We start from the raw sequence: 144,179 nt of genomic DNA on the forward strand, positions 1-144,179 counted from the left end.
GTGACCTTCACGGGACTTGGGGAGTGCCTAACCTCTTCTCCCCGAGTCAAATGAACCCCCTTACCCAAATCTCTGGTGTAGACTTAGTTTTAGAGTCTGAAGCGTTTTAAAAGGAAAAATCATTTAAAAAAAATGGTGACCTGGCACACCGAAACCAACGTCAGGTGGCGACTCTTAGTTAATCCTTTTGAACACTATCTTTTGTCACTTTCAAAATTGAAAAACCCATTCGAGCTTTGAGAAATCTTTTTATTAATTTAAGAGGGTTAGTGAGGTTTGTAAAAAATGGGTGTGACATCTCTGGCGACTCTGCTGGCGAGTTGCAGGTTCGAGCTGATACTTGATCTTGTTGGTTTTTAGGATATTCAGTTGAGGTGTTTGTTTTCTTTATTTGCTTTGTTTATTTAGTTTTGTCTTATTTCATATTTTGTTGGTTATTTTTTTATCGTTTTTCCTTATGTGTTTACTGCTTTAAAACTGTCATCATTTGCATAAGCATGGGTCTTCTTTCTGCAACAAGTCTCGGAGTACGCATTGCATGCACGAACTCTTTGTTGAGTCACCCTTATTTTATGAGGGGAGGGCCGGCGGATGTATGGAGTAGGTGGAAAGCTTGAGCAACCACCATCGACCATACGCTCCCCTGATTTGCCTTATTAGTGAACCCTAAACTTAGGTCAACCTTTAGGTCATTTTTATTTGCATCATGTCATTTAGACCTAGCAGGGCTCGGTCTTAGGTACCATGTCCCTTTGTAGGAGGCCTATCCAAATTTTGTCAAAATGGGCTTGTGGCCCAAAAAGACATTAAATTATCCCTATATGATACATGTTGCATCTTTGCTGGTAGAAAGGTCATTTGGCGGATTGATGTTTGGGAAAGAAGGTGAAGTATAAAAATGAAGCAAGTAGGGCCCAGTTACGATTTTCTTTCACAACTTTTTCAAGAACAAAGACAAAAAAATGAAAATTAAAAATTCAAAAAGATTTTGCACTTTTCCATTATTTTCCAAAAAATATCAAAACAAAAAAAAAGAAAAAAAATCCAAAAAGATTTTACATTTTCCACCATTTTTCAAAAAGACAAAAAATATAGTTTTTCCAAATTAGTTGCATTTTTTAAAAAAATTTCTCCCATGTCCAATTTTCCCGAACTACGCATATATGATTCTCGTCTTTTGGGGGGGGGGGAGGATACGTAGGCATCCCACATAGGGTCCGGTCTTCCTAGTGAGTCTTAAGTTCTTAGCTTTGCGGGGTCTTAGCCAAATCTTGCGTGTATAGCCACGTTCGGCCATATCGGCCATTTTTGCAAAATGGGATCATTTTCGCAGAAGTGGTTCAATTACCCATGCCTTAGGTCCTAAGTCTACAACAAGGTGTCCTATTTGTTTAAGGTCCATTCCTGTTGAATTTGCATGCTTAGCCATTTTCGGCCACATAGGCCATTTCTGCAAATTTTCGGCCACATAGGCCATTTCGTATTCTGTATTTCATATTTCATATCTCTTATATATTGTTGTTATTTTTATTATGCATTTTTATGGTACTAATATATCATCTCCTATTGCTTTTTGAGCTGAGGGTCTCCTAGAAACAGCCTCTCTACCCTTCGGGGTAGGGGTAAGGTCTGCGTACATATTACCCTCCCCAGACCCCACTTGTGGGATTATACTGGGTCGTTGTTGTTGTTGTTGTAGGCCATTTATGCAAAATAAGGTTATTTTTGCAAAGTAACTTCAGAGGTTATGATGCCTTGATGTTTAAGGCCATATAGGCCTTTATGAGGTGTTTCCTTCTTGAGTTTTGCATTTTCAGTCACTTTTGGCTACATAAGCCTTTTTGCAAAAATAGCCTTAATCATGCTTATCATGCCTTGCATGTGTCCAATAGAACGTGTCGTGGCCTTACATAGTGTCTTCAGTCATTTAATCTGTTTGGTCTTATTTTTCTCATTCAAGTATAGATTCATTTACCAGAGCTCGAGCATGACAAATACCCAGGACCACTGCATTCAGGAGCTACTTAAAGATACTTTTATGTTTTGAGTCTGTCATTCATGTTATCCTTTACTTTCTAATCTTGTACAGTAATATCGAGTCTTTTGTTATATTACTTCCCATTTTGTATTTGAAAAACCAAAAAATTTAAATGAAAAATTCAAAATGATTTTTGTTTTTTAGTTTATTTTGTCCATTACTTTTCCAGAACTACGCTTGATCTGATTCATGAGGGACATGATACGTAGGCAACCTACATAGGCTTTGATCGAATCTCATTAAAAACAAAAACAAAACAAAAAAAAAGAAAAAAAAAGAAAATAAAAAAGAAAGAATGAAGTTGTGGGACGCGAGAAATGAAAGGGAAGAAAAGAGCGATAATCAGAAAGAAAAGAGGGGGAAAGAAATGAAAAACCAAGCGGTGTTGGAAAGGAAGATGAAGAAGAAAATGGGGCAAGATGAGTGAAATTGGGATGATGTCATATGACCTTCGTACCCTCGAAGTCATTCTAGAACCGTTAATTATTGCTAGAAGCATTGCACGCAATGTGATATTTCTATATGATAAATGCGCTAACATTGACATATTGGCTTTGTTTTGCTCCTCTTTGTTACTTTCATTGTTATCATAACAGAGGGTGGTTAGTTTGTGGCACTTTGGCGATTCTTCCATACAACACAGGGTCAAAGAGCAAGTAGCCATGGCTAGCAAAGAAACAGACACTGGGGTTGTAGACCCACCAAGGGAGTTTGTGGAGTCGGAGTCTGAATTGAAAGAGGAGGTCCAAAGGTTGAAACAATAGATGGTAAAAATGTATCAGTCTTGGATCAGGGGGCATCCTCCATCTTCATTGCCCACTAAATACCCTGAAAACCCTGCAACTATCCCACTACTATCACAAGCTCAGGTTCCCACTACTGCTGATATATCCCCACAACCTTTTCACACTCCACCCCTCAAAAGCACATCATATCCCGCTCCATTGACCACTCGTGTTTTTGTAGATCATCCACAAGCTACTCTTCCTCGATCCTCCAGTGAGACTGTGTTCCAAGCTCCAAATGTCCAACATTATGCTCCGGAACCAATTTTCAAGGTCTTGGGTCCATACTTTTACGCTCTTCATTTTGAGCCTCCCCATGAAACTACAAAGCCTACTAATACAGTGGAGCAGGATGAGATATCCAAAAAGCTAAAAGGGTCTAAAATGCCAAAGCATAATTTATATGATGGGCGTGGAGATCCAGTAGCCCATATGAGGGGTTATTGCAGTGAAATGATAAGTGTTTGCGGGAAAGATGAAGTATTAATGGCGTATTTCAGTCTGAGTGGGCCAGCTCTGGAGTGGTACACCCTCCAAGACGCTAGTAAGTGGCATGCATGGGTGACTTGGCTCAAGATTTTGTTCGGCACTATCAGTACAATGTAGACATTATCCCAGACCGCTCTTCCCTATCTCAGATGGAAAAGAAACCCAAGGAAGGCTTTATGGAGTTTTGCTTCAGATGGAACGAACAAGTTGTTGGGATCAGTCCTCCGATTGATAGAAAAGATGTTGTCGAGCCCAACCAACGACAAGATCCAGTGGGCATTCCTGCTAAACGCTTTCAGCCTCAATACCGACCATCCTCGTACTTTAAATAATCCTCCCCAATGCTACTTTCCTCCACAAAATCCCTAAAGTCATACCTTACCTCCCCAACACTCTATCCACAATGCACCGCCATATGCTCCACACCCACAAAACCCGCAAACGGCTTGCACCGCCTCAACAAATGTCTTAACCACCTCTACAAGCATATAAAACCCCTACCTGAAAGAGGTTCCAACCAAGGACGGAGTACAAAATGAGAAGGAAACAACAAAGAGAAAAGTCTTTCACTCCTATTGGAGAATTATATGCCAGTTTCTTCCAAAGGCTGAGGCAATTGGACATGTTGAAGCCGATTCAGATAAAAATGTTGAAACTCCTTCCAAAGAATTTTGATTTTTCTCAAAGGTGCTCATATTGCTCTAATGCCCCGGGGCACAACATAGAAAAGTATTGGCATCTGAAAAGAGCAGTCCAGAAGCTTATTGATGCATGTGACATTACCGTGCAAAATCCAATTGCAACAGATACTAGCCAAAGTCCATTGCTTGTTCATAATGAGACGTATGTGGTGGGCATGATTTGTGTGGAAAAGGAATATAAGAACACTTTTGAATCCCTTGGAGAGCCACTTACCGCAATGTTTTCAGCACTATCAGTCTTGGTTCCAGAGGTTGATCTTAAGGACGAGTTGACAAAAGGGACCCAAAAGCTATTTGCTAAGGTCAACGTGATGGAAATTAGTGAAGGTCCTAGTAATTTTGATGTGCAACCCAGTGGCTAAGATGTCGAGCCTGGTAATTGGAAAGACACTCCTTTCTTGGATAGGCGAGGAGGAGTTTTGGTGGTTTATTTTGTTGTCATTTCTGTTGTCTGGGTTATTTTAGGGTTGTAATCTGGATATTGTCTTGTGGCTCAAACCCTTCTTCTTCTAATTTTGCCTATTCCATTTAGTTGTAGTAACTCGTCTAGTGTTATTTAGGATTGTTCCAAGGTTGTAACCCATGTCTATTTTGCTTGTTTTGTTCAAACCCTTTTCACCATTTGTCTAATGCAATCTCCTGTTTTCTGTTAAGTTTTTGTTTAGGTCACTTTTCCTTTTATAGTTGTTTTCATCCTGACTCTAGTAACATGACATGCACGCATAATTCTTGGCCAGGTCATGAAAGTTAGTCTAAGCAATGATACAGTTTTAAATATGATAAAAGGATGCATTTGAGGAAACAAGTAAAGATTCACGCCTTCTAAGATAACCTGAAGCTTGAATTGAGTGAAACTGAGGTAGTTAGTCTGGAAAATCACGAGATTGATGAGAGAATACAACAAGGGAATATCTCTCAAGCAATTTGAGGTAGATCAGTCAGCGCTGAAATGCATTCTTCCACATCAAGATAAGTTTGGATCAAGTCTGCTTCGAACTGGCAAGGATCATTCATGGGGACAAAGGTATTGCCCGTCGGGACTTTTTGTTTGTATTGATGCCATCGATAGATATTGTGTATGATTTCTTTGCTTACCTTCAATTGCATATTTGTACTTGGCATTTTGAAAGTTTGGTATGACGAAGGTATTTTGTTCTGCTACCCAAACACTTTTATCTTTCGCTACCCCTTTTGAGCCCTAATTTATTTTATTTTATATCCCTCTTTTGGAATCAGATATAGAGTTAGAAACTAGAAAAGAAAAGGAGAAAAAGAAGAAAGAAAAAAAAGGGAAAGAGAAAAAGAAAAAAAAGAAAAAAATATAGAAAAAGGAGGGGAAAAAACAAAACAAACCAACTTTGTGTTTGAACTACCTTCGACCTGATTCTTGTCACCTCAAGATACGTAGGCAGCCTTACGGTTCGGTCACACCAAATAAAATATTTCATAATCCCTAAAGTCAAGAGTGGGGAAGTTTTTCTTAGAAATCCCATCAAAGCGAAAATCCAAACAAAAAGCAAAAATCAAAAAACAATTCCCTAAACTCCAAGAAACTGGGGCAGAAGTTTTAATTTTAGCCAAAAGATCTGATTCCAAAAGTTGTAATTTTGAACCCTTTCATCTTAAATTATTTTGAGCCTTCATGCCACCATTTCTTTCCAACCCTGTCCAAACGCCTACATTACGGTTCAAAGAAAGACCTTCCGACCAATCTTTGAGGATGCCAAATCAAATATATGGTGAAAGTATGATCTTCATGCATCATGGGTAATACCTTTGTTTTCAGCACAAAGAGAGAAAATGATAAAATGAGAGAGTCTTATCGGTTAAAACCCTCATGGGCATCGTAAGACGACGATGAGTTGAGAAAAAGAGCAAAATGAGATAGGTTTGATGGTGAAAACCCTTCAGGGCATTACAAGTCGACTGAGGATTGTGGATCAAATAGGACAATTGGAGCGCTAAAGCCCAGTTTCACAGCTTAGAGGCATAACAAGAGTTAAAGATTAGACTCGCTTGACAGATCATGCCGCTTAATCCAAAATGCATGTCATGGTCAGTGGAGATGGCCTTCTAATCAGATTAGTTTCTACTTTGTTCTTTTTCCTGGGTAAAAATATTTTCTTGTTAGATACTATCTCTTCTCATTTTTTTCTTATTTTGTTCCTCTTGTTTTGATTGAGTCCCATTTGAGTCTGTTTTTGTTGAAACAAGTGAGAAATGACTTCAAAATGTGCTACCAGCTTTTTAATCACACAAAGCCGAGTCTCGAAAGCACATCAAAATGGCATAAAACATAGGAGAATAGTGTGTGCAATGAGTTGGTGATAATAGATGTTCTTTGGGATTAATGTAAAATGCAAAGATTTGATGAATGTTAGAACACAAGTACAATGTATCAGGCATAAGATATTGTACTTGAACAAATCAGGAATATTTCTTGTGATAAGGGTTGTCCGGAAAAGCAGTCGGCCGATAATAAGCATTGTCTTCCAAGTTGATCGTGACAAGTGCAAGAGAAATCGCCCTCGTAATCAAGGCCACAAACTAACCACCATGTTTTAAAATCACAAGTTTTCTTTGTCTGAAATAGGGATGAAGGCTATGTTCATATCAAATCTTGAATTTTTCAAGTGTAATGCCCCACTTCTACTGAGAAGATCACACATCACCCTAGGAGACACACTTCCTAGTCCGGGTCTTTTAGGTCATATATTTTGTTTTAGGAGACACACTTGCTAAATTGAGATTTTACCCCTAGGAGACATACTTCCTAGTTTTTCATTTAAGTTCATTCCTAGGAGACGCACTTCCTAGTTTGAGTCATTGAAGTTTCACCCCTAGGAGATGCACTTCCTAGTCTGGGTTTTTCAGGTTATATTTTTGTTTTAGGAGACGCACTTCCTAAATTGAGATTTTACCCCTAGGAGATGCACTTCCTAGTTTTTGGTCATTTAAGTTCATTCCTAGGAGATGCACTTCCTAGTTCGAGTCATTGAAGTTTTACCCCTAGGAGACGCACTTCCTAGTCTGGGTCTTTCAAGTTATATTTTTGTTTTAGGAGACGCACTTCCTAAATTTAGATTTTACCCCTAGGAGACGCACTTCCTAATTTTGGGTCATTTAAGTTCATTCTTAGGATATGCACTTCCTAGTCCGGGTCTTTCATGTCATATATTTTGTTTTAGGAGACGCACTTCCTAAATTAAGATTTTACCCCTAGGAGACGCACTTTCTAGTCTGCGTCTTTTAGGTTATATTTTATTTTAGGAGACGCTGTCATGACCCTAACCTGGATCCGGTCGTGATGGCGCCTCTCGTGATGACAAGGCTAGCGACACTTCCCATTTTCCAATTATTAACAGTTAAGCATTTAAGAAATGGTCTAAACATGATAAAACAATCCGAAATAACAATGATAACATAAATACGCGGAAGAACACCCATACACAGCCCTAACCAAAGTGTCACTAGTCATGAGAATCTATAAGTAATAATACAAATATGCTAAGTCAATAAACTAGTACAACTATCTGAAAAGAGATAAAAGTGATAAAGGAGTATAGACACGGGGCTGCGGACGCCAACAGCTACCTCATGAACTCCGAATGTCCGCCTGAAGCTGGAGGGATCAGCACTCGGGAGCGGAACCAGCTATGCCTGAATCTGCACACAGGGTGTAGGGAGTAAAGTGAGTACTCCAACTTAGTGAGTAACAAATGTAAATAAAGACTGAAATCAAGAAAACACATAAGACACAAGGCATTTTATAACGAAGCAGTAAAACCATTTAAAAATAGTGAACCAGTTAAAAGATAAGTAAAATCCTTTTTCAACAAGTAAGCATATAATTGACAGGCAATTAAGGAAAAATAAACACGTAAAGGTTCGCCCCTTGGGCATTGTATCAATCAAAACCGCCCCTTGGGCAACATCTCAGAACAATACCAGCCCCTTGGGCTCAATCTCACATCACAATGGGTACTCGCGCTCACTGGGGGTGTACAGACTCCTAGAGGGGCCCCTTACGACCCAAGTGCAATATCAAGCCACCTCGTGGCATAATCACTAGGCCCTCGGCCTCATATCAATCAAGCCACCTCATGGCGTACATATTTCTGGCCCTCGACCACATAATCAGTATCAAATATTTCCTCACAACATAGGCCCTCGGCCTTACTCAGTCAAAATCCTCACAAGCCACTCGGAAAATAGTAAAACAGTGTTTCTCAGCCCAAAACATCATTTAAAAATATCATTTAAGTATTAAAACTGAGTAAACATGGCTGAGTACAAAAACAGTGGAAAATAAAGTGACTGAGTTCAAGTATATAGTCAAAACAGTGAGGAAATATCAATAAAAATCCCCAAAAGGTTCAAATAGTTGGCACGAAGCCCAAATATGGCATTCAGCCCAAATCATGGTGATAATAAATAGATTTCAGTCAAATACGCGGTAAAATAGTCATTCGGGACTGACTAAGTCGTAATCCCCAACAGTGCACGACCCCACGCTCGTCATCCATCGTGTGCCTCACCTCAATATAGCACTACGGTGTGCAATCCGGGGTTTCAAACCCTCAGAACATCATTTACAATCATTACTCACCTCGAATCGGTTGAATCTCCAGCTCGTGATGCCTTTGCCCCTCGAATCAGCCTCCACTCACGTCGAATCTATCCAAAAATCAAAACGAAGACGTCAAAATAGGCTAAGGGAACGAAGCCCAAGCGAAAATAATCAAAATACTATACAAATCCCAAATTACCAAAACCCGACCCCCGGGCCCACGTCTTGGAATTCGATAATTTTTTACATCAATAGATTCCTTATTTCACCACGAGTTCATACATATCAAAGGTTTAGAAATCCGACCCCAAATGGTCCTTCAAATCCACAATTAAAGGCCTAAGTTTTCAAGCCCTAGTGTCCCCAATTTTTACCTTTAATTTCCATAATTTCTAGCTCTAATCTATGAAGTAATAGCATAGGAACGAGTTTTAGGTCCAAATCCCTTACCTCAATGAAGTTCCCTTGAAATCACTCTTCCAAATCGTCCAAAAAGCTCCCAAGCTGAGATAAAAATGGTGAAATTAGCTAAAATTGGTGAAGGCCATAATTTATACTTTCTGCCCAGACATTTTCGCATCTGCAGCACAATTCCCGCTTCTGCGGTACCATATATGTGGCCAAATTACCTCTTCTGCGTCTCTTCACTTAAAAGGACCAATCCACATCTGCGGTCAACTCTCCGCACCTGCGCCTTCGCAAGTGCGATCATACTACCGCATCTGCGGTTCCTGAGGATTCCTCCATAATCCTCTTCTGCGGCTCCTCTTCCGCATGTGCGGTCCCCAATTCGCAGGTGCGGAAATACCAGAAGCAGTTGAGATTCTACAACTTCACAAGTCTCAAACCTTTCCGTCAACCATCCGAAATCATCCCAGGCCCTCGGGACCTCAACCAAAAGCACAAACATGTCCTAATGCCTTGTTCAAACTTGTTCCAATCATCAAAATACCTCAAACAATATCAAATCACCCAAAACGCATCGGATTCAAGTCAAACTTTCTAAAATCTTCCAAATTTCGCTTTTGATCAAAAACCCAACCAAACCACGTCCGAATGACCTGAAATTTTGCACACACATCCCAAATGACCCAAAGGAACTACTACAACTCTCGGAATTCCATTTCGACCCCTATATCAAAATCTCGCCTACCAACCGGAAATCGCCAAAATACCAACTTCGCCAATTCAAGCCTAAATCTACTTCGAACCTCCAAAACTCATTACGATCATGTTCCTAAGTCCTAAATTACCTTTCGAAGCTAACTGAACCACCAGGACTCACATCCGAGCCCTCTAACATATAAGTCAACATCCTGTTAACTTTTTCAAATTAACTTCCTTAAAAGAGATTAAGTGTCTCAAACCTTACCAAAATCATTCCAGATTCGATCCGACCAACCCGATACTAGATAAAATGGATAAACAAAGCATAAAGAAGTATAAATGGGGGAAAACAGAGTGGTAACTCATGAGACGACTGGCCAGGTCGTCACAAACACACTTCCTAAATTGAGATTTTACCCCTAGAAGACGCACTTCCTATTTTTTGGTTCATTCAAGTTTTAACCCTAGGAGACGCACTTCCTAGTTTGAGTCACTCAAGTTTTATCCTAGGAGACACACTTCCTAGTTTGAGTCATTTGAGCTCATACCTAGGATACACACATCCTAGTCGAGTATTTAGTTTTACTCTCATCATTGCACCAATAACATAAGTAATTTTGCTAACAACTCACAAATCTTTCTAGTGCAAACTGGGACAGAAAATTTTGTTTGTTTTGTTGTTTTGATTGCAAGAACCCATCTGGAGAATGAGAAAATTCTTTTCAGAGTTACTTCAAATTTCAAGTCAGTAGCAGGCGCCCACCTGAATAACGAGGGAAGTCATTTTAGAATTCAATTCAAGTTAGAAGTAGCAGAAGCTCACCTCATAAATGCGAGTCGACAGTCCAAGATGGCCAACAGAAGTAGTCTCAATACAGAATAAAAGAAAAAAAAGTATCTGAAATACAGAAGCAGAGATAAGCTATGTACTGTCGTGATCCAAAAAGCTGAAGAAGAATGAACTAGCACCTGCAACTAGCAAGCGTCAATGTTCAAATCTAAAGTTTGCATGAAGAACCATTCAAAACTCAAGATCAACCTTCAAAAGACTTATAGATAGGAATCTTGTAGCTGACAGACTTAGTTAGTCTTTTTCATTTTCTTTAACAAGACCGCAGACCAGAACCTCGACGACACCTCAATCGGCTCTCCACCTCGGTAAACTCCGTCGCTCTTCCTACTTCTGAACTACACGTGGCTTGATTCCTTTATAGCCAAGGATATGTAGGCATCTCAGATACCAGGGCTCGGTCACATTCTCCATTATTTTAATTTTTGGTCTCTCTAAATAAAGGTCGGGTCAAAAAACCTGTCTCGTCATTCTTTGTTTGAAAACTCTTAGTGTTTCCAGTCAAAGAGGGGCAGCTGTAGACATGTAATTTTTTACCCTCCCTAAAAGTTTACACCATTTAGTGCTTATATATTGGTTTTAGGTATAACAGTGCTATTTTAACTATTTAAACCTTTTTTTTACTTCATTTTCTCTTAGAAATAAAAATTACGAAGAATATTTTTCTTATTTTGAGTAGTTGCCATTCTGTCTAGCTATTTGGGTTTGTCCTACTTTTAAAAAATAATTGAAAACTACAAAAGAGTTTAGTACAAGTTTTGTACTTGTTGGCCAAGAAAATTATTACAAAATATGCCTTCTTTTTAATTTTAGATTGTTCTTTTAAAGAGTATTTAATAAAAAATTAAAGTGAGTAGCAATTTCAAGTTTTTAGGTTTCAGTATTTATGTTGCTATTTTGGTTGTTAGTTTATAAGAAAGAGAAAAATGATTTAAAAAAGAAGGAAATGAATGTAAATAAGAAAATCAAATTTTGTCCAATTTTTAAGTCTCATTCACGTGCCTCTAATTTCTCCTTTGTTCTCAAGTGGGGCCCACGCCCTTGAATTGTTTTGACATGCCAGAGATGCTTTTTCTAGACTCTTGTTCTTTGCATTGTGGAAAATGAGCATAATGACATTTTGATCACTTGGTTAATTTCACTCAACTACACACAAGTAGGGACCACACGATTTTGCTCTAACACATTTTCTTCCTCTATAAGAATTATCGACTCACTAACAGAATAGGAGGAGGAACCCTAGAGAACACCCCTGAACCCTGATATTCGCCGCTGTCCACTCCTCCCAACCGTTACCCTTCTTCTCCAAGCTAGACCCTAAGCTTTAGCCACATACCTAGACCAAGAGAACGAACACCCCTAAGCTAGCGGCAGACCCCTTCTCCTAAAAAGAACGGCCATCACCTCCAAACTATAGCCATCTCCCCTGCCATCTCCGCCTCGCCGAAGTTGATCGCCGACGACTAGTTGGATATCCACAGGAAACCCAACACCACTGCTTCCCGCTCCTTTCCTCCTCTCTTTGATTGCTGATACTCGTTTGGATCCCCCTGGAATTTTCAGATTTAGCCGGAGATGTGATTGTAGTCATCCAGAATCTTTTGTATTTGCTTTAGCACTCTTTTTCGGCAACCTTAGTATGGTTTTTAATTTTCCGGTGACTGTCGTCTTACATCGCCGTTGCCGGAATGTCTTAGGGTCTTAACTTCTCGTGGAGTTGAAGTTACCGGAGAGTAATTCCCTACACTATGTTCGAATCTCTTTGGTACTGTCCGTCGAGTCCGTGATTCCGGTTTGAGTCTTTGATTGAAATTTGTGTTTCTGGTCGTGTTCGAGCTTTAGTTTTTCGGTGCCGCTCAAATTTTGTTACTAGTTCGCGGTCCCTGCACGATTTTGTTGCTGCTGCTTTTCATCTTCCTTTAGTCGGAATTCTTGTAATCGTTGGAGATTCAAATATATTTGAAATCAATTCAGGTCCATCTTTTCTCCTCTTCTCTGTTATTTGCAATGTTACTTTCGTAGTTGTGATTGAAATATGTTGCTGTCCATTCTCTTAATTGTTTGTTGATTTTATATGTGTTCGTCAAGTTAATTATACGACTCAGTTCTGGTTTTTGGATTTAGTTCATAAATTAAAAATTTTGGGTTTGAACTTTATTCATGAGCATTGGTTCTTTAGTTTCCTTCTGTAAGATGATTTTACTATATATTTGAACTTACTTTATTTTTACTTCTAAAGAGAAAACGTATTCTGATCTCCAATTCTATACAACTATTGTGTTGTATTTGTGCTAATCATTAAAAGTTAATTTACTAAGAAAAATGATGGCACATTAATCTAATTCACGTGATGCTTCTGCTGGGCTAATACACATATTCTTTTCTCATAGAAAGTTGTCTTGAATTTGTCCTTTGCTAAAGATTTCAAGAGTAATGTTCTCATTTTGCGGAAGTCAGTTCTGAGTCTAAAGCTATTATGACCAGTGCCATATTTTAAGTCACCTTTTTAATTCTGTTTTTGTTGTTCCCATTTCTTATGCTTGGATGTCTGTATGTTTAGGTGTTCCGTTTGTCATTTTGGAATATATTTGTTTGGAATGAAACTAGACTGTATGAAAAAGGGAAAAGGCCATGCCCATTAGTAATTAAGTTGTTTACATGTCTTAGGAATTGAGCTTGGCCAAATACATAAAACAAAAAGTCAAGGAACTTGAGCATGATTTAGAATTTTTCCTTTTATTTAGTTTCCTTTTATTTATTTAACGCTTACCGCTAGTAGCATGCTTAGGCCGACCATATTTGGGTAGGCAAACCTTTAGGATGTTCGTGTTTTAGCTTCTTCTTGAGGCGAGAGGTCCCCCTTAGTTAAATTTATCCAGGGAATGCCCCGAAGTATTTGTATATATTTTATTCGGGGGTATGCCCCGAAATATTTGTATTTGGAGGCCGATAGTAGAACTTGTAGTATTTTTATTTTTTTATTTTTATTTTTCTTTTATTAGTTGGGGACAACCTCGAGCCACTTGTGTGTTTATTTTATTTTTGTGTGTTTTACCTCAATTTGAATGTTTAAAAGCCAACTAGATCGAGTACGCAACCGTGACCTTCACGGAACTAGGGGAGTGCCTAACACCTTCTCCCCGAGTCAAATGAACTCCCTTACCCAAATCTCTGTTGCAGACTTAGTTTTAGAGTCTGAAGTGTTTTAAAAGGAAAAACTATTTTCTTTTAAAAACGGTGACCTGGCACACCGAAACCAACGTCAGATGGCGACTCTTAGTTAATCCTTTTGAACACTATCTCTTTCAAAATTGAAAAACCCTTTCGACCTTTGCGAAATCTCTTTATTAATTTAAGAGGGTTAGTGAGGTTTGTAAAAAAGGGGTGTAACATTTTCAACGTCTTTGCCTTATGTTTTGATGATCTAACAAACTCACTATCAAGAACTAGATAGGGAACCTGACACACTTGGTACATATTGCAAATGAACGAATTCCAGCCTGAACTCCAGCTATAGTTACTGCTGCAAGTATAGAGAATAGAGGAACAAGACACGGACCTGATCCCTTGGTGATTTTCTAACAGAAGTACAAATCAGCTATACAGCTGGAAAGCAACTGCAGAAAGTGACTGCCTGCAACTATACACGCGACAATGCAACAGTCACTTCCCATTGGGAAGAGGCGTGTACCAACCAAGAATTGAAATCATCCTTGGGATGTCTTTGGGGTAGTATAACAATATGGTGCAAGACACAAGATATTCACTTGAGCATTTAGTAATATTCTCTCAAGCATTAAAGATCCCATCCAACATTGAAGTCACTAGTGTGTCAAGAACAAGAAGACAACTCCACTAAGGATTAGTTCCACAATGAGTCTATGTGTGTCTGTAGTTGAGTTGTAATCTTGTTGTTTGTTCTTCATTGTATTCCATATCTTGCTTTCTTAGAAGCTTTGTTTTAGGAAACTCAAAATCATAAACTTTCTGAGCTTGTGTTGTGACTAGAGTTAGTCATAAGTTAAAGTCTTTGTAACTAGTGAGTGAAAAAGTGGCTTGTGATAAGTGTATCACGAGTTAGTTGAGTTGAAGTCTTTGTAATAGAGTCATTACAAAGTGGCTTGTAATAGTGTGTTTACAAGTTAGTGAAGTTGAAAGCCTACAAGTGTAGGTCGTGGTTTTTGTCCCCTTGAGTTGCGATTTTTCCACGTAAAAAATCCGTGTCTCATTTTACTTACTGTTTTAATTAGTACTCTTAGTGGAAACTCATAGAGGATCAGGTACTCTATAATTTGGTGGATTCATATAAACTAAGAGGACAGTAACACTTTACCGTACCAGCCATTTGATATGCTATAGGGTTTACAAATAAAAGGGTCTTTGCTTAGTTGCATTAGCAAAATAATTATATTCCAGTATAAATTTTACATGAAATAATAGAATACCGTATAAAAGATAATCTACGTATAATTAATGCAATACAATTGGTGATAAAATAGCTGCCTGACTTTTATTCCTATCATTACTAGTGAAATGTTGGATAATTTGTAAACAAATATGCCACGCGAATGGACTCATGATACAAACAATGTGGAAAACAATATAAACGATCTTTGCAGCATTCAGACGTTGGCCAAGGAAATGATGACCCAATTTGTTTCTTGTAAGACACAAATGTTTTCTAGATATATCCATGTTCACCTAGCTATTTGGGTTATTAAAATTAGCTGAGCTTTCTTATTGTCCAGTTGTATGCAAAGTTGCTACATAAAACAAATATTCCCACTTACTGCCCCTCACACGGCTCCATCGGTGAACTATTAAACTTTTCTTTTATACATTCCCTTTTGTTGCAAGATTTATGTCTTGAAAGTTAGGACAAAAACTGATTTCTTTTTTCCAGACACAATAATTGAACATGATCAGGCGTGTTGGTAGAAACAAGTGAATGGGTGATAAGCAAAAAATTTCGATGAAATTGTTGTACAAGGGCTTGTCTATTTATGCTTTGAAAAGTTACGCATGCTTTTATTACAATTTTTTTTTAAAGTGCTTGCATGAAAGTTTAATGACTCCTATGATTTACCATTTAGCTTATAGTACATGGAAGAAGATTGTGAGAATATTCGGCATGTCTACATATGCATCCCAGACATTTTTTTAACCTATACTTTTTTTTTTAAAAAAGTTTTAACTTGTACCTACTTTTTAAACAACTTCAACCCCCTTTCTCTTCCTTTGTTTTCTTCTTCTTCTTCTTTCTTTTGCTGTAGTTGGTGTTGCTATGAATATATAGTAATACATATATATGTTGAATCCTGGTGACTCGTATATCAAGTTCATGAGGGTTTTATGAAGCTTCTCACTCTCTCTTTCTTCTTCTTTTTGCTTTCTGTATTGTATATTTCCCTTTCTCAGTTGCTCATCCTTTATTTGTTTTTACAATATAGCTTCTGCACCAGCAGGGTACAGACACCATAATAATCCCGTGTAAAGAAAGTTGAACCATGAGTTACTAGTGTTTCAATTTGGCTAGTATGTTAGAAAGTTTTTTCAAAAAATTCAGCTTATATAGTGCTGAAGTTTTTACAAATGAACTAAATAACGTCAGCATCTCTGCTGACGTTTTTGAAAAAGCTTGTCCAGGACAAAAAAAACTTCAGCTTATTTAGTGCTGAAGTTTTTATAAATGAACCAAATAATTTCAGCATCTTCTGCTGAAGTTTTTGAAAAAGCTTAATGACAAAACTAATGAATCCAGGACAAAAGGCTTCAGCTTATTTAGTGCAATTACAAACAACAACTTCAGCAAATAGACAAAACTTCAGCTACTATGCTTAAGTTCAGCAATTACAAACAAAAACTTCAGCACACTTGTTACTTCAGGCCCGTCTACTAGAATGCTGAAGTTTTGCGTGATTGTCTTTGCTACTTCAGCCCCGTATGCTGAAGTTACGCGAAAAAGCGGGTACGCTTGCAATTTTTTTCCCCAAAGCGGGCACAAGTTAAAACGTGACCCAGAAAGCGGGTATAGATGCAAATTCACCCAACTAGTTGACCATTGATCAGGGGCAATTAAAATCAACCAACCATTATTTTCATTAAAGAAATTAAGAGAATGTTTGGATTGGCTTTTAAGCTGGTCAAATTAGTTTTTAAGCTCTTTTTTGATTTTTTTAGTGTTTGACACAGTTAAAAAGTGTTTAAAATTGCTTAAAACAAGCCAAACCTAATAAGATAGAAATGAATGAAATGCTAGTGCTGAAAATAAGGAGGAGTTACTGGTTTTTCTTTTCAGTTATTTATCTTTTTTAATGATTTGCTAATGTCACAAATTGAGCAATTTGAGATAATACAAGAATAAATTTGGACCTTTTCATAATTAAGTTGCGATGAGATATATTAGATTTGCTTTATAAACTTTTTTTTTTTTTATCAAGATATGAAAGATTAATTATTTACAATAAAATAATAAGCTATTACTTTTTTCATTTTAATTTATGTTGTAGGTGGTTTTAAACATATTATTATGAGATTTATGTGACACTAAAATCATTCAGTTAGAAGTAAATGAACAATTTAATTTTTTTTTTGATTAAAAATGTAGAAGTATCATTTGTAAAAATAAAAGACGAAGTATTCTTTATGCAAAGGATTAATAGTGGCAAGGTAAAATGAAATGGAGAAAATATGTAGTTTTTTTTTCTTCTGGAGAAAATATTAGTTTGAGCAAGAGTGGTATGGAATGAGATGCTGTTTGGTCATATGATAAATTCTCGAAACCGGCTATTCTACAGCGGTTCACGCAAAATGTGGCGCGCATCTCCGCTTTCTTTCTTTCTTCTCAATATTCCAATTTTTTCTTTTTCATTGCCTACTAGGACTCTTGTATTTGCCCTTTAATGGCTTTTATCACTGACCAAAAGGCATCGCACTGAAAAATTTCAACACAAATCAAAATCAAATCATGGCTCGAATATCCTTCCCAATCCTAAAAAAACTGATCCAACAATCCACGGATCGCTGTTTCACCACTAACGCCTCGCCACGAGCCGTCACGCTGATCCCAGGCGACGGCGTTGGTCCACTGGTAACCGATTCAGTGGAACAAGTGATGCAGGCAATGAAGGCACCCGTTTACTTCGAGCGATACGATGTACGCGGTGATATGAGGTGTATGCCGGAGGAAGTAATTGATTCGATTAAGAAGAATAAGGTTTGTCTAAAAGGAGGGCTAAAGACACCGGTCGGCGGAGGTGTTAGTTCGTTGAATGTGCAAATGAGGAAAGAGCTTGATCTGTACGCTTCTATTGTGCATTGTTTCACTTTCCCAGGGTTGCCTACGCGGCATGAGGATGTGGATATTGTTGTGATTAGGGAAAATACTGAGGGAGAGTACGCTGGCCTTGAGCATGAGGTTGTTCCTGGTGTCGTTGAGAGCCTTAAGGTACTGCAATTTTTCATTTTGAGAATATTTCATATTAGTTAGTAATGCGAGTCTGTTAGATTCATAATCTTTGCTTGCCTTTGCCTATGTGAGAAGATGTAAAAAAAATGACGAGGTGCGAATGATATTGAGGATTCATATAGCCAACCCCAAATAGTTTGGATTGAGGCATAGTTCTTGTTGTTGTATCCAATATTACTGTATCTAAAAAAGGGATCATGCACTACTTTAAGTAGAATTGCACGTGTGGGTGGCTCTTATGTGCACTTGGGTACTCTGAGCTCTCAAATTGCTAAAAGGATGCTGCTATGCCTCGTTTTGAATGTGCACTTATCCTTGAGATTTAGATCATAATCATGTTCTGGCTCATTAGTCTGGTTATATGCATAAGGCTCCATGTAGGAGTAGGACTGCGGGGTGCACACTAATGCACCGGGTTCCTTAGTAGGTTAGTATGGTAGGCCCCATTTTGGGCAACACGGGGCACATTTTTTGGGAAATACTTAGTGCTCCATCCTTGTGCTGGAGAGTGCATATTTCCTGAAGCTTTGCTGCTTCTTCATTTTATATATCATTGACATTATTATCATATAAATATCCTTGATAGATGAGGTAATCTTGAGTGAAGTGTATTCACTGTCAGCTGCAGCTGATCTGTTTGATTGTGGTCTGTGCATGAGGAAGAATTACACTGTTAGAGCTTACCTTTACCTGGTCACTTTAAAAGGCTAGAGAAATGGCTTAGTTTAGCAAGATGCGCGTGATTATTTCGTTAGATGAATTCTCATTTTGTAACTTTACCAATTTCTGCATATATGGTTTAAATGTTACTCTTTGCTTGTTGATCCTTCTAAAAAATGTAGTTGTTCTTTTTCTCTTTATCAGTCTTCCTTTGTGGTTCCTCATATTATATCGACTCCTCTGTAAAGTTCTCCTGTTTCACGACTTGCTTTAATCCTATACTTTCACGTTTTCCCTTTTCCAGGTGATAACAAAATATTGTTCAGAGCGTATAGCAAAATTTGCATTCGAGTATGCTGATGTAAACAAAAGAAAGAAGGTTACAGCTGTGCACAAAGCCAACATCATGAAACTTGCAGATGGTCTATTCCTAGAATCATGTAGGGAAGTTGCAACTAAACATCCAGAAATACAGTACGAGGAGATTATTGTGGATAACTGCTGCATGCAACTTGTCTCAAGGCCAGAACAGTTTGATGTCATGGTATGGGGATATGCTTCCATGGCTTTTCTCTTTACTACCGTCCTTAAATTCTAGCTTCTTTTACATCTGATATCTAACAGTGTCATTCAAATTTTCAAAAAGAAATCTAGTGGTAAATGTCATCCATTAGTTTAGTCCTTGAGGAGAGGATGGGTTTGCTGAGAGCTTGTCCTATCTGCTGTTTGTGTGCAATTGGATAATTTGCTTGATTTTTGAAGTTTGAAACTCGCTTAAAGGTGCTATGAGACTAGTTCATATGGTATTTGTGTATGGATTAATAATAAGCAAATAATATTGGAAGTTAGGAATGGTCACTAGGTTGCTTAAATAGTCAAAGGGCATCTCGGCACTCTGTTTCTAGCATCTATTTTGACTTCTTAATTTTGTGTTCTTACTGGTAACTGCGAAGACCAATGATGTGATGAAATAACAGAGTCCAAATGACAAGGTCTGCAAAAATATTGAAGTCTTTTCCTTTCTCCTTCATTTACAACCGAGGTACTTGGATAATCTTGCACCTGGGGTTTCCCTTGACTGGCCTCTTTGATTTTCTTGTAAAATAATAGGATATCAGTAAGCTTGGTTGGTGAGAAGAAATGCGTGCCTCACTCGGTGCAACTTACGGAGAAGGGGATGCAAATCATTTATTTTTGCATTGTAGAATCACTGGTCAGCTGTGGGACATGTTTCTCACTCTTCTGTCCTCAATTGTGCTATGCCTGGAACTGTTTTGGTATTTCTGCAGTCAAGGCACTGAGAGGTACTCACACTAGATTATGGAATGCTATCTCAGCAGCTATTTGGTGGATTACCTGGAGAGAGAGGAATGCCAGAATATACTTAGTCTTAAGTTTAAATATATACTTTTCCCATCTTTTTGGGATAACATGGCAAATATAAATGTTATTCAGGATGTTGAGATCATGTTTGACTTTTTAAACTCCTTATATACTCTGTTACAACTAACAGAAGCTTGTAACTGGTCCAATGTCCAGGCTTCCAGCATATGCTTGTTGCTGGTTATACATCTATAAAAGCTTACCTTACTTATCAAAATATAGGATATTAGTGAGAAAGCATGTATGGGAAAATTTAAGATTAGCAAAGGTAGGTATCACCCTCCCTGCCTTTCTTACTGTGGTTGCTGTAGATTAAGAGTCATCAGCTTTCCTGCATCAATGCAGAAACAATCTTTTCGTGTGTTATTAGCTGCCCAATTCTAAATTGTCTCCTCATTTTTACATAGCTGGTAAGCTTGTTGCTGAACTTCAACCATTGCAATCATGCAGGTGACACCCAACCTCTACGGGAACCTAATTGCAAATACAGCTGCTGGTTTAGCTGGTGGAACAGGAGTCATGCCAGGAGGTAAATCCTTCAGACATATTTTGAATGATTTACATCTCTCTATTATGCTAAGCTGTTGATTTTCGATGGCATTAGCCGCCTTTTGTTTGTCTATAGATGACAGTTTGATCTTAAGATTTCACTAAGTTAAGACACCCTTAATTTGGTGGCTAATCTGTCACTCACATTTTATCAAATAGAGTTCCGGTGATCTAAACCTGTTAACTTCCCAGCAGCCAAAACAACTAGCTTCTTTGTAGATGGATTGTCTTGGTAACTTAAGTCTAGCTATACTACAGACAATCGATCCAATAAATGTTCTAAATGGATAGAAGACTCATATTTTATTGGCAGACAGAAGTAGTAAATTGCAGTAACAGAAGATCGAGCTGTTTCAAGGTACTGAAAGGAAAAGGAATAAGCAGGATGACTGTTTAAGCGCATCATCCGTTGGACTTGCAGTACAACCAGATTGGCATCAGAAGGTCAGGGAAATCTTTGCACATTGAGATTACAACTATAGCTACGACTTATTCAGTATGTTCTTATTCAAGCTGTGCAAGGCCAAAGGAGGTCGAACATAATCATGCCAGAGATAGCGGGCTCAGGCTCGGAAGACATAACCTAAATGCAAAAGATTCCTCAGAAAAAAAGTAGCAAAAAAACCTTATGCACATTAGGTTAGAAGAGAGGTTGTTGCTCTCAGTAGCTGGCTAGAAATGAGAGCTAAAGTCACATAGGAAATTAGTGGAGGAGGATCATAGAATTCAATAGAAGAAACTTCAGTAGCTAAGGATCAAATCATCTTAATAAATGTTTAATTTGAAATTCGGAGCTTACATACAGAGGTGCCTCATGTTCTGGAGGTGTAGAGATGGGCTTAGAATATGGATCAGCAAGATGAATAGCACATTTTCCCTCTGCCGATTACCTGTGAAGGCTATTACAGAGAGTCAAGGTGGGTGAATGGTATTTCGAAGGTCAGAAGCTCTTCCTTGACTAGTGGTCTCTGATCGCACTGTCATTAGCCTAATCCTAAACCAAGTCACTGGTGGGACTTCCATTGCACTTGTGATGGATATCCTGTCTGAATAGACGGGGGGCGTTTGTGGTGGTTATTTGGAACATAACAAGGTTTTAAGGAACACGAGAAACCTTCAATAGGCTAGAATTTGTGTTAGGGCTCCGGAAAAGAAATTCCGGTGACGCTGACATTTGATGCAAGCAATTGGAGATACATGTGTCAATTTGTCTAAGACGATGAATTGGGTGCAGAAGATGAGGCGTTAGAGAGTTCAGTCAAATGCATTTTCAACAAATAAAGATGGCCTTATGTAAATACTACGAATTTCCCTTAAAACTATAAAGAGCCAAGCAACTTCATCAAAAAACCATAAAGAGCCAAGAAACTTGTGACAAGCGGGGAATTCAAACTGAGATTAACTCAGCCAGATCAGAAGCTTTTGCTCACTGATGGGAAGAGGGGGAACACTAACAACTGAAGTTGTTGTAATTGGGCCGACTCAAACAACAACAACAACCACAACAACCACCCAGTATAATACCACAAGTGGGGTCTGGAGAGATTGTTGTAATTGGGCCGACTCAGCCACAAGAAAAAGAATTCCATTTAAAAGGAAAGCAGCTGGATTGTTCGCTTTTGTATCATCTTGGTACTTTAATAAATAAAATCTTACCTTGTCAAAAAAAAAAAAAAACGAAAGCAGGTAGGTGCACGAAACCAAGGCCAATTTGTAAGGCTCAACCACAGACGAATAAGTCGTTTCAGCCTCTAGCATATAAAAGGAATTAAAATTCTAGGCTCTGATCCATGTGGTGAAGACAAACTTTTTGGCTTTCGTATAGGTGAATCATATGTTGACCCAATGGAGGTGTAGATAGAGGTCTACTTAGAAGCATGATCTTCGTTAGGGATTTTTCTCAGCCATTGAAGATAGTGAAGTTCGGGGATAAAGAATGCAGACCAAAGTCTTAACGATTAGCTTGAGCTGAGGAATAGAGGTGAGTGACAAAAATTAACTGCCTCTGGCTGACAAATCAGGAAAGGAAGTCACACAGTCCACAGCATACTGGAGAGCCAAGGAATAGAGGAGATGGCTACAACAATTGTGCAACTAATTGATGAACCAGGGCCAATGCCGGTGTCAGTACATTTACTCCTCCCTTATTACAGAGATGATAGAAAAGAATAGTGCATGCAGTTGACAAGTGTCGAATAAAAAGAAAGTGGAGTGTATCTGGGTGAAAAAGAATGTGCTCAAGCTGACCAAACGTTAAGGGTGCATTTTGGAAGGTTTGAAGAAGATGCCCTAGCTCAGCTTGAGCACATTCTTTTGTGGAGATTGCAATGTTCTCGAGTTTGCTTAGAAAAGTTGAATGCTTCTTTGCCATCAAAATCTATGATTTTTTTAAAGTTCCATAAGAGATGGACCTGTAGATCCACCATATTTATTTGCTGTAAGGAAGGAGAAAGATCTGCTGCTTTGGGAATGGATATTTCTATTCTCCATGGAATAGTGAATTCTTTAAAAAGATAAAGCAGCATGCTCTACCTAAAGCCTTGTCACATCACAAGCCAATAATGTTGGAATGTGGGGATTGAAACAGCAATGTGTATGTGTGAAATTCAGACTGTTTCCCGTCCATTTTTCCAATGGGTACAGCCACTGATCCAACTCTTGTCTACTGCGCTGTTCATCACCCGGAGTAGGTATATTGGTGAGGGCCAAGCAGGTATCCTCCGTGCTGCCTAACTTCATCCACCCAGGTTGCACTAGCTCCAAGGGAATGATACTGCTGCTCAATTACTTTATTCGTGTTGGTTTTTTCTTTTCCTTTTATTTTTTGGATGTATTACAGATCGTTATGTTCTTTCAAACCTCACTGTAAATAAATGCTCATTTGTACTTGATCTAACTTTTCATTGTTGGAAGAAAGATTAAGTGCCTTGTGCTTGTCTATTCTACAGATCATTTATAGCATCTCTCAGGGAACAATTAGAATATTATCAGTGTTTCTTCCTTGAGCATTAGGTTGCTTATGAGATTTAATGTATGACTGTGATTTTCTCAGGAAGTGTTGGGACTGATCAAGCAGTTTTTGAGCAAGGTGCTTCAGCTGGGAATGTTGGCAATGAAAAGATTTTGAAGCTTAAGAAAGCAAATCCAGTGGCACTTCTTCTGTCGTCAGCAATGATGCTTAGACATCTCGAATTTCCATCATTTGCTGATCGTTTAGAAACAGCTGTAAAACGTGTAATAGCAGAGGGAAAAGTCAGGACAAAGGACCTTGGAGGGGATAGCACTACCCAAGAAGTTGTTGATGCAATTATAGCTGCTCTAGACTAATCAGCAATATACTCAGCAAATCGTTAGAAATTATTGTTCACTGTCCAGAGATCTACTTGGCCTATTTTTTTAGCAGCAGCAATTTTGTTTAAATCTACTTTCTAGCATTTTGCTGCTACAATTTTTATTATCTATCATTGGTTAATAATTCAAAATTGATGCATGATTGCTGTCTATGCCCTGTGCATAAAAACCTGTAAAGGATCACTTCTTGATCTGTCCATATTATTTAAAGGAATTTTGCTTCGTGGTGATATCCATTTTGGTGCATACTTTCTTTGATCTTTCTTATTTTTATTCTTCTTTCTCAGTGGTTAGTGGAACGCATGTCTTCATCTTCTTCTTCATTTACTTATTGTTTTGTTTTTATTTTATTCAGCCATGTGTAGTGGACCTCCTTTCTTTATTTCTTGCTTTCGTTCTTACTTCATAGTATTATATTTGTTTTATTGAAATGATATTCCTTTTCTGGTGAATGTACGTTATCGTTTTTGCAACTGTTTGTGTTTGTTAGCTTCCACTTCAAGCAAAGACAAATCTGAGATCTACCTTTCTAATATAGTAATTTGTTACTCTATTTAAGTGTATTCCAGAATATCGTCATTTTGCTTAAAAAGGAGATGTCCATCCAGATAGAAAAATAGTGATGTAAAGGTTTATTCACTCAAAGGTGTATTCATTTGATTATATGGTAAAACGAAATTATAATATAGATAAACTTAAAGGTTGACTGCTCGCTGGAAATCCCATCATATCCGCTCAGTTCACGTTCGTGCTTTAAATTGCCGGTTTATATTACTTGATATTGGCAACACGATGAAGAAACAAGAAATACTCAATTCAAGTCAATTCTATATGATCTTCAAATTGCCAATATATGTCACTAGTTCTGAAAGGTTCCGCATGCCACTCTTCAATCTTCCCTCTGACTTTTCTTCTCAACCATCACCATCAGCATGAGTCACTCAGGAATATTGGCACGAAATCTTATTTATAGTACCAATTCAGTTCAAATTCAACACACAAATACTCAGAGGCCTCGCCACTTGTGTCAGCTTTCAATGAATCTTCAATCTGAGCCATTGCGATCAATGGATGGTCTGCTTAAATGTTCTGCAAATTATGTTCCATTAACACCCATAAGTTTCTTGGAGAGAGCAGCAAATGTTTTTAGAGGAAGAACTTCTATCATTGATGGACCTTCTGTGAAGTATACTTGGGAAGAGACACATGCACGGTGTATAAAGCTTGCTTCTGCTTTGTCTGAGCTTGGGATTTGTCGTGGTGATGTGGTAAGTTTCTTTCTAACTATTTACGTTACAACATATATAAGATGACTAAAGAGCAACGAAGCAATATTGAAAATACAAGATTAATTGCTTTTGGAGCAGCACATAGCGGTCTCTTAATTACAAAGAAAATTTGAACGAAAATCAAAGTAAACCGACTTCAAAAATTACTAATGTATATTTAGTTTAATTTGATTTGATAATGAATTTTTTATATCCAAACCGACATGCACACATAAATACATTTATATTCATATATTACAATTATTTTCTTAATTAAAAGTGCGTCCAGACGTAATTCTAGAATATTTAATTACTATTATGGAGGATCCTTCGTTGTTTACTTTTAAAATAAATAATTTAATGTATGCGGTTACTTTTTTATCAAGTGTTGTTGAAACGCTTCAACCTTCTTGTTCTTCCATGAAGCAAGACATGTTTTATTAAGTTCTTACGCCTTTCTCTATTTTGATCTAGTTTTATCATTGTTAAGTTGACAAGCATGGTATGCATAAGAAATGTCCAACAAGAGCCATAACGGAAATATCATGTCACGTAGATCGAGATATTCTTTTTACGTCCTTTAAAAAACAATAAATGAAATATATATTTTATAATTTTATCTATAATAATGATAATATTTCTAAAAAATCTTGGGAAATGATTTGGGGAATAAGTAGTTAATGTTAAGAATAAAACAAGAAAAGAAAAAAGATTATTTTTTTCTTGATTTAGCATAGTGGACAAATAAAAGCAAAAATATATTTTTAGCATGGAGAAAATGTAAAAGTGAACGGAGGCAGTATCATTTTTCCTCCAAATTTAGCACTACTCACAGCAGAAACATAAAAATCTAGGCAAAAGAATCACTTTAAAATTGGAAGAAAAATAATAGTAATAAAAATAAACCTTGACAGAGAGGGGGAAAAATGAAATTAGGCCAGAAGAATCCGATCGCGATCCTTATTTAGCTTGGCCACATGGAAAATCTAAGATATTTTCATAAATTTTAAATACGTAATTAGTTTGGGAGATTCATGTGTTGGATGAAAAATGCTCAATTTTGGTAAACTTAACTAGGATAATAAAAGAGATGAAAATAGACTTATCCCCAAACTTAAGGGACCTTTTAGTTAACTCTCTAATTTTACACGTGATGGACAAGAACTTTTAATGGGACATGAGTTGATTATGACTTATCTAATCCCATTTTCTCCAATTCCTTCGTGTATCCTCTGTATACTGACGATTCTTGTTGTCATAAATAGAATGAGTTGGGAATTTTTATGGTTTACTTTTCCATTTTCAATAGATTTAAAATTATTTATGTAGGTTGCAACAGTGGCCCGAAATGTATACGCAATGCAAGAGCTGCATTTTGCAGTACCAATGGCTGGCGCAGTTCTTTGTACATTAAATACACGTCATGATTCAGCTATGATATCAGTACTGCTAAAACATTCAGAAGCAAAAGTCATATTTGTGGATCAGCACTTGCTTCAACTTGCTCAGGGAGCCATAGATATTCTTGCTAATGAAAAAGTAATACCACCACGTGTTGTTGTAATATCTGAATCCAACAATTCTACTCCTACTGGGGCAAACTCTAATACTCATGAATATGAAAGTCTCCTGGAAAGTGGGAATACTGAATTCGCTGTAAGGTGGCCGATAAGTGAATTTGACCCTATTAGCGTTAACTATACTTCTGGAACAACGTCGCGACCAAAGGGAGTTGTTTACAATCACAGAGGTGCATATCTCAATACCATTGCTACATTTATGCTTCATGAGATGAGTTCATGGCCTGTTTACCTTTGGACCGTTCCAACGTTTCACTGCAACGGATGGTGTCTTACTTGGGGTCTAGCTGCACTTGGTGGCACAAGTATTTGCCTTAGACAGGTTTCTCCAAAAGTCATATTTGAAAGTATAGTAGAGCACAATGTCACACATTTGAGTGGTGCACCAACTATTCTAAACATGATTGTGAATTCGCCCGAAAGTGACAGAAAACCACTTCCACACAAGGTTAACATAATGACAGGTGGTTCACCACCACCTCCACAAATCCTATCTCAAATGGAGGAACTGGGGTTTCGAGTACATCACTTATATGGACTAACAGAAACATATGGTCCAGGTACATATTGTTTGTGGAAGCCTGAGTGGGATTCTTTGCCACCAAATGAAAAGTACAAACTAAAAGCAAGACAAGGTGTGCAACATCTTTGTTCAGAGTCAGTGGATATAATGGATCCTACCACAATGAAAAAAGTACCAGAAGATGGTAAGACAATTGGTGAAATTGTGTTTAGAGGTAACACTGTAATGAGTGGATACTTAAAAGATGTGGAAGCAACAGAAGAAGCTTTTAAAGGTGGATGGTTTCATAGTGGTGATTTGGCTGTTAAACATCCTGATGGCTATATTGAAGTTAAGGACAGATTGAAAGATATCGTAATCTCTGGTGGAGAAAACATAAGTACAGTAGAGGTGGAAAGGGTGTTGTATAGTCATCCAGCAGTTCTTGAAACAGCAGTAGTCGCGCGACCAGATAATTACTGGGGACAGACACCTTGTGCATTTGTGAAGTTGAAGGATGGTTTTAATAATATTACTGATCAAGAAATTATCAACTTCTGCAGGGATAACTTGCCTCATTACATGGCGCCTCGAACCGTCATATTTCAAGATCTCCCAAAAACTTCAACAGGGAAGATACAGAAATTTATTCTAAGGGACAAAGCCAAAGCATTGGGCAGTCTTTTCTGAATGTTGATGATAATTCTTTTTAAGTCTGAGTGTCATTCTTCTATGCCATTTAACTCTGTGTATCATTCTTTTGTGCCACTCTGTTCAATATTGGCCAAAGCGGGCAAATTGCTCTGAGTAGTATAATGCAGTTCTTTTGCTTGGTTTTTAGATTGATGTTTCCTCAAAAGTGATTTGCTAATCTCCATATTATAAACTCTTTGATAATGAAGTTTTCTTGTATTTTATTCTTCTTAATCAGTTGTAGTACTAGACTATCAAATTTTATATCAGAATTTTGTGTTCTTAGTGTATATAACTTAAATTCTATGTAAATTTATTTGTAATGGTCGCGGTAAACGTATTAGTAAAGAAGATATCATATGAGCCCTCAAAGTCTTGAAGAGAAAACTAGACAACAAATTATGCAGATGTTGCAAAGTCTAATACTCGGTTCCTCTTTGCTCCATTGGGAATAAATCCCGTAAAAATAATATTCACGGTATTAGTGATAAATGCGGACCACTAAGTTATGGTTAAATCAGCAAGAATAAAAATGGAGCAAAAATGACATCAAGATTTTATGTGGAAACCCTTCTGAATAAGGGAAAAAATCACGGCCAAGAAGAGCAACTAATATCACTATAGCGAGAAATTTTACACTGTGTAGTAACGAGTACAAATACTCCTAAGACCACTACACCCTCAAAAGAAAAAATACTCTTTTGCTTTTTCCACCTTACAACAATATCTCTCACACTCTATTTTTCTTCACAGACTATTTTCTTATAGTCTATGGAATATCTTGCTCTCTATCTTTCACTCAGATGTGTTGTCTGAGATTTTTTTTGGTGTGTAAGAAATGAGAGCCGAAGCTCTCCTTTTATAGGCAGAACCTCACTCCCTCACGCCTACTACATTTTACATTTTTCTCTCATGCAGATTTGATATGCCTACCAATCTTGACATTTTTTCTTCTACAACCTACCATATTTGATAGTGCAAAAGAAAAGATGGTGGCTGCCAATCAAAGGAAGAAAATTATCTTCCTTGATTTGTGGGATGGATCCCATAAATCTCCCCCTCCAGTCTCATTCACCTGAACGAGGTAACACCGGAGATTCTAGTTTGAGCGCATGCCGACAAGTTCTTTGCAAAGCTCGAACTTGTCTCTTGGTATTACCTTGGTCAACATATCTAGAGGATTTTCACTCATGTTAATTTTTTTGACTTGAAGTGATTCGTTCTCGACTTGCTCACGAATCCAATAATATCTTACGTCGATGTGTTTTGTTCTCGCATGGTACATGAAGTTTTTGCTCAGGTCTATTGCACTCTGATTGTCGCAATAGACAACATACTCCATCTGTCGCAATCCAAGTTCTTGAAGAAATCTCTTGAGCCATATCATCTCCTTGCCAGCTTTAGTAGCCGCAATATACTCCCCTTCAGTTGTAGATAGTGTGACACACTTCTGTAACTTCGACTGTCATGATATAGCTCCCCTTGAAAAAGTAAACAAATATCCAGTAGTGGATTTTCTGTTATCAAAGTCACCTGCCATATCAGAATCTATATAGCCCTTCAGAATTAGATTTGATCCTCCAAAACATAATTATTCATGTGAGCTTCCTCTTAGATACCTGAGTATCCACTTTATAGCTTCCCAATGCTCTTTTCCTGGATTTTCGAGAAATCTTCCAACAACATCGACTGCATGAGCAATATCTGATCGAGTACATACCATTGCATACATCAAACTTCCGACAACAGAGGAATAAGGAATCTTGGTCATTCTCTCTTTTCCTCCGTTGTTGTAGGACACATCTTCTTGCTCAACTTCAGATGACCAGGAAGGGGTGTGCGAACCAACTTAGAACTTTTCATATTGAAACGCTCCAGTACACGTTTTATGTACTTCTCATGTGACAAGTAAAGCTTTCTTTTGTTTCTCGAACGAGTAATTCTCATTCCCAAAATCTGCTTGGCATGACCCAAGTCTTTCATTGCAAAAGACTTATTCAACTGTTTTTTCAACTCGTCAATCTTGGAAGCATTCCTACCCACAATTAACATATCATCCATATATAGCAAGAGGATGATAAAGTCATCATCAGAAAATCTTTGTACAAACACACAATGATCTGAAAAAGTCTTCTTGTAGCCTTGCTCCCCCATAACAGACTCAAACTTCTTGTACCACTGTCTGGGAGCTTGCTTCAATCCATATAGACTCTTATTAAGTTTGCATACAAGATTTTCTTTACCTTTTGCCTTGAAGCCCTCAGGTTGTTCTATATAAATCTCTTCTTCTAAGTCACCGTGAAGAAAAGCACATCCATCTGCTCAATCTCCAAATCAAGACTGACAGTCAAACCAAGAACTGTCCGAATGGAGGACATTTTCACGACAGGAGAAAATATTTTGTTAAAGTCAATACCTTTCCTTTGACCAAATCCCTTGACAACCAATCTAGCTTTGTATCTGGGCTTCAAACTATGTTTTTCGGCTTTAACTTTGAACACCCACTTATTCTTCAAAGCTCCCATGCCCTTAGGCAATTTCACCAACTCATAAGTATGGTTCTCATGCAGAGATTGCATTTCATCTTGCATGGCTTCAATCCATTGATCCTTGTGCTCATCTTCTATGGCCTCCGCAAAATATTCAGGTTCTCTCCCATCAGTGAGTAATACATACTCATTTGGAGAATAATGGGAAGAAGGAGTACGAGGTCTAGAGGACCTCCTGAGTGGAATATCTAACTCGTCCACAACTTCGTGAGTATGAGCATTTACCTCATCAGCATTAGCATTGTTATCACCATCACCATCAATATGCTGATCTGGAATATGGTTCTGGGCATCACCATCATCATTGAGCCCACCAACGTCATCCGCATTTGTATGAGGAATTTGATCAAGATTAACTAAACCTTCTGAACTTGGTTTAGCTTCTACGCTTTATTAATATCTTCAATGGTTTGATCCTCCACGAAGATAACATCACAGCTTCTCACGACCTTCTTCTCAATTGGATCATATAGCCTGTAACCAAACTTATCAAGGCCATAACCAATGAAGATGCACTACCTTGTCTTGACAGTTAATTTTGACCTCTCATCTTTAGGTACATGTACAAACGTTTTGCAACCAAACACTTTCAAGTAGTCATAGGAAACATCCTTGCCATTACCAAACTTTGTTTGGAACATCACTTTACAAAGCAACCGCAGGGGATAGATTAATAATATGTGCGGCGGTCAACAAAGCCTCACCCCAAAAGGAATTCGGCAACTTTGCTTTAGAAAACAAATATATGACTCTTTCCATCAAGGTCATGTTCATCCTTTCTGCTAAACCATTAAGCTCAGAAGTCTTAAGAGGAGTCTTCTAGTGTCTGATACCCTATTACTTGCAGTATTCGTCAAACGGTCCACAATATTCACCATCGTTATCAGTGCGAATACACTTCAGCTTCTTTCTAGTTTCTTTTTCAACTGAAGCCTGAAACTACTTAAAGACACCCAACATTTGGTCTTTAGTCTTCAAGATGTAGACCCAAAGTTTCCTTGAGCAATCATTAATAAAGGTAGCAAAATAAAGTGCACCACTCAAAGTCCTTGTCTTCATTGGACCACATAAATCTGAATGCACCAACTCAAGTAACTCTGTCTTTCTTGAAGGAGGATGAGACTGGAACGAAATTCTTTTTTGTTTTTCAGCCAAGCAGTGCTCACATTTTTCTAATTTTGCACTTTCAAAATTTGACAACAATTTCTTCTTAGCCAGAACATTTAGTCCTTTCTCGCTAATGTGGCTAAGCCTCTTATGCCATAACGTTGAAGAGCTATTGCTCTTAATGGCATTCACCATATTAACACAGGTAGAGGCCGTAGTCCAGTATAGACCACGACGTTTGTCCCCACGAGCCACAATCATGGAACCCTTAGTGAGTTTCCACTTTCCAGCACCATTGGTACTAACATATCCCTCATCATCCAAAACACCAACAGAGATCAAGTGCAAACGAACATCAGGTGCAGGTTTTACATTGTTTAAAACTAGTTTAGTTCCAATACTAGTTTCCAAACAAATCGTTCCAACACCACTCACTCTAGATACAGTCTCATTACCCATACTCAAAGTTCCAAAGTCACCCTGAGTATAGGATGAGAAAAATTCCTTCCTTGATGTCACATGAGATGCGGCACCACTGTCCACAATCCAGCTTGACTCATCACAAACAATATTTATCAGATCCGCATCAAGGACAGTACCAAGATCTTCTGTAGTGACGGTGGCCACACAAGTGCCATCTTTTTTCTGTTCTTCTTTGTCTCTATTCTCCTTTTTCAAAATCTGGTAGAACTTCTTTGTGTGCCCTTTCTTCCCGCAATGATAGCACTCAATATCTTTAAGTCTGCTTCTGGATTTGCTTCTATTATGTTCTCTATTTTGAGAACCCCAATTCTTGTTTCTCCCCTTAGAGTCAGTCACCAAGACATCTGATGAGGAGGAACCCTGAGATTTTCTTCTCATCTCTTCATTTAAAAGGCTGTTCTTGGCAAGATCCATAGAGATCACACCATCCAGAGCTGAATTTGATAATGAAGTTCTAAGAACTTCCCAAAAATCTGGTAGGGAACCAAGTAGAAACAAGCCTTGAATTTCTTCATCAAATTTAATGCCCATAGTAGATAATTGGTTCATGATCCCCTGAAAATTATTCAGATGATCTGTCATCGCGGAACCATCATGGTATTTTAAATCCAACATTTGCTTTATTAGAAACATCTTGTTGTTTCCAGTTTTCCGAGCATACAAACTTTCAAGTTTCTCTCATAGGGTCCGAGCATGTGTCTCCCCAGAAATATGGTTCAAAACATTATCGTCAACCCACTGTCTAATAAAGCAGCAAACCTGCTTGTGTAACAAATTTCACTCTTCATCTGATTTATTCTCAGGCTTTATAGTGTCGAAGACATATTGATGAAAATTCTTGACATAGAGCAAATATTCCATTTTGCCCTTTCAAATGGCATAGTTGTGCCATTCAAAGTAACCATTCTACTAGTGTTGGCTTCCATCATTTATCACAAATACAAATACTATTTATTATGAGACCAAAGTAATTCTTTTCTGATGTGGAAGTTCAGACTGTGCTGCAACTACAGAGCATACTCAGACAGAACCTTGGCTCTGATACCACTTGTTGGGAATAAACCCCGTAAAAATAATATTCACGGTATTAGTGATAAATGTGGACCACTAAGTTATGGTTAGATCAGCAAGAATAAAAATGTAGCAAAAATGACACCAAGATTTTACGTGAAAACCCTTCTGAACAAGGGAAAAAACCACGGCCAAGAAGAGCAACTGATTTCACTATAGCGAGAAATTTTACACTGTGTAGTAACGAGTACAAATACTCCTAAGACCACTACACCCTCAAAAGAAAAAAATACTCTTTTGCTTTTTCCACCTCACTACAATATCTCTCATACTCTATTTTTCTTTACATGCTATTTTCTTATAGTCTATGAAATACCTTACTCTCTATCTTTCACTCAGATGTGTTGTCTGAGATTTTTTTTGGTGTGTAAGAAATGAGAGCCGAAGCTCTCCTTTTATAGGTAGAACCTCACTCCCTCACCCCTACTACATTTTACATTTTTCTCTCATGCAGATTTGCTATACCTACCAATCTTGACATTTTTTCTTCTACAGCCTACCATATTTGATAGTGCAAAAGAAAAGATGGTGACTGCCAATCAAAGGAAGAAATTATCTTCCTTGATTTATGGGATGGACTCCACATGCTCAAACTGACTCTGCTTTAACGAAGGACTTGATCTTGATTTTATCATTTTCCTAATTGTCGTTTTTCAATTATCAAAAATAAAAAGGTGCCCGTGATCTATGGCGTTTTTTGTCAAGTAGATAATTTATGGAAATCTATGTTGCTCGGATTCTCCGAAAATGTTGCCGGATCCTCCAAAAATAATGTATTTTTGGAGGATTCGATACGAATGCGGTATCACCTTGGAGAGTCCACGCAACATAGATGGAAATTGATGTAGTCGGTAGACAGATCCAAGAAATGAAAATACCCAAGCATTGGTTGTAAAATGCAAATTTATATCTATGATGTTGGTAATTTCAATTCAAAAATTTGGATATTTTATCATCTTGGATTTTAGCCTCAACGGGAACAATATTAGTCCCTTAAAAAGGTCTGAAATTATTTTTCTTGCGCTGAAGTTAAAACTAAAAAAAGAAGAAAAAGTAAGATACTGCTGAGGATAAACTAAATCTTAACCATATCAATCTAAACTAGTATAATAAACAACTCTTATTCTTTCTTCTTTATTTTATATTTTTAATATATTGAGTCACTATAGTGTATATAACTTAAATTTTTTCCCGATTCTGTATCACTGATACCAAGTGAATTAGGGAGGAGAGGATTAATGACAAGGGAAAAGAAAGAATTTGGTAAGAATAAACCAAACATCTATAGGATGTTAGGCATTAATTAATAGTAGTAATTATCATTTAATTCTCATTTTGCAAGAGAATTACTTCTGCCGGTACCACGTATACGATTAACCTCATTATATGCTTGATTTAGAAAAGAACGGAAGCTGGACAAGAAAGGAAAATAATTGGCACTTATCATTTCTTTTAGGGATACTCTTATTTAAAATGTTCAGTGTTTAAGAAAAAAAAAGGAAAATAATTGCACTACTTTATCTTGCTTTTGGATCCAACAGATAAATCTGATTTTCCTTTCCGTTTTTCTTTTAGCCAAAAAAGAGAGAGAGAGAGAGAGTTTTCAATTTCAACTATTTCTATCTCAAGCATATTCCAGCTTCTTATGTTTAATTGATTTTTAAAAATAAAAATAAAAATAAGCTCTGAATAACGTGCTCTTCGTCGGAAAAGTTTCTTCCACTCACGAAACATCACAAACCTTTAAAATAACTACAACTCGTCAGACACATTTTTTCTGTTCTACAAACTTTTCATCTCAAAATATTTTTTTTCGAGGAATTTTCATGAACACTACAGTTTAAAGCCTAATTAGTTATCATAATAACTACAGTTTGCCTAATTGTCATTTGTATTTGTTTAGGCAAAAACAATCAAGGCGAAGTGCAAAAAAATAAAATATTCTCATTAAGAGTTGAACTCAAGGACTTCACTTACTAAGCAAATGGTCTAATCAACTAAGCTACAAGAGCTTGTTGCTCTCATGTTTCAGTTCAAAACAATTAATTTCTTATTTCAGTACTATATATGTATTTGCTATAAAATTCAAATATAGCTATGAACGTAATTTTCTGAAAACAAACTACGAAAGGTAAATACAACGTATATTTTTGTTTTGTCATGTAATTTTTTCTTTTCTTTGAGGTCCACAAGTTGTCCAAAGAGTTGCATACTTGTATTTCGACATAAACTCCAATCGGAAAAATCAAGTTAAAGATTTGTTAGTAAAAGACCAGTATTTAACATGACTAGTTTTACAGTACGCGCGTTGCGCGTGTAACCTATCTAAATGAGTATAAAACTTTTTAAAATATATATAAATATTATTTTTGAATTAAAATAAATGTGTAAATTTATTTCGGCAAAGAATATTGATTCTATATAGCTAATTCAATAAGGAATATCAATTTATACCTTTCGCTCTCTATGTTTTCTTTTATCTCTTTTAACTACTATCTTAAATTACTTATGAATAAATGTATCTAATTTATTTCCATTAATTTCAATATATAAATTTGTCTTATCTATGTTTGAGTATTGTAATTGGATTTGTAATTTAATATGTGTATAAATTTACAATATGTATTCAACTTATTCGAATAATTAACTTAAAGTACATTATATTATTTATTACTTTAAATTAAAATACTACTATTATTTTCAAAATGTAAGCATATCGCATTAAACTCATTTATATATTTTTTCATACTCGGCCTAGTATGTTGCAAGTTTGGTTTATATATTGTTAGTAATCTTTAACTTTTGAAGAGTTAAATCATATCTAAAATTTTATTAGTAGATTTCTAAAACGTTTATATATATTTTGTCTAATACGCATAAGAAAAAGTCATAATTACTTTACACAATTTATTTAAGGAAAGGATATGTAAGTAAATTTTAATTTGGTTTTAAATTCCTAAAATTTTGGAGTTTCTATATATGTAGTTTGAATAGGGAAAATTTAATGACTAAAATTTAGTTGTTTTAAAGTCCTAAATATTAGTAGAATAATTAAATTACAATTACAACCAATATAAAATCTATTTTTAAAGGGTAAAAAAGGTGAACAACATTTCGCTAAGGGGCTTCATGCTAGGATACGCACGATCCGCGTGTACCTTCTATCAATGCATATAAAATTATAAAAAATATAATCCCTTAAAAATAAGATTTTTAAATATATAAGCTCTTGAATATGACAAATATTGAGCCTACTTAGTCAAAAAAGTTAGTGGATGGCCTATCTAAGCATGACAACCACCAAAATAATCTTGAAAGTTTAGTGTTATTATGTATTTTGTTCTTTTATATTAATTTCGTATCAAAATAGTTGTCTAGGTACCATGTATTCTAAGACAAGTTAACTACAAGAGAAGAAAAATTAGCGATAGATAAATTATATAGTTAAATAATAAAATTCATCGCTAATCCTACTTAGTGACATAATCAGCTATATATTATAAAAAATCTTATTAGCTACAAGTTGAATTTAGTAATTAATTCTTGTTTTGTAAAGTTAAGTTATGTCACAAATTTTCTTAGTAATAATATTAGTTTTTTTTACCAAAAAATAAAAGTCTTTTTCCATCTATTTATTTTAACATATGCATTGGGGTAATTTAGGTATCCTCTAAGTGATTGGCATTTTAAACAGGTTCAAAATTTTAAAAACTACAACACAACAAATTAATAGATGTTGAAATCCAAATAATATGAGGCTACTTGATCATGTGCAATCAGCTGCTATTAGATTTGTAGAAAATGCACATTTGTATTATATAAGTACAAATTATTAACTTATATCTATTAAAAATACAAAACAACTATAAGAATTCTGGTAAAAAAGACTATAAATTTCTTTAAAAGAGTAGATGAAAAATATCAAGCTCAAATGATAAATATATCTGACATAACCAATAAACATATCAAATTGGAAATAGAGAGATTATTGATTTTCCACATCTAGATATGCTTCTAACAACATTAGCCTTTGATTATGTTGGCTATTAGATGAATATAATGAGGGACATGTTAGAATATGTTTTGCAGATTAAGAATGTTACTTCTACTTTATTTTATGCCCGTTATGTGTTTTCTCAAAGAAATAATGTTAGAAAGTCTCAAATGGATTATGCAAATAATAAAGTTGGTCTAACATAGCAAAGCATGTCGACATCTCAAAAAATTACCCTGCATATGCATAAAAAAGATTCCTAATTTTCTAAAAATAAAAGTACCACGGGCAACAACATTTGAACTAAATTACAGACAAAAGAATTTTTACATGAGTTAACTTGAATACACTGATAATTTAAAGAAGGTTTTATACTATTAGGTCATCCAAAAAATATATATATGTAACACTCTATAAAAGTGAGATTTTGTAACCTAATAAAAGTGACCTAATTATATGAAAAAAATTTGAAATTTGATATAATACGCTGTATAAGTTAAAACGTTTTTAACATTTTGTTTAATGATCCTTCAAAAGGTTCGAACTTGTGAGGTTCTTTTTAATCTTGAAAATCTATGTACTTAGATAAATTTTTTGATGTGAGAAGAATTAAGGTTGATTGATCTTCAACTTCGCTTCTTTCCTAATGATTAAACAACCCATGAATGCCACATGCTAAAGTTACTATCGAACTAATATAATAGTACTAATTAAAGCAAGCATAATCGAATTATAATTCTGCATGAAGTGTTATTATAGAGTTGTATGACATACCTGAATAGACGAAGATACATTAATAAAAATTCTCAAGATCTAAGCAGAGCGATGCATTTTACTGCATTAAAGCAATACCAACTAAAGTTTATTCTTAATTAAAAGTACTAAATCATAACAATCCACGAGTAGGAAAAATAATTTTTCTTAACTCAACGTTTAATAATCATAAAATCTAAAATACAATCCCACATAGCTTCTATTTTGCTAAAAAAAATAGAGTTTGTGTGGTGAATACGTGTTCACCTTAAAAAAAATTTCTCTATATTGGCATTCCCAATTTTTTCAAGTTAATATTCCCTAACAATGAAATAGAAAACATAGATAAAGCACCATAAATTATCAGGAATTAGAAACACAACCTATGAATGTTGGCCACCGAAATCAAATATAGAAGGTATAGCCACATATAGCATAGAACTTAGGAAACCACATAAATTGCAGTAAAACCAAAGAATACATAATCAAATCTATAAAGTTACGGTATCTAATATCAAGGCGATAATCAAACCAACTTAAAGTTAGATAAAATAATGCAGTTGATACCTTGATAAGCAATAGAGTTGTGGGCATTGTGGATAAACTCAGTTTTACATTCATCGTTCTTTTATAGATGTGATTTTCTAACCTAAATAGAATTTTATTTAGATCTAATAGTAAAAAGTCAATTTCAAATAAGGAAAAGTATCTTGGAATGTGTTATGGAAGTTGCGTTAATTTCAAATAAGGAAAGGTAACTTGGAATGTATTATGGTAATTTTATAAAGTTTAAGTAAGAAAAGAATCTAGTTAAAAAATATTATTTGATTTGAAAGTTTTTATTATTAGGAAATTATGAAATGACTATTTAATTCAATATAAAATCTATTTTTAAAGGGTAAAAAATGCGAACGGCATTTCGCTATGGGCATTCGTGCTTTTAATATAATATAGATATATACCTTCAGACCAAAAATTCAATATTTCATTTAAAGTTCAAATAATCATGGTCAATCATATTTGAAAATAATGAAATTTAACATTTTGCAAATGCTGAAAGAATTTAGAAAGAATTACAACAGAATACGCTTGGCTTCTCACCATAACAAAAAATGGTCCATATTTTTAAGTTCTATCCGACATAGCCTATATTGTACATATTTTGAAAGCACTTGAAAATTCAAATTCTGTTTTCTTACAACCATTGCTTCTAAATGCTATGGAGTTAAATCTCTGTTCTCACAAACATTGCTTTCACTCCCTTTTCTTCTCACATCTTCTACATATGCTTCAAGGAGGTGTCCGCCATTATTGCTTCTCCCCTGTGTTACCTGGTTGCAATGTAAGAAAATTGAAGATTCAACATTCCACCATTGAAGGTCATTCAAAGCTTGGCTTTCAAAAATAAAAATTTGTGAGTTTGTTAGTTGTTTGGATTGGGTGTTGTTCCAATTGATTGAAAATATCAAAAATAGTTTAAAATTTAAATTTGAAGTGATTTGGAGTAGATTTGAGTTAAATTTCAGAAAAAACGGAATGAAGAAGACGAAGTCAATTTTTTGTATAATTATGTATAATCTTGTATAATAGTGTATATGAGTGTATAAACACATCTTACACACTATTATACACTTTTATACACTTTTATACAACCGTCTGTAGACGAACTTCTTCCACGATTTTCAGTTGCAATTCTTGTTCAAAATCAGTCCAAATCTCCATTAAATGACTTCAAATTTTATATACAACCTCCTTATACTGTTTCTAACAATTCTAGATAATACCCACTCCAAATTTCTCACAAAATCAAATTCGGAATCTAAACCCACATATTTAAGCTTGTTAAAAATCTAATTTTCACCATCCAAATAGATTTGGTTTGTTGAACTAATATTTGAATTACAGTTACTGATTCGAAAATTAACTTAAAAGCTTGAGCGATCGTTTTTAAAAATTAAATAGTAATTTTGAGAACCTATTGGAGTTGGATGTTGAATCTTAGCCTATTATTTTTGAGCTAATTGGTTGTAAATTGAAATATGGACTATAAAATGGAAAAGTAGGGATCTTAGTTGTTCTTATGTGAAATTTTCCTAAGAATTTATTCCCAATCAATAGTTCCCAAAGTTGCATAAATGAACGTCAAGACATACAAACAGTTAAATTAAAAGCTGACAAAATTAAATACTCCCTCCCATTTTAGGTGAACTTATTTCCTTTTTTGTCTGTTCCAAAACAAAATAACCTATTTCTAAATTTGGTAATAATTTAGCCTAAACTTATAATTCTACCCTTAATGATAAGCTTTTATAACCGCACAAATACTCTGAGCCTCTTTTTGACTTGTTTAGGATCACAAATTTCAAAAATCTTTATTTTTTCTTAAACATCGTGTCCAGTCAAACAGGTAACGGAGGGATTAATAATAATAGGACTAATAGGAATACAGTACATGAACAAATCTTACGATCTACAATCGCCATGTTATTAATAACGTAACAAAGCTATTGTGATTTAGTCAGAATTTGCATGCTCTTAAACATCTATATGTGCGCGCCCATTTTGGAGAATATACCCCTGATAATTAAACTCAGCTTGCTTTCTCATTTTCTCTTATCTTAATCATGAATCCTTTCTTCAATATTCCAAAAACAGTGGATGGTTCTATGCTCTAAACAGAGTTCGAGTTCACTCCATTTTGAGTCAGAGGCCTCGTTATCTGAGCCAAATTAGTGAGAATAATCTTGAAACTCACCCATGGCAATCCAAAGAGGGGTCAATGAGATGTTCTGCAAATCATTTTCCTTTGACGCCAATTAGTTTCTTGGACAGAGCAGCTAAGGTTTTTAGAGACAGAATTTCATTAGTGTATGGCTCTTCTGTTAAATACACCTGGGAGCAGACTCATAAAAGGTGTTTAAAGCTGGCTTCTGCTCTCTCCCATCTGGGGATTTCTCGTGGGGATATTGTAAGTAATTTCTTATTTCCAAATGTTTCTGCTCTAGGCTTCTCTTCCTCTTAAATTAGTTCATCGAGCCACTAATATTTCTCTAAACCAACTCATTAGCATGTTTAGCCTAATCTGTCTCCATCTACTATAGGATCACTCTTATTGAGCCCTCTCTTTATCTATTTCAATAAAGGCAAAAAAGAAAAAGTTAAAAAGAGAAATCAAGTGTAAACCCTATAATTGTGTTACACATGGGAAAGGGTGTAGGAAAATATTATACTTGTTTCTAATTTGTTTAATAAATATTGTTTAAAAAATATTTGTTACTACGAGGTACAAAAAGAACGTGTATATATATACACGCACACATCATCAACAACAACAAAAACTCCAGCAAAATCTTACAGGTGAGGTCTAGGGAGGTTGTGTACGCAAACCTTATTCTTACCTTATGATGGTAGATGGACTGTTTGCGAAAGACCCTCGGCTTAAGAATAGTAAAAACGAAGCAATAGAGAAACAATAACAACAACAAGGTAATAAAATAACGAAATAATACAATGAGTAATAACAGAGATGCAGTGATACGAAACTATAAGAATAGAGTTGATCATACTGATAATAATGACTATACCGTATAAAAACAAGGGACTAGGAATAGAAAAATACCCGACTAGCAGTACTGCCACGACCCGAGTTTGCCCTCCGTGAACTGTCGTGACGGCACCTAGTCTCTATGACTAGGTAAGCCTAACAAATTGCGGAAAAAGAAAACAACAGAAATAAACTAGGCAAAACTGTAGAAAAATATCAAAATAAAGCGTTTAAGATGTCGTTCGGCATATACAATACAACTCTCAAGCTGAAACTACATTTTCCAAAACCCAGAATCTCATGAAATCACAAGCTATTGAATATCTACAAGTGTCTAACTCCAGAATGTCTAAACAAAAGTAAATACAAAAGGGCTAATACTATGAGAAAGAATGGAAAGGGACTCCTCGGTCTGCGGACGTGGCAGATATACCTCGAAATCTCTGGAGAATCGCCTCGCCTAAATGGTAGTAGGGTTGAGTCGAAGTATCTGGATCTACACATGAAAAACATGCGCAGAAAGGGCATGAGTACAACACAACGTTACTCAGTAAGTGCCAAGCCTAACCTCGGTCCAGAAGTGACGAGGAATGTCAGGGCCCTATTGAGCTTAAATGATAAATAAGGTATAACAGTATAAAATAAGACATTATAATTAAGTGCAACAGTAAGAAGTAACATAGGATAGAAAGAACAACAACAACAACAACAACAGAGAAAAAATAATCACAGAAAGGAATACAGCTCAACACAGAGATAACAACCGAGGATCTCCCAGGATACCGTCCTGTAGTCCCAAATATAAATATCCAGCGGATCTCCCGGAATACCGATCCGTAGTTCCAAATATAAATACTCAGTACTAGGGAAATCTATCGGGTGCAGTCCCGTAGTTCCAATATAAAAGTACAGGGTGATCTCCCAGAATACCGATCCGTAGTCCCAAAGTAAACACACAACAACAACACGAAAAACACTCAATTCAATTCAATTTCATACCAAGGTAAAACAAGTATTTCTAACCTAACATGATGCACATAATCCAAATATGGCAGTTTGAGCAAGTAAAACAATTAAGTCAATTAGACATGCTTCCCTAAGCTAACAGTAGGCTTAAATTGCAAGTATTATAAATAGGAAAAGAAACACAATTATAGTTAATTAATGAAAATGGGACTTTCAACAATTAGCACAAGTACGTACTCGTCACCTCACGTACAAGGCATTTCAATTATCAACAATACCAAATCCTAAGGGGAGTTCCCCCACACAAAGTTAGACAAGCCACTTACCTCGAACCGGCTCAAAATCAACCCGAAACCACATTCTTGCCACGAGTACTCGACTCCAAATGGCTCAAATCTATTCAGTTCAATTGCATAATGTAAATATAACTTCAAGTAACTGATTCCACAAATAAATTCTAAGCTAATACGTTAGGTAAAATGACCAAAATGTCCCCGGGCCCACATCTCGGAATCGGGTAAAAGTTACGGATTATGAACCTCATTCACTCACAAGTCTAACCATACCAAAATTATCCAAACCCAATGTCAAATTCCCAATCAAAACTCGAAAATTAGGTCTAAGAACTTTTTCCAAATTTTCCCCAATTTCTCACCCCCAAATCCGAATTTAGATGATGAATTCATGTTTAAATTAATGGGTTATAAGCAAAAAGGAGTTAGGAATCATTACCCAATCGAAATCTCGGAAAATCCCTCAAAATCTTGCTCAAATCCGAGCTCCCAAGCTCTAGTTTTGATAAAAATGGCTAAACCCTCGACTTTGAAATTTTATATTCTGCCCAGATAAATCCTTCTTCGTGAACGCTGGAAGGACCCTCGTGTTCGCGAAGCACAACTTCACTTGGTCCAGTTTCCCTTCATCGCGAACGCGATGTCCCTGTCGTGAACACGTTGACCATCTTCCCCCTCCTACGCGAACGCATGACCATCTTCGCGAACGTGTAGGTATAAGACCTCACAGCTTCGCGAACGTGGGACTACCTTCGCGAACGCGAAGCGTTAAACTTCTACCAGTCCCAGCTCCTCTTCGCGAATGCGAGACCCTACTCGCGAACTCAAAGAAGGAAACCAGAACTGACAAATGACCCGTTGAGCATCCGAAACACACTCGAGGCCCTCGTGACCTCAACAGAACATGCCAACCAATCCTAAAACATCATTAAAACTTATTCCAACCTTCGGAATGCTCAAAACAACATCAATTTAACATCGAATTCAAGCCTAAGAACTCCAAAAACTCTCAAATTACGCTTTCGATCAAAAAGTCTATCAAACCTCGTCTGAATGACCTGAAATTTTGCAAGCACATCACATTCAACACTACAGAGCTACTCCAACTTCCGGAATCCCATTCCGACCCCGATATCAAAATCTCACTATCGAACCGGAAACTTCAAAAATTCAACTTTCGGCATTTCAAGCCTAAATAAGCTATGGACCTCCAAAACACAATCCGAACACGCCCCTAAGCCTGAAATCACCCAACGGAGCTAATGAAACTGACAGAATTCCATTTTGAGGTCGTCTTCACACTGCTCTAACTACGGTCCAAATTATAAAGCTTAAGTTCTCTTTTAGGGGCTAAGTGTCCCAAAACACTCCGAAACTCAAAACCAAACATCTCGGTGAATCAAAATAGCAAAAACAAACATGGGGAAAGCAGTTAATATGGGATCGGGGAATTAATTCTTAAAACGATCGGTCGGGTCGTTACATCCTCCTACACTTAACATTGGTTCGTCCTCGAACGAGCATAAAGACATACCTGAAGTAGTGAAAAGATGAGGGTAACGGCTGCTAATATCCTGCTCGATCTTCCAGGTTGCCTCCTCGACCGGCTAACCCCGCCACTAAACCTTCACTGATGCAATGTTCTTTGACCTTAGCTTTCGAACCTGCCTGTCCAATATTGCCACTGGCTCCTCAACATAAGATAGATCCTTGTCCAACTGGACTGAACTGAAATCCAACACGTGCGACGGATCACCGTGATACTTCCGGAGCATCGAAACATGAAATACCGGATGAACTCCTGCCAAGCTGGGAGGTAAGGCAAGCTCATAAGCAACCTCCCCAATACGTCGCAATATCTCAAAAGGACCAATAAACCTCGAACTCAACTTCCATTTCTTCCCAAATCTCATAACGCCCTTCATAGGCGAAACACGAAGTAGAACCCGCTCTCCAACCATATAGGAAACATCACGAACCTTCCGGTCTGCATAATTCTTCTGCCTGTACTGGGCTGTACGAAGTCTATCCTGAATCACCTTAACCTTCTCCAAAGCATCCTAAACCAAGTCTGTTCCCAATAATCTAGCCTCACCCGGATCAAACTAGCCCACCAAAGATCTACACCGCCTACCATATAAAGCCTCGTACGGTGCCATCTGAATGCTGGACTGATAGCTATTGTTGTAGGCAAACTCTGCCAATGGCAAGAACTGATCCCAAGACTCTCCAAACTCAATCACACACGCACGAAGCATATCTTTAAGAATCTAAATAATGCGCTCGGACTGTCCGTCCATCTGAGGGTGAAATGTTGTACTCAACTCCACCCGAGTACCCAACTCATGTTGTACGACCCTCTAGAACCGTAATGTGAAATGAGTACCTCTATCTAAAATGATAGAAACTGGAATACCATGCAGACGAACAATCTCCCAGATATAAATCTCCGCCAACCGCACCGAAGAATATGTAGTACACAGGAATAAAGTGCGCGAACTTGGTCAGCCGATCCACAATCACCCAAATGACATCGAACTTCCACAAAATCCGTGGGAGCCCAACTACAAAGTCCATGGTGATCTGCTCCCACTTCCACTCCGTAATCTCTATCTGCTGAAGCAACACACCCTGTCTCTGGTGCTCATACTTCACCTGCTGACAATTGAGACACCGAGCTACAAACCCAACTATATCTTTCTTCATCTGCCTCCACCAATAGTGTTGCCTCAAATCCTGGTACATCTTCGCGGCACCCGGATGAATGGAATACCGCAAACTATGGGCCTCCTCTAGAATTAACCCCCGAAGCCCATCAACATTGGGTACACAAATCCGACCCTGCATCCTCAATACCCCATCATCACCAATAGTCACATCTCTGGCATCGCCAAGCAGAACCTTGTCCTTGAGGACAAGCAAATGAGGGTCATCAAACTGACGCTCTCTAATACGATCAAATAAGGAAGACCGAGAAATCACGCAAGCTAGAACCCGAGTGGGCTCCGAAAGATCCAATCTCACAAACTGGCTGGCTAAGGCCTGAACATCCATCACCATGGGCCTCTCCGCTGCTGGTAAATAAGCCAAACTCCCCAAACTCTCTGCCCGACGACTCAAAGCATCGACCACTACATTGGCCTTGCCCGGGTGATACAAAATAGTGATATCATAGTCCTTTAGTAGCTCTAACCACTTCCTCTGACGCAAATTAAGATCCTTCTACTTAAAAAGATGCTGCAAACTCCGGTGATCAGTATAAATCTCACAAGGTATATCATACAAATAATGATGCCTAATCTTCAAGGCGTGAACGATAGCAACTAACTCGAGATCATGGACAGGATAATTCTTCTCATGTACCTTCAATTATCTGGACGTGTAGGCAATTACCCTACCGCCCTACATCAATACCGCTCCAAGGGCAATCCTCAAGGCATCACAATAGACAGTATAAGACCCCGAACTTGTAGGCAATATCAAAACTATGGCTGTAGTCAAAGCTGTCTTAAGCTTCTGAAAGATCGCCTCACATTCTTCCATCCACTAGAATAGAGCACCCTTTTGGGCCAGCCTAGTCATAGGGGATGCAATGGATGAAAACCCCTCAACTAATCGACGGTAATAACCTGCCAAGCCAAGAAAATTGCGGATCTCTGTAGCTGAGGATGGTTGGGCCCAACTCTGCACTGCCTCCACTTTCTTCGGATCCACCTGAATACCCTCACTCAATACCACGTGGCCTAAGAATGTCACGGAATCCAACCAAAACTCATATTTCGAGAACTTTGCATATAACTTCTTTTCTCTCAAAGTCTGAAGCACTATCCTTAGGGGCTGCTCATGATCCTCCCGACTCCGGGAATACACTAGAATATCATCAATAAAGACAATGACGAACGAGTCAAGATACGGCCAGAACACACTGTGCATCAAATGCATAAAGGCTATTGGGACATTGTCAGCCCAAATGACATAACAAGAAACTCGTAATGACCATACCGAGTCCTGAAAGCAATCTTCGGGATATATGGCTCCCGAATCTTCAACTGATGGTAACTAAACGCAAGTCAATCTTAGAAAACACTCGTGCACCATGTAACTGGTCAAACAAATCATCAATACGAGGCAAAAGATACCGGTTCTTCACTGTAACTTTGTTCAACGGGCGATAATCAATGCATATACGCATAGAACCATCTTTTTCCTTACAAACAAGACAGGAACACCCCAAGGTGATACACTGGGCCGAATGAAACCCTTACCAAGCAATTCCTGTAACTGATCCTTCAACTCCTTCAACTCAGGAGGGTCCATACGATATGGAGGAATAGAAATGAGCTGAGTGCCCAGCAACAGATCAATGCCAAAATTAATATCTCTATAGGGCGGCATGCCCGGAAGGTCAGTTGGAAACACATCAGAAAAATTCCATACTATTAGGACTGAATCAACTGTAGGGGTATCAATACTGACATCTCTCACATAAGCTAGATACGCGTCACACCCCTTCTCAACCATACGCTGAGCCTTAAGGAATGAAATAACTCTACTGGAAGCATGATCTAAGGTACCCCTCCACTCTACTCGCGGTACACCTAGCATAGCTAGTGTCACAGTTTTGGCGTGACAATCAAGATAGCATAATGGGGCGACAACTAGTCCATGCCAAAAATAACATCAAATTTACCATGCTAAGCAATAATAAATCGACTCTGGTCTCAAAAGTACTAAGAGCAACCATAAACAACCGATAAATGCGGTCCACAACAAGAGAATCTCCTACAGGAGTAGAAACATAAACATGGGGATTCACAGAATCCCGAGATACGCTCAAATGCGGGGCAAAATAAGAAGACACATAAGAATAAGTGGAGCCTGGATTGAATAAAACTGATGCATCTCTATGACAAACCAGGCAATACCTGTGATGACAGAATCAGAGGAGACGACCACGGTACAAGCAGGAAGGGCATAATATCTGGTCTGGCATTCCCCTCTAGGGCGACCTCTACCTCCCCGATTTCCACCTCTAGCTGGCTGAGTAGGTGGGGTAGCAACTGGAGCTGTAACCATAGCCTGAGAACTATGTGGGGCACGTTGTGGCTGAGAAGTCGGTGGAGGTGCACCCCTCATAAGTCTGAGGCAATCCCTCACTATATGGCGTGTATCACCACACTCAAAACAAGCTCTGGAAGGACGTAGCAGTTGTGACTGGCTCAGGCCAGGTCTGCTGGACTGACCACTGAAAGCATCCCGTGTAGGAGGCACAATAGATACTAGAGGTGCATAATAAGGCTCCTGAGGCCAAGGAGGAGCTGGAATAACATTGGCTGCTAGAAGAGCTGAATGAACGGGGCGACTCATATAACCCCTATCATGACGAACTGCAGCTGGAGCACGGGCACTAGAATAATGGCCTGACTCTCGTGACCTCTTGGCCTCCCTCTCCTCTATGTCCCTAGCATGCATACCCCCTATCCTCCTAGCAATGCTCACCACCTGCTGATAAGAAATGTCCATCTCCAACTCACGAGCCATGCTAGAACTGATGCTGGGAATAAGCCCCTCAATAAACCGGTGAACCCTCTCGCGAACAGTAGAAATCAAGGTTGGGGCATGCCTAGCCAAGCTAGTGTAACGGACAACATCCTCCGAGACAGTCATAGCACCCTGGCGCAAATGCTCAAACTCTGCGCGCCATGAGTCCCTGAGGCTCTGAGGAGCATACTCTCTCAGGAACATATCTAAAAACTGAGTCCAAGTCAGGGAAGCTGCCTCATCCGGGCTGTCAAGCTCATAAATACGCCACCACTCATAGGCGGCTCCTCGAAGCTGGAAGGTAGTGAAGGAAATCCCGCTCGATCCTGATATACCCATGGTACGGAGAATACGATGACACTTATCTAGAAATCCAGAGCATCATTTATTGCTACACCACTGAATATATGAGGCTTGTACTTCTTAAAACCTCTCAAGCCTCAGCTGCTCATCTTCGGAAGCCGCTGCTGTCACACCTCCTTTTTCCGTCCCCGCAAGGGGTGAATGAGTTTTTTCCAATTAAAAGACAGTCGAAACAGGATTTGTTTGTTTATTTCAGAGTTGCCACTTGGGAGATTTAGGGTGTCCCAAGTCACCAATTTAATTCTGAATCAAGGAAAAGAATAACTCCATATTACAGTCCGCGAACCAGAAATCCGGATAGGGAATTCTGTTAACCCGGGAGAAGGTGTTAGGAATTCCCGAGTTCCGTGATTCTAGCACGGTCACTCAACTGTCATATTAGGCTTGTTTATCTGATTTTATATAGTTATGAGCTCATGTGCAAATTTTAACTCTTTACCGCTTTTATTATATTTTTAAAGGAATGTGAACATCATTTAAAAAAACATGTCTTTGGATTGCGTCACATGAAATGCACCCGCAATCCGGAACATATTTTATTCAATGTTTTGGGATTTGGATTTGGGTCGCATGAAATGCACACCCGAGTTTAAGAAGGTAAGATTATTAAAATGTGCCTAAAGAGTCTAACACGTTATTATCTTTGGGGAAGGCAGTGAAATTCACTAAACAGTCCATCCCGAATTCTAAATATTCAATTAAACATTTATTGAGGGCCCCGCAATTGGTGCATTTTATTGGACGAGGCTCATCTCATTTATTTTTAAAGGACAATCCTAAAATGCCTACATTTTTCTCTATTAAATTTGTCTCTACAAAATGAAAGAGAAAATGCCTTAATTTATTTACATGCTTGAGTTATTATAGTTGGGTTTCGAATATGATTCATAAAATCTGAAAATGATGCAAACAGGATAGTCCGTTGCCAATGCGGGCCCAGACCCAATGTGTATGGCATAAAACTAGACTTGGGCCATCTTATTCACATATTACTACCTAGTTACATTATACTAGGCATGTTTACAGTTTATCAAATTAAAAAAAAAACTTAGCAATCTAATTTTAATTCTAGACCATTTACATACTGAAATTAACCAATAGTATTTAACTAAACAATATTCCTATAAGTTCAGGAATGATTTATTGAACTAACGTGCTTTTTAAAACATGGTAATCATCCAACAATAACAAATTAACTAGACGAAGTTACTACACCATTTATTTATTTTTTAGTCAATATATAGATAGTTCGTCCGTTAAGCTATCGTCAGATGTTCCACTATATATATTAAACAACTACATGATTCTGATTAGAGTAAGCTAAATAATTCATATTTACAAATAAAATTCAGAATATAATTAAAATAAATTTAGAACTTCAACTCTGCATTTTTGTATTCATGCTTCATGTTTCAGTTTACAGTAACCAGCGTGTCAGTTGTGTACCTGATATTGGAAGCAAAAGAAAAAGGGAGATCAGCAGAAATTCAGTAGCATACAACAACAGCAACACCCAACAACCAGTAACAACCAGCAACGAGAAACCAGTGACGGATTTTAAAATCAAAACAAAAATTCAGCAACATCAACAACAATCAACGGACAGAAGCCAAGGGAATCTTTTCAGATTTGAAAGACTAATTAATGGTCTAACCCTTAATTTCTGAATCCGTATATCAGAATACTTAAATTGTATATCAGGTGTATACTACTCACTCTTTTAATTTCCAGAAGGTTATTATTTGTATTTTTGGAAGTCTTAATATTTTCGGAATTTTTCTCTCTCTTCAATGTTAAGCTCTCTCTTTCTTCTTTCTGTATCTTTTCTATCCTCTTTTTTTCTCTTGTCCTCCTTCTTCTTAAAAATCTGATCAAGTCTCTTATTTATTTCTCATCCCAAACCCTTTAATCAATTAATAAAACAACCATTTTCTCCTACCAAACCCACTACTAGTTAAAAAATATAATTATTATTTATTTAAATAACTTTTCTTGAGCCCCGCAATCCCACTATGTCTTGTTCCCCATGCTTACATTAAACAAATACATTATTCCCCACCATTATATCTCGTCCCCCCATTATTGATTATTTTAATATTATTTTAATCCTAATTGACAGATCACTCAAAATAAATAATTGTTCAGAATTTTAATTCCAAAAATACCCCTCTAACCTTACTGAAATTACCATTTTACCCCTGAGCGTACTGCAAATTACCAAACTACCCCCATCAGCTATAACCAATTCACCTAATTAATTTCAACCAAAATACAGCAAATATGACCAATTTCTAAACAATTTTCAACAACCTCAAACTATATGATGAACAACAAAGAAACAACATGAATTATTTTGACTGAACAATGTTTTTGCACAACAAACCTATTTTCAGATTCACCAACAATATCAAACAAATATATTCAAAGCATGAGCTCAAATTCAAATTAAACTTTAAACAAAATAAATAAACAGATTTAAATCACTAAACTCAAATAATCAATTGATCTTTAAATTAAATCCAACAAAATTATAACAAAGATACATGATTCAAACTAAAAAAATTAAAAACTTAAAACATAAACTCACATTAAATCACTGAATTAACATGAACTTCAAACAAAAAATGAACATGAATTATATCCAAATTAAATAACAAAGAACGGATTCAAGCGATTTAAACTAACACTCTTCTATATTAAAATTAAATCCTTTTAAACAAACTGAAAAATAATTAATTGAATCTTCAACTTAAATCTAACAACATTATAATTAAACTAACAATTTCTATCTAAAAACAAATAAGAAAAAAAAATGAAACAAACTGAAAGATAAAAAAAATGATGAACATGAAATTAATATCAAACATATCTAATTTTAGATCCGAAAATATCAAACAAATTACGGACAAATATGAAACTCGAACCCACTAACCGGATCGAAACGACGAAGAACTTGGATGAAAACAAATCTGTCCGGAAACGATTATCGCACCAAAATAACTCGACGCCGAAGACGACCACGAACGGACCATCGAAGAAGATGGTCGTTTGGTATCCGTCGAAGCTGGACGTGTAAGCACGTAATTTTTGCTTCACAGACAACCACTCCAAAAGAAAACAAAAATAGTGACCAGTGACTTCGCTGTACAAATTTTTTAATTTTTCATGACATGTGCTGTTAGTCATTTGTGTTTCGGCCCAAGTTGCATTTGATCTTATCAATCAAAATACAAAGTGTGTCTGTCATGATAATCAAACCGTAATTCGGTCGTTGAAAGAAAATTCAAAAAATATATATGCATCGTTCGTTCTAGGTTGTGATTTAACTTACTTAAACATTTTAATTTGGTGTGATAATTGTGTTGAAGTGTTACATTGTTGTTTGTTTTAATTTCATTTGTTTTATTATTTATTTTGTTATTTTATTTTTGTTTTAAAATAAGAGAACAAAGAAAAGAGTGATTTGGGCCCAAGAAATGAAACAAAAATAGGCCCAAAACCGGCACAAGGACCCAGTCCAAGTCAGGCCTGCCCAAACACTGATTCAAACGACGTCGTATCGGCGTCCTTATCAGAACCGTTGATCTGACTTAAATAAATGGTCTTGATCAGGTTGATCACTTCATTTCAACGACGTCGTTTCAGGCAGATTAATCTAAGCCGTCCAACCCCTTGATCCAACGGACCCAGGCCATTCCCCCTAAACCCGTCAAACTTTGCCCCGATCCAGCCTTACCCGGTCTCACCCACTATCAAACCCAAAATGACACCGTCTTCCCTAAGTGAATAGATCCTGACCATAGATCTCATTTGATCCAACGGCAAGGATCCAATCCTCTACTCCGTATATAAGCTTTCTATCGTACCCCACGCCCCCTATCCGAACCCCCCCTTCACTCATCGTCTTCACCAAACACTGAAACCCCCAAACCCTAGCAGCCGCCCTAGTTTCCCTTTCACCAGAACCCGGCGGCATGAACGCCGGTGACCACCTCCTGAACACCCTAGGACCACCTCACTATCCTGAACATGGATCTGCTATCCATTTGCCTCGAATCACCTTCCTTCATCTCAAATCTTCATTTGAAGATTCGAGTCGAACTCTGACCTACACCAAACCTCACCATCTTCACCCTAGACAATCCCCGAACCTCCTCGTGACCAAACCAAGCTTGGTTTGGTCCGAATCTGACCACGGAAACACGAATCCCAGATCTGCTGTTTCGAACCCTAGGGTTTTTAGTACCTGTTCCGTGCCTGTTTAAACCAAGGGTTTATGGTCTAATGGACCTTAATCGAAGTGTTTCTCAAAACACTTCGATTAAGGGTTCCTCGTGCCTGTTCTGTGCCTGTTCCGTGCCTGTTTAAACCAAGAGTTTATGGTCTAATGGACCTTAATCGAAGGGTTTATCATTTGAGAAACACTTCGATTAAAGTTCGTTAAACTTTAAGAAGGGTCTGTTCAAACACAAGTTGATTTCTCTGATCTTTCCTTTCAAATATTTTAAGGTAAGTTTGTCTTCTCTTCTTCATTCCAGTTCGTGTGTGTGTTAAAGGTCTATTCGTATGGCCAAAACATCTTGTGCAACTTGTGTTTTGGATTTTACCAACTATTTTCTCACACCTTGCCTGGACCTCTGTTATTTGATCAAATGTTTCCTCATTCACTGATAATGCGTGTGTATGTGAACTGCATAACTTACTGAATTGAAACTGTTTGAGTAATCAATCCCCAAGTTAACCTCTGTATTGACATGTGCAATCTGACCCCTCGCTAATATTGTTTGATTCTAATCCTTGGCTTTGATTGTGTATGTTGTAATTAGTATAGTCGATTCGATACATGTCGTTAAATAGTTTTAGCTGTTTGAATGGTAACAGCTTGATTTGTCTCATTGAACATTGCTTGAATCAAAATTGAAGATCGACTATAGCTATTTACAATTGATGTATTTGAATCAGAAATATAAAGGGATTGATTTTTTTTAGTTGCAGTTAGAATGGGAGGGCATGTGCACTTGTGCACAACATGTGCATAAAGCCCTTTTGGATTAAAATAGTCTGACAACACATGTTGTCAGATTATATTCTTGCTGCCCATGGCCTGTTTTAGTTTAAAAAATATTAAAAGGGGGATGTCAGGGATCTCATGGGATTTTGGTTATTTAAAATAACTGAGTGGAAAAACAACAGGGAGGGGGAATTTTGAGTTGTCACACAGCCTGTAAAGTGCTGAATTCAGGCTATAAAAGAGGCAGACCTTCCATTTAGAAAGGGGGATTCTTTTTGGAGCCTAAAAGAGAAGGTTTTCTTAAAAAGAAACTGAAAGAAAGAAACATAAATTCTGAGAATATTGTAACCAAACGCTGTCTGAAAACTACAGAAGAATTCACATTGGTCAAGTTGTCTTGGCCAAGTTCTGTTGTTTGCCCTGATTGAGTTGCTTGTGATTGTTGAATTGCTGGTGTTGCTGCATTGAATACTCTGTTATTTCTGTTGGTTCATTACTCTGGTTCTGGGATTGTTTGTTTGTTGCTCGACTGCTCATGAGCTTCATCATTGTTGGCTGGTTGTTGTTGCTGTGTATCTGCTGTTGCTGTGTTTGTTGCATACCACTCAACTGATCATTCCTTTCTTCTTTTGCTTTCCTTACCAGGTACACAATTACACTACCAATGTAACTCGAAAGTTTGAGCAATGAGTGTAAAAGAGAAGATCTGCAGATGTTTTTATATACATGGACTGTTGTGTTAAATGTCATGTAGTGTCTAATAGCTCACATTTTTGTTTGGGATACTGAAGGTAGCTTACAAGCCTAGCTGATGTCAATATAGGGGATTGAATGATAGTTGTATATGTATGCTATTAGATAAAGGTATTCCCAATGCAGTAGGTTGTATCTTGGATTTAGTTTAATTGTGTCGTATAATTCTTTAATGTATGCCAAGCATGAAAACTGTACACTACTAGTTAAGTTCTTTCTCTTCCGATAAATTGCCTCATCTAACTGGTAAACTATGCTTTAGAACAAAGAACACAAAGCTTGCAATCTCAACCTCATGAAGGTCGAGCCCAGGTCAAAACAGACCAAGGAGGCCCGCATCGAACAAACAGTGGCCCAGGTCTGGCCCATCCCGCATGAGTTGGATTTGGGCCGTAACGTTCAATCGGCTGTCCGTATGCGTAATCACGTTTATTTATTCTGTAAAGGCATTTTGAATCCTGCTATAAATAAGCCTACAAGCATGTAATCAACTAGGACTATCTTCGTTTTCAATTAGTAGAGACAAACGCGACAAGAAACGTAGTTGCTATAGGAAATCCTTTTAAAATAAGGACGAGATGAGCCTCGACAAATAAAAACGCACAAGCTGCGGGGCCCTCGTCAAATGTATATATTGAAGCATTCAGTCCCCAAGGTGGGTCGTTTAGCAAATCTCACGACCCTCCCGGAATAATAACGCGATAGCCTCTTTAAGCGCGTATTTAGTAATTTTACCTTCTTAAATTCGGGTGCACATTTATGTGACCCAAATCCAAATCTTGACGGATTCGAGATGTGTTTCTAATCACGGGTACATCGATTGTGACGTGGTTCGAGATGCATGTCCATGACGTCGCAAATTCCTTTTTAAAAGTAAGAATGAGACGAGCCTCGACAAACAAAAAATGTACAAAGCTGTGGGGCCCTCTAAATGTATGTATATATTAAAGTGTTTAGAATTCAGGATGTGCCGTTTAACGGATCTTTACGACCTTCCCCAAAATAACAAGACGCTAGTTGCTTTAGGCGCGCCTTTAACAATTTATTTTCCTTAATTTGGGTGCACATTTATGTGACCCAAATCCAAATCTCAACCGAGTCGAGATATATCGATAACTACGGGTGCACTGATGTAACGTGGTTCGAGATATGTTTTCATGACGTTGCAATTCTCGTAAAATAATAATAATGACAAAAGCTGTTAAAAATTAAATTTTGCACATAGGTTCAACATGTATTAAATCAGATAATCAAGCCGAATATAACAGTTGAGCGACCGTGCTAGAACCACGGAACTCGGGAATGCCTAACACCTTCTCCCGGGTTAACAAAATTCCTTATCCGGATTTCTGGTACGCAGACTGTAATATAGAGCCATTCTTTTCCTCGATTCGGGATTAAATTGGTGACTTGGGACACCCTAAATCTCCCAAGTGGCGACTCTGAAATAAATAAACTCATCCCGTTTCGATTGTCCTTTAATTGGAAAAACTCTCTTGCGCCCTCGCGGGTATGAAAAAGGTGGTGTGACAGCTCTAGCGACTCTGCTGGGGATTCCTGCCCAGAACCACTGGTTCAGGGTTAAGAATTTGAGCTTGAAATAATTGTTATTATTTGGATTTATTTATTATCTGATTTTTACGTGTTTGAGCCTAATGTGCTAAATGCTGCTTTTACTGCTTTGATATTATTTGAACTGTACATATAAACTGTGCCGAAACCCCTCTCTTCTCTCTCTTGAGGAGTGCACGCTGGTCGTGGCTTCTTTCTGTTAGTGTCATATACCAAAATAGAACGAGGATTCAGAGGAGTTGCAAAATCGGATGGACTTTTGGTTACCGGTACACAGCTCCCATCCTCGGCTCGAGTTGTCCGCTCGGGTAAGCCAGGTCTAGAACAAACACCTAAGGTTTTACAGCTTAGTATAACATGACTTCATGCCAGATCCCTAGTAGGAACGCTTATTTGCATCATGTGCATTTGACTTAGGCGACTCAACACAGGGGTTGGGTCCGTCTAGGACAAGCAACCTGAGAATAAAGACCATCCTGCTACATCTTGTTTGCTTTATGCATTTACTTGTTTCAAAGCTTGCATGCTGACCGGCTTCTGAATATTGGGAATGTTGTGAAAAAAAAGAATAACGGTTAGGGAGTTAATTATTCATTTTTGAAAAAAACCAATACCCAGAAAACAGTTAAAACTCTGCCAGAATTTTGGAAAGAAAAAAAAAATAGAAAAAGAGAAAATGTGTGTCTTGTTAATCTGTTTTAGAAAGTAAGAGAAAAATAAGAGTCTTTGTTTTATTTTCAAATAGAAGAGGAAAAATAGTGTGTCTCCAAAATTCAGATTATGCCCGAACTACGTCAGTTTGATTCTCGCGGGGTGCGAGATACGTAGGCAACCCCCATCGGGCTCAACTTACTTATCAAAATATAGGTACAACCCAAAGGAACAAAAGTTTTAAATAGTCAAGGTGACATCACGCTTTTCAAAAATAACCAAATTTCATTTTTTTAGGAAGAAGGGTGTGTCAATTTGGTATTTGAGTCCCATGAGTCTGGATCTTTGTTTAATCACCCCAATAAACATGCAGAATGTGCATAAGTCCAAGTTTGCCAGTAACGGTTAGGAGCAAGATCCCTCTGGAGGTGCGATTATGGTGGGAGGATCTGGAAAAGTCAGAGCAAGACAAGATCAAACTGCACCTGGGAGGTCTAGTTAATTTGTTGAATGTCCGGCCCCGATGCGACATCATAAAGGCTTTGGTTACATTTTGGGACCCGACCCACAACGTATTCTGTTTCTCGGATTTTGAACTCACCCCAACCTTAGAAGAAATGGTAGGTTACATGGACATCACTGAAGGTTTAAGACACAAGTACCTGATCGCTCCAAGAGCTGTGAATTCACACAAATTCATGGATCTGTTGAAGATAAGCAAAGGAGTCCCATACGCTGAACTGGATAGATGTTTTTCTACCCTACAATTCATATACCAGAGGTATGGGAACATAGGAGGATTCAATGATCCAGAAAGTGGTGTTTGCAGTAGGGGAAATCTGGTAAAGTGGAATGAGCATAGGCGGTTCGCTTTTATGGTGGCATTTTTGGGCCTTGTGGTGTTTCCCCGAAAAGATAGAAATATCGATCTGAAGGTGGCTGGAATCGTTAAGGTCCTGATTACCAATGATAAAAGCATCCTTGCTCCTATGGTAGTGTCAGAAATATACCGAGCCCTCACGGCTTGTAAGGCGGGGACAGACTTCTTCGAGGGGTGCAACTTGTTATTACAGATGTGGATGATCGAACACCTGTGTCACCATCCTCAGTATATGCGCTACATGTCTACAAATGGGGGCTGCATCGAGGGTTATAACCTGAGGGTCTCAGGTTTCCGATCACCAGGAGGGTTTGAAGAATGGATATCCTATCTCCGGGCCATAACTGCAGATCAAATAAACTGGACTTTAGGTTGGCTTTCTGTGGAAGAAATCGTATACATGCCCGCCACTGGTCCTCACTTCCTCTTGATGGGACTCAGAGGTATTCAACCTTATGCCCCTTACAGGGTGATGAGGCAGTTAGGAAGGTGTCAAGTAGTACACCCGGACGAAGATCTCAGCATTTATGCAGTCGAGATCAGCAGTGATGGCCAATTTCCTGAAAAGACAGTTCGTTGCATATGGGGAGAATGCCAGTACCTGACGGTAAATACTCGGGTAGGTGATGTATCCAGAGGTAAAGTCTCACCAGCTTATCTTGCTTGGCATAAGAAGAAGAACATTGCGGAGCGGCCCACCAAACGGCCTCACCTCCAAGATTTTGTTGAGTCATCACAAGAACAATGGGGCTGGCTCGCAAAAGAGGAAGGTTACCGAGCTGAAATCGGGAAGCTAAAGCGTCAAGTTGAAAGACTTGTATTTGAAAATAATGTGCAAGTCGCCTCAGAACAGGCGGAAACAAACAAACTAGCCCAGGAGAACCAGACCTTGAAGGCCCGCCTTCGCCAAGCCAGTAAGAATAACATTGACCGACAGAGGCGTCGCTCCGACGAAAGATTGTTAGCAAGTTTGAGAAATCAGGTCATCCAGAGCCAAGAAAAATTAGAACAATCGAAAACTTGCATCGCAAGGATGAGGGTCAAATGGGCAGAAGGTACAATAGCCCGAAGGCAGCGTCTGCAACAGGTCATAAGGGATTATGAAATGAGCATCGGGATATTAAGAGAAACGAACTCCACTCTGCATGAACGGATCATCAAACAAGCACGAGATGCCCAGGCCGACAGAAGACAGTGTTACGATGCGATGGCCTGCATGGAAAGACAAATGGAGTTGTTCCAGAATCGACTTGCCGACAATGCTCAGGCACTGGGATTGAAGAACCGACAAATCAGGCAGTTGTTCATTGAAAGGGATAGCATTCGAGCGAGGATTGACGAAATCGGGCATTACATCTACATGAAATGCCTGGCATGTGAACAAACACCTCGGAAGACCCTCCTTGTTTCCATCATGGGCTGCGTCCACCGGATTATGAACGAGTTGAAGAGCTTGCAAAGAGACCTTACACCTAGGGTCGCGAAAGGGCCGAAAGATGCCTCGTGGGCCCCTAAGTTGAAAAATTAGTCTTTGATCGAGTCCGGTTTATTTGGCGTTGTTGCTTCCCATATGTTGTTTTCTTTTCGATTGGTCAAACCAAGTTAAAAATTGTGGAGTCTGTACTGTTGCTATTATTGTTTGAAGTAATGTGTAATAGCAAATTTTGATAATGAAACTAAGTGACTCCAAAAGAATTTCTATGTGTCTTACTTTATGGCAGAACTACGCCTGGTCTGATTCGCGCGGGGACATGATACGTAGGCAATCCCCATAAGATTCGACCGCTTTTAATAAAGAAATAAAATAAAACACAGGGTTTCCCAATGTACTTTAAAAAGGGGAACGAATAAGCAAGCCGGGATGACGCATGTTGTTTGAAGCAAAGCATGTAGAAACGATTAACTGCCTAGGAACATGGCATCCTCTATGTGTTATGATCAAATCTGTTAAGCTCTAACGCTAACAAAGTTTGTTGTTGTCTGAATCAGACAAGTTAGTTGTTAAAGAATTCTGGCAACACACTCCTATCAAACCAGATCCAAAGGACCGATAGCAACAAGCATGACTACTTCAGAGAATAGTAATGAGGAAGAGAGGCCGATGAGCCAGTTGTTAAAAGAAGCGATGGAAAAGATTGAAAGGATGGGACTAGAGATGAATGCAATGCAGCTAGCCATAGCCAAAACACAAAAGAGCCCTGAAACACTGGGACACATGCCAGAATACCCTCACTCCGGCCCTTCCACAAGCCGCCCAAATCCCCTTTATCATCAAGAAAGAAGCCCTCATGATTCCCAAGCTCCACCACCCCATCAACCTCTCCCAACACCCAATATTCCCATTTTTGTGGGACCAACATCAGCCCCTTTGCAAAGAACGACCAGTGAGCCATTGTTTCAGGCTCACGATACACAATACTATCCCCCTGAGCCTACGTTTCATGCCCCCGAATCACAGGCTTACAATCCACACTTGGAAGTGCCGGCAGAGATTGAAAAGCCGGTTAAAGCCCCTGAACAGGATGAGGTATTGAGAAAGTTCAAAAGCCTGGAGCAGTCCTTCAGGAACTTGCACGGACTGGGCAACCAAGTCAGCGTAGCATACAAAGATCTATGCCCTTTCCCAGACGTCCAACTCCCGGCTGGATTCAAGATGCCTAAGTTTGATTTATATGAAGGGCACGGTGATCCCATGGCACATTTGCGGGGATTCTGTAGCAAAATGAGGGGGGCAGGCGGCAAGGATGAGCTGCTGATAGCTTATTTCGGCCAAAGTCTGAGCGGATCTGCACTAGAATGGTATACCAGGCAGGATTCCAGTAGGTGGTATACTTGGGATGATCTGGCGCAGGCTTTTGCAGGTCATTTCTAGTACAATCTCGAGATAGTCCCTGACCGTCTCACATTATTAAGAACTGGGAAGAAACCCAGGGAAAGTTTTCGCGAGTTCGGGTTCCGCTGGAGAGAACAAGCAGCTAGAGTCGATCCTCCCATGAGAGAGGGAGAGATGGTGGACTATTTCTTGCAAACATTGGATCCAACCTACTTTGGTCACTTGGTGACAACAGTTGGAAAATCTTTCAACGAGGTGGTCAAGATAGGGGTCATGATAGAAGAGGGTCTGAGGTCTGACAAAATCTTGAACTATTCGGCACTCAAAGCCACAACCCAGGCTATTCAAAGCGGCACGGGAGGTGCGCTGAGAAGAAAGAAAGAAGAGGTTGCCACGATCGAGGCAGGCAGTTGGTCCAGGGCTGGCAGGCCGCACTACAACCAACCCAGGCCTCACAGGTCAAACTACCCATACAACCCACCACAAAATTTCTATCCACCTCGAGAACCACATTGTTCCGTACACCAAGCCCAGGTATACACTCAGCCTCCGGTTCGCCCACAATGGCGCGCACCGGCTCCCCAGAACATATATGCACCACCACAAAACACCTACCCTCCACCAAGGGCATATAGAAACCCTTCAGGGGCAGGTTTCCGGGGAAATCCAGATGCTAGGAATGACAGGTTGCGGAAGCAAAGAACCTTCACCGAACTGGGAGAAACCTACACCGCTGTGTTCCACAAGCTGCGGCAATTGGGTTTGGTTAGTCCTGTCCATACTCGGGAACCAAATCCCCCGCCTCAGAATTTGGATCGTTCAATCAGTTGTGAATACTGTTCAGGGATGCTCGGGCACGATACCGAGAAGTGTTGGAAGTTAAGGCATGCCATACAGGATCTTATTGACACCAATAAGATCGAGGTCCAGACACCGGAGGCTCCTAACATCAACCAAAACCCACTGCCAGCGCACCACGAAACTCACATGATTGAGTTGGTGTGTGAGGGAGGAGAATTAAGAAAACCCTCACAAACAGTGATGATGATCCAAGCTGCCCCAAAAGAAGTCTTAACCAGTGGAGGAACAAATGTACAGTCGCAGGGAGAAGGCGTCAAGCCGGTAGTAATATGGGGGAAGAGCCCGTCCGTCATAGCAAGCAAACCCGAGCCAAGCAAGTTGGTAATACCAGGGATCCTGCCCACACCGGCAGTCATGTTGAAAGGGGTATGTAGAGAACGGGTGACCATAAAGCCGGTGGTCCAACTGCCGATGATTGACAGCAGGGCTGTGCCCTGGAAATATGAAAAGGCGGTGGTGATGTATAAAGGAAAACAGGTGGAAGAAGTTAGTTGTGAAGCGCAAGGGCTGACTCGATCAGGTCGATGTTTCGCTCCGGTGGAACTAAGGAGAACCAACCCAGCTGCAACCAAGAAACCTGTGTCCGAAGAAGAGGCTGAGGAGTTCCTGAGGAAGATGAAAGTGCAGGACTACTCCGTGGTCGAACAACTGAGAAAAACACCGGCCCAGATCTCACTGCTATCATTGCTAATCCATTCTGAGGAGCATCGGCGGGCCCTGATGAAGATATTGAACGAAGCTCATGTACCCAATGAGATTTCTGTAAACCACCTAGAAACCATTGCCAACAAGATTTTCGAGGTGAACAGGGTGACATTCTCAGATGATGATCTGCCGGTGGAAGGTACGGAGCATAATAAAGCTCTATACCTAGCTGTCAAATGTGAAGACTCGGTGGTAACTCGAGTATTGGTGGATAACGGTTCAAGTGCCAATATTTGCCCATTATCCACTCTGGACCAGTTAAAGATCGACCACGGAAGAATCCACAAGAACAACATCTGTGTCCGAGGGTTCGACGGAAACGGAACAGCCACTGTGGGGGATGTTGTACTTGAACTGACCATCGGTCCAGTCCTGTTTACCATGGAATTCCAGGTGTTAGACGCCACAGTATCTTACAACCTGCTGTTAGGACGACCATGGATTCATGCAGCCAAAGCAGTGCCCTCCACCCTACATCAGATGGTGAAGTTCGAGTGGGAAAGACAAGAGGTCGTGTTACACGGCGAGGACACAACGTGCACCATGGGCGGAGCCATTGTACCTTTCATAGAGACCGCTGATGACAAAGGTCCTTGGGTCTACCAGATTTTCGATACAGGGTCGGCCAACAAAATTTCTGAAGGAGAAATCATCCCGCACCCTAGGGTAGCTGCCGCAACAGTCATGATGGTCTCAGAAATGCTGGGTAATGGATTTGTGCCGGGAAAAGGCCTGGGAGTCGAGCTTCAAGGGATTGTCCAACCTGTCTCCCTTCCTAAAAATCTGGAAACTTTCGGATTGGGGTTCAAACCAACCACATCAGATAGGAAGCAAGCGCGAAAAATGAAGAAGAAGGTTTGGTTTCTGCCTAAACCAGTGCCGCGTCTCTCAAGGTCTTTTGTCAAAGCAAGTGCCAAGGGGTCACCGGTCCCAAAGATTCTAGGACCATTGATCGGTATAAATGAGGACCTGAATCAGAGTTTTGAGAGGCTATTCGCTGATGTCAGTGTGGTAGAAGCTGGAGAAGGTTCCAGCAGAACAGAGATACAGTTTGTAGGGCCTGAGGCCAAGACCAACAATTGGACAGTTACTCCTCTTCCTGTCCGAGGGGAGTATTGGTAGTAGGCTTTGGTTTATGTTTTGTTTGTTTGTTTGTTCGGATTATTCCAGGGTGTAATCCAAATTTTACTTTTGTTTTGTAAAAGTGTGAACCCTTTTATCCCGCAAGTTTAATAAAGTTCTCTTCTTTTGCCCATTTTAATTTTGTTTTGTTCTTTTTTTTCTTTCTGAACAGTTCTCTTTTTACTGGTTCTAATGACATGGCATGCACAGCAGATCTTCGACCTAGTCTAATAAATCAATCTGAATCCGACTCAATGATGCAAGAGGTCGTTTGCGACGATGAATTTGAATATGACGAAGATAAGGCCTTCGAAGAGATAAATCGAGAACTATGCCAATTTGAAGAAAAACCCAAGCCTAACCTAAATGACATTGAGGCTATAAATCTAGGAGACGCTGATAACGTCCAAGAAACCAAAATCAGCATCCACATTGAGCCGAATGTCAGGGAAGAGTTGATCAAAACCCTCATGGAATTCAAAGATGTTTTTGCATGGTCATATGACGATATGCCTGGATTAAGCACCAATTTAGTGGTTCACAAATTGCCCACTGACCCGGCATACCCTCCGGTCAAGCAAAAGCTAAGGAAGTTTAAAACAAAAATGAGTGTAAAGATCAAAGAAGAGGTGATTAAGCAGTTGCAGGCGAAGGTCATTCGGGTCACTCGATATCCCGAGTGGCTGGCCAATGTGGTACCAGTTCCAAAGAAGGATGGGAAAATCAGGGTGTGCGTCGACTACCGTAACCTCAACAAAGCAAGTCCCAAGGACAATTTTCCATTGCCCAACATCCATATCTTGATCAATAATTGTGCTGGGCGCGAGATCGGATCCTTTGTAGATTGCTATGCGGGTTATCATCAGATCCTAATGGACGAGGAGGATGCGGAAAAAATAGCATTTATTACACCATGGGGAACTTACTGCTATCGGGTAATGCCGTTCGGATTGAAGAATGTCGGGGCAACGTACATGCGAGCAATGACCGCTGTGTTTCATGACATGATACACAAAGAAATCGAGGTGTACGTCGATGATGTGATCATAAAGTCTTGGCGTCAGGAGGACCATGTAGCAGACCTAAAGAGATTTTTCCAAAGACTCCGAAGGTATGATATCAAGCTCAACCCGGCCAAATGCGCATTCGGGGTTCCATCAGGAAAGCTGCTAGGATTCATCGTCAGTCGACGGGGGATTGAGTTAGACCCATCCAAAATTGAATCCATCCGAGATTTGCCACCGCCAAGGAACAAAACAGAGGTAATGAGTTTGCTGGGTAGACTCAATTACATCAGCAGGTTCATCGCTCAACTCACAGCAACTTGTGAGCCCATATTTCGGCTGCTGAGAAAGGATGCTGCGGTAGGTTGGACGGCAGAGTGTCAGGAGGCCTTCGACCAAATCAAAGGGTATCTGTCTAATCCACCCGTATTGGTCCCGCCTAAGCCTGGGAAGCCCTTAATTCTTTACCTGACGGTCTTGGAAAATTCATTTGGTTGTGTGCTGGGGCAACATGACGACACAGGAAGGAAGGAGCAGGCCATCTACTATCTTAGCAAGAAATTCACAGTACATGAGGTCAAGTACACTCAACTCGAGAAAACATGTTGCGCCCTAACTTGGGTAGCTCAGAAGTTGAAGCACTACCTGTCTTCGTATACTACTTATCTCATATCCCATTTGGACCCATTGAAGTATATATTTCAAAAACCTATGCCCACGGGAAGGTTGGCAAAATGGCAAATTCTACTCACAGAGTTTGATATCGTCTATGTGACGAGGACAGCCATGAAAGCCCAGGCGCTGGCCGATCACCTGGCAGAGAATCCCGTTGATGAAAAGTATGAGCCCTTAAGAACGTACTTTCCCGACGAAGAGGTAATGCATACAAATGAGATGGAATTAACTGAGGAACCGGGTTGGAAGCTTTTCTTCGATGGAGCTGCAAATGCAAAAGGGGTCGGAATAGGAGCAGTACTCATTTCTGAAACAGGACGCTATTATCCTGTTACGGCTCAACTACGCTTCTATTGCACCAATAATATGGCCGAGTATGAAGCTTGCATTCTGGGTCTGCGCTTAGCTGCAGACATGGATATCCAAGACGTCTTGGTCTTGGGAGACTCGGACCTCTTGGTACATCAGATTCAGGGTGAATGGGAAACGCGAGATCTAAAACTCATACCATATCGGCAATGATTGCATGATCTGAGCAAGCGATTTCGATCGGAGAAGTTCAAACATATCTCGAGAGTTCACAATGAGGTTGCGGACGCCTTGGCCACCTTAGCATCAATGCTGCACCACCCTGACAAAATGTATGTTGATCCTCTGCACATCCAGGTCCGTGATCAGCACGCTTATTGCAACGCCGTAGAAGAGGAAGCAAATGGCGAACCCTGGTTTCATGATATCAAGGAATACCTCAGAATGGGGATATATCCGGAACAGGCCACTGGAGACCAAAAAAGAGCCCTTCGGCGTTTGTCGAATGGTTTCTTCCTCAGCGGAGGAGTTTTGTACAAAAGAACCCCGGATTTGGGATTGTTAAGATGCATAGATGCCGGTCAAGCCACAACGGTTATGGCAGAGGTACATGCCGGAGTTTGTGGGCCACACATGAGCGGATATGTATTGGCAAGGAAGATCCTTCGAACAGGGTGTTATTGGCTCACCATGGAACACGACTGTATCACTTTCGTGAGGAAATGCCATCAGTGCCAGATACATGGAGATCTGATTCATTCTCCGCCAACAGAGTTACATACGATGTCAGCACCCTGGCCGTTTGTGGCATGGGGCATGGATGTCATTGGGCCCATCGAGCCGGCAGCATCCAACGGTCATAGGTTCATTCTAGTGACCATTGATTACTTCACCAAATGGGTTGAGGCTAAAACCTTCAAATCAGTAACCAAGAAGGCAGTGGTGGACTTTGTTCACTCCCATATCATCTGCAGATTTGGAATCCCAAAAGTGATCATCACGGATAACGGTGCGAATCTTAATAGCAGCCTGATGAGAGAGGTATGCCAACAATTCAAGATTACACACCGCAATTCCACCCCATATCGTCCCAAGGCGAATGGAGCGGTCGAAGCAGCCAATAAGAACATCAAGAAGATACTGCGAAAGATGGTGGAAGGGTCCAGACAATGGCACGAGAGATTACCTTTTGCTTTGTTAGGTTACCGCACTACCGTCCGGACTTCCATACGGACAACTCCTTATTTGTTGGTGTACGGAACTGAGGCTGTAATACCAGCAGAGGTCGAAATTCCGTCCCTCCGAATTGTCGCTGAAGCCGGGATTAATGATGATGAATGGGTCAAAGCTCGATTGGAACAGTTGAGCCTGATAGATGAGAAAAGATTGGCAGCAGTGTGCCATGGTCAGCTGTACCAGAAGAGAATGGCAAGAACATATAATAAGAAGGTGCGCCCCAGGAAGTTTGAAGTAGGGCAGCAGGTATTGAAGAAGATCCTCCCACATCAGGTCGAGGCAAAAGGCAAATTCGCCCCAAATTGGCAAGGGCCTTATATCGTGACCAGAGTATTGTCCAACGGTGCTTTGTGTTTGACAGATATCGAGGGGAGATGTGTCGACATGGCTATCAATTCTGATGCAGTCAAGAGATATTATGCGTAATTTCTTTAATTATGGCAATTTTTGGTTTGTTTGTTTGTATCTGGTATTTATTGGATAATGAGATGACGGAGGCAATTCTTTCTTCTATCCAAACACTTTAACCCTTGCTTCCCCCTTTGAGCCTTAAGTTATTCTTTCATACCCCTCTTTTGGAATCACTAATGGAAAAGACATGAAAAAAAAGAAAATAAAAGAAAAAGAAAAAAATGAAAAGAAAGAAAAGAAAAAGAAGATAAAATCATAAGAAATACAAAACCGTGGGAACTACGTTTGACCTGATTCCTCAAAGAGGATACGTAGGCGCCTCACGGCTCGGTCATAGTGTGCGTCATAGTATATATAAGATGCATAATGTACATAGTGTGCATAATAGGCACAATGTGCGTAACACACGTTGCTCAACACAAGTATAAAAAAAAAATTCCCCAAGCAAGAAAACTGGGGCAGAGGTTATGTTTTAAGTTCCAACAAAGGTTTGATTCCAAAAGTTGTAGCAGATCACCCATCAAATTATTTTATTTTGATAACCTTTCTTTAGCTCCACACCAAAACCAACATCGACGTCCAAAAGACCTCCCGATCAATATCCAAGAGATGCCAAGTCAGGCAAATAAGGCCGAGAATAATACACCGATCCCCAGCAAAGAAGAGGATCGTAAGACTGGGAATGAATTGATGGTCAAAGGAATCTCCAGAAGAGAGGGTCGTATCAACAACACCCCGATTCCTCGATGAAGAAATAAAATGAGAGAGTCTTATCGGTGAAAACCTTCACAGGCACCGAAAGGCGACGTAAGATGAGGGATATAAAATGAGAGAGTCTTATTGGTGAAAACCTTCACAGGCACCATAAGGCGCCGGGAGATGAGAGAAAAGAGAGAGTCTCATTAGTGAAAACCCCTCGAAGGGCACTATGAGGCGACAAGACAGATCAACAAAAAGCGACCACATTCGCAACGAAATGGACACTCATTTATCATCCCCAGAAAGTCAGACCGTCGGGCAAATCGATTGATACGAATAGACTGGGTCGAGAATCTATGGTGCACGTCATGATCACGGGGACCAGTCATGTCCTCCAGATAAGTTCTTCTGAATTTCTTCTCCCACCAAATATCGGTTCAGAAAGATTTTCTCCTTTTTCTATCTTTTATTTTTCTTCCTAAAAATTTGTCTTGAAAAGGATTTTTCAAAGCTTACTACCAGAGACCGAAGGGGGATTCATCCAATGCAGGATAACCCCAACAGTCCTAAAGGTTGGCCCCAGGCAATGCAATGTTGTGACCTGCGGTTTTGGAAGAAGTAAAACTCCAAAAGGAAGTGGTCTCGGGAGTAAAAGCAGACTCCCACAGCATGTACTGTAAAGAGAAAGCAGAAAAGGGGATAAATTGAAAACCAATCCCCAGCAGGCCGGAAACCCCCAGCAAGTAATTTTGTCCACTAACCAATTATGGGGACATAGAGCAAGAAAAGGGGAAGAGAGGAAAAATCATCCGCCGGAAAGGCACCTCCTCCCATCACGATTAAAATTAACTAAATCCTTTTGTATGCTGCAGGAAAACAAAGGATTAATGATGGCAGCAAGACGCAACGCCAGGGAAATCACCAAAAACCGGGGCAGAAAATTTTCTGCAGATTGTCAAAAATTTTCTCGGAAGAACAGGGAAACAATTTCAATACTTTTAAGTTCTAGGTCGCCCACCAGTAAAATGCGGGAATACATTTAAGTTCTAGGTCGCCCACCAGTAAAATGCGGGAATACATTTAAGTTCTAGGTCGCCCACCAGTAAAATGCGGGAATACTTTTAAGTTCTAGGTCGCCCACCAGTAAAATGCGGGAATACTTTTAAGTTCTAGGTCGCCCACCAGTAAAATGCGGGAATACATTTAAGTTCTAGGTCGCCCACCAGTAAAATGCGGGAATACATTTAAGTTCTAGGTCGCCCACCAGTAAAATGCGGGAATACATTTAAGTTCTAGGTCGCCCACCAGTAAAATGCGGGAATACTTTTAAGTTCTAGGTCGCCCACCAGTAAAATGCGGGAATACATTTAAGTTCTAGGTCGCCCACCAGTAAAATGCGGGAATACTTTTAAGTTCTAGGTCGCCCACCAGTAAAATGCGGGAATACATTTAAGTTCTAGGTCGCCCACCAGTAAAATGCGGGAATACTTTTAAGTTCTAGGTCGCCCACCAGTAAAATGCGGGAATACATTTAAGTTCTAGGTCGCCCACCAGTAAAATGCGGGAATACTTTTAAGTTCTAGGTCGCCCACCAGTAAAATGCGGGAATACATTTAAGTTCTAGGTCGCCCACCAGTAAAATGCGGGAATACATTTAAGTTCTAGGTCGCCCACCAGTAAAATGCGGGAATACATTTAAGTTCTAGGTCGCCCACCAGTAAAATGCGGGAATACATTTAAGTTCTAGGTTGCCCACCAGTAAAATGCGGGAATACTTTTAAGTTCTAGGTCGCCCACCAGTAAAATGCGGGAATACTTTTAAGTTCTAGGTCGCCCACAAGTAAAATGCGGGAATACTTTTAAGTTCTAGGTCGCCCACCAGTAAAATGCGGGAATACTTTTAAGTTCTAGGTCGCCCACCAGTAAAATGCGGGAATACTTTTAAGTTCTAGGTCGCCCACCAGTAAAATGCGGGAATACTTTTAAGTTCTAGGTCGCCCACCAGTAAAATGCGGGAATACATTTAAGTTCTAGGTCGCCCACCAGTAAAATGCGGGAATACATTTAAGTTCTAGGTCGCCTACCAGTAAAATGCGGGAATACATTTTAAGTTCTAGGTCACCCACCAGTAAAATGCGGGAATACTTTTAAGTTCTAGGTCGCCCACCTGTAAAATGCGGGAATACTTTTAAGTTCTAGGTCGCCCACCAGTAAAATGCGGGAATACTATTTAAGTTCTAGGTCGCCCACCAGTAAAATGTGGGAATACTTTTAAGTTCTAGGTCGCCCACCAGTTAAATGCGGGAATACATTTAAGTTCTAGGTCGCCCACCAGTAAAATGCGGGAATACTTTTCAGCGCTAGATTCTGGAATCAGTAACCCCACCTGAAGGCGGAAGGTTACAACAGAGACCCCCAAGCAGGAAACAATAAAATCCCCAGCACCAAGAAGCAGAAGGCTGCAAAGGCAAACGCGCGATTCAAAAGGAAGAAGGAAAGCGTCTCAAAAGAAGCAGTTTGGGAACGTTATAGCATGCCCAACGTAACAATTTTGATGAAGAAAGTCATACCACTGAAGAAACCATTGAAAGGCTTAAAGAAGAGGGCCATGTTCCCAGCATATCAAGCGAAGTGGTGAAAACTGGCATTCAGAAAAGGCGAAGGACCAGTATCATCCCCCAAGTTCACAAAATAAAGGCATCGGAGGAAAGCGTTAGCCGACAAGAAAGCAAGGCAACAAGAACAAGTTGAAGATAGATGAGACCTCATGATCCATAGTCTAGCTTAGCTTCTTGTTTTTCCTTTCAGAACAATGTAACAAGGAGATCGGCGAGTGGTAGCATCCTGCAGCAGCATGCAACAGCGCACAACAACCGCGAGCACTACAGTCACACGGTAGTCCCAGCTACCAAAATTTCCCGAACTACATTGACTTGATTCCTGTTCAGCCCAGGATATGTAGGAAACCTCTGAAGCAAAGGTTCGGTCAAACCTTTTTCAAAAAATGCTTCACACGGAGTATTCGCACGGGCAAAAATCGCTCGCTTTATCTTTGCGCGAAAATCCTTCGTGTCTTCGTGCAAAGAGGGGAATCTGTAAGCACGTGATTTTTGCTTCACAGACAACCCCTCCAAAAGAAAACAAAAATAGTGACCAGTGACCTCGCTGTACAAATTTTTTAATTTTTCATGACATGTGCTGTTAGTCATTTGTGGTTCGGCCCAAGTTGCATTTGATCTTATCAATCAAAATACAAAGTGTGTCTGTCATGATAATCAAATCGTAATTCGGTCGTTGAAAGAAAATTCAAAAAATATATATGCATCGTTCGTTCTAGGTTGTGATTTAACTTACTTAAACATTTTAATTTGGTGTGATAATTGTGTTGAAGTGTTACATGGTTGTTTATTTTAATTTCATTTTGTTTTATTATTTATTTTATTATTTTATTTTTGTTTTAAAATAAGAGAACAAAGAAAATAGTGATTTGGGCCCAAGAAATAAAAAACAAAAATAGGCCCAAAACCGGCACAAGGACCCAGTCCAAGTCAGGCCTGCCCAAACACTGATTCAAACGACGCCGTATCGGCGTCCTTATCAGTACCGTTGATCTGACTCAAATAAACGGTCCTGATCAGGTTGATCACTTCATTTCAACGACGTCGTTTCAAGCAAATTAATCTAAGCCGTCCAACCCCTTGATCCAACGGACCCAGGCCATTCCCTCTAAACCCGTCAAACTTTGACCCGATCCAGCCTTACCCGGTCTCACCCACTATCAAACCCAAAACGACACCGTCTTCCCTAAGTGAATAGATCCTGGCCATAGATCTCATTTGATCCAACGGCCAGGATCCAATCCTCTACCCCGTATATAAGCTTTCTATCGTACCCCACGCCCCCTATCCGAACCCCCCCTTCACTCATCGTCTTCACCAAACACTGAAACCCCCAAACCCTAGCAGCCACCCTAGTTTCCCTTTTACCAGAACCCGGCGGCATGAACGCCGGTGACCACCTCCTGAACACTCTAGGACCACCTCACTGTCCTGAACATGGATCTGCTATCCATTTGCCTCGAATCACCTTCCTTCGTCTCAAATCTTTATTTGAAGATTCGAGTCGAACTCTGACCTACACCAAACCTCACCATCTTCACCCTAGACAATCCCCGAACCTCCCTCGTGACCAAACCATACTTGGTTTGGTCCGAATCTGACCACGGAAACACGAATCCCAGATCTGCTGTTTCGAACACTAGGGTTTTTAGTGCATGTTCCGTGCCTGTTTAAACCAAGGGTTTATGGTTTAATGGACCTTAATCGAAGTGTTTCTCAAAACACTTCTATTAAGGGTTCCTCGTGCCTGTTCTGTTCCTGTTCCGTGCCTGTTCCGTGCCTGTTCCGTGCCTGTTTAAACCAAGAGTTTATGGTCTAATGGACCTTAATCGAAGGGTTTCTCATTTGAGAAACACTTCGATTAAAGTCCGTTAAACTTTAAGAAGGGTCTGTTCAAACACAAGTTGATTTCTCTGATCTTTTCTTTCAAAGATTTTAAAGTAAGTTTGTCTTCTCTTCTTCATTCCAGTTCGTGTGTGTGTTAAAGGTCTATTCGTATGGCCAAAACATCTTGTTCAACTTGTGTTTTGGATTTTACCAACTGTTTTCTCACACCTTTCCTGGACCTCTGTTATTTGATCAAATGTTTCCTCATTCACTGATAATGCGTGTGTATGTGAACTGCATAACTTACTGAATTGAAACTGTTTGAGTAATCAATCCCCAAGTTAACCTCTGTATTGACATGTGCAATCTGACCCCTTGCTGATACTGTTTGATTCTAATCCTTGGCTTTGATTGTGTATGTTGTAATTAGTATAGTCGATTCGATACATGTCGTTAAATAGTTTTAGCTGTTTGAATGGTAACAGCTTGATTTGTCTCGTTGAACATTGCTTGAATCAAAATTGAAGATCGACTATAGCTATTTACAATTGATGTATTTGAATCAGAAATATAAAGGGATTGATTTTGTTTAGTTGCAGTTAGAATTGGAGGGCATGTGCACTTGTGCACAACATGTGCATAAAGCCCTTTTGGATTAAAATAGTCTGACAGCACATGCTGTCAGATTATATTCTTGCTGCCCATGGCCTGTTTTAGTTTAAAAAATGTTAAAAGGGGGCTTTCAGGGATCTCATGGGATTTTGGTTATTTAAAATAACTGAGTGGAAAAACAACAGGGAGGGGGAATTTTGAGTTGTCACACAGCCTGTAAAGTGTTGAATTCAGGCTATAAAAGAGGCAGACCTTCCATTTAGAAAGGGGGATTCTTTTTGGAGCCTAAAAGAGAAGGTTTTCTTAAAAAGAAACTGAAAGAAAGAAACATAAATTCTGAGAATATTGTAACCAAACGCTGTCTGAAAACTACAGAAGAATTCACATTGGTCAAGTTGTCTTGGCCAAGTTCTGTTGTTTGCCCTGATTGAGTTGCTTGTGATTGTTGAATTGCTGGTGCTGCTGCATTGAACACTCTGTTATTTCTGTTGGTTCATTACTCTGGTTCTGGGATTGTTTGTTTGTTGCTCGACTGCTCGTGAGCTTCATCATTGTTGGCTGGTTGTTGTTGTTGTGTATCTGCTGTTGCTGTGTTTGTTGCATACCACTCAACTGATCATTCCTTTCTTCTTTTGCTTTCCTTACCAGGTACACAATTACACTACCAATGTAACTCGAAAGTTTGAGCAATGAGTGTAAAAGAGAAGATCTGCAGATGTTTTTATATACATGGACTGTTGTGTTAAATGTCATGTAGTGTCTAATAGCTCACATTTTTGTTTGGGATACTGAAGGTAGCTTACAAGCCTAGCTGATGTCAATATAGGGGATTGAATGATAGTTGTATATGTATGCTGTTAGATAAAGGTATTCCCAATGCAGTAGGTTGTATCTTGGATTTAGTTTAATTGTGTAGTATAATTCTTTAATGTATGCCAAGCATGAAAACTGTACACTACTAGTTAAGTTCTTTCTCTTCCGATAAATTGCCTCATCTAACTGGTAAACTATGCTTTAGAACAAAGAACACAAAGCTTGCAATCTTAACCTCATGAAAGTCGAGCCCAGGTTAAAACAGACCAAGCAGGCCCGCGTTGAACAAACAGTGGCCCAGGTCTGGCCCATCCCGCATGAGTTGGATTTGGGCCGTAACGTTCAATCGGCTGTCCGTATGCGTAATCACGTTTATTTATTCCGTAAAGGCATTTTGAATCCTGCTATAAATAAGCCTAAAAGCATGTAATCAACTAGGACTATCTCCGTTTTCAATTAGTAGAGACAAACACGACAAGAAACGTAGTTGCTATAGGAAATCCTTTTAAAATAAGGACGAGATGAGCCTCGACAAATAAAAATGCACAAGCTGCGGGGCCCTCGTCAAATGTATATATTGAAGCATTCAGTCCCCAAGGTGGGTCGTTTAGCAAATCTCACGACCCTCCCGGAATAATAACGCGATAGCCTCTTTAAGCGCGTATTTAGTAATTTTACCTTCTTAAATTCGGGTGCACATTTATGTGACCCAAATCCAAATCTTGACGGATTCGAGATGTGTTTCTAATCACGGGTACATCGATTGTGACGTGGTTCGAGATGCATATCCATGACGTCGGAAATTCCTTTTTACAAGTAAGAATGAGACGAGCCTCGACAAACAAAAAATGTACAAAGTTGCGGGGCCCTCTAAATGTATGTATATATTAAAGTGTTTAGAATTCGGGATGTGCCGTTTAACGGATCTTTACGACCTTCCCCAAAATAACAAGATGCTAGTTGCTTTAGGCGCGCCTTTAACAATTTATTTTCCTTAATTCGGGTGCACATTTATGTGACCCAAATCCAAATCTCAACCGAGTCGAGATATATCGATAACTACGGGTGCACTGATGTAACGTGGTTCGAGATATGTTTTGATGACGTTGCAATTCTCGTAAAATAATAATAATGACAAAAGCTGTTAAAAATTAAATTTTGCACATAGGTTCAACATGTATTAAATCAGATAATCAAGCCGAATATAACAGTTGAGCGACCGTGCTAGAACTACGGAACTAGGGAATGCCTAACACCTTCTCCCGGGTTAACATAATTCCTTATCCGGATTTCTGGTACGCAGACTGTAATATAGAGTCATTCTTTTCCTCGATTCGGGATTAAAATTAGTGACTTGGGACACCCTAAATCTCCCAAGTGGCGACTCTGAAATAAATAAACCCATCCTGTTTCGATTGTCCTTTAATTGGAAAAACTCCCTTGCGCCCTCGCGGGTATGAAAAAGGAGGTGTGACAGGACGAAGCAGAATCATCGAGCAGCAGCAACTCGCCAGCAGCCATGGCAGAAACACCACGACGGAGCAGCAGCAGCGACGAGTGATAAAGAAGAAGCAACATGCGGCAATAATGGTGAAGCTGGAAAAAGCAGAAGCATCGGGCAGCAACAAAGGACGCAGTCATGACAGCAGCAGGTGACGAAGATATACGAAGAAGAAGCAACAGGCAGCAGCCATGTTGGACGCAACAGCCATGGTAGAGAGGAGTGACGAAGAAGAAGAAGCAGCAACGTTTGGAGCTTCGACGAGGAAGAAGAAAACGCAGCGAGGGGTGGTTGTGTTAGTCGAGGGAGGCAGCCATGGTTGATGAGGGGTGTTGGAGAAGAAGAAGAAGAGAGTTGTTTGGACGCGAAGGAACAGAAGCAGCGGGTAGCCATGGTTGGGTTTTGGTGAAGCTTTGGAGAAGAAGAAGAGAGGGGGGGCGGATGGTTAGGTCTTGTTTTTTTTTAGGTTTAGGTTTTTTTTTTTGTTTTTGTGAAATGTAAGATAGGGAAATAGGGGTGTTGGGTATTTGGGTTATAGACTGGGTAGACCCGGTTTGGAATGAACCGGGTCGTAGGGATGGTTGGATATTTTTTGGGCCAGTGGTTTGAATTTGAAGAAGAGACTCAATTCCGATTTTCTTTATTTTTTTGCTCTCTTTTCTTCTTTTATTTTTCTAAAACTAAATTCTAAAAATCCTTAAACTATCATATAGAACTAAATTAATTTATAAAAGCGCAAATTAACTCCCAATAACAATTAACACACAATTAAGTAATAATTAAGCATAAAATTGTACAATTGGACATTAAATGCTAAAAATGTGAAAGATGCCTATTTTTGTAATTTTCATTTTTGTAAAACAAACTTAATTGCTAACAATTGTAAACTTAAATCCTAAACGCAAATGCGACGTATTTTTTATATTTTTTATTAATTTATAAAATAAACATGCACAGACAAAAATGCAAACAATACAAATAACACAAAATTCACAACAATTGCAAACTATAAAAAAATTGTTTTATTTTTTGGAATTTTTTTGGGAGCAATTCTCATATAGGGCAAAAATCACGTGCTTACAGCTGCCCCTCTTTGCCCGAAAACACGAAGTGTTATCGTGCAAAGATAAAGTGAGCAATTTTTGCCCATCTGAGTACTCCGTGTGAAACATTTTTTGAAAAAAGTTTAACCGAACCTTTGCTTCAAAAGTTTCCTACATATCCCTGGCTAAAAGGGAATCAGGTTAATGTAGTTCGGGAAGTTTTGGTAGCTGGGACTACCATGGGACTGCAATGTTACTGCTTGTTGCATGCTTCTTTTACTGCTTGCTGACCTCCTTATTACATCATGCTGAAAGAAAACAAGAAGCTAGACTAGACCATGATATATGAATTACAAAATCTTATCTAGATCATGCTCTTGTGTCTCTTGTTGTTTTGATGTCTTGGTGACTCCTCTGGTATTTCTCTACTTCCGATTTGTCTTGTATTCTCCCTTGACTGCCGATCTCGAACTGCTTATTTCCTTTTCGCATTATTTTTCCATCGAGTCTTGGAATTCCTTCCTCTGCTGGGGATTCTTGTTGTTTCCCTCTGGGGATTCCTGTTGGATTCTTCTGTTTTACTGACTTGCAATGTATTCCTCTATTATATGGGTGGGCTCCCAACTTCAACCAACAACTTTGCAGATAAATTCGTCATTCCTCTCTTCAGGCGGGCTCCTGACTTCATCAACAACTTTGAAAAATAAAACATCTTTCCTTTCTTCAGGCGAGCTCCTGACCTCAACAACAACTTTGAAAATAAAGCGCCATTCCTTTCTTCAGGCGGGCTCCTGACTTCAACAACAACTTTGAAAATAAAATGCCATTCCTTTCTTTAGGTTGGCGTGATTTCAACAACTTTTAAAAATAAAACGTCTTTCCTCTCTTCAGGCGGGCTCCTGAACTCAACAACACCTTTAAAAATAAAGCGCCATTCCTTTCTTCAGGCGGGCTCCTGACTTCAACAACAACTTTGAAAATAAAATGCCATTCCTTTCTTTAGGCTGGCGTGATTTCAACAACTTTTAAAAATAAAACGTCTTTCCTCTCTTCTCCTGACCTCAACAACAACTTTGAAAATAAAATGTCATTCCTTTCTTTAGGCTGGCGAGATTTCAACAACTTTTAAAAATAAAACGCCTTTCCTTTCTTCAGGTGGGCTCCTGACTTCAACAACAACTTTGAAAATAAAATGTCATTCGTTTCTTTAGGCTGGCGAGATTTCAACAACTTTTAAAAATAAAACGCCTTTCCTCTCTTCAGGCGGGCTCCTGACTTCAACAAACAACTCTGAAAATAAAATGTCATTCCTTTCTTTAGGCTGGCGAGATTTCAACAACTTTTAAAAATAAAACGCCTTTCCTCTCTTCAGGTGGGCTCCTGACTTCAACAAACAACTTTGAAAAATAAAACTCCTTTCCTCTTTTCAGGCGGGCTCCTGACCTAAACAACAACTTTGAAAATAAAATGTCATTCCTTTCTTTAGGCTGGCGACATTTCAATAACTTTTAAAAATAAAACGCCTTTCCTTTCTTCAGGCGGGCTCCTGACTTCAACAACAACTTTGAAAATAAAATGCCATTCGTTTCTTTAGGCTGGCGAGATTTCAACAACTTTTAAAAATAAAACGCCTTTCCTCTCTTCAGGCCGGCTCCTGACTTCAACGACAACTTTGAAAAATAAAACGCCATTCCTTTCTTTAGACTGGCGAGATTTCAACATCTTTTAAAAATAAAACGTCTTTCCTCTCTTCAGGCGGGCTCTTGATTTCAACAACATTGAAAATAAAGTGTCATTCGTTCCTTTAGGTTGGCGAGATTTAAACAACTTTAAAAAATAAAACGTCTTTCCTCTCTCCAGGCGGACTCCTGATTTCAACAACAACTTTGAAAATAAAGTGTCATTCCTTCCTTTAGGTTGGCGAGATTTAAACAACTTTAAATAATAAAACGCCTTTCCTCTCTTCAGGCGGGCTCTTGACTTCAACAACAACTTTGAAAATAAAATCCTATTTGAGGGCGGATGAACCCAAAATATCCTATTTGAGGGCGGATGAACCCAACATATCCTATTTTGAGGGAGGATGAACCCAAAATATCCTATTTGAGGGCGGATGATCCCAATTTCTTCAACTTAAATGTAAAGACTGAAATGTATTCCAACTTCAAAACTTGAAATTTAAATTGTCATTCTACAGGTGGGCTTCTGACTTCTTTAACTTAAAATTTAACAACCTTCGTTCTACAGGCGGGCTCCTAACTTCAACAATTTCTTAAATTTTAACACCTACATTCTCCAGGCGGGCTCCTGACTTCAGCTCTAATATTTTAAAAATAAATCAAGCTCCTTTCGAGCTTTGGAGAAAGATTAATTGGACTAAGATTTGATATCTCAGGAGAAAATTTCATCAGACTAGGACTTTTATCCTAGGAGGAAAATGTAAAGATCAAAGGTTTGAGAAACTTACCTTTGTAATTCCTTCTTTTCTTTTCTTTTTCCCTTGCGCTGCTTTGTTCCTGTTTCAACTCTCAAGCAAAGAAAATTTTATCAGTTTTTTTTATTTTTTTTTATTTTATGGTGGCCGATTTGTGGCCTTGCTGGGGGATGGTTATCTCCTTTAAAAGCTCGTGTTGTCTTTCCCCGAGACTGCTGGGGATAACACTGCTGGGGAATTATTTACTTACCTGTTGGGGAATGATATCATTCGGGAGTCTCCTTTCTTCCCCTTTCTCCAAATCTACTTCCTTCAAAACTTTTCTCTCTCAACATTGCTGGGGATAAAATGTTATCAGCCGGGGATAACGGTGTTGAGGATAACACTGCTGGGAGATTTTGATTCTTTCAAAACTAGTGATTCACTCTTCTGAAGGCTGCTGGGAATGATACTGGCCTTTTGCTTTTTCCGAGCACAAGTTTCATCCTTTTGTTCTGTCCGCTAGGGAACAACTTCCTTTATTAAAACTTGTTATGCTAGGGGTAAAACTAGTTCAAAGACCACTTCCCTTGAGACTGGTGCTATCTTTATTCTTCCCCAAATGGGTATCTGACTTTCAGAAAATTTTCTAAATGAAAGGAAAATTTTCTGCCCCAGTTTGATAATCTCCCTTGTGGCATGCATTTCTGTCATCGATGCTATTTCCTTTACCTGTTTCAAATCAACCAAAATTTGTTAGTTTAAAACGCGGTGGTTGGTCGTGATACTCCTACTGAGGGTGGCTTTTCCCTTTCTCCTTCCGTACTCTGCGTTCCAAAAACTTGCTGGGGACGATATTATTTGCTGGGAATGATCCCTTTCTGCTGGGGATATCCCTCTTCTTTTGTGGCATAGTTCGGAAACTGTCATTTTCCCGACCTTTTAGTCTCGCATGAATTTCCCAAATCATGCTCATTGCTCTCCTTGATTTGTCCACGGGCCTTGGCCTTGAGGTTTAATAACCTTTGATTTCGGCAAGGATATCCCTCTTGACACTTGTCAATCCTTTTGTCAATCTCCTTTTGCTGGGGATATCTTTCTTGACACTGGCCTCGCGCTTGTTCCTTCCTGACTTAGACCATTGGATCTTCTAATCAGATCTGGTCTTGCATAATTGAAAAGCTGATGGCAGATTTTGAAGTCATTTCTCACTTGTTCTGACCAAACAGACTCTACTGGGGAATTTTTCTATGAAAGGAGAAAGACAAACAAAAAGGGAACCGAATAAAAGACAAAGGGAAAAAGATGACTCTTTAACAAGAGAAACTATAAATAAAAACCTATCAAACGCAGATACCGACTCTAATGGTCATGACATGCGCATGTTGTCTATCCTCTACCGTCAATCATCTTTCAAGATCTTCACTTGGAAATTCCCCATCTTATTCTTAATCTTATTCGACTTGTAGTGCCCAAAGGGTTTTCACTATCAAGCCTCTCTCATTTTTGTTTTTTTCTCTCAGCTTTCATCGCCTTATGGTGTCCGTGAAGATTTTCACCTATAAGACTCTCTTAGTTGTATCACTTTACAGCTGGGGATTTGGAGTGTTGCCGATATGACTCTTTCTGCTGGGGATTAGAGTCCTTTATGCTGTGGAACAAAATGTTATGTTCACCGGTAAGACTCTCATTTGTCTGACTTGGCATCTTTTGAAGACTGATCAGAAGGTCTTTCTTTGGACCGTAATGTGGGTTTTGGATAGGCTAGAAAGAAAGGGGTATTAAAGGCTCAAAAACAAAATAAACTTGGGGTTCAAAATTACAACCTTCGAAACCATATTTGCTTACGACAAGCGCAACTCTTGCCCCAGTTTCTAGCTTGGGGATTATTATTATTATTACACTATGCACATTATGCACCATATGCACCATATGACCGAGCCGTGAGGCGCCTACGTATCCTCTTTGAGGAATCAGGTCAAACATAGTTCCCACTTCCTCTGTTTTTTTCTGACTTTCTTTTGTTTTTATTATCATTTTTCTTTTTTTCTTTTTTTTTCTTTTGTCGTTTTGTTGTTTTCTTTTCCTTTTTTTTTCTTTTTCTTCCACATTTGTGTTTCTATCCTTTGCTACTGATTCCGAATGAGGGGTATGAAAGAAAACAAATAAGGCTCAAAGGGTTAACGAAGGATAAATTGTTTAGATAGCAGAATAAAATGCCTTCGTCATTCCGGTCTTCAAAACATGCCAAGTGCAAACATCATAATTTAAACAAAGATTTGTAGCCTCTTCTGATGGTGCTGGACTTGACAATTATATTCACACATTTGACTTTTCATTTGTCATCTCTAAAGCTTTGCTGGGCAACACTCTCACTCTCATTATCATGAAAGGCAAATCTTGCTTTTAACGGTTTTCTTTGTGTTTTACTTGCCCTAATTCCGTATGACTCGAGCTCCTAATAATCTCAAACCGCCTTATTTCCTTTAAATGTTCTGATCACCTTTCCGGAGTTTTATGATTAACTATTAGGATTAGGCCCAAACTATGTGCGCATGTCATGTCACTAGAATCAGCGCTGAACAAAATGATAAAAGAACTAAACGAAAAGATGGCTGAAAATAATAAAAGACCGGATTTTGCATTAGACGACCAGTGAAATGGTTTGAATAACAAAACAAACAAAAACAAATTATAATAAAATCCTAAAATAACCTGGACAAAACTTAAACAAACCATTGTGGCAAAATGGAAGGATAAGAGGGTTTGACACAAGACAATATTCGGATTACAACCCTAAGAATAATCCAGACAACGGAAATGACAACGAAATAAGCCATCAAAGATCCTCTCCGGCTCACCCAAAAATGAAGTGTCTTTCCAACTACCAAGCATGGCAGTTTTAGCCATTGAGCTCTATATCAACATTTCCAAGACCATCACCAACTTTAGCATCATCAACGTCAGTCAACAAGTTCTCAAGAGGATTCGCGTGCTCTCTGTCACTGTCATTGATCACAATTGCCCTTCCTGAATCATTCTTTCTATTTCCTTTTTCAAAGAACGACAGTCTTCAATGCTATGTCCTTGGACATTAGAGTGGCACATGCATCGTACAACAGGATCAAATCCTTTTGCATATGGGTCTGGAGTATAGCCAATGAGCGGCTCAATCAGGCCAGAAATCTTTAACTTTTTAAACAAACTTGTGTAGGACTCCCCAATCGGCGTGAAACTATTTCTTTGCCTTTGTTCCCCTCCCTGCCCCTGTTTTCTAGGGTCATTGGGTGCTCGAAAATGTTGTGAAGGCAAGAATGCATTATGTGGTGCTGGCGCTCGCCATAGGGGGTGAACTGATAGTTGGACATGTGACCAGACATTGTTCGGAGGATAATACTGAGGTGGATTATGTAGAGCTCGGGGATATGTTCGGGCATGATGGACAGAAAATTTTGGCTCTGGTGGGTATTAAGGTTGTAGGGGTCTGGATTGGTAGTAGGGTGTAGGACCTCTAGATCTGGACCAAGTACCCGCTTCGACTGTTGCGATTTTTCCCCCTTCTTCTTCCCGAGCACACCTCCCGTGCCGCTCTGAATGGCCTGAGTTGTTGCGTTAATTGCCGAATAGCTCAGGATTTTGTTGGACTTAAGTCCCTCTTCTATTATACCGCCCATTTTCACCACCTCGTTGAAGGATTTACCAACTGACGTCACCAAGTGACCAAAATAAGTTGGCTCTAGAGTTTGCAGAAAGTAGTATACCATTTCCCCCTCTCTCATCGGAGGATCAACTCTGGCTGCCTGTTTTATCCACCGAAACCCAAATTCCTGGAAGCTTTCCCCGGGTTTCTTCTCAAGATTTAGCAATGTGAGACGGTCTGGGACTATCTCAAGGTTGTATTGGAAGTGTCCTGCGAAAGCCTGTGCCAGATCATCCCAGGTGTACCACCTGCTCGGATCTTGTCTTGTATACCACTCTAATGCCGACCAGCTCAAACTCTGGCCAAAGTAAGCTATCAGTAGCTCATCTTTGCCCCCCGCTCCCCTCATTTTGCTACAAAAACCCTGTAGATGTGCCATAGGATCGCCATGACCTTCGTATAAATCGAATTTGGGCATCTTGAACCCTGCTGGTAATTGGACGTCAGGGAAAGGGCATAGATCCTTGTAAGCCACGCTGACCTGGTTGCCTAACCCGTGCATGTTCCTGAAGGACTGCTCCAGGCTTTTAAATTTCCGCATCACCTCGTCATGCTTTGGGCTCTTAGCCGGCTTTTCAATCTCCGCCGGGACCTCAAAGTGGGGATGATAGGTATGTGGCTCGGGTGCTTTGAATGTGAGTTCAGGGGGGGTTATATTGTGTATCGTGAGCCTAAAACAATGGCTCACTAGACGATCTGTGCAATGGGGCTGGGGCAGGCACCACAAAGACGGGAACATTTGGTGGAGGAGGATTTTGATTGGGTGGTAGAGCTTGGGGATCATAGGCCTCTCTTCCCTGATAGTAATGATGGCTTGGGAAACTTGTTGAAGGATCGGGAGAGGGGTATTCTGACGTGTGTCCTGATTGGAGAGTAGGAGTAACAGGTAGTTCATGCCCCTTTTGGGCTCTAGCTAAGGCTATCTGCATTTCATTCATTTCCAGCCTCATCTTTTCCATTTTTTCCATTGCTTCCTTCAGCATCTGATTTGCCGTCTTTTCCGATTCAATACTGTTGTCTGAACCAGTCATGCTTTCTGGTATGGGCCCTTTTGATCTTGTTTGATAATGGTACGGTGCCAGTACGCTTTAACAAACTAACTGATATTGGATTGGAAAAAACAACAAACTTGTCAGTGTTAGAGTCTTAACAGATATTGTAATTGCACCTCGGGGAATGCAATGTTCTTAGGCAAGTAACCATTTCTAATATGTTTTTGTTCTGACCGCGGGCATCCCAGCTTATTTATGACTCTTTTTATTGTTTTTCAAAATAGAAAACTCAATATTCCAAACACGGCCTTTTAACGCCTCGAGTACGAAGATTTTTAAGGCTGTGTGGGTCAACTAGACCAAATCTTAAACATGACCCAAAAAGTGGCCGTTTATGCAAAGTCAGCCTTCCGGCGTCCTTTTCGGGAACATTCAGCTATGTCTTGACAAAACAGCGTCACCTGACTTCTTGATTTTGACATATATATATTTTTTATTTTTATTTTTTTGCAAAAGGGGAGGTTAGACATCACCCGACTTATTTAAAATTTGACATGTTTTTTGTTTATTTATTTGTTTTTTGGTTATTTTAGCAAAAAGGAGAGGTTGGACCCGATGAGGGTTGCCTACGTATCTCACATCCGGTGAGAATCAAACCGGCGTAGTTCGCCCTCAGAAATAAAGCAAATAAGCTAACTCTTTTTTTCGAATAACAATACTTACAAAGAAAAGAGAAAATATTTCTGGATTTTGATTTTTGTTTATATATATATATATATATTGTTTTTTGAAAAGAAACGACGGCTAAATATATATATATATATATATATATATATATATATATATATTTTAACTTCTTTTCCTTTTTTTTTGGAAAGTTCAAAAAATCTTCTAAAGAAAAAAATATTTTTGGACTATTACTGTGGGTTTCTGAAAGAAATATTACAAAAGAAAAGAAAAAATATTTTTGAATTTTGAATTTTCTTTTGAACTTTTAAACAAATATTTTGAATTTTGAGAGAGATTAAAAAGAAATATTTTTGTATTATTTTTTTATTTGAGGTCTAAAAGACTGAGTAATCAAAAATATTTTTTTTGATTTTTGGAATATGGTGGGCCGGAACCGAAGAGGTTTGCCTACGTATCTCACATCCGGTGAGAATCAGACCCGCGTAATTCGGGATCATGAATAAAGTAAATAAACTAACCTCTTTTTTTTTTGAAGGAAAGACTTATAAAGAAGAAAGGGAGCATTTTGGCAAAGAAAGATTTCTAAAGATTTTTTTTTCGAATTTCGAAAGAAAAACTTCTAAAGAAGAAAGAAAATATTTTTGGAATTTTACTTAAATTTTTTTTTTTTGAATTTTGGATTTTCTTTTCAATTTTGAAAGACGAATGAAAATATTTTCGGATTTTTTGGAAGAAATTAAAAGAAAATATTTTTTATTTTTATTATTATTTTTTTAAACAATTAAAAAGACTTTCTAAAGAAATCAATAATGAAAAACAAGAAAAACTTTTTGGATTTATATATATATATATATATATTGCAACAAATAACAAAACCACGTTCAATGTACGACTCTTTTTATTTTTAAATTTGGCATTTTCATAAACAAATAAATAAATAAAAAAAAACTATTTTAAAACAAGAATATTTTTCATGGCAAGATAAACTATTTTCCTTTTCTATTTTTTTTTCTTTTTTTTTTAATAAAAAAATAAGACAGAACAACGACTCTTTTTTTTTCTATTTTTCTTTTGATTTTAATAAAATGGGCTAGTAAGACATTTTTTTTTATTTTCTCAAAATTTCGGCAGAGTTTTGACAGTATTTGGGCATTGGTTATTTTCAAAAATAAATAATTAATTCCCTAACTGCTATTTTTTTTTTCCTTTTTTTTCAACGTTCCCGAGATTCAAAAATCGGTCAACATGCGGGTTCGGAACAAATAAATGCACAGCACAAATAGGATGCATCACGATGGTCTTTTCATTTCAGGTTGCTAGTCCTGGACGGACTCAACCCCTGTGTTGAGTCCCCTAAGTCAAATGCAACATGATGCAAATATTCGTTCCTACTAGGGATCCAACATGAAGTCATGTTATTCTATGTTCAAAACCTGAGTCGGTGTTCTAGACTGTGTATCCGAGCGGACAACTCGAATCGAGGAAGGGGCAACTTTCCGGGAACCAAAGGGCCATCCGGCTTAGTAACTTATCCGGCCTCTTTCTTATTTCAAGGTATGACACTAACAGAATAGGGAGTCTCAACCAGTAAGCACATCCCTGAAGGTAAGAAGAGAAAGGTTTCGGCACAGTTTATATACAATTCAGATAATATCAAAGCGGTAAAAGCAACATTTAGCAGATTAGGCTCAAACATGTAAAAATCAGATAAAGCCAAATATAACAATTTATCTAAGCTCGAATTTCTAACCCTGAACCAGTGGTTCTGGGTTTTTAATTCCCCAGCGGAGTCGCCAGAGCTGTCACACCTCCATTTTTCGTCCCCGCAAGGGGTGAAGGAGTTTTTTCCAATTAAAGGACAATCGAAACGAGATTTGTTTGTTTATTTCAGAGTCGCCACTTGGGAGATTTAGGGTGTCCCAAGTCACCAATTTAATCCCGAATCAAGGAAAAGAACAAATCCATATTACAGTCCGCGAACCAGAAATCCGGATAGGGAATTCTGTTAACCCGGGAGAAGGTGTTAGGCATTCCCGAGTTCCGTGGTTCTAGCACGGTCGCTCAACTGTCATATTAGGCTTGTTTATCTGATTTTATACAATTATGATCTCATGTGCAAATTTTAACTCTTTACCGCTTTTATTATATTTTTAAAGGAATGTGAACATCGTTTAAAAAAAATATGTCTTTGGATTGCGTCACATGAAATGCACCCGCAATCCGGAACATATTTTATTCAATGTTTTGGGATTTGGATTTGGGTCGCATGAAATGCACACCCGAGTTTAAGAAGGTAAGATTATTAAAATGCGCCTAAAGAGTCTAACACGTTATTATCTTTGGGGAAGGCAGTGAAATTCACTAAACAGTGTAAGCACGTGATTTTTGCCCTATATGAGAATTACTCCCAAAAATTCAAAAATAAATTGATTTTCCTTGGTGTGAAATTTTGTGATATTTTGAATAATTATTTGTATTTGTCTGTGCATGTTTATTTGTTAAATTAATAAAAATACAAAAATATGTCGCATTTTGCATGTAGGATTTAATTCTACAATTGTTAGTAATTAAATTTGTTTTACAAAAAAATTAAAAATTACAAAAATAGGCATCATTTGCATTTTTAGCATTTAATATCCAAATATACAATTTTATGCTTAATTATTAAGTAATTGTGCGTTAATTGTTATTGGGAGTTAATTTGCGCTTTTATAACTTAATTTAGTTCTTAATAATAAGTTAAGTATTTTTATAATTTAGTTTTGGAGAAATAAAAGAAGAAAAGAGAGCGAAAATATAAAGAAAGTCGGAATTGGGCCTCTTTTTCGATTTCAAGCCACAGGCCCAAAAAATGGCCCAATCTTCCCTACGACCCAGTCCATTTCGAACTGGGTCGACCCAGTACCAACAACCCAACTCCCCCTCTTCATCCTATCATTTTTCATTTTTACAAAACAAAAACAAAACAAAAAAAAAAGGCCAAAAACCCTAAAACTATACTAAGTCATCCGCCACCCCCCCCCCCTCATTTTCCTTCTTCTTCCTCAAGCTCCAAAACACCCCATCCATGGCTGCCCCCCCCCACAAACCCCAGCCTGCAACGTCGACCACCCTCCCCCACGAACACCCCCTCACCCCGTCACACTCACGCACACACGCACCAACAACTCCATAGCTGCCCTCCTCCATCAAGCTTCGTCATCGTCGAGTTTGAGCTCATCCATGGCTTCCCTTACTGCGTTCAGCTGCTTCTCCTTCTTGCTGCGTTCAGCTGCTACTTCTTCTTCGTGTTTTTGTCGTCAACCCGTCACGCTGCTGCTCCGTTCTCCAAACAAACAGGCCGCCACTGCTGCCCGTTTCTGCTCCCCGCGGCTACGGCTTCAAGTCGCTTCTGCCAATGCTTCTTCTCCCGACGTCCTCCTCGACAAATTGCTGTTGCTGCTCGTCGCGGCAGTAGTTGCTGCTGTTACTCCTTTCCTCTTCGTTTCGTCAAAGTTCGAAGGTCTTTCGTTGAGTCGAAGCTCGGACAAATTTGTTTACAATCGAGTTCATCGTTGATTCATCTCCGGTTAGTTGTTTTTGAGTTTTATTTTTTGTCCATATTTCGTTTTATATTTCTCGAAGTTAAAATCGTTAAATATTTGATCCTTGTTTTGTTCGTTGTTCATCGTTGAAATAATTTTCTAGTGTGTTCATGTGTTTTGATTGAATTAATTTTCAGATTTCAAATGGAAAGTTAATTAGTGGTTTTTCATGTTTATTTCATGTTTGTTTTATTGTTTAAGTAAGAATTTGTTAGTTTGATATTTGTTAGATTCAAATTGAAATTTAATTGATTATTTCTTCAATTTGTTTCATGTTGTTATATATTTTCCAGAAATTATTAATGTTGTTTGAGTCATTTAAATCCGTCATGTTTGTTGTTTTAAAAAAATATAGATTTCATTCATGTTCATACTTTGTTTGGATGATCTTGAATCCGAATTTTGTATAGTTTGATTTCTTGTTTATCATTTATGATTATTTCTTGAATTGGTCTCATAATCTTGTTTAAAGTTTAATATAAGAATTGTTTGTTGTAATGTTGTTAGAGTAGTTGATTTTAAGTTCAATATTATTGAATTTAGAAATCTAAATATACTTGTTTGTTGTTGTTGTTGAATCCGAAAATAGGATTGTTTGTTGCTAAAATATTGTTCAATCAAATTTTAGTTGTTCTTTGTTGTTCAATTTGTGTTCATGTGATTTGTTGTTGAAATGTTGAAGAAATCATGTTCATGTGATTTGTTGTTGAAATATTGAAGAAATCATGTTCATGTGATTTGTTGTTTAAACATTGTTACAAATTGATCATATTGTCTATATTTTGGTTAAGTTTGATTAATTGATTGTTATAGCTGATGGGGTAGTTTGGTAATTTGTAGTACGTTCGGGGGTAAAATAGTAATTTGCAATAAGGTCGGAGGGGTAGTTTAGGAATTATACATTTTGTAATTTTTTATATGAAGCATGGGGGACAAAATGAAATGGGGTGGGTTGTGATATAGTTATTTAATATAAAGGGGGGACAAGACAAATTTTAGTGTGGGGGAATCTTGTATTTGTTTATGTTAGGCATGGGGGACAAAATATAATGGGGTGGTGTGATATGTTTATTTAATGTAATGGGGATGAGTGTGAAGATAATGGGTTTGGTAGGAGAAAATGGGTTAATTTTAATTGATTAAAAGATTTATGGGATGAGATATATATAGAAGTCTTGAATACAGATAAGAGAGGACAGAATACAGATAGAGAGAAAAAAAAAACGGACAGAAAGAGAGAAAAAAGAGCTGAATATTTAAGAGAGAAAGAAAAATTCCGAAAAATATTTTAAACTTTCAAATAAAAAAAACTAAAAAATAAATCTTCTGTTTTCTTTCATTGTTTGAAATCAGCATTAATTGTTGTTGTTTCATACAAGCTGGGAGCTTTTGTTTTTGGGATTACTGCTCCACTGGTTTGCAAACTCTGTTCCTGGGTTGTTATTGTTGCTGGACTGTTGTTGTTGTGTTGTATTGTTATTACTGCTGCTGATTCTCATCTTCATTTTCTTTTGCTTCCAATATCAGGTACACAACTGACACGCTGGTTATTGTAAACTGAAACATGTAGCATGAATACGAATATGAAGAGTTGAAGTTTCAGATTTAATTTAATTATATTCTAAATTTTATTTGTATATATAAATTGTTTAGCTTACTCTAATCAGAATCATGTAGCTGTTTAATATATATAGTGAAACATCAGATGATAGCTTAACGGACGAACTATCTATATATTGCCTAAAAATAAATAAATTGTGTAGTAACTTCGTCTAGTTAATTCGCTATTGTTGGATGATTACCACGTCTCAAAAACACGTTAGTTTATCAAAATAGACCATTTTGGAACTTGGAGGAATGTTGTTTAATTAAATATTTCTAGTTAATTTCAGCATGTAAATAAATTAAGACATTTTTTTATTTTATTTTGTAGAGACAAATTTAATAGAAAATAATGTAGGCATTTTAGGATTGTCTTTTAAAAATAAATGAGACGAGCCTCGCCGAATAAAAATACAAAATTGTGGGGCCCTCGATAAATGTTTAATTAAAATTAATTAGACTTTGGGATGAGCCGTTTAGCAAAATTTCACGGCCTTACCCAGAAATAATAATACGTTAATTGCTTTAAGCGCGCATTTTAATAAGCTTACCTTCTTAAACTCGGGTGTGCATTTCATGCGACCTAAATCCAAATCCCAAAACATTGAATAAATGTGCTTCAGATTGCGGGTGCATTTCATGTGACGCAGTCCAAAGACATGTTTTAAATGATGTTCACATTCTTTTAAAATAATAATTATAAAAGCGGTAAAAAGTTAAAATTTGCACATAAGTTCATATTTGTATAAAATCAGATAATCAAGCCGAATATAACAGTTGAGCGACCGTGCTAGAACCACGGAACTCGGGAATGCCTAACACCTTCTCCCGGGTTAACAGAATTCCTTATCCGGATTTCTGGTACGCAGACTATAATATGGAGTCATTCTTTTCCTCGATTCGGGATTAAAATTGGTGACTTGGGACACCCTAAATCTCCCAAGTGGCGACTCTGAAATAAATAAATAAATTCCGTTTCGATTGTCCTTTAATTGGAAAAAACTTCTTCACCCCTCGCGGGGCGGAAAAATGAGGTGTGACAGCTCTGGGAACTCTGCTGGGGAATTTTTCTATGAACCAGAACCACTGGTTCAGGGTTAGAAATTCGAGCTTAGATAAATTGTTATATTTGGCTTTATCTGATTTTTACATGTTTGAGCCTAATGTGCTAAATGCTACTTTTACCGCTTTGATATTATTTGACTGTATATATAAACTGTGCCGAACCCTTCTCTCTTCACCTCCGGGGATGTGCTTACTGGTTGAGACTCCTTATTCTGTTAGTGTCATACCCTGAAATAAAAAAGAGACTCGGACAAGTTACGAAGCCGGATGGCCTTTTGGTTCCCGGTAAGTTGCCCCCTCCTTGACTTGAGTTGTCCGCTCGGGTACACAGTCTAGAACACCGACTCAGGTCTTGAACATAAAATAACATGACTTCATGCCGGATCCCTAGTAGGAACGATTATTTGCATCATGTTGCATTTGACTTAGGGGACTCAACACAGGGGTTGGGTCTGTCTAGGGCTAGCAACCTGAAATGAAAAAGACCATCTTGATGCATCCTATGTGCTACATGTTGCATTCCTTCAAGGGTAAAAGGGTCATTTGGCGGACCAATGATAATTGAGAGTGAATGAAAAGGAAAAAAAAAGGAAAAAGAGCGGGTGAAGTGCGAAGATAAAGCAAATAGGGTCCGGTTATGTTTTGTTACATTTTTATTTTAAAAAAAAAATTAAAAAAAAATGATGAAAAATTCAAAAAAAAAATTCGTTGCACTTTTTATCATTTTTGAAAAATCAAAAATAAAAAAAGGAAAAAGAAAATCCAAAAGATTTTACATGTTTCATCACCTTTTAAGAAAAAGCAAAAGAAAAAAAAATATGTTTTCTCAGAATTAGTTATTTTTTTATTCTCACCTGTATCCAATCTGCCCGAACTACGCGGGTTTAATTCTCACCGGATGTGAAATACGTAGGCAACCCACATCGGGTCCAACCCCATCTTTTGCTAAAATAGCCAAAAACAAATAAATAAAAAAAATATGTCAAATTTTAATTTTGTCATAAAGAAGTCGGGTGACATTGTTTTATCAAGACATAGCCGAATGTTCCCGAAAGGGACGCCGGAAGGCTGACTTTGCATAAACAGCCACCTTTGGGTCATTTTTTAAGATTTGGTCCAGTTGACCCACACAGCCTTAAAAATCTTCGTCCCCGAGGCGTTGAAAGGCCGTGTTTGCAATATTGAGTTTTCTAATTTGAAAAAGATAAAAAGAGTCATAAATAAGTCAGGTGATGTTGTTTTGTCATAAATAGCCGAATGTTCCCGAAAGGGACGCCGGAAGGCTGACCTTGCATAAAACAACCACTTTTGGGTCATGTTAGGATTTTGGTCTAGTTGACCCACACAGCCTTAAAAATCTTCGTCCCCGAGGCGCTGAAAGGGTCGTTTTTGCAACACCAGGGTTTTATTGTAATTTGAAAAGAAAAAAAAACAAAGAGTCGGCGGTCAGGTGAATACCGTTTGAATTTTGTCATAATAAGCCGAGCCAGCTCCGGCCGCGTCTTAAACCGTTCTTGCCGAAATAGCCTTAGAGTATCTTTCAGTTGTTGAAAGGCTATTTTCGTAAAAGAACGGACAAGTTTGTAAAGTGTCAAAATAATCCTCCCCGGCCTCAAAATTCATGTGAGATTTGGAAGGGGCCACATTTGCAAAATAGCCGTTTGGTTGCATTTGTCAAACGGGGAAAGAAACTGGCCGTTTATAAATCTTTTGACTAGAATATGTGAGTTGTTTGATTTTTTGAGTGTTGGTCATCTTTCAACCTTTGAAACCCAGTTTGTTTTATTATGAAAATTGATAAAGAAAAAAAAATGTTTCATTGCTTTTACCTTTCATTTTGTCCGAACTACGCAAGGTCTGATTCATGCGGGGTCATGATACGTAGGCAATCTCCATAAGATTCGACCACGACAAAAAAAATGATGAAAAAGAATGAAGAAAAAAAAAGAAAAAAAAATGAATGAAAAAAATTGAAAAAAAGAAAAATGAAAAAAAATGAAAAAAAAGATGTTAATAATGGGGATCGACTGAGTCCATTCTAACCTGTTTTGTTTTGAATCGCAAAGAAAGAAGGTGGTTGGTTAGTGGTAAGCCGGAAATACAAGACCCAGAAGCACACTTTGCGGGGATCAGGCCTGATAACAGAAGCACTCGAATCCTATTGGGACTTGTTGACTAAGGTTGATGATATCGAAGTTGGAAATGGTCTGGACAATACTGATGCAAAGCTCAGTGGCTAAAGATGCCAATTTTGATAAAGTGGGAGGACGCTCCGTTCCTTGGTTAGCAAAAGAGAAGCTGGTGGTGGCTTATTTTGTTGTCATTTCTGTTGTCCGGATTATTCTTAGGGTTGTAATCCGAATATGGTCTTGTGTCAAACCTTCTTATCTTTTCATTTTGTCATATGAGTTTGTTTAAGTTTTGTCCAGGCTGTTTTAGGATTTTATTCTGGTTTGTTTTGTTTGTTTTATTATTCAAACCATTTCGCCGGTAGTCTAAAACAAAAGCCAGTCTTTATTATTTTCAGTCATCCTTTTTGTTTAGTCCTTTTATCATTTTTGTTCAAGCGCCGATTCTCGTGACATGACATGCGCACACAGTTTGGGCCTAATCTTAAAAGTTAATCATAAAAACCCTTGGAAGGTGATCAAAGCATTTAAAGGAAATAAGAACGGTTTGAGATTATATTAAGCCCGAGTCATGTGGAACTGGGGCATGTAAAACATAAAGAAAACCGTTAAATACAAGATTCGCCAAATTGGCATGAGGGTCGTTCATGAGAATGAGAGTGTCGCCCAGCAGTGCTTTAGAAATGACAAATGAAAAAGCAAGTGTTTAACATAATTATCAAGTCCAGCACCATCGGAAGAGACTATAAATCTATGATCAATTGTGTTGTTTGCACTTGACATGTTTTGAAGACTGGAATGACGAAGGCATTTTGTTCTGCTATCTAAACACTTTATCCTTCGTTACCCCCTTTGAGCCTTATTTATTTTCTTTCATACCCCTCGTTCGGAATCAATAGCAACGACTAGGAAATACGAGCCTGGAAGGTAAAAAAATCAAAAAAAAAACGAAAAAAAGAAGAAGAGAAAAATGATAACAAAAAAAAAGTCAAATGAAAACAGAGGAATTGGGAACTACGTTTGACCTGATTCCTCAAAGAGGATACGTAGGCGCTTCACGGCTCGGTCATAGTTTTGAAAAATGAAAAATCAATTAAAATATCCCCAAGCAAGAAACTGGGGCAAAAGTTGCGTTTGTGGTAAATAAATCTAGTTCCGAAAGTTGTAACTAATAACCCAGAATTAATGCATTTTTGAGCCTTTAATACCCTTTTTTTTCTAGCCCTATCCAAAACCCACATTACGGTCCAAAGAAAGACCTTCTGACCAGTCTTCAAAAGATGCCAAGTCAGACAAATGAGAGTCTTACCGGCGAACATAACATTCTGTTCCACAGCAGAAAGGACTCTAATCTCCAGCAGAGAGAGTCATACCGGCAACACTCCAAATCCCCAGCTGGAAAGTGATACAAATGAGAGAGTCTTATCGGTGAAAACCTTCACAGGCACCATAAGGCGATGAAAGCTGAGAGAAAAACCAAAATGAGAGAGGCTTGATAGTGAAAACCCTTCGGGCACTACAAGTCGAATAAGATTGAGAACCAGATGAGGAATTGTCAATTGAAGGTCTTGAAAGATGACTGACAGCGGAGGATAGGCCACATGTGCAAGTCATGACCATTAGAGTCGGTATCTGCGTTTGATAGGTTTTTATTTATAGTTTCTTTTGTTAAAGAGTCATCGTTTTCCTTTTATCTTTTTCCTTTCATAGAAAAATTCCCCAGTAGAGCCTGTTTGGTCAAAACCAGTGGGAAATGACTTCAAAATGGGCCATCAACTCTCCAATCATGCAAGATGAGATCTGACTAGTACATCCAAGTGGTATAGTCAGCAAGGAACAAGCGCGAGGCCAGTGTCAAAAAAAATATCCCCAGCAAAAGGGAGTTGACAAAAGGATTGACGAGTGTCAAGAGGGATATCCCAGCCGAAATCAAAGGTTGTTAAACCTCAAGACCAAGGCCCGTGGACAAAGCAACGAGAGCAGTGAGCATGATTTGGGAAATTCATACGATACTAAAAGATCGGTGAAGTGCAAGTTTCCAGGCTATGTCACAAAAGAAAGGGATTATCCCTAGCAAATAATATCATCCCCAACAAGTTGTGGAACAAAGAGCAAGGAAGGAGAAAGGGAAAACCAGCCCAGCAGGAGTATCACAACCAATCACCGCGTTTTGAACTACCAAATTTTGTTTGATTTGAAACAGGTAAAGGAAATGGCATTGATGACAAAAATGCATGCCACAAGGGATATTGTCAAACTGGGGCAGAAAATTTTCTGGAAGTCAGGTACCCATTCGGGGAAGAATAAAGATAACGCCAGTCTCAAGGAAAGTGGTCTTAGAACCAGTGTTTCCCCCAACATAATAAGTTTCAATGGAGGAAGTTGTTCCCCAGCAAAGGGATGAAACTTGAGCTCAGAAAAGCAAGAGGCCAGCATCATTCCTAACAGCCTTTCGAAGAGTGAAGCACTAGTTCTAAAGGAATCAAAATCTCCCAGCGGTGTTATCCTCGACAGTGTTATCCCCAGCTGATAACATTTTATCCCCCAACAGGTAAGTAAGTATTTCAACGAGAGTGTTATCCCTAGTAGTTTCGAGGAGTCCAACACAAGTTTGGTGAAAATCGGTATCCTCAGCGACTCCTTTCGGGGAAAGGCAAAACGAGTCTCAAGGGAGGCAATCTTCGAAGGAAAAAGCTATGCGAAAAAAAAAAGAAAAACAAAACAAAAAAAAGAATAAAAAAAGGGAAGTAGTTTGCAGAGGAATGAAACATCCTACTCAAAAGGAAGTAATTTTGGAAGGAGTAAGATAACATATTTACTCAGCAGATTTATCCTCATCAGTGTTATCCTTAGCAGGGTTACTCAGCAGTTCGCAGTGTTATCCCCAGCGGGTCATCGAGATGTAGAAGCATCCTCGACAGAGTTTCGACCAAGTTTCAAGAGGGTCAGACAACCCAGAGTGGGTAAGGAAGAAAAGGAAAATTCATCCCTAGCAAAATAATCCCCAGCAATTTCGAGGGAAGACAACACAGGTAAGTAAATAATTCAGGAAGAAGGAAATGGTTCACGCATAGGAGAGGCATTTCCTCCTAAGTCTAGTTTCACCCATATGAGATGCATTTCCTCCTAAGTTTACTTTTACCCCATAGGAGATGCATTTCCTCCTAAGTTTAGTCTTACTCATAGGAGAGGCATTTCCTCATAAGTTGTTGTTTAACCAATAGGAGACGCATTTCCTCCTAAGTTTAGTTTTACCCATAGGAGATGCATTTCCTCCTAAGTTTGTTTTTACCCATAAGAGAGGCATTTCCTCCTAAGTTTGTTAGTTTCACCCATAGGAGATGCATTTTCTCCTAAGTTTGTTTCACCCATAGCAGATGCATTTCCTCCTAAGTTTAGCTTCATTCATAGGAGATGCATTTCTTCCTAAGTTAGTTTTTACCCATAGGAGACGCATTTCCTCCTAAGTTTAGTTTCACCCATGGGAGATGCATTTCCTCCTAAGTTTGTTTCACCCATAGGAGAGGCATTTCCTCCTAAGTTTAGTTTCATTCATAGGAGATGCATTTCCTCCTAAGTTTAGTTTCACCCATAGGAGATGCATTTCCTCCTAAGTTTGTTTTAGTTTCACCCATAGGAGATGCATTTCCTCCTAAGTTTGTTTTTACCCATAGGAGAGGCATTTCCTCCTAAGTTGTTGTTGAAATCAGGAGTCCGCCTGGAGAACAGAGACATACTTTTCAAGTTTGACGTCAGGGGTCCACCTGAAGAATGGAGGCATACAGTTTAATTTTCAAAAAGCAGGAGTCCGCCTGGAGAATAGAGACATTCAATTTTAAATTTAGCAATCAGGAGTCCACCTGGAGAACAGAGACATACTTTTCAAGTTTGACATCAGGAGTCCGCTTGAAGAACAGAGACATACAGTTTAAATTTTAAAAAAAGTCAGGAGTCCGCCTGGAGAATAGAGACATTCCATTTCAAATTTAGCAATCAGGAGTCCGCCTGGAGAACAGAGGCATACATTTCAGTCTTTTCATTTCAAGTGTTGAAGTTGGGAGCCCGCCCATAGAACAGAGGCATACATTTCAGTCTTTTCATTTCAAGTGTTGAAGTTGGGAGCCCGCCCATAGAACAGAGGCATACATTTCAGTCTTTTCATTTCAAGTGTTGAAGTTGGGAGCCCGCCCATAGAACAGAGGCATACATTTCAGTCTTTTCATTTCAAGTGTTGAAGTTGGGATTTATTGGTTGAATTCAGGAGCCCGTCTGAAGAACGGAATGACGTTTATTTTAAAAGTTGTTTGTTTGAAGTTGGGAGACCGCCCATAGAACAGAGGCATACATTTCAGTCTTTTCATTTCAAGTGTTGAAGTTGGGAGCCCGCCCATAGAACAGAGGCATACATTTCAGTCTTTTCATTTTCAGTTGTTGAAGTTGGGAGCCCGCCCATAGAACAGAGGCATACATTTCAGTCTTTTCATTTCAAGTGTTGAAGTTGGGAGCCCGCCCATAGAACAGAGGCATACATTTCAGTCTTTTCATTTTCAGTTGTTGAAGTTGGGAGCCCGCCCATAGAACAGAGGCATACATTTCAGTCTTTTCATTTCAAGCGTTGAAGTTGGGAGCCCGCCCATAGAACAGAGACATACATTTTAGTCTTTTCATTTCAAATGTTGAAGTTGGGAGCCCGCCCATAGAACAGAGGCATACATTTCAGTCTTTTCATTTCAAATGTTGAAGTTGGGAGCCCGCCCATAGAACAGAGGCATACATTTCAATCTTTTCATTTCAAGTGTTGAAGTTGGGAGCCCGCCCATAGAACAGAGGCATACATTTCAGTCTTTTCATTTCAAATGTTGAAGTTGGGAGCCCGCCCATAGAACAGAAGCATACATTTCAATCTTTTCATTTCAAGTGTTGAAGTTGGGAGCCCGCCCATAGAACAGAGGCATACATTCAGTCTTTTCATTTCAAGTGTTGAAGTTAGGAGCCCGCCCATAGAACAGAGGAATACATTCAGTCTTTTCATTTCAAGTATTGAAGTTGGGAGCCCGCCCATATAACGGAGGAATACATTCAGCATTAATTTTCAAGTATTGAAGTTGGGAGCCCGCCCATACAACAGAGGCATACATTTTAAGATCGAGTCAGAGGACAATAAAACAGAGGGTTACAATAGGAATCCCCAGCAGGAAACAATAAAATTCCCCGGCACCGGGAAGCAGAAGGTTGCAACAAGAGGTCCCAGCACAAACTCAAGTGCATGTGTCAAAAAGAAGAAAAGCACCGGGAAAAATGCAAGCAGACAAGAAAGCAAGGCAACAAGAAAAATTGAAGTCTAGCCTAGCTTCTTGTTTTCTTTTAAACACGGTGTAACAAGGAGATCGGTAAGCAGTGGTAATAGCATGCAACAACAGTAACATTGCAGTCCCACGGTAGTCCCAGCTACCAAAACTTCCCGAACAACATTGACCTGATTCCTGTTTAGCCCAGGATATGTAGGAAACCTTTGAAGCAAAGGTTCGGTCAAATCTTTTTCAAAAAAATGCTTCACACGGAGTACTCGGATGGGCAAAAATCGCTCGCTTTATCTTTGCACGAAAACCCTTCGTGTCTTCGGGCAAAGAGGGGCAGCTGTAAGCACGTGATTTTTGCCCTATATGAGAATTACTCCCAAAAATTCAAAAATAAAATGATTTTTCTTGGTGTGCAATTTTGTGATATTTTGAATAATTATTTGTATTTGTCTGTGCATGTTTATTTGTTAAATTAATAAAAATACAAAAATATGTCGCATTTTGCATGTAGGATTTAATTCTACAATTGTTAGTAATTAAATTTGTTTTACAAAAAAATTAAAAATTACAAAAATAGGCATCATTTGCATTTTTAGCATTTAATATCCAAATATACAATTTTATGCTTAATTATTACTTAATTGTGCGTTAATTGTTATTGGGAGTTAATTTGCGCTTTTATAACTTAATTTAGTTCTTAATAATAAGTTAAGTATTTTTATAATTTAGTTTTAGAGAAATAAAAGAAGAAAAGAGAGCGAAAATATAAAGAAAGTCGGAATTGGGCCTCTTTTTCGATTTCAAGCCACAGGCCCAAAACATGGCCCAATCTTCCCTACGACCCAGTCCATTTCGAACTGGGTCGACCCAGTACCAACAACCCAACTCCCCCTCTTCATCCTATCATTTTTCATTTTTACAAAACAAAAACAAAACAAAAAAAAAAGGCCAAAAACCCTAAAACTATACTAAGTCATCCGCCACCCCCCCTCATTTTCCTTCTTCTTCCTCAAGCTCCAAAACACCCCATCCATGGCTGCCCCCCCACAAACCCCAGCCTGCAACGTCGACCACCCTCCCCCACGAACACCCCGTCACACTCACGCACACACGCACCAACAACTCCATAGCTTCCCTCCTCCATCAAGCTTCGTCATCGTCGAGTTTGAGCTCATCCATGGCTTCCCCTACTGCGTTCAGCTGCTTCTCCTTCTTGCTGCGTTCAGCTGCTACTTATTTTTCGTGTTTTTGTCGTCAACCCGTCGCGCTGCTGCTCCGTTCTCCAAACAAACAGGCCGCCACTGTTGCCCGTTTCTGCTTCCCGCGGCTACGGCTTCACGTCGCTTCTGCCGATGCTTCTTCTCCCGACGTCCTCCTCGACAAATTGCTGCTGCTGCTCATCGCGGCAGTAGTTGCTGCTGTTACTCTTTTCCTCTTCGTTTCGTCAAAGTTCGAAGGTTTTTCGTTGAGTCGAAGCTCGGACAAATTTGTTTACAATCGAGTTCGTCGTTGATTCATCTCCGGTTAGTTGTTTTTGAGTTTTATTTTTTGTCCATATTTCGTTTTATATTTCTCGAAGTTAAAATCGTTAAATATTTGATCCTTGTTTTGTTCGTTGTTCATCGTTGAAATAATTTTCTAGTGTGTTCATGTGTTTTGATTGAATTAATTTTCAGATTTCAAATGGAAAGTTAATTAGTGGTTTTTCATGTTTATTTCATGTTTGTTTTATTGTTTAAGTAAGAATTTGTTAGTTTGATATTTGTTAGATTCAAATTGAAATTTAATTGATTATTTCTTCAATTTGTTTCATGTTGTTATATATTTTCCAGAAATTATTAATGTTGTTTGAGTCATTTAAATCCGTCATGTTTGTTGTTTTAAAAAAATATAGATTTCATTCATGTTCATACTTTGTTTGGATGATCTTGAATCCGAATTTTGTATAGTTTGATTTCTTGTTTATCATTTATGATTATTTCTTGAATTGGTCTCATAATCTTGTTTAAAGTTTAATATAAGAATTGTTTGTTGTAATGTTGTTAGAGTAGTTGATTTTAAGTTCAATATTATTGAATTTAGAAATCTAAATATACTTGTTTGTTGTTGTTGTTGAATCCGAAAATAGGATTGTTTGTTGCTAAAATATTGTTCAATCAAATTTTAGTTGTTCTTTGTTGTTCAATTTGTGTTCATGTGATTTGTTGTTGAAATGTTGAAGAAATCATGTTCATGTGATTTGTTGTTGAAATATTGAAGAAATCATGTTCATGTGATTTGTTGTTTAAACATTGTTACAAATTGATCATATTGTCTATATTTTGGTTAAGTTTGATTAATTGATTGTTATAGCTGATGGGGTAGTTTGGTAATTTGTAGTACGTTCGGGGGTAAAATAGTAATTTGCAATAAGGTCGGAGGGGTAGTTTAGGAATTATACATTTTGTAATTTTTTATATGAAGCATGGGGGACAAAATGTATTGGGGTGGGTTGTGATATAATTGTTTAATATAAAGGGGGGACAAGACAAATTTTAGTGTGGGGGAATCTTTTATTTGTTTATGTTAGGCATGGGGGACAAAATATAATGGGGTGGTGTGATATGTTTATTTAATGTAATGGGGATGAGTGTGAAGATAATGGGTTTGGTAGGAGAAATGGGTTAATTTTAATTGATTAAAAAATTTATGGGATGAGATATATATAGAAGTCTTGAATACAGATAAGAGAGGACAGAATACAGATAGAGAGAAAAAAAACGGACAGAAAGAGAGAAAAAAAGAGCTGAATATTTAAGAGAGAAAGCAAAATTCCGAAAAATATTTTAAACTTTCAAATAAAAAAAAACTAAAAAATAAATCTTCTGTTTTCTTTCATTGTTTGAAATCAGCATTAATTGTTGTTGTTTCATACAAGCTGGGAGCTTTTGTTTTTGGGATTACTGCTCCACTGGTTTGCAAACTCTGTTCCTGGGTTGTTATTGTTGCTGGACTGTTGTTGCTGTGTTGTATTGTTATTACTGCTGCTGATTCTCATCTTCATTTTCTTTTGCTTCCAATATCAGGTACACAACTGACACACTGGTTATTGTAAACTGAAACATGTAGCATGAATACGAATATGAAGAGTTGAAGTTTCAGATTTATTTTAATTATATTCTAAATTTTATTTGTATATATAAATTGTTTAGCTTACTCTAATCAGAATCATGTAGCTGTTTAATATATATAGTGAAACATCAGATGATAGCTTAACGGACGAACTATCTATATATTGCCTAAAAATAAATAAATGGTGTAGTAACTTCGTCTAGTTAATTCGCAATTGTTGGATGATTACCACGTCTCAAAAACACGTTAGTTTATCAAAATAGACCATTTTGGAACTTGGAGGAATGTTGTTTAATTAAATATTATTGGTTAATTTCAGCATGTAAATAAATTAAGACATTTTTTTATTTTATTTTGTAGAGACAAATTTAATAGAAAATAATGTAGGCATTTTAGGATTGTCTTTTAAAAATAAATGAGACGAGCCTCGCCGAATAAAAATACAAAATTGTGGGGCCCTCGATAAATGTTTAATTAAAATTAATTAGACTTTGGGATGAGCCGTTTAGCAAAATTTCACGGCCTTACCCAGAAATAATAATACGTTAATTGCTTTAGGCGCGCATTTTAATAAGCTTACCTTCTTAAACTCGGGTGTGCATTTCATGCGACCCAAATCCAAATCCCAAAACATTGAATAAATGTACTTCGGATTGCGGGTGCATTTCATGTGATGTAATTCAAAGACATGTTTAAACAATGTTCACATTCTTTTAAAATAATAATAGTAAAGCGGTAAAAAGTTAAAATTGGCACATAAGTTCATATTTGTATTAAAATCAGATAAATAAGCCGAATATGATAGTTGAGCGACCGTGCTAGAACCACGGAATTCGGGAATGCCTAACACCTTCTCCCGGGTTAACAGAATTCCTTATCCGGATTTCTGGTACGCAGACTATAATATGGAGTCATTCTTTTCCTCGATTCGGGATTAAAATTGGTGACTTGGGACACCCTAAATCTCCCAAGTGGCGACTCTGAAATAAATAAATAAATCCCGTTTCGATTGTCCTTTAATTGGAAAAAACTCCTTCACCCCTCGCGGGGCGGAAAAAGGAGGTGTGACAAACAGTCCATCCCGAATTCTAAATATTCAATTAAACATTTATTGAGGGCCCCGCAATTGATGCGTTTTATTGGACGAGGCTCATCTCATTTATTTTTAAAGGACAATCCTAAAATGCCTACATTTTTCTCTATTAAATTTGTCTCTACAAAATGAAAGAGAAAATGTCTTAATTTATTTACATGCTTGAGTTATTATAGTTGAGTTTCGAATATGATTCATAAAATCTGAAAATAATGCAAACAGGATAGTCCGTTGCCAATGCGGGCCCATGCCCAACGTGTATGGCATAAAACTAGACTTGGGCCATCTTATTCACATGTTACTACCTAGTTACATTATACTAGGCATGTTTACAGTTTATCAAATTAAAAAAAACTTAGCAATCTAATTTTAATTCTAGACCATTTACATACTGAAATTAACCAATAGTATTTAACTAAACAATATTCCTATAAGTTCAGGAATGATTTATTCGTTTGATGAACTAACGTGCTTTTTAAAACATGGTAATCATCCAACAATAACAAATTAACTAGACGGAGTTACTACACCATTTATTTATTTTTTAGTCAATATATAGATAGTTCGTCCGTTAAGCTATCGTCAGATGTTCCACTATATATATTAAACAACTACATGATTCTGATTAGAGTAAGCTAAATAATTCATATTTACAAATAAAATTCAGAATATAATTAAAATAAATTTAGAACTTCAACTCTGCATTTTCGTATTCATGCTTCATGTTTCAGTTTACAGTAACCAGCGTGTCAGTTGTGTACCTTATATTGAAAGCAAAAGAAAAGGGAGATCAACAGAAATTCAGTAGCATACAACAACAACAACACCCAACAACCAGTAACAACCAGCAACGAGAAACCAATGACGGATTTTAAAATAAAAACAAAAATCCAGCAACATCAACAACAATCAACGGACAGAAGCCAAGGGAATCTTTTCAGATTTGAAAGACTAATTAATGTTCTAACCCTTAATTTCTTAATCCGTATATCAGAATACTTAAATTGTATATCAGGTGTATACTACTCACTCTTTTAATTTCCAGAAGGTTATTATTTGTATTTTTGGAAGTCTTAATATTTTCGGAATTTTTCTCTCTCTTCAATGTTAAGCTCTCTCTTTCTTCTTTCTGTATCTTTTCTATCCTCTTTTTTTCTCTTGTCCTCCTTCTTCTTAAAAATCTGATCAAGTCTCTTATTTATTTCCCATCCCAAACCCTTTAATCAATTAATAAAACAACCATTTTCTCCTACCAAACCCACTACTAGTTAAAAAATACAATTATTATTTATTTAAACAACTTTTCTTGAGCCCCGCAATCCCACTATGTCTTGTTCCCCATGCTTACATTAAACAAATACATTATTCCCCACCATTATATCTCGTCCCCCTATTATTGATTATTTTAATATTATTTTAATCCTAATTGACAGTTCACTCAAAATAAATAATTGTTCAGAATTTTAATTCCAAAAATACCCCTCTAACCTTACTGAAATTACCATTTTACCCCTAAACGTACTGCAAATTACCAAACTACCCCCATCAGCTATAACCAATTCACCTAATTAATTTCAACCAAAATACAGCAAATATGACCAATTTCTAAACAAGTTTCAACAACCTCAAACTATATGATGAACAACAAAGAAACAACATGAATTATTTTGACTGAACAATGTTTTTACACAACAAACCTATTTTCAGATTCACCAACAATAACAAACAAATATATTCAAAGCATGAGCTCAAATTCAAATTAAACTTTGAACAAAATAAATAAACAGATTTAAATCACTAAACTCAAATAATCAATTGATCTTTAAATTAAATCCAACAAAATTATAACAAAGATACATGATTCAAACTAAAAAAGTTAAAAACTTAAAACATAAACTCACATTAAATCACTGAATTAACATGAACTTCAAACAAAAAATGAACATGAATTATATCCAAATTAAATAACAAAGAACGGATTCAAGCGATTTAAACTAACACTCTTCTATATTAAAATTAAATCCTTTTAAACAAACTGAAAAATAATTAATTGAATCTTCAACTTAAATCTAACAACATTATAATTAAACTAACAATTTCTATCTAAAAAAAATAAGAAAAAAAAATGAAACAAACTGAAAGATAAAAAAAAAACGATGAACATGAAATTAATATCAAACATATCTAATTTTAGATCCGAAAATATCAAACAAATTACGGACAAAAATGAAACTCGAACCCACTAACCGAAACGAAATGACGAAGAACTTGGATGAAAACAAATCTGTCCGGAAACGATTATCGCACCAAAATAACTCGACGCCGAAGACGACCACGAACGGACCATCGAAGAAGATGGTCATTTGGTATCCGTCGAAGCTGGACGAAGCAGAATCATCGAGCAGCAGCAATTCGCCAGTAGCCATGGCAGAAACACCACGACGGAGCAGCAGCGACAGTTAAGCAGCAACAACGACGGGTGATAAAGAAGAAGCAACATGCGGCAACAATGGTGAAGCTGGAAGAAGCAGAAGCATCGGGCAGCAACAAAGGACGCAGTCATGGCAGCAACAGGTGACGAAGATCTACGAAGAAGAAGCAACAGGCAGCAGCCATGTTGGACGCAGCAGCCATGGTAGCGAGGAGTGACGAAGAAGAAGAAGCAGCAACGTTTGGAGCTTCGACGAGGAAGAAGAAAACGCAGCGAGGGGTGGTTGTTTGTCGAGGGAGGCAGCCATGGTTGATGAGGGGCGTTGGAGAAGAAGAAGAAGAGAGTTGTTTGGACGTGAAGGAACAGAAGCAGCGGGTAGCCATGGTTGGGTTTTGGTGAAGCTTTGGAGAAGAAGAAGAGAGGGGGGGGGCGGATGGTTAGGTCTTGTTTTTTTTAGGTTTAGTTTTTTTTTTTTTTTTGTGAAATGTAAGATAGGGAAATAGGGGTGTTGGGTATTTGGGTTATGGACTGGGTCGACCCGGTTTGGAATGGACCGGGTCGTAGGGATGGTTGGATATTTTTTGGACCTGTGGTTTGAATTTGAAGAAGAGGCCCAATTCCGATTTTCTTTATTTTTTTGCTCTCTTTTCTTCTTTTATTTTTCTAAAACTAAATTCTAAAAATCCTTAAACTATCATATAGAACTAAATTAATTTATAAAAGCGCAAATTAACTCCCAATAACAATTAACACACAATTAAGTAATAATTAAGCATAAAACTGTACAATTGGACATTAAATGCTAAAAATGCGAAAGATGCCTATTTTTGTAATTTTGATTTTTGTAAAACAAACTTAATTGCTAACAATTGTAAACTTAAATCCTAAACGCAAATGCGACGTATTTTTTATATTTTTTATTAATTTATAAAATAAACATGCACAGACAAAAATGCAAACAATACAAATAACACAAAATTCACAACAATTGCAAACAACAAAAAAAATTGTTTTATTTTTTGGATTTTTTTCGGGAGTAATTCTCATATAGGGCAAAAATCACGTGCTTACAGCTGCCCTATCCTTAGACTGATCTGGGATTGCAGGCTATACATGAATAATCTCTAGGACCTGATCAACATGCACTCGCTGCTCAGGAGTGCGTGCGGCGGGAGTCTGTGCTCCTCCCCAGGCCTGAGATGTAGTTGCAACAAGGGGAAGCAACCCTACCTGAGCCAGAGTGGTGTACATGCTCATGAACTGTGCAAGAGTCTCCTGGAGGGTTGGAGTACTAGTAGCAGTAGGCGTATCAGGTTCCTGAACTCCGGCTGGAACCGCTGGTGGCACCTCGGTGGTAGCTCGCGTGAGTGCTCTAGCTGCACCACGTGCACGTCCTCAGCCTCCACCCCGACCCCGACCTCTGACGGCTCCAGTAGGGGGTGTGAGTGCCTGATCATCTTTGGTAGCACGTGTCCTCACCATCTATGAGAGAATAGAAGAAAAAAGTTTAGAATTGTGATATCAAAAATCTCGCACAACAAGGAAATCAAATTAAGTGGAATTATCCTAAAAATTACATAGCCTCTCGTAGATAAGTACAGACATCTCCATAACGATCCGCGAGACTCTAATAAACCGTCTTGTGATTCATGACTCCTATGAACCTAGAGCGCTGATACCAAGTTGTCACGACCCGAGTTCACCCTCCGTGAACTGTCGTGATGGCACCTAGTCTTTACGACTAGGTAATCCTAACAAATTGCGGAAAAAGAAACAACAGAAATAAACTAGGCAAAACTGTAGAAAAATATCAAAATGAAGCGTTTAAGATGCCGCTCGGCATATACAATACAACTCTCAAGCTGAAACTACATTTCCCAAAACCCGGAATCTCATAAAATCACAAGCTATTGAATATCTACAAGTGTATAACTCCAGAATGTCTAAACAAAAGTAAATACAGAAGGGCTAATACTATGACAGAGAATGGAAATGGACTCCTCGATCTGTGGACGCAACAGATATACCTCGAAGTCTTTGGAGAATCGCCTCGCCTCAAGGGTAGTAGGTCTGATTCGAAGTACCTGGATCTGCACATGAAAAACATGCGCAGAAAGGGCATGAGCACAGCACAACGGTACTCAGTAAGTGTCGCACCTAACTTCGGTCGAGTAGTGACGAGGTCAGGGTCCTACTGAGCTTAAATGATAAACAAGGTATAATAGTAAAGGATAAGACAATATAATTAAGTGCAACAGTAAGAAGTAACACAGGATAGAAAGAACAACAACAACTAACAGAGACAAAATAATCACAGAAAGGAATACAGCTCAACGTAGGGATAACAACCGAGGATCTCCCAAGATACCGTCTTGTAGTCCCAAATATAATATCCAGTGGATCTCCCAGGTTCCGTCCCGTAGTCCAACTCATAATGCACGGGGATCTCCCTAAATACCGGTCCGTAGTCCTAAATGTAAATACTCAGTACTGGGAGAATCTACCAGGTGCAGTCCCGTAGTTCTAACATAAAAGTGCAGGGGATCTCCCAGAATACCGATCCGTAGTCCCAAAGTAAACACACAACAACAACATGAAAAACACTCAATTCTATTCATTTACATACCAAGGTAAAATAGGTATTTCTAACCTAGCATGCTGCACAGAATCCAAATAAGGCAGTTTGAGCAAGTAAATCAATTAAGTCAATTAGACTCAAATCTATTCAATTCAATTACATAATGTAAATATAACTTCAAGTAATTGATTCCACAAATAAATTCTAAGCTAATATGCGAAATTAGGTAAAATGACCAAAATGCCCCTAGGCCCACGTCTCGGAATCGAGTAAAAGTTACGGATTATGAACCCTCATTCACTCACGAGTCTAACCATACAAAAATTATCCAAACCCAATGTCAAATCCCCAATCAAAACTCGAAAAATAGGTTTAAGAACTTTTTCCAAAATTTTCTCCAATTTCTCACCCCAAACCGAATTTAGATGATGAATTCATGTTTAAATTAATGGGTTATAAGCAAAAGGGAGTTAGGAATCATTAACCAATCGAAATCTCTGAAAATCCCTCAAAATCTCGCTCAAATCCGAGCTCCCAAGCTCTAGTTTTGATAAAAATTGCTAAACCCTCGACTTTGAAATTTTATATTCTGCCCAGATAAATCCTTCTTCGCGAACGCGGAAGGACCCTCGCGTTCGTGAAGCACAACTTCGCTTGGTCTAGTTTTCCTTCATTGCGAACGTGATGTCCCCGTCGCGAACGCGTTGACCATCTTCCCCTCCTACGCCAACACGAGACCATCTTCGCGAACGCGTAGGTATAAGACCTCACAACTTTGCGAACGCGGGACTACCTTCACGAACGGGAAGCGTTAAACTTCCACCAGTCCCAGCTCCTCTTCGTGAATGCGAGACCCCACTCGCGAATGCGAAGAAGGAAACCAGAACTGACCTGCTGCAATTTTTTTGCAATTCTCTAAGTTCCAAAAATGACTCGTTGAGCATCCGAAACACACCCGAGGCCCCCGAGACCTCAACCAAACATGCCAACCAATCCTAAAACATCATTCAAACTTGTTCCAACCTTCGGAACGCTCAAAACAACATCAAAACACCAATTAAATATCGGATTCAAGCCTAAGAACCCCAAAAACTCTCAAATTACACTTTCGATCAAAAAGTCTATCAAACCTCATCCGAATGGCCTGAAATTTTGCAAACACATCACATTCAACACTACGGAGCTACTCCAACTTCCATAATCCCATTCCGACCCCAATATCAAAATCTCACTATCGAACCGGAAACTTCAAAAATTTAACTTTCGGCATTTCAAGCCTAAATAAGCTACGGACCTCCAAAATACAATCCGAACACGCCCCTAAGCCCGAAATCACCCAACGGAGCTAACGAAACCAACGGAATTTCATTCTGAGGCCGTCTTTACACTGCCCCGACTACGGTCCAAATTCTAAAGCTTAAGCTCTCTTTTAGAGACTAAGTGTCCCAAAACACTCCGAAACTCAAAACCAAACATCCCGGCGAATCAAAATAGCAAAAACAAACACGGAAAAAGCAGTTAATAGGGGACCAGAGCATTAATTCTTAAAATAACCAGCCGGGTCATTACAAATACTACCGGTAAGACAAGGGGAAACTCTAGACTATCTATCAACCCACCACCCTAGTTTCGGACCTCCATCTCTCCTTGGTAAGCTGAGCAGATCCATATTCTGCCTAATCACCTCACCTCAATTCTTCTTAGGCCTTCCTCTATCCGTCCTCTGACTCGCCATGACAACCTCTCACATCTCCTAATCAAGATCGGGGCCTCAAAGTCTCTCCTCCTCATATGTCCAAATTGAATTCCTTTTTAATGTTTTTATGTGTATGTTCTTTCTTTCTAATGTGTAATTTTTGTTAGCTTGCAGAAGTTTCGCGGGTTTGTAAACTGATAGTAATTCCCCTAATTTCAGTCTTTCAAATAGTCCACTCAACTTTACAAGTGCGTGAGGTCATTTCCAAGCCTTGCCTCCATTTTCTCCTTTAAAATAGAGTAAACTTTAAAATGGAGTAAAGTTACTCCAACCATTACTCCATTTTTTACTTAAAAAAAAATATTCCATTTTATATTCTTATCTCTCTTCAATATTATATTATCTTTTATTTAAATTTTATTTTCTTGTTTCTATTAAAGAAATTCTATCTTTTTTTTTCTTTTTAAAATATTCATCACATATAATTTATATTCCTTTCTTATATTACCATTTAATATAAACTTATTTTGCACCATAAATTTTTAAATTCCATAATTTGTAAGAAAATATTATAGATTATATATATTAACGGATAATTCAAATAAAAGTGAAATCATTAAGATACAACATAATTAAATACATATTACATTATGGTAAAATTCAGATTAAAGAGATAAATTAAAAGAGTGAAATAATAAAAATAATAATAAAGTAATATGGAATAGTAATGGAGGAGATAAATAGTGTTACTCCAAATTTATCCCCAACGTTGGAGACCAATAACTCCAAAAACCACCTGCATTATAACAAATGCAGTTGGCGTGGGAGCTGCCCTAAGACTGGATATTCTTGTGTGAAACTATTTATGCACATTATATAAAAAAAGGAAATCTGGATGATGGATGAGTGTCTCAGATGTATTCATGTTTGCCAAGTTTTGAGTGGTATAATTAGATACTTCCATGGAGGAGACAAATTAAAAGCTCTTTCCTATATTCTTTATCTTGTGAGAAGTTAAGATAGAAGCAAGAATTTGATGAAATTGTTGCCTAAGCAATATTGTAATTACTTTACCCGATTTTTTGCTCCTTAAAACTTAAAATCACTTCTAACAGTTCAATATAAGTCTTGGGCCTAACTCACACCTCAAAAGGGATCTCATCCCGGCCCAATATGGGATTCATTGCATTCATTACTAACATGTTAGTCTGATCACTTACCAGCACTTTTATCTAAGCAGGACATTTTAATCAGTCATTTCTCATTGTTGTAAGTTTAAATTCTTCGATAGGTTGCAACACTAGCCCCTAATGTACCTGCAGTGCAAGAGTTGCATTTCGCAGTGCCAATGGCAGGAGCAGTGCTTTGTACATTGAATACACGCCACGATTCAGCTATGGTATCAGTCCTCCTAAGACATTCAGAAGCTAAGCTCATTTTCTTCGACCAGCGGTTATTTGAAGTTGCTCAAGGAGCACTGGATCTTCTTATTGATGCCAAAACAAAACCTCTCCTAGTATTAATCCTTGATCCTGAAAACCTCCCTCCTCCTGTTGCTACGCCCAATGTTCATGAATATGAAACTCTTCTGGCAAGTGGATGCAGCGATTTTGCAATAAAGTGGCCGTTGAGTGAACTTGACCCTATTAGTGTTAACTATACTTCTGGGACAACATCACAGCCTAAAGGAGTTGTATTCAATCATAGAGGTGCATATCTCAATTCTATTGCTACTTCTTTTATTCATGAGATGGGCTCTATGCCTACATATCTTTGGACTGTTCCAATGTTTCACTGCAATGGATGGTGCCTTAATTGGGGCGTGGCTGCACTTGGTGGCACTAACGTTTGCCTTAGACGTGTCTCTCCAAAGGACATTTTTGATAATATATCCCTCCACAAGGTCACACATATGAGTTGTGCACCAACGGTCTTGAACATGATAGCGAACTCACGTACAAGTGACCGCAAACCACTTCCTCACAAGGTTGAAATAACGACAGGTGGTTCACCACCGCCTCCTCATATCATTTCCAAGATGGAGGAGTTAGGCTTTTCTGTATCTCATATATATGGGCTCACAGAGATTCATGGTCCCTGTACATCTTGCCTCCGGAAGCCAGAGTGGGACTCATTGCCTCCTGATGAACGATTTTGCTCTGAAAGCAAGACAAGGAGTGGAACACTTTTTTACTCAGGAAATTGACATTAGAGATCCTGACACAATGGAGAAGGTGCCAGATGACGGTAAGACATAAGGTGAAATTATGATTAGAGGGAACTGTGTGATGAGTGGATACTTAAAAAATGTTAAAGCAACAGAAGAAGCGTTTAGAGGTGGATTGTTTCATACTGGTGATCTTGCCGTGAGGCATCCAGATGGTTACATTGAAGTTAAAGACAGGATGAAGGACATTATAATCTCGGGAGGTGAAAATATTTGCTCGGTTGAAGTGGAAAGAGTTTTGCTCAGTCATCCGGCAGTCCTTGAAGCAGGTGTAGTAGCAAGACCAGATGATCTCTGGGGGCAGACGCCTTGTGCATTCGTCAAGTTGAAGGAGGGATTCAGTGTTGGTTCTGAAGAAATAATCAGCTACTGTCGAGATCATTTGCCTCATTATATGGCTCCTCGGACTGTCATTTTTGAAGATCTGCCAATAACTTCCACTGGTAAGATACAAAAGTTTATCCTAAGGGAAAAAGCAAAGGCGTTGGGCAGTCTTTGTTCAATAAAACAAAGCAGTCATTCTCTGTATGCATCTGCTGAAGGTTAGAAACAATTCCACTCCTATTTCAATAATGGGTCAATCTTTGGCCCTTGCTATTGTCAATCCAGTATTCTGAAAATATCAAAACCAAAGCAAACATATCTATGTGACTCAAATTCTGTCAGGGCTTTAGCTCTAGTTACCTTGAAAAGATCAACTTCAAAGCAAACAGATCTATTGACCAGTATTAAATCATCCTTCTTTGCCTGCTTTATTTGAACCATGGCTCTATGTAACCTGGATTACTATCAACATCCACTAAACTACAATCTGCGTTCATCCCAAAAGCCGTGGGCATAGAGTTTAAATTGAATACGAACAAGCCAGATTAATTAAGTTTGCACCTCCGGCGAGCCCATATTTGGTGCATATTGCTTGAGGAATAACCTGAAAACAAAGAATAGCAGGAGGATCACAACATCATGCATATTAAGATATTAATTGAGGCCAAGCAGTAAAAGTTTTGAACTCCAAGACACAGTCCGGGGGTTTCACTTGTATAAATCCTGGAGTTTCACTTGCAGCAATTTGACTTTTTTAAGTCTCCAATTCAGTTTAATGCTGTATTCTGGCCCGGCCTAAATGGGCCAAACGGGCCGGCCTACGGGCCTAGGCTTAGCGGTCCCGGGCCTCACGGTCCCGGGTTTCGTGGGCTCAACGGGTGGAACCGGCCCGTGACGGGCCTAAGCTCATATGGTCCTGGGCTAAACAGGGCGGGCTCGTGGGCTTAGCGGGCCTAACAGACTTTTTTATTTCCGGGCTTTTTTTTTAAAATTTTTTTTGTTTAAGGCAATTTCTTGTAAACCATATCATGGTTATATAAATAATATATATGTAATATATATGTAGAAATCTAATTATTAAAGTGCTTGACGAAAAAGTAAAATAACAAAACAATAGTAAAACTAAATTGCCATGCATAATAAATTAATAAGAAAGTACAACATGAAGCATAAATACGTCTAATAATTTTAAAATAACACAAATTGTTGAAATATCTTAAAGACGAATTTGCGGATAAATACCATCAACACAATACGTTATATGCCTCCTTAAAATGCCTGTGGTACACCCTGAACGAAAATTTAAGACTCTTCCACAGTTCTTGCATTTTAATATTTGGCCTTCTTCATTTTCTTCAAGCACTTCATAGTAGTGCGAAACAAATAAGCGCACTCTTTCCGAACGAGGCATGATGTAACTTGAAAATTAAGATTGAGACTTGAAGTCTTGAAAATTGGAGATTGAGAGAAATTTAGATTGAGAAATGAGTATTGAGTATTTTGAAGTATATATATATATTTTCTTGTAGTATATATTGTATGTTATGTATATATATTACCTTATAAATTTTCTTATAGTACCATTGACACCAGGATCTACGTAGGCGGGCGGTAGTCCGCACAGCCCATCCAGATCTAGCTGCTTTAGTACACTTTAAAGGTTGGCGGTAGTCCGCACGACCAATAAGGATTCGAAATATACGGAAATTCTATTATAGTTTAATGACTGTATGGAAGGATCTATATCCTTTTACCCAAGCAAGGGGCCTGTCTAAGCCCGATACATACTCTTACTGAGCCCATGTGTCTAGCAGTTCTAACTGTGAAAGAGGTAGCCCTTTTGACAACTTCAGCGGGCTTTAATGTCACAGCTGGCTAGACGTAGCCACTAAGGCAAAGCCAATAAGAGTAGTACCAGAACCGACTGTACCACCATCTTGGAACCAAATCAAGAAACTATATTAAAATTTCTTTATATTTTGAAAGAGTCTGGATTCTTCATGGTTAATATGCAAGAGAAATTAGTTCTTCAACATAGATATGAATCCGTTTAGCCGGACATAGTCACGGCTGGGGAGAGAAACTAAGTATTTAAAATACTAAAGAGAAAAGAGAATAAGTACCTTGAAGGCCGAGAAGCAAGGCCCTGAAGATGAACTTCAAAACTTTTATTTAACTTCAACTGATTTACAAACTATAAACTAAATGTTTACAAAGGGGGTTGGTTGAGAGAGAGAGAGGAGAGAGAAAGTAGAGAGAGAGGGGGGTTCCGGCTCCTCTTCTTCAAATGAAGAAGCCTCCTTATATAACAAAAAAAAAGAATCTAGAATAGTAAATTGGGTCCCACATCTGGGTCCCTACACAGTGTTTCTACTGTAGTTAAATAGTATTTCTACTGTGGATGAACAGTGTATCTACTGTTTAAGTGGGTCCTGGCGGCTGATAAGCTGTCAAGTCTTCTTTTTGTCCAAATTGTGCATTTGTTGGAGGAATTCTTTCACCTTGTCGATATCTCTGTCAGATAGTATCATTTTTGGCTGTATTGGTTGTGTATCTTCTACGAGGTCATCACCACTCGTTTCACTTCTCATTGAAGTGCCTGATTTTTCGCACTGATCTAGTGATTGGAGCAGATTTCTTTTTAATCCTTCTAAGTATTGATTTATCAAATCAATTTTATCTCCGTCTTGAATAGAGATTCTTCGAGCAATATGTTTAACAGTGCTTTCTTCTATTATCCTCTTTTGGGGGGCCGTTACATATAAATGGATTTGTGTTTTGATAGAATCTAATAATTCTTGTCCATATAACATTTTTGTTTTGGGATCAGTCTTCATCAATTTGTCCCAAAAATTGTTGTAGAATACCCTATATAAACAAGAGATTTGTTCTTCCGTATAACCTAATTCCGGAGTCCATTTATGGATCCAGGGGATAGAAAATTCAATAAAGAAGTAGATTTGATCAATTTTTTCTAGGTAGCAGATATGATCTGCGTGATATAACTCTGTTAAGAACGGCGAAGCTTTTGTCCATTCTTTGTATAACTTTAGAAATGGTTCGGGCAAAATCTTGGTAGTAGGACCGTGGTATGACCACCAGTTTAAAAACCAGTTAGGGATAGGTCCTGTAAATACCTTTGCGCATACTTTGATAAACCAAGTATGCTTATGTCTCTCATTGTTATAATAAAGCACCCTATCAAATGCTTGAATATAATCCCAATAAGTGAAATTCATAGGTGATTTATTAAGGCTTATCTGCCTTTCTTTCATTGTTGAAATACCCCATTCTTCAACAGATATAATCTGTTTGATAATGACTTTTGAAAAGTTATAAACATTTTCATTCGTGTTATAACCCGAAAAGTGCTGGAATTCTGCACTATCTGTACTGATCAGGATAGTCTCATAATAGGTGCGGGTTTTATACGATTCACCCGAATAGTATAACCCATTAATCAGATATCTCTGAAATATTTTCCACGGTTCTTCTTTTCTCTGAATCTCAGAGTTTTCAAGGAGAAATATCATTTCTCTCTTTGGTAACTTTTCATATGACTTGATATCGTCATTGTCTTCTTCTTTAGCAATTGAAGCAAAAGTATCACTTTGCTTTTTGGATGCTAAATAAGCCTGCAGATGTCCATATAACAGACTATCTTCTGGAATATCTTCCAAATGTATAGAATGTCCTGAGGATTCACCTGTATGCGGTACCTTTGAGTTTATCAAACTCTTTTTCCCTCTTTGTATTACTGGGGAGTTTGATGAGGATCCGTATGACGATCCCTGAGAATAAGTCCTACTAGGGGAAGATCTTCCCCTACCTCTGCCCCTGGTGACCCACGAAGGGTCCATTCTGCAGAAATTGTAAATCATCAATTAACTGAAGAATAGCAGTAATTTCATCAGAATTAGAGTATTCTTCTTCCATATTATCAATTCTGTCAGGCATGATTTTATCAAGTATGAGTTCCTTTAAGTCTCTGTTTAAATTAATCACTCTAAGAATAGTGATCAATTCCTCGTTATCAAATAGCATGGTATAATAATTCATAAATTATTCTAAATATTCCCGGGATAGAAAATCCGGAAGGGAATTATCAATTCCTTTTTTGTATTGTATTTCAAAATCGAAAGGTGCTAGCTGAGCCTGCCATCTAGCAAATATTAATTTAGAAGCATCGTGCTTAAAATCTTTGTCAAACATGTATTTAACAGATTGAGCATCAGTTTTTATCAAAAACTTTTGGTTGTATAAGTCGTCTTGAAATTTTAATACACACTTAACAATTGTTAACATTTCATGCGCCACAGTAGCGTATTTCTTCTGGGCTTCGGTCCATTTACCAGAGTGAAATCTTATTAAGTATTCACTCTTATTATTGGGATTTACTTGTTTCAAAATCCCTCCATATCCAACATTAGACGCATCTGTCTCGATAATCTTTTGCCAAGTAGGATTGGCAAGGGTTAAACAAGGTAAAGATTTAACACGCCCTTTAATACTTTTGACTAACTCAGTATGTTGGTTAGTCCAAGGGTGTTTATGATCTTTCTTCAGCCGATCGTATAGAGGGGCTAGATCTCGTGACAAACTTTTATAAAAAGGGGATATATAATTCAGACTTCCCAAAAATCTTTGTAATTGAGTCCTGTCAGTGATAACATCAGGAAATTTTGAGGCAAAATCAATAGATCTTTGTATTGGGGTAATTTTTCCCTGGCAAATATTATGACCTAGAAAACGAACATTTGTTTGGAATAGACTCATCTTGGGCTTAGAGATTACTAAACCGTTTTGTATAACAATTTTCTTGAAAATATCAAGATGCTTAATATGCATCTCCAGAGTTTTAGAAAATACCAATATGTCGTCAATATAAACGATGATAAAATCCAAATATGGGTTAAAAATATCATTCATAATTTTTTGAAATTCAGAAGGGGCATTTTTCAAACCAAATGGCATAACATTCCATTCATATTGCCCAAATGGAACATTGAAAGCAGTTCTATAAGTATGCTCTTTAAATATTTGAATTTGCCAATAACCAGATTTTAAATCAAATTTTGAAAATATATTGGCGTCATATAACCTAGATAGCAAGTCCCTTTTATTAGGGATAGGATACCTAATCCATTTTAGATGTTTATTTAATGGTTTATAATTTATAACTAAGCGAGGAATACCTCGTTCCTTTTCTGCCGCATTATTAACATAAAAGGCAGAACATGACCAAGGAGATTTTGAGGGTTTTATCAAACCCTTTTGTAACAAACTATCAATCTCGTTTTTGCAGAATTCAACTAGCTCAGCATTCATCTGGCAAGGTCGAGATTTAGTAGGAATATCATCCTCAGAGAAGGTTTCTTCGTATGGAAGAGTTACAATATGCCTTTTCCTGTTCCAAAAGGCACTAGGGTGATCGGCGCAAACATCAACGGCCATTTTTTCAGCAATCAATTTAATCTTCTGCTGAACTTTAGCAGATTGTATAGTATCGAATATATTCATACTAAGAATTTCTAATTGTAATGAATCAACATGCCTTTGTTTCATATTAATCAAGGCATTAATATCTCTAGTTACGGGATCTGTAACAAAGGAATAACTTATCTTTTTATCTTGATAAGTAGCAGAAAAACCATGTTCATCTATATTATTAAACGGATAAATAGCATTAATAAAAGGTGTTCCAAGTATGATTGGAGGGTATAACTGGTTTTTTACCAAAAAGAAGAAATGTGGAATACAGACTTTATTCTGGCAAATATGAGTATTAGGCAATTTGTACTCTATATCTAAAGCATGACCAGAAGCGGATTTCACCAAATGAGTAGTCTTTTGAAAATATCTAGTAGGAATCAATCCTTCCTGAATGCAGCTTACATCTGCACCACTATCAATCATAGCTATATCAGTTATAGAAAAATTATTATCAATTAAAATAGTACATTTAATATACCATTTGTGTGCAGTAACAATTTGCATCATACCTAAAAATAAATCAGATTTTTCATCAGAAATTTCTTTTCCTTTATCATTAGAAAAATCAGAAATTCCTTTAGTCGAAGATTCAGGTAGAGAATTATTTTTCTCAATTTGAGTAATACGGTGATCGCAAATCATTTGATTTTGCTTAAGAGACTTAATATCCCTTTTCAAATTCTCAATTTCTTCTTTTAAATCATCAAAAGAAGTATCTCGACTAGGTGTATTGGACTTTTGAAGTCTTCTATTAATTTCAGATAAAGAATATGGTGCAAAATTTTCAAATTCGTTCTTGTATTTTTCAACAGATTTTGAACTACTAGAACTGGAATTTGCAGCTAAATTAATAATTTTTTCACGAAGTTTTTCATCAGCAACTTCTTTTAAAAGTTCTATTACATTGTCAGATGTAATAGTTTTTATATTAAGATTATCAAATTGTGATTGCAATTTATAAAATTCGTCACTATCACAAGTACAAATATCACCTTTGCAAGCAGTGCAAGAAGTATCAATATTTTTATTATTATCAGAAAAATCAATTAACTCAACTTCAGTTTCAGATTCAGTCTCTGAGTAATAGTCAGATTCTGATCCCGAAGTGTATAACAAGCCATAAACCTTATCGTGTAACTCATCATCGAGTTCTAAGGTTTTTAGCTTTTGAAGCTTGCAATTTGGAGAAATATGACCAAACTTTCCACACTTATAACATTTAATATCAGCGAGATCTCGTTTGGATCTATTCTTCGCAAATCGAGTAGATTTCCGATGCGCTTTTCTAGTATCACGTTCTTCCTTAGGCCTATATCTAGACCTTTTTTTCTTATACGGGCTGTCCGGGTAAGGATACCTATGATATTTGGTTTCTTCTTCCTACTTTGAGTGGAAGTTCCGGGTAAACCGAATTGGGTACAGAAGTCTCCTAATTGGGACTTTTCTTTAAGCTTATCAATCTTAAGTTGTCTAGAAAGCCTTAACTCATTACACAATTTTAAACCTTCTTCTGTACAAACACCTATAAGCTTACCATAGGTATAATTATTATACATAATCTCGCCGCAACTACCTTTTAACACATTCCTCACTCTTTCAGCAAATAAGGAAGGGAGACCATCTATAAACTTGGCTTTCCAATGCTCAAATTTATTGTCGGGTAGTTCCATAACTCTACTCATAAAAGTGTCTTTATACCATCTAAATTCACTAAGGGTCTTACATCTAAGCCCATTAAGTAAAGTTCGAATGGTCTGATGATTCGAGGTAAATCTACCATTGAAATGCTCTAAGATAGTAAGGATAAGGGTATAAACTGCATCTTCTCTACCCATTACTAGAGCCATACCTATATTATCAACACATTCGTCGGTTGCCGTAGCATTAATAACGAACGCCTTTTCCTCTACAGATAAATGATTATCCCACCAGCCACGAAGTTGGCCAGTAAAACCTGCAATAATCATTTTGCAAATAGTTCTATCTGTATTTTTAACACTTTTACAGATAGTCGAATACATGAGCATTCTGTGTACGAGAATGGTTAATTGTCTATCAGTTAGACCATCAAGATTCCATTCATAAATTTCGGAACCGTTATAAGACGTATTAGTCTGATTCCAATCTCGTTCCTCAATCAACACATCTTGAGGAGTAGGACGAGGATAATAATAGGTCTGCATTCTTGGTTTATCAGCATACCTATGATTTTGTTTAACAATCCCTTTGAGTTTATTAAACTCTGACCAAGTCTCAGTTTTATAATCAGAAACGGTTTCAATTTTATCAGCAAATTTTTTTGATAAATCAATAGGTCTAATATTTAAACCAGAAAGCTTTTTATCTAAAAGCTGGGCTAAGTCATCAAGAGATTTAAATTTAAAATCCTGAATCTCAGGGGGTCTTTGAATATGAGTAGGAATAGCTTGATCAACTGTTTTACTTCCTGAAGTGGAGGCAATATCAGTTGGTCCTTTCTTAGTACTCATTTCTTTTATTAAAATAGTCAAATCATCAAGTTTTTTATCAAGAGAACCAATATGTTCTCCTAAAATTTTTACATACAAACCCAAATAATTATTTTGAGAAATCAATTTATTAATTTCTGCAATACTAATAGCTGCCACGTTATCATCAATAAATTTTTGAAAGGCAGTGAAGGTAATACCAGTATTATTAGGTAAAATAAAGGGAGCCTGAGGAGGATAAATTGCTTTGGTAATATTACCACTCCCGTCTTTATAAGATCTTTCCAATACTTTTATATAAAGAGGTAAATAAGTTGTTATAAACCAAGGAACAAAATACATAATTTGATTATGCAAGGCACAAGTTTCATAAAATTCTTGAGATATGTTATTCAAATCTTCTTTACAATAAGTATCAAAAAACCATGTTTTAAACTGGTTCCATTTTTCACTAAAAAATTCTTTTTGAATATAAATACGGGCCCGAGAACCGGGGCTAAAATCTATTTGGTGTGGAATCATTAAATATTATTGGGGTCGAAATTCATCTCGGATAAAGAAGGAATATCCTTATCTGAAATATTGTCATTGTCCTGAACAATATTTGTTTGAGGGTTAATCTTAACCCTTTCAACCCTTTTAACCTTTTGATCAGGCTTATCACTAGCAATAGTGTGTAGAGAAGCTGCACGATTGCGAGCTGGACCATAGACTGGTTCAATAGGGGAAATATGTTGAATAGCAGGTAGAAGTCTATGATTAGAAATGAATGTCTATTATAAATAGTAGACTTTTCATCAAATTGAATACAAATCCTACCATCCGGATTTTGAGTGACATGCGAAAATTCAGTATTTGACAAGTCGTTAGTAATCTGACTTGGGGATATAACAGAATTTAAAGTCCAAGTAGTTGGAAAATTAATTTCTTCCCACCTAATAGGTCTCCTAGTGGTGACCTTGGACTTTGCAAAATTGGTTTCGACCAATATGGTCTGATCCGATGTATCGTATAACTTACATCTAGGATTCAAAGTAGATAACAATTTGAAATAAATCCTATAGGACAGACATATAAGTTCAGAACCAGGCGCATAATTATAACCATGCGTTTTCACATTTAAAGTCAAAGCATCAAGAATATTAACATCAGAAAGAGATAGTTGCAGATTGGGTTGAGTATTAAAATATACTGGACCATAGGCCACTGTAGATTCTATCGAACCCATTAGAGACTGTCTGAAATTCAGATTTCTAGCATCTCTAAGAGCTGCTAAAAAGGTATCTGGTAATCCTTTAAGGGTTAAAGGTTTAAATGCGATTTGAACCATACCAATATGCACATAATGGTAATGATGTTTATATAAATCTATATCATGCTTGTTTAACAAACGAATAGTCTGTTCAGATGAATTTAATGCTAAAGACTGTTCAGTCGTTTTTATCAATTGTTTAGAAGAAAGTTTATCAAACCAACCATAATCATAAATGGTTTTTATAGAAACTTTAGGAATTGTCCATTTATTCAATAAATCAAGATTTTGAGGTATATCTACCTCTTCAAGTCTCGTACTTTTAGTACTTGTTTCTCCCAGATCCATTCCAAAAGCTTCATATCTATGTTGAATCTTTCATATCTATTACACATTTACCATATTACCTTATATATTTTCTTGTAGTATATATTGTATGTTATGTGTGTGTGTGTATATATATATATATATATTCTTGTAGTATATATAAAATAAGCAATTATAATAGAGAGATTGATGAATTGGTGAGTAAAAATGAAAGAATGAGGGGGTATTTATAGTTGAGAATTGGGAAAAAGTGTAATTATATAAAGTTTGGGGGCCAAATGACTATTTTTTAAACTTCCAAACGGCCAAAATTGCAGCCCAACGGCTATAATTTTAATTTTTGACCGTTGGTATTTTTATTTTTTATTTTTTAAAAAAAAGTAGCCATTAGGCCCTGTAAGACCGGCCCAGGCCCACCAGCCAGTCTCGGGCTTAGCGGTCCTGGGCTCGTGGGCTTTTTTACCATACCCGGCCCGCCACAGGCTTTTTGCATCATTAGGGACCGGCCCACCAGGACCGACCCGCCAGGCCCGTTTAGCCCGTTAGGACCACGGGCCCGGTCCGGTCCCGGTTCCAGCCCGGCCCACCGTACAACATTAATTCAGTTTCACTTGCTACACTTAGAACACCAGGAAAATCACGTGCCTATTTTTCAACTATTTGCCTCATATTTCAAGTCGTGACTATTTTCAACTAGTTTACAAACACTAACCATACTTCAATTAGCAGCCCTAAAATGGCTATTTAGGATAATTCTTACGGCAAAGTAAGAATTGAAATATTGTGCAAAAATGTTCTCACACAACATTAAAGTAACTGTTAATTTCTCACTATAACAGTAAAGTCACCAAATTGAAATTTTGATGGTTGTACTTGAAGCTACAAGCTGCATAAAACGAGCTACTAGTATTTGCTTACCATTGACGATCTTCTTTTGTTTTTTCTTGAAAATAATTAGTCGACCATGTGATTGAGTAAGAAAATTAGTACTACATTCAAGTCCGTTCATGTTCATTACAATTGGCGTTATGAAAAGCATATAATATAAAAAGCTGACTTTAAATATATCCACATGGTGCTCTTATTGATATCTTCCAAAGAATATGAGAACTGAAAATGGCTTGTATCATTTATGGGTGAAAATTATTTACCTTTACAAATTACAAATATTGTCAACTCTTATTCAATATCATCTGTTTCAATTGACAGCAAGAATTTGCTGTCAATATCTGATAAAAATATCCCAAAAAACATTCACTGCAGAAAAAAGATTGAAATTAGCTACAAATTTCGCCGCGAAATCGCTTGTAACTAACAAAAATTCTTGATAATATGTCGCTAAATAGGATTGGCAACGAATTTTTTTATTTAGCTACATAATTTGTCTGTCGCTAATACTTGTTTATTTAGTAGTGATTAGCCTCATAATATATCATACAGATGATATAGTTGTGATATGTCAACTCCTTATAGTTGACCAAACAATAAAAATGATAAAAAATGACTTTTGTACAGGACTTGGTGCCAACACCCTCGTTGACAACACTTTTTACAAGCTGTCAAGAGTAGGCATTCGGATTTCGGACATTATTTGGATTTGCAGTGGAAAAAATATCTGAAAATGAAGTTGTGTAATTTGAACATATATTTCACTCGGAAAAAAGTTAAGTTTTGTGAGTGAAACTATTAGATCTTGTGAAGTTGCATGCTTTCGTATCTTAATGAATTGCACCAATAGTCGGAAGTTGTTGTTTTTTTAAAGGCGAAATACATAAACGACCCCTTTAAATTGTCCTCAACGATCACGCAAACACCTCAATTGAGCCCATTTTCATTTGGACACTTCAAGCTTTCAATAAAAAAAGTCAACTAAACACCTCATGCTGACATGTCATATTGTGTGTTTCTCAATCCAATTTCAGCGCGTGAATGGACTTAAAATACTAACTAAAGTTTGCCCCACCCCCATACGACCGCTCCATCAACCAACCATCCTAAAAGGTCACTTCGGCTACCGTACCGCCCAACAAAACAACTCACCATCCACCGGTAAAAGGGCAGCCCAACCACCAGAACACAAATCTTGTCGACTACTACATTAAAGAAGATAAGTCCACCTTTTTTGTGTTAAAAAATCATACTTTGTTAGAACAATGGTAATATCATATCAATCTTATTCTCTTGTTCTTCATTTACGGCAACTGTGATCGCCATGTTGATTGGTCCATGAAAAATAGGCTCAATTACGTCTGAAATCAAGGAAAATATGAATATTTCATAAGCCAAATATGCTCAGTACCACGATCCACCAAAAAATTTTCAGATCCACTACTACCAAGTTCAACCTCTCCAAGATGATAATCACCTTCAATAGCTCCCAAACAATCTCACATCACTCCCAAGGTGGCAAAAATGCTGGTGGTGCTTGAAACACAATGGGTTGGTTAAAGTGGGTGAGGGCTGGGGATTTAAATTAAAGGAGGATGAGGAGGAAATCTAAAATGAAAATAAGGGGGAAGGAATCTGGAAAAAAGGAAATCAAAGGAAGAGGTATGAAATTGAAAATTGTGATTAAGGAGAAAAAGAGGAAATAGTTGCTGAAGAAAACTGGAGACGGGGAGGAAGGGCCGGCGGTGATTCATAGAGATGGTGATTAAAGGAGCTTTTTTTCATAATTATTGTTCTTCTTTCTTTTTAAATTATTATTATTGTTTTTTTTGTTGTTGTTTTATAATAGGTGGCAAATTTTTTAATTAAAATTACACATGGCATTTTCTCATTTTTTTCGTTTGATATGAATCCGAGAGTGTATTTCACGCGAGGTGGGCTGATGAGGTCAGTATTTAGTTGACCTACTTTATTGAAGGCTTGAAGTGTCCTACTGAAAATGGGCTCAGTTAAGGTGTTTGTGTGATCGTTGAGGACAACATAAAGGGGTATTTCGCCTTTTTTACGTCATAAACTGATGTAATTTCAGAGGCATAGGTTACATGCTTTTGCATCTTAAATTTATGCATTTATAATTTCACTTACCTGAGATAATCCCTCTCGAGAAAATTTTTCATCTGATCCTTTCTCTCGTATCTTAATCATGACTTTCTTCAATATTTCAAAATTCAGTGGGTGGTTCTATGCTCTCAATAGAGTTTGAGTTCACCCCATTTTGAGTCAGAGGCCTCGTTACATGTGCCAAATTAGTGAGAATAATCTTGAAACTCACCCATGGCAATCCAAAAAGGGCCTAATGAGATATTCTGCAAATTATTTTCCTTTGACACCAATTAGTTTCTTGGACAGAGCAGCTAAAGTTTTTAGAGACAGAACTTCAATAGTGTATGGCTCGTCTGTTAAATACACTTGGGAACAACCACCTTGTTTACTTGGAAAATGGTATTTACAATTATATTTGTTTTGTGGTTATAAAAATACGTGATTTATCTTAATACAAGTTCTTAGGTGAAAGATGCTAAGTGTAAATGAGCAAGGAATGATAAACAAACCGACATGGTTATAAGGCCGAGGGCCTCGAGCTCGGCGATGTGGGATCTCGAAGGCAACCTTTAATATGTTGATGATGAGCAATAAATGAAGAATAATAAATGAACGATGAATGAACAATGAAAGAATAAGGAATAAATATGTAGAACAATTGTTTAAGCAAAGAGCAGAGAATGTTGTATTGTATTCAATATATCTTCCTTCTACAAAAATGACAAGGGTCCCCTTTATATAGGAGGGGGAATCCTAACATAGTACATGTCTAATAATAATGAGGAAATGCTATAGGTACAGTTGTATAATAGCTTAGTACGGATTTGTACTATTCTTGCAGACCAGGTCAGCTCTAAACACGTATATTTGGGAGCTTTCCCGCCTTTCCATGACGATCATCGATTGTACTGCTCCCAGATCAACCATAGTGGGCCTTCAATGTGCTCCCTCAAGGGACACACCTCGGGGTCGTGCCTCACGTTCTGCTTTGGGCTTCTCGAGGTTGGGCTAGAGCGGCATAGTAGCCCCAAAGTCGAACTCCCCAATTTTGGCCGTATACAGATAGTTCCTGCGTTTCTTAAAATGAAATGATAAGAAACGATCTTGAGTTCTTGCCTCTTCAATACTCCCATTATGACGTCAACCATGTGAGATCATTAAATGGCATGACAGAAAAGTTGTACAAGGGTCTTATCAAACACGGTTCTCGAAAAGCCCATGAACCGCTATTGGTCGCCCTTTCAACTCCTCCTAGTGACTTATAAATACTCCAATTCTCTATCTTTCAAAACCTTTGCAACATCTTCAGATCTTCAAATCTTTGTTAATGGTTTCTTGCCTTCACCCTTCTTCCGTGTTCAATTCTTTGTCAGCTTGCTTTGAAACTTTTGTTACAACCATGGCAAAAACATCTAAAATAGTACCTCAAAAAGGGAAAGCCCCTTCTTCATCACGCTCGTCTAAGAGCAAAAAGGTAGTGCCTCCTAGCGTCGAGGAGTATGTTCCTGGAACCTTCGATACATCCTCCGATTTCAAAATTGATAGACCTTCTTCGGTACCGGGCTAATGCGAACCCATGTCTCGGTATGTTAGTCTAATAACCGACATGAATAAGGTGAAAATAGATTGCCACTGGGGAAAGGCAGTACAATTTGAGTTCCCTTCTCCAGAAAAGGATATAACTACACACAAACCTGGTTTCCTCAACTTGTATACGTATCCCTTTACCTTGGGTCCTATAAGTTCTTCTTCTCCATCGATAAACCCGGTGATTCTCGATTTTTGCCGAGAATATTGAGTGATGCTAGGTCAGATATCCTTCTTTTTGGAGAATCGTTTATTTGCTTAGACATTTCTCGAGCATGGTGGAGGGGATGTATTTCCCTCTCAATCACCTGATCAGGTTATATAGTCCTCGCCTCTATCGAGGGGGCCTAGTCAAACTGCGGCATCGATCTGCCAAAGCGGTTTTTGCCAACACCGATGAAGATAAAGATCGGGGTGGATGAGCCGCTTCGTTCGAGTCAGAACTTTGGACCTCATCTCTATCGAGAAGATGCCATTCCCCGAGGAATGGAATATGAGGCGTAAATGTTATTACACCGAGCATGTTTTATCATATGAATGTCCTCTTTTCCTCTTTCGAACTAACCCCTTTGTTGTTTGAATTGATATTTCTTTGGTGGCTTAGACACCGTGTGGTTCCCCGGTGCGGTCAACGACCTCCCCGAATGGTTAGAATTTTAGACTCTTCCACTCCATATGACAAGTGCGTTTGGTGTGATCTGGCTAAAACTCAATGGGAGGCCAAAAATCATGGTATGCCTTCACCACTATCACTTCCAAATCCCTTATGAATGGATTTCTTGGCGGTATGTTTGACATTTTACCCATCTGCAGGCCTCGAGGAAGCCGTTTCAATGAGAGCTCCTCCTCATGGCGAAGAGTATACCCAAAGGCCCGCCAAATATAGAAAGAGAAAAAAGGAGACGCTGGTGGAGTCCCCGAAACCAAAGAGAGCCAAGGCTTGAAAACCCAGGGCCTATGCTATGGTACTAACTTCGGCAGCTGCTGAGAGTCTTCGTGCTGAAGACGAAGACAATGATGGTTGCCTACTGGTACATAGGGCAAGACGAAGCACCGATGCTTCGAAGGTTGCCGGGCAGAAGACTGCCGAGCCAGAGGTGGCTGATGCAGTCCCACCTCGCATTGAGGAGACCCTCGAGGAGGGGTTTGGATGCAGTCCTTGATCCGATCTTCAAACAGGATACAACTTGTGCCGATGATCACTTGGTCGGAGTACTCAGAGGATCCCGCTCTGAGGCCCTTCGAGGGAGAAAGGAAGCCTCGACAGAGGTTGATGTCATAGGCGGTCTTCAATCGGGCCCGTCATTTCCACCAAGGCAAATACGGGATGTCTAGAGCAGGGAGATTCCCGATGCGAGGACATCCCAGAGAGTGGATGAGATGTTTGGAGATATTTTTGCATGTTTTGGAGATGACACTAATCCCGATGCTCCAGTCATTCTCGAGGAGGCTGCGAAACTCCAAAAACAGGTGATTTTGACATAACCTTTGCGCCTTGAGTTTTGATCTTTGTTTTTCTAACTTCTTTCCTTCGTGCTATAGGTCACGATACTGTATGACCAGTCCTTATCCAAGTTAAGAGATTACTGGCTCATAGTGAGGAGGAGTTCGAGAAGCTTGCCACTGAGTCAAAAGAGCTAAAAACTCTATACGCCCGAAGGGAGGAGGAGCTGAACAGCCTTTGATCGAGCTCGGAGAAAGTGCTCCAAGAGCAGGCCAACTTCATCAAGCAGGTAGTTCGGTATTAATGAGCTTGCTTTTTGTTTCCATAACTTGGTGTTTACTATCCTAACTCGGAATTCATAGATTGAGTGAAAGGATGCCTTAGTGGAGCAGCTTCGGGAAGAAATTATGGCCAAAGATGCCGAGATCCTTAAGCTAGAGCGGTGTAAGGATAGCTTGGCCCTAGAAAGGGATACTCTCCAAGGAGAAATGGCCTTGACCCAGGGTCTTCTTCACGGTACTAAGGAGGAGGCTCACAAATTCTAGGTGTTTTATGATTAGTCGGCTGCCGCATTATCCATGGCCAAGTCCGAAGCCAATGCACTCTTATCCTCGTATTGGGATGATGTTGTTGTAGCAAATGCTCGAGCCAAGGAGATATCTAAGGAGGCCGAGCTCAAACTGGCTCGCGCTCTTGCATATGCTCAGTTAGAGGCTAGGAGAAAGGCCTTCGAGGAAGCGCATGCCAAGGGTTTTGATCTCTCCGTCGAGATCTAAGAAGCGAGGGCCTTGGAAGAGGAGTCAGTAGCTCCGACTGCTTCGGACGAGGGCTCTGCGAGTGGTGAAGATGAAGACTAAGCCACCTTTGCTCTTTTTGCTTTTTCTTTTGTACATGGACTCCGCGTGGGAACTTTGTAAATGCACCTTTATAAATATATTTTTGGAATGCAAAGGATTTTAATGTCTTCAAAGTTTTGCCTTTTAGTGTTCATGCCGAAGTCGAGCTTCAAACTTAATTTTAACTTCTTCGAGCTCGGTGTCGGAGCAACACAAACCCTCTAGATTGGGTCGTCCTAGTTTTGATTGCATACCTTCCCTAGGCCGGGTTGGTAAGGACTTGATTTGACCCCTCGATGTCTCGAACACGGGGTGACAACGTTATTCCTTTGACATGACATTGAAGTGACCGAAATTTCTCCATTGGTACATTTCCCAAAAAGTCATAATTGCCCCGTGAAAGTTGATTGGCTATCAAAGTTAATGAACAGTCATCACTCTTCTTATATATACTTGCTTTCCCTGTTTTGAAGGCTTTGTCGCTTTGTGCAACTACCTTTCTTTGTAGAGTTCCTTTTTTGAGTTAGTTCTAGTACCACATCAAATAAAAGCTTTCTCCTGAGTTTTCATCTTCCCTTTCTTGTGTTGAAGGAGCTATGGCTACCATGCCCCAATCTGCTCACCAGGAAGAAGGAAGTCCTACCTCTGCTTCTCGCCCAGCCGGTGGTACACCGCTGACATTTTGTGAGCTAACTTCGAACTATTTTGTCTCGAAGAGAGATTTTATGATGGAGAAACCTCTCGACGTTCCAGGCTATAGAGATCATGCATCGAGGTTCATTCGATCACTAGAAGAGAGATACCTCAAGGCTGCGAGGAGAGACTGCGGATAAGGAGAAAAGGTGAGGTTGCAGGTACCCTCCCGGGAAGAGGATATCATAGCCCATGTAGAGGGGTTTCTTAACGTGTACACGTACCCATTTACATTGGGTCCTCTTGACCGACTCGTGCTCGAATTCTGTCAAAAACATCGAGTTACTTTGGCTCAGATCCATCTGTCTTTCTGGCGGATTATACTGATGATGAGATTTTTTGCTGAAAAGGTCGAGCTCAAGTTTACTCTTAGCCATCTCCTCAGATTGTATCGGCCTTTACATCATCGAGGTCTAATTACACTACGACGCTAATCCACCAGGCCCTTTATCTCCAGTGAAAAAGAGGATAGGGATCGAGGATGGATGAGTCAGTTTGTTCAAGTGAGGACTCTTGGTATTATTCCTATAGAGTTCCTGCCATTTCTCGAGAAATGGAATTTCAAGCGTAAGTGATACATTGTATTCTATTATTTTTGTTCTCGGTGGAGCCAGACTCCATAAGGGCATTTTCTTTCCTTTTCCACAGTGATCCCGTGGATGCCAAATGAGGTCCCTTATCTTGCGGGCTGGGCCTGCAAACTGGCAGCCTCTTCGAATTATGATGAGCGCAATTGGCGAGATTTGTCGAAGGGCAAGTGGGAGGCTAAGAACCATGGTATGTGCCATGTATTCCCTTTCTTGAGGAGTACCGTCCCTTTCTTTTGCACTAATTTCTTTGTTGTAGGCATTGGTGAATTTTCTGAGGTGAGACCGTCCCCTTTCGAGGAGGAGGAAGGACCTTCGATTTCTGAAGCAAGGAAGGATAATAAAAGGAAAATGTCCTCGAAGAACGAGGATTCCCATAGCAAAGCAGGATGCACTCAAGGGGTGCAAGAAGGATGTTATCGCTGATGAAGACCTTATTTTTATCGGTCGTTCTGTGGACATCAATGCACCCGGAGAGGATGACTCTATATTGATGGCTCGAACCAGGAGGCCTTCCGAGACTGTTGATCCTGCTGGTATCGAGGCCCCTAGTCTTGAGAAAGAGATTCCATAAGTGAGGAAAGGTGAAGGTCCTTCATTAACTGATTTGGCGGCTGGTTTTCAGACGTCGGGAAGCACTCCAAGGGGAATGGGCTTCGACGTATCTCCGCCCAATCAGAGCGCCTCAGGTGGCTCTACCGGGGCCGATGAGACCGAGCCGGTAGATGTGAAGTCGACCTTCGAGGAAGCTCAACGGCTCTGCTCTATGGTAAGTTTTGAAGTTATTATAACTTTTCCAGCTTCATACTCTCTCCTTTTTAAATGAACTTTTCTTTCCCGTAGGCCTTCGATAAGCTCAAGTCTGAGTTTCTTTGTTGTGATGCTAAGTTGCGTAAGGCCTTGAATGGGGAGAAATCCCTCAAGCTTCTTTGTGATAAGAAGAAAAGATAGCTGATACATTTTTGATCGGAGTTGGACCGAAGTCGTGATTACGAAGGCAACCTCGAGAAACAGGTAACTTCTATTTTGAGGGAATACATGCCTTTTCTCCCATCTTCGAAAACTAACATTTCGATATCCTAGTTGCATAGAAAGACAGAGACGCTGGAGCGCCTTCGAGGCAAAGCCGACCAGGTCCATTCTGAATGCAACGATTTGAAGGCACAGATAGATGTTCATGTCGCGGCAAAAAGGAACACTTTGGCTAATGCCTCCGCCCTCAAGATACAGCTTTGTAATGCTCGACAAGGTAACTCAGTCTAGACAAGCAAAATTGCTAAGCTTGAAATAGATATTTTGAAGATGAAGGCCGAAGTCGTGGACGCTCGAGCCAAAGCCGAGGAGGTTCGAGCAAAGGCCGATAAAAAGGTGGCCATTTATCTGAAAGATGGTGCTGAAGCTCGTATGAAGTTGAGGTGGCTTCCGATCGAGAGAGGAGAAGCAATGAATATGCCCGATGCAAATCCGTAGGGAAAATGCTCGAGGAGATTCATGGTAAAAGCTTCAATCTCTCGGAGGAGATAGAGCAGGACAAGGAGGATGAGTTCGATGCCAAGTTCCTCGTCTTTGATGCTGAAGACAACAAGGAGGGGGTCGGTGAGGGAGCTGGTCCTGAGGGAGCTGATGGTGACATAGTCCCCGAGGGGTAAAGGCTAAGTTCCTGAGGACAAACTAGGTTTTTCTTTCTTGTTATTTGTATAGGGCTCCCTGCAGGAGTGTCGTAAATGTATCTTTGTACCATTATTCATAATAATAAAATAGGAAACCTTTGGTTTTCCCTTCATATGAATTTCCACTTGCTTGTGTCTTTGTTTATGTTTTGAGTATTGATGCTTGTCGATAATTAGTCCGATATGTTGACTTTTAAGATAGGAACCCTTACGTTATGCTTGATGAGTAATTGATAATAGTTGACCGTTCAGGGCTCAGTCCTCGAATCAAGTTTTGACTCAGGCTCATTGACCCTTAGGTTTTCAACATATTGGCCCTTAGGCTTTTTAGGCTGGCCCTTAGGCTCTTACGCGTTGGCCCTTAGGCTCTCTTAGATTGGGTCGATGCGACCTCTAATATGGCTATAGTTTTCCCCGTTTTTGCAGAAGACTTTGAAGTTTTGATTATGCCTTGGCATATTTTGTGTTCGTCTGACTCTTCGATGGCTCAAATAATAACCTCGATTATGAGTCGATATGTGACGATAATTGAGTACCTCGGGAGGTTCTCTTGAAGGCTGATTTTTTGAAGCCTTTTTACTGAAGACTGATTGTCTCGGAGCCTTGTCATTGTTTGGAGATGATATGATTGAACCTCCTTTGCGGTTCTTTTCGAAGCATTTTCGAAGTAGTTGAAGGCCTTTAATATTATGGCGGCGGTCAGTCGTCTCCGAGCCACGTTAGTTTGGACGGAGCCTTTTGATATGACCGTAGTCGATAGTCCCCGGGTGAGATGACCTCAGCATTTATATCGAGGGTATGCTTTTTTAGAGGTCTTACAAGTTCGATATATAGTCTAGGTCTTAATATAGGGGTTATGCCTTTATAAGGTCTTATACGTTTTGGCATGCCTCGTTGAGGTCTTACATATTTGGGGTTGCCTCACTGAGGGCTTATGAGATCGAAGTTACCCGATCAAGGTCTTACAAATTTGAGTTTTTGATGGCTTGATAAGCTGACTGTCGGTGACAGTCCTCGAGTGTTCGAGATTTTTTTGGCCCTCGAGCCGTCTTGTGAGAAAGTAGTGAATTTCTTTGAGGCACAGTGTTTTGATAAGCAAAGGGGCTTCCTCAATTATTTGATATATGCAAACATGTTTTTTTGCCTTTGGAGGCCCGATTATTCTATATGGACACAGTTCATTTGACCGTTTTTCCCAATACAACATTCTCCTATCGAGGTCCTCCTAGGCATAGTTCAGTTTCTTCCATGGGGTGGCCTTCTAGGGTGATGCCCCCCCAGTATTTGAGGTTGATCGAAGAGAAGCCTTGAATACTTGATGGGTTCTCCTTAGGTAGCATATGGATGTTTCCTCGTTAAAAACTTCGTCGGTAAAACCCGTTTGGGATAAAATCGGTTTAAGGGAAAAGAGCGCAATGCATGCTTTAAAACCCAAGGTCTTTGAGCTGGAGGGCGCTTCGATTCCTTTCAATCAAACACCTGCAGTAAGTTAGTATAAAACATAAATGAAAAGGGAGAAGGTCGTACCTTAGCATCAATATTGTTAGAGCCTCGATCCGTTTTAATTATTTGCTCCGAGGACGCGACATGGTCCTTTATTCACTCATTCGGGTGGAGTCGAGAATGTAGGTTGTGGTTGCTATTTGGCCATTTGATTTCCTTTTGGCTTCTTTGATGTTGAGGGCATTGATGCCAGTGCTGCGTCGTGCACCGCGAACTTCTCTCTTGCCACATGTTGCTCCCCGTACACCGCATTTACTCCATCCTTGGTTGAAAACTTCATCATTTAATGAAGATTTGATGGAACTGCCCTTATACTGTGTATCCACGGCCTTCCAAGTAAGGCATTGTACCTCATGTCACCTTCGATGACATGAAACTTGGTATCTTGGATTGTACCGGCCACGTCGACCGGGAGGATGACCTCTCTTTTCGTTATCTCGCTCGCCATGTTGAATCCATTGAGGACTCGAGAGGCGGGTACAATCTGATCGAGCAGTCCGAGCTGCTCCACCACCCTCGACCTGATTATGTTGGCTGAGCTACTTGGATCCACGAGCACATGTTTAATTTGAAACTTATCCAAAATAAAAGAAATTACTAGTGCGTCATTATGAGGCTGAGACAAGATCCCAATATCCTCTTCGCTGAATCTGAGAGCATCCTCTGGTATGTAACTCCGAGTTCTCTTTTCTGTCACACCCCAAACCTTGGGAGGCGTGGCTGGCACCCGGTGTCGTATTGGCCCGAGCAAACCACTCTGTAACTCATTTTTTTGGTAATTATCATGGGCCAACATGACCACAACTCGTAATGTACAACTGTAAGTGGGCAATATTGTATCAATAAACTATCGTTCTTAAAATATGAATACATATGGGCCGTCAAGGCCTCTGACATACTGTAAAATCTGAATCTCTGTCTACAAAGCCTCTACGATCATTTCACCTCAAATGGGACAGGGTACCAGCCTACCCATAAGTCTGTAGCAAAACCCTAACACGATGACTCATAGACTCGGCTGCACTCCGAATGAGGTAGAGTCTTACTGATCCTTCGCTGAATGTCAATCTCGTCTACTATGATGGATTGTTAACTGATTATCTATACCTACAGGCATGAATGCAACGTCCCTAATAAAAGGACGTCAGTACGAATAATGTACTGAGTATGTAAGGCATGTAAATCAGTATATAAAGAACATGGAAGAAACATGGAGTGAAGGACTCAACCTGTAAGTCTGGATAGCTCTGTAAATCATCAAATATTTGTAATGTCATGCATATGCATATAAATGTCATGTAATGCTTAGGTTTGTACGTACATAACATCATCAAGCCTCTGAGGGCATCCCATCATATCATCTCGGCCACTGTGGGCAAATCATCAACGTATACCAGCTGATCAGGTGGTGGTACGTATATAACACCATAACCTTTCCCATATCCCATATATATACATATATATGTATATATATATATATATATATATATATATATATATATATATATATATATATAACGCCATCTGGTCATGGGTCAATGTACATAAATGCAATGCATGAGAAGTACATCAATAAAATCTCTTGGAGTGTCATAAGACCATTATGCCTTTGAATAATATCATGAAGTAAACTTTTTCAACTTACGTATTTATCTAAGACCCATGAACAGATGATAGATTAATATGACACATGGAGAATCAAGAACATAAGCATCTCTAGCATTTCTATGAATAGAGTCGTTTATGGAAATTGCGCATTTGCTCATTTCGTTTATATCGTATAGATTATGCCAAAAGAAATAAGGGATAACCTTAGCATACCTGAGCCGATATCAATCCAACTCCGCAAAGTTGAAATTAAAGAAAATGACAGATTTTCGTTGGAATCAATATTTTTCAACATTGTTTGAAGTGCGAACTTCTCTAAATCGCACGGCTTTACGTATGAAGCGTGAAGAATTGCTTCACTTGCTTTGTCGTTTCAAGGTTTTTTTACAGCAATGCTTCCTCCTAATTTGTAGCCTTCAATATATATTTAACTCATCTTCAACAAATACCTGCCTCTGCGTAACCCAATTTGCCTAAACTTTTCTCGCATTATCCAGGTTAAAAATCTAATTTCTTCCATTTAAACCAGAAAAGAATATTGAAACTGCTTTCTTGATGCCACTTGCACCAATCACAGAAATCAACTCTCTAGTATTACTATAAGTACTCCTGCCTTCTTCGCCCCTTTCTGAAAGCAATAAACCCTTGAATTAACCTAAAGAGCTACAGTTGAGAGATTCACCCACATAGCTATAACTTCCACACTCCAAAAAGTGTTATGCTCGAGATATTATTTTTCTTACTTTTCCTTATTGAGTTGATTGGTCTTGATATAGATTGAATCAGATAATGAACATTTACTAATAAGTTGCCACCTTGAAAAAATAAGTTAAGAGTCACTATTTGGTTATGGCCTTGCTGCCACGTGGGATGGGTGCAAAAAGTTTAATCTTTATTCATTTATTAGGTAATTAGGTAATGTTCCGTTACTCGGTAATTAACTAATTACCTACATAATTAAGAATTGTCTTAAATTACTTAAAAATTTATTTATTTTTAATATACTTTATACACCGTACTATTACGGTCATGTGTACCATGTAAAATAAATTTATATATTATTATTTCATTAAAATATCCATGTAAATATACATATATTTTCTCAACTTCTAATTTTTCTAATCTCATATAAAGAGTAAAAGTTTCCGTACGCTTAATTCTTAAAATGGTAAAAAGATAGCATTCTTTTCTTGTTCAAAAACAATTTATATCTTTACAAATAAGAAAATCGCATAAGCTTTCTCGTATTTTGTGTATAATTAAAAGTAGTAATATTAATAATTATATAAAATCATTTTTTTTTCAAACTAAAATATTCCACTTAAAATACCATACAAAATAAATACATACACTATATTCATTATCAGACCTTCTCAGAACTTACATATTCAGTGTAATATAGTTTAAATGATTTTAACAGAATTTTTATTTTATTTTTCAAATTATCAGCCGATATAATTGTACTTTAAATAATCTTATACTAGTAGAAAAATTATTTATGCTGTCAGCAACATTACAGCTACTTATATAACCTCGTAAGTCATAGTAGTAAGTACGTAATAGAAGTTGAAGTTGTAGTAATACAAACTTCGTTTTGTATGTAGAATGGAACCAAGAGGAAAACCAAGGGACTTTGAGTTCTTGTTAATAGAAAAAATAAGAATTAGACATGATGACCGTCTGAAAATATTCATACTGCATATATTTAAATTGCATATTTCTGATTGTAACCGACTACACTAGCTTATATACTAAAGAAGGCCAAATATAGTAAAGAAAAAGTTTGAGTTCAAATGCACTAATGGTGTAAAACAATACGCGTAATAATTACAAGTGTATTTATCTTATAATTAAGCATTAATTTATGTTAAAAATAATATAATTAATAAACTATCACAGGTTAAACTATATTTCATAATGTAGAAAGATTTTACAATTTCAATATATATCACTTAAATCCTTCAAGAAAAAAAAAACTGAATAAAATCACTTGAGTCAAATTTCATGGCTAAGAATAAAGTAAAGAAAACTCCCAATTTTGATCCTAAGTTTCGTAATTATAATTTCAGACCTAGAGATATTCCGCTAAATTTTTTAAGTTACTTAAAACAGTTTTGGCCTTTTTTTTTTTGAGCAAACAGGAAATATATATATATTAATAACTAAAGAGCATTCAGTACATGATTATCATAAGATGTGTGTCACGAAGGACACATTGGTCCCCTAAGCTTGCCAACAGTTGGCAAGCTTCAAAAGATAGTAATTTTTCATCAGCAGTAAGTTCAAGTCTTTCCCTATCCACAAAACATATTACATCACTTGGAGGTCTAACAAAAACGTTTTTACTGCTCCCCTAATCATTACTTCTTCCAGCTGCTCCAAAAACTTGACTTCTTATATTCAGGCACTTTTTTGCTAGTTGATGAGCTGTCCTATTCCCCTGCCTGAAGGTGTGTTGGAGGATAACCTTCTGCTGGTGCATTAACCACCTGCAATCATTCAAAACCTTATTAAATAAATTATTACCTTCATGTATTGCCTGTATTACCTTTGTGCAATCTATCTCTATTTCAAGTGAGAATAGATTCCAATCCGTTGCTGTTTTGAGACCTTCTCTTAGGGTTTTCAATTCTACTGCTAGTGAACCATTTGCATGAGTCGATTTTGTAAAACCAACCACCCAATTACCATTGGCATTCCTGAAAACACCACCTAAGCCACAACTTTGGTTATAATTATTGAAATTGGTACCAACATTTAGTTTAAACCAACCCATTGGAGGTTTATGCCAATTAATTTTAATGAGTAATTTCTGAGGGTTTATAGAGAGTTTTTCCTTGAGTAATTTGAAATCTATAGCCCTCTGTATAATAAGAGAATCATTGATAGGGTTGGTAGTGCTATTATGGTTATTATTATTTCTATTTATTCAAATGTGCCAAATGATAAAGGGAAACTAAGAGTTCCAGTTTAAGTAGGTGTTATTAAGAGGATAGTTAAGGTCTCTTACTTGGATGAGCCAGTGGTTACCATTTAAGCTATTGTGGTTTTGCCATCGAAGGCAAGCCCAAATTTTTTTGACGGCTTTGCATTCTAGGAAAATATGTTTTATGAATTCTTCATTAGGACATTTACAGATGGAACAGTAAGGGTCAATATTTAGCCCAATCTGTGAAAGGTATTTCCTGCAGGGGATTCAATCATGATCATTGCCATAAAAAATATATTATTTTATTGGGGCAGTCTTGTTTCCAAATCCAGTCAAATTCTAAGTTAGTGTTTTTTGGTGTTTCTAGAAGAGTATGATAAGAACTAGTAGTGAGTACATCTTTTTTGTTGAGAGACCAAATAGGTAAATCATTAAAGGGGCCCTTGAGACGAATTTGATCTTTGTGATATTAGCTAATAGTACCGGAGGAAGAGGAAAGGATAGGCCATCCAAGTTCCAATTGCAACCATCGAAGATATCTCTAATTTTTTGTCATAGTATCCCTAGTGGAGGGTGGGCCTATCACACTTTTTCTTAGGTTACCAAATTTAGGGATCCAATTTGTTTCCCATATGTTAAGATTGGAGTGAAGGTGGGGGGGACCATATTATACCCTTAGAGCAATTTTCCCAACCTTTGAAAATACTTTTCCAAACGAAGGAACACTTATTCATTATGGTACTAGTACAATAGTATATAATGATAAGCTTGGCCCAAGGGATTGTGGCATTTGTAAGAAGTCTCCAACTTAGGCTAGCTAAGGTGCACAATTTTTTATTCAAAGCATTATGGATACCTAATCCACCATTAGGTTTAGGCTGGCAAAGGGTAGACCAGTTGACTAGGTGAATTTTCCTTTTTTTCTATTGAGCTGCCCCATATAAAGTCTCTTTGAACTTTGTCAATTTCTTTTAGGATTTGCTTGGGAAGAAGGGTGTATTGTATGTAGTGGTTGAGTATGGAATTTAGGCATGATGTTGTAAGGGTTGTTCTTCCTGCCAGATTAAAGAACTTCATTTTCCAGGAGGCAAGTTTGGTTCTCATCTTGTCAAATAGGAATTGATAGTCCCTAGGCTTTGGACTATGGTTTAAGATAGGAAAACCTAGGTAGGTGCCAACATTAGTACTTTTTTTGATACCTAACATAGTGATAATATCTCTAATGAGAGTATGATTACAATTTTGGGAGAAGAGTATTTTTGATTTTGTAATATTGATGCATTGACCTGATAGGGAACAAAATTGGTCAAGGCCATATTTAATGGCTTGACATGATTTATCATTTGCTTTAGCCATTGGGGTAAGATCGTCTGCAAATAATAAATGAGAGATTTTTGGGCATCTATTTCCTAAGGATATGGGATCCCAATTTTTAGTATCCACTTGGTGCTCTATGTATCTAGTGACCATTTCCAAGCAGAGAATAAAGATATAGGGAGAAATGGGGTCTCTTATCTTATTCCCCTACTTGGATCAAAATAATTTGTGACGAATCCGTTTACTAAAATTGCTATAATACTAGTTGAGATACAGCTCAGTAACAATTTAAAAAATTTGGGTGGGAATTTAAAGTAATCAAGAGTGTGATGAACAAAAGATCATTCTAAACGATCGAATGCCTTTTTTAGATCAATTTTTAGAATCATGTGGCCCTGCTTTCCTTTTAATTTATTAAATTTAGAAACCAGTTCCTAGATGATGATGGCATTATCAGACGCTCTTCTATTTTTCATGAAGCTAGCCTGATATGGACTGATCAATTGATCGAGGAATAGTTTAAGACGATTTGCAAGGATCTTTGTAATTAGAGTGTAGATAGTATTGCATAAACCAAGGATCTTGTTGGCATTGTGAATTTTAGGAATAAGGTAGAGAAAATTTTTGTTAATTTCAGAAGGGATTTCTTGGTTGTTGAAAATATCATGACAAAGGTTACAAACTAATTGACCTATGTGATTCCAATATTTTTGGAAGAAAAAAGGATGTAGACCATCCAGACCAGGAGATTTAAAGGGTTTTAACGAAAAAATAGCTCTTTTAATTTTAGAGTTTAGAAGGGGGTATCTAGATTGCCTAGGTTGATTTTATTACAATTAAAATGATGATTTAGGGGGTTAGCCCAGCTAGTTTGTGAGTGAGAAGTGGTAAAAGTAGAGGTAAAATAATTATGAACATGAGACATAATCAGATTATGATCATTAATCCAATTACCAGCATCATCTTTGAAGAAATTAATTTTGTTTCTTCTTTTCCTATTGGTGGCTGAGACATGGAAGAATTTTGTATTTGTGTCTCCTTCATTTAGCCACAAGACTCTAGACCTTAGTTTTCAATAATCTTTCTCAATTTTTAGAAAGTCATTGTATTCATTTTTAAGATCTAATTCTAAATTACGAAGGAAAGTACTGGTAGTATAACTATTGAAAGTTTGGATACCTTGGAGTCTAGCTAGTAATTTCCTCTTCCTTCCCATAATATTACCAAAGGTGCTATTTTTCCAGGGTTTTAATTTTTCCACAAAGTTAAGGCTGGCTTTGAAGTAGTCACTACCATGCCAATTATTTTTCACTATAGTCTGAAATTCTGGATGTTTACACCAAAAAGTCTCTAGTCTAAAAGGTATTTTATGAAGAAACCTATTTTTAGGAATTAATTCTATAAGAATAGGGTTATGGTCAGAGTGGGTTCTAGGCAGGTGGATTATTCAGCTTTTAGGGAAGAGTTCAATCTACTCCTCATTTCCAAAAACTTTATCTAATCTTTCCATTATAAGACCTTTTTATTATGCCTGTTGTTTGTCCAAGTGTATTTACTACCTTTAAAGCCTAGATAGAGCAAGTTACACTTACTGATTTTTGACCATATGTACCTAGCTCTACTATCCTTAATAGGTTTACCACCGAATTTTTCACTAGCGGCTAAAATATCATTAAAGTCACCTCCTACTAGCCAAGGCCCTTTATAAGAGTTGCTAATATTTTCTAGATGCTCCCACATTATATTTCTATTGTAGACACAAGTACTAGCATATATAGAATAAAAAGCCAAGGTTTACGTATAGGAAATACCTCTATGGTTGCATAGATTTCCTAGTTCCTACATACTGCATTTTGAACATTGATTACTTCATCATTCCACATCATAACCATGCCTCCTAACTGGCCCTACGAAGGAACTTCAATCATCTCCGTGAACCCAAAATCATTAAGCAAGGCTGCATGGTTAACCATTCTTGTTTCCAACAGTGTCACCATGCAGGGCCTATGAGTATCAATCATTTCCCTAAAATTTCTCTTGAAATTTTCATTGTTCCCTCCCCATATATTCCAAATTACAAAATTTGTAGGATGGTTCATTGATAGATTAACTTCTAGATTTTCCCTCTCTCCATTCTCCCTTACCCCCCCCCCCAAAAAAAGATAGGGTTTCTTCTCACTGAAGGTACTAGGATCATCGCTTTGTTGCCCACTATTGGATCGTATGATGGACGGATGTCCATCGAGAACTTGTATAGGGCTAATGGGCAGCTGAGCACATGCCTCTTCTCGTGTCTCTAGGTGAAGAGAATTTTTTTATTCCGTCTAGGTTTGAGAGTTCTAGGACTTTCCCTAAGTTTAGGTTTAGAGGGATAATGTCCTCCTCCATTTCTTCTTCTACTGGACCGGGTATTGGGTCTGCCTGGTGATGTTGTGGAGATACTGGAGGGGGTACCGGTGGGTTTGGAATCTCCTGGTTCCCCTGGTTGATGTCCCAATGAATAAAGATGGGATTGAGATGCGTGTACATCTCCGTGGGGAAGAAGGGAAGGTCCAATGGAGCATTTTGAGTATTTATGGGATTGAACTGGGGTGGAATGCTTCATTGCTCTCTCATTACCTAAGTTATTTGAGGGTTTAATGATGGTGCCATTGGATGAATGATGTTGTTTAGCCAAACTTGGTTTAGATAGTTGTTCATGGTTAACCTCATTCCTTCCATTATGAGTTATGCTAGATATTGGGTGTTGTGGAGGATTACTATTGCCTCTTGACCGTTGATTAGGACCGTGAAGGATATTACATGGCCTATGAGGCCTAGCTCCATCCAACTGGTAGGATGATAGTCTTGTGTTTGAGGGTGTTGGGCATAAATTATCTGAGGGTGAACCTGAGGGTGAAAGGGTGGAATGTTTTCCATGTTGAGAGGTCTGTGTTGGCGTATAATTTGAATTAGATGGTTTCTCCTTCGTAGGGATGATAGAATCCTTGGCATTTTGGATATGATAAGGAGTATTTAATGAACTAAGAGTAGGCGTGGGGATGATATTAATGGAGGGGAGGAGAGGATTGATGGAAGAATCAATGATTGAGCATTCCACTTTTGTGTCTTTTAGTTGCTCAATGTTTTGATATATAGGACTATTGATTGCATCTTTTTGGTTTTCTAAGGGTGTGGCCATTTGGTTTCCCTTTTCTTCTTCCATTGCCATTTGTCCAACATGCGGTGGGATGGTCAATTTGCCAAATCTTAAGGAAGGATTTTGTTGAGATCCTTCGGATAACACTAGATTTTGGAAAGATTTTTGCTTTAGAGGGGGTTTAGGGTAGTAGGGGTATGATTATTAGGAGGGTTAGTAGTGTCCATTAAGGTACTATTTTGCATGGCATTGTTTGTATCTAAAATGGTAGAATAATTTGATGCCACGTTGGAGTCACTCATACAAATGTCATTTTCTCCAAAGGCCAAGTCATCACTTAATTGAATAAATTTATTATTACAAAGAAAATTAATATTAGCCATAGTGGTTTTTGGAGAAACCGTTTGCTTATTGTCTAAGAAGTGGTTTTTGGCTAGACTAGTGATTTGATCTTTAATAATGATTGGTTGAGTATTAGCTTTTGAGGGCAGATTAGAAGTGGGATGATCTTTAGATTTATATTGAAGCATTTGAGTATCCAAATACTTACCTGTATTAGCATTGAACAATTTAACTGATATATCCGGACCATTACTGCCTTTTGCTTGGGTGTTGATATGTTGAGATGGAATTTTTCTACCTTGATTTCTTCTCTTATTGAATGAAACAGTTATCCATTCTGCTTCAGTATCTCCCTTTGTATCTGTAGGTTGATGTTCTTCTCCTGCATGGTGAAGATCATTACTTTGTTTCTTGATATAGTTGCACTGTCTCATTGTGTGGCCAAATCGACCATAATTTTTGCAAAGAAAATCTTCCCATTCATAGTGAATGTATTGCTTATGGTGTCCAACAAAGAGGAAGTGTTGGATTGGGATTTCTAGAGGAATTTCAACACAAATCCTTGCATATCGACCTCTTAGGGTTGTTGATGTACATGTGCCTATTTTTAGTAGGCGCCCTATTGCATTTTCAATTTTTCTAGGATTTTACCATCGTAAAATTCCGTTGGCAATTAAAGGAGCCTAATCTATACTGCGGAGGTAGTTAATTTTTCATTTTAGCGACACAGTTTGGTTTCCATCTGGAGATGGACAGAAAATGGCCATTTATGAACCATGGACCTTGATGGATAGCTTTGTCCATGTTTTCATTCCTTTTGAATTTGCTGATATAATAGTTTTATCCAAGATCAATTAGTGAGAAATCTTCCGTTGGATTCCATAGATCTTGAATTTTTCTATTTAGATAATGATGTAACATATATTTTCCTACTAGTTTGATTATGATAGAATATTTCCATGGTTCATAGATATGTTGTCTATCTTCCGTGGAGAGGAAATTTTTTATAAAACCTCTTATGCTATCTTCTGGATCATGCACAAACTCCTTTTTTCCATTGAGTTTGTTGTGTAGACCATATCTTCCTGTTCTATTGTAGGAGTAAAATCCATTGGATTTGACTCCAACAATTTATCTTTGAAGGATGGAAACTTTTCCAAATCATTTTGCGACGGTTGTCAGGTGGTTTTGGAGGGATAGTGTTTTGGTTTTCAAAGAGGTTGACAGTTCATCTTAGAGAGAGATTCTAAGAGAGAACTTTTTATGACTAGGAATGGCCCGACTTTGTAGAGAATAAAATTCAATTCCTATCAAGACACTTGTTGCACATTTTTGGCCTTTTCATGAACCTAACATATGTTATAATCAGAGTATTTATTTACTCATCTTTGTCTGTAAGAGGAAGTTTTGTACTTGTACTCCTTATTTTTAAGTTTAGATCCGTTAAATTAGTTTTTAAGAGGAAGGATAAAACACATATATATGTAGGATAATTTATAGCAAAATATGTTTGATTAGATATCAGAAAGATGAAAATTAAGCGTCCTATAATTAAAGGGACCATAAGTTTATAATGTGAAAAAAATAAACTTAAATTTGCACCAATTTAAACATTTATGGGGTGTAACATTTTCCCTGGTGATGGATATTTTCATTCGCTTGACAACGGGTCCCTGTGGGGCATCGATGGATGATGTGCTGTGGTTATTCTGGTTCGTTTGTCCCGTTCACCTCTCTTTTCCAAAATTGGGTTTGGCTCGGTCGCTGAGGAACTCTCGAAGGTGCCCTTCGCTGATCAGTTGGGCTACCTCTTCTCGAAGCTGTCTACAATCTTTGGTTCTATGACCGTGGGTGTCGTGATATTTGCATACAAGTTAGGGTTCCTCTGCAAAGGGTCTGACAGTATGGGTTTTGGCCAGCTGGTATCTTTGATTTTACCTATGGCCAATAAGATGCCCGAGGCATCGAAGTTGAAGTTATACTCGGATAGCCGGGGTGCCTCTATCGGCCCAGTGTGCTTATTGAACCCGGTTTTGCACATGAGTCCCCGGGAGCTTTGACCTCAATCAGTCCTTCGATCGCTTCAAGGTATATTACACCTTGGGGCGTTTCTTCGATCTTCTACAAATGGCTGGTATATTTCTTTGTTTGGCCTCGACTCCCTTTCTGTAAACCTTTGTTCCTTCGTTAAGAGCCTGCTAGGATATATTGAGCCCGAGGGGGCTCCTAATTGGTCGTCTTCGACCCTGATCTTCGATTGATACATGTTGTGCACATCCGCCTAGGTTGCGGCGGCATATTCGATCAAATTTTATTTTAGCTGCTTCAAGGCTACCGAGCTTCGTTCGTTCAAACCTTTAGTGAAGGCCTATACTGCCTAGTCATCAGAGACTGGTGGTAATTCCATTTGTTCCATCTGAAAGCGAGATACAAATTCCCTTATCATCTCATTCTCTCTCTGTTTGATTTTGAAGACATCGAACTTTCTGGTGGCGACCTTGACGGCACCAGCGTGTGCCCTCACAAAAGAATCTGCCAACATGGCAAATGAATCCATCGAGTTCGGGGGTAGGTTATGATACCACATCATGGCCCCCTTCTACAATGTTTCTCCAAATTTCTTCAGCAAGACGGATACGATCTTGTCATCCTTTAAGTCATTCCCTTTTATAGCACAAGTATAAGCGGTAATATGCTCATTGGGGTATGTGGTCCCGTTATAATTCGGGACATCTGGCATTTTGAATTTCTTTGGGATGGGCTTTGGAGCTGCACTTGATGGGAATAGTCTCTGCACGAACTTCTTTGAATCCCCCTCAGAATCGGGTGCCCTGGGGATCTGATCGACCCTCAAGTTATAAGTCTCTACTTTTTGTCGTTAGCCTCTATCTTCTTTTCTCCTAATTCAATCCTTTTGGTAAGGTCCTCGAGCATTTTCATAATAGTGGGGTCCGCTGCTGAGCCATTGTTACTCGATCTCTCTGGTGCCTGCTCGACTCGAGGAGCCATTTCCGCTGCTGCTATGCTTAGGGTTTTTGTTGACTTTGCAGCTGAACAATAGCCATTTGTTGTGCGTGCAACATTTCAAAAATGACTTAGAGGCTGACTCCTCCTTCTTCCATTCCTCGCGCTTCTTGCCCTCCAGCCTGGTATTCCCTGCATTCGTTCCTTACGGGGTCTGCGCCTACTTCCGTGTTTAGAATGTTGTGGGAGCTGATACCAACTGGCTCCACGTTTGGTACTCCCTCAGGGTTTACAGGTGGT

General features: G+C 38.4%; 2 protein-coding genes and 1 pseudogene across 2 annotated transcripts; all 3 read left to right on the plus strand.

Annotated features, from left to right (window-relative positions):
- Nucleotides 1-17,338: 17,338 nt before the first annotated feature.
- LOC104229441 (isocitrate dehydrogenase [NAD] regulatory subunit 1, mitochondrial-like) lies at nucleotides 17,339-24,181 on the plus strand. The gene is made up of 4 exons (XM_009782092.2): nucleotides 17,339-17,987; nucleotides 18,973-19,212; nucleotides 20,502-20,580; nucleotides 23,653-24,181. The coding sequence occupies exons 1-4, from the start codon at nucleotides 17,508-17,510 to the stop codon at nucleotides 23,925-23,927; spliced, it is 1,074 nt and encodes a 357-aa protein (XP_009780394.1). The 5' UTR covers nucleotides 17,339-17,507; the 3' UTR covers nucleotides 23,928-24,181.
- A 569-nt stretch (nucleotides 24,182-24,750) lies between these two features.
- On the plus strand, nucleotides 24,751-28,232 carry LOC104229443 (butanoate--CoA ligase AAE1-like). Its single transcript, XM_009782095.2, has 2 exons — nucleotides 24,751-25,219; nucleotides 26,549-28,232. The coding sequence occupies exons 1-2, from the start codon at nucleotides 24,884-24,886 to the stop codon at nucleotides 27,989-27,991; spliced, it is 1,779 nt and encodes a 592-aa protein (XP_009780397.1). The 5' UTR covers nucleotides 24,751-24,883; the 3' UTR covers nucleotides 27,992-28,232.
- Nucleotides 28,233-38,673: 10,441 nt separating this feature from the next.
- Nucleotides 38,674-110,978, plus strand: LOC104220486 (butanoate--CoA ligase AAE1-like; annotated as a pseudogene).
- Nucleotides 110,979-144,179: the final 33,201 nt, after the last annotated feature.

The sequence above is a fragment of the Nicotiana sylvestris genome, chromosome 2 (genome assembly GCF_000393655.2).
Source record: "Nicotiana sylvestris chromosome 2, ASM39365v2, whole genome shotgun sequence".
Taxonomy (NCBI): Eukaryota; Viridiplantae; Streptophyta; class Magnoliopsida; order Solanales; family Solanaceae; genus Nicotiana; species Nicotiana sylvestris.

What these genes read in the sequence shown, in the direction of transcription:
- LOC104229441 (XM_009782092.2), top strand. Translation starts at nt 17,508, where the DNA reads ATGGCTCGAATATCCTTCCCAATCCTAAAAAAACTGATCCAACAATCC. An exon ending in CAGAACAGTTTGATGTCATG is followed by an intron (nt 19,213 to 20,501) that starts GTATGGGGATAT and finishes GCAATCATGCAG; the next exon opens with GTGACACCCAACCTCTACGG. An exon ending in AACAGGAGTCATGCCAGGAG is followed by an intron (nt 20,581 to 23,652) that starts GTAAATCCTTCA and finishes TGATTTTCTCAG; the next exon opens with GAAGTGTTGGGACTGATCAA.
- LOC104229443 (XM_009782095.2), top strand. Translation starts at nt 24,884, where the DNA reads ATGAGTCACTCAGGAATATTGGCACGAAATCTTATTTATAGTACCAAT. An exon ending in GGATTTGTCGTGGTGATGTG is followed by an intron (nt 25,220 to 26,548) that starts GTAAGTTTCTTT and finishes TTATTTATGTAG; the next exon opens with GTTGCAACAGTGGCCCGAAA.